Source organism: Lactuca serriola, chromosome 7 (genome assembly GCF_051521515.1).
Source record: "Lactuca serriola cultivar US96UC23 chromosome 7, Lser_US96UC23_V15, whole genome shotgun sequence".
Taxonomy (NCBI): Eukaryota; Viridiplantae; Streptophyta; class Magnoliopsida; order Asterales; family Asteraceae; genus Lactuca; species Lactuca serriola.
In genome coordinates, this window is record NC_136414.1 from 32,448,216 (window position 1) to 32,592,394 (window position 144,179).

General features: G+C 36.6%; 4 protein-coding genes and 2 long non-coding RNA genes across 11 annotated transcripts; 3 read left to right on the forward strand and 3 right to left on the reverse strand.

Annotated features, from left to right (window-relative positions):
• Positions 1 to 47,956: 47,956 nt before the first annotated feature.
• LOC145062732 (sodium/calcium exchanger NCL2-like) lies at positions 47,957 to 52,026 on the forward strand. Of its 2 annotated transcripts, XM_079010323.1 has the most exons (7): positions 47,960 to 48,483; positions 48,849 to 49,037; positions 49,133 to 49,314; positions 49,423 to 49,541; positions 49,624 to 49,891; positions 50,107 to 50,403; positions 51,562 to 52,026. In XM_079010323.1, the coding sequence occupies exons 1-7, from the start codon at positions 48,186 to 48,188 to the stop codon at positions 51,802 to 51,804; spliced, it is 1,596 nt and encodes a 531-aa protein (XP_078866449.1). In that variant the 5' UTR covers positions 47,960 to 48,185; the 3' UTR covers positions 51,805 to 52,026. The 2 variants fall into 2 exon arrangements, with proteins under 2 accessions (XP_078866450.1, XP_078866449.1); XM_079010324.1 differs by lacking the exon at positions 50,107 to 50,403 and having other exon boundaries at positions 47,957 to 48,483.
• A 7,868-nt stretch (positions 52,027 to 59,894) lies between these two features.
• On the reverse strand, positions 59,895 to 61,158 carry LOC145063556 (uncharacterized). Its single transcript, XR_013688005.1, has 3 exons — positions 60,981 to 61,158; positions 60,708 to 60,775; positions 59,895 to 60,069 (listed from the first exon to the last, which is right to left on the reverse strand). It is a non-coding gene; the product is annotated as an uncharacterized LOC145063556 (long non-coding RNA).
• Positions 61,159 to 69,065: 7,907 nt separating this feature from the next.
• On the reverse strand, positions 69,066 to 75,924 carry LOC145064876 (transcription factor TCP13-like). Of its 2 annotated transcripts, none has more exons than XM_079012244.1 (2): positions 74,979 to 75,924; positions 69,066 to 69,238 (listed from the first exon to the last, which is right to left on the reverse strand). In XM_079012244.1, exon 1 carries the CDS (start codon positions 75,668 to 75,670, stop codon positions 74,984 to 74,986), a length of 687 nt encoding a protein of 228 aa, XP_078868370.1. In that variant the 5' UTR covers positions 75,671 to 75,924; the 3' UTR covers positions 69,066 to 69,238; positions 74,979 to 74,983. The 2 variants fall into 2 exon arrangements, with proteins under 2 accessions (XP_078868370.1, XP_078868371.1); XM_079012245.1 differs by having other exon boundaries at positions 69,066 to 69,258.
• Positions 75,574 to 76,255, forward strand: LOC145064877 (uncharacterized). The gene is made up of 2 exons (XR_013688123.1): positions 75,574 to 75,685; positions 75,940 to 76,255. It is a non-coding gene; the product is annotated as an uncharacterized LOC145064877 (long non-coding RNA).
• Positions 76,256 to 81,617: 5,362 nt separating this feature from the next.
• Positions 81,618 to 84,713, forward strand: LOC145061169 (uncharacterized). 2 transcript variants are annotated; one of them, XM_079008568.1, is made up of 11 exons: positions 81,618 to 81,774; positions 81,866 to 82,181; positions 82,378 to 82,456; positions 82,742 to 82,836; positions 82,999 to 83,103; positions 83,332 to 83,411; positions 83,656 to 83,746; positions 83,834 to 83,941; positions 84,035 to 84,121; positions 84,218 to 84,286; positions 84,385 to 84,713. In XM_079008568.1, exons 2-11 carry the CDS (start codon positions 81,924 to 81,926, stop codon positions 84,526 to 84,528), a joined length of 1,116 nt encoding a protein of 371 aa, XP_078864694.1. In that variant the 5' UTR covers positions 81,618 to 81,774; positions 81,866 to 81,923; the 3' UTR covers positions 84,529 to 84,713. The 2 variants fall into 2 exon arrangements, with proteins under 2 accessions (XP_078864694.1, XP_078864692.1); XM_079008566.1 differs by having other exon boundaries at positions 81,633 to 82,181.
• A 207-nt stretch (positions 84,714 to 84,920) lies between these two features.
• On the reverse strand, positions 84,921 to 88,855 carry LOC145061168 (5'-3' exonuclease family protein). 3 transcript variants are annotated; one of them, XR_013687120.1, is made up of 19 exons: positions 88,699 to 88,855; positions 88,478 to 88,594; positions 88,326 to 88,384; positions 88,144 to 88,203; positions 88,000 to 88,053; positions 87,880 to 87,928; positions 87,736 to 87,783; positions 87,575 to 87,640; positions 87,383 to 87,433; positions 87,174 to 87,293; positions 87,010 to 87,094; positions 86,839 to 86,920; positions 86,649 to 86,763; positions 86,344 to 86,400; positions 86,174 to 86,220; positions 86,018 to 86,072; positions 85,610 to 85,739; positions 85,338 to 85,412; positions 84,921 to 85,170 (listed from the first exon to the last, which is right to left on the reverse strand). XR_013687120.1 is itself a non-coding variant. In XM_079008565.1 (18 exons), exons 1-17 carry the CDS (start codon positions 88,708 to 88,710, stop codon positions 85,338 to 85,340), a joined length of 1,152 nt encoding a protein of 383 aa, XP_078864691.1. In that variant the 5' UTR covers positions 88,711 to 88,855; the 3' UTR covers positions 84,921 to 85,170. The 3 variants fall into 3 exon arrangements, 1 of the variants encoding a protein (XP_078864691.1); XR_013687119.1 differs by having other exon boundaries at positions 85,580 to 85,739; XM_079008565.1 differs by lacking the exon at positions 85,610 to 85,739.
• Between the last annotated feature and the right edge of the window lie 55,324 nt (positions 88,856 to 144,179).

Here is a 144,179-nt window from a genome sequence, read left to right on the forward strand (position 1 = left end):
ATGTTTGTCATAGTTCGGTGGAGCGTGTGTGGTTTACCGGCACATCGAATAGGTGACTGTAACATGTGAGGGCACCATGTAAGTTTGCATGGTTATTCATACCCGCTTTGTGATCCTCGGCATCCCAGTCACAAACAAGAGGGGCATATCGAGATATAAACATGTCATTGAAAGTTCAATGTATCTCAAAGGATCTAGGAGTTTTCATAGATTTAAAACTTAAATTTCTTTTTCGTTTTTCATGGTGGAAATTAGTGAATCGTCATTCACTTACCTTCAAATATTCTGCAACTAGATTACGGCATCCCTTTTCTAGGTTGTAGCGTATTGTGTTGGGTCCTAGCCTTGGAATTTCATTTGGGTGATCTACCAAGGACTCAATCTATCAACTAAATTGAATTCGTTTTTCTCCCGTTTTGTAGATGTCAAAGTTCGACAACTATGGTCTTCTCAAATCCCGTGGAACAAGCATTCCACATGAAGATGATATTCCACGATTCGATCGAGGAACAAGAGATCATGCTTCACTTCCTCCTCCTCCTCCAATTATTCTCCCTAACCCACAAGTTCAAAGGCTTGAAAAGTTCAAGATCACTCAAGCCATTTTGGCAAGTAAACATAAAGAAGGAAAGTTCGTGTGTGCACACGTCCTAGGGATGAAGTCACACATTGATAAGTTAAGAATGTTGGGATCCGTTGTCTGTGAGGAAATGTATGTTGATTGGGTTCTTCAGTCACTTCCCAACTCATATAGTGAGTTCATAAGAGAGTACTATATGATGAACTACGACGTGACCCTTATAGATCTCACCTATATGCTTATTGCTGCTGAATCTGCAATGATTTGGCGCAATAGAAAAGCAAAGTTGATTGGTGAATCTGCCTTCGAGACCTCTATGGATATAGACAATGGCAACGAAAGACATGCTATGATCGAAAAGTTTGATCATAAGAGAAAGGCGATGTCTGAAGTAGTTCCATGTCCTGTTCCAAAAGAGTCGATTTGCTTTTATTGCCAAGAGAAGGGGCATTGGAGACGAAGCTTCCCCATTTACCTAAGAGATCTAAGAGATGGGAGAGTCGAAACGTATGGCTCTAATATAGGTAAAATCCATTTACTAACTCTTTTAAGCTTCTATTCTAGATTCTTAATACATAATGTAATAAGATTACAATTGATGTTTTGTAGGATCGAAGAAAAGAAATGGAGCTTAAGGGAAGAAGTGAGCAGAATCTAACCGTGAAGGAATGGATTTCGATCGCATGTCTCGAAGATTAGATTCTTGAGCTACTACTTAGAGTTAGAATTAGATTGCTAAGAAAGATGTATTAGCATAAGTTTTTCAATGAATTGCATTGTAAGGACAAATTTTTCCGCAATAAAATAAATTTTGATTCTAAATTTTATTTATTTATCCTTACAATGGCGTGTATGAAAAATTGATGTAAAATTGTTTCTATTATTAGCAATAATGGATTTGGTTCTTATTATGTTATTTATGGAAAGTCGAGAATTTACCAAATAGGGAGAGTTTGTCATCGCCCAAGTTTCAATTGGACAAAAACTTGGAATCATGCAACGTGAATGCACGATGAATGAGAAATTTCGTATTTGGAAATTAGACTAATTCATTGACAAAGTGTGAAGTGAAGGACTAGGAGATCGAGTACACAAAGTTGTGTGTTGATCAAAATCCACCATAAGAGTAACAAGATATTCGTCATAATTTACTAAAGGTTTAGTAAATATGATTATACTTATAAGATTAAGTGTAATTCGGAATTGATTAAAAAGGTTTAAATCAATAGCAAACGAATAAGAAGAATCAAGTAGGCAGAAAGACAAAAGTTTCTCCATTCTAAGAAGAAGGGAGAGTACCTTTTATGCTTTATGATAGGTCTTAATGATTAAGAACCATATTTCAATTGATCCTCTAAGTACAATTGTATGTTTAAGAAGAGGAATCAAGAATTGAAGAAATGGTTAAATCAAAAAGTCAATCATACTTCGTTCCAAAACAAGTCTTAAAGTAAAGATTGTAACATTGAGTGAAAAGTATTAAGAAGGTTTATAACATTCATCAATTGTGGAAAGTTGTGATGTCTTGGATAAGACAAAGACCAACTAGGACCAAAGTTATGAAGTGTTGATAAAAGCTACACTAGCTCTTGAATATTCGTTTGTCGAGAAATGTTTTGACAAGAGAATTGTATATGTCGAGGAGTCAGTGGGAGTCTTAATTGTCTTGAAAGGTTTCAAGAACAAATCAAATAAACCTTATCGATCATCACTAGCACACGAGTTGAGGTTTACAACCTATCGTGTTGACATTATTTTGATTATGTGCCAATCCAATCGAGTTAATTATGCATGTGAGTTCTATGAGTTCTCATTTTGAACGCATAAAAGGCAAAGCACCTTAATCAATGAAAGGTACATTGATAGGAAAGGGTGAGCTGCTTAACTACTTGGAAGACATGATGGGCAGCTGTGCTACCATAAAGGCAAGAAATCGAGATCAAGAAAGTTCGATCCATAAGAGTTTGAATTTGTCGTAGACTTTGGTTTTGACAAATTCACATGGATAGGAACACATACACCGCTCAAATCTAAGTGTCATAAGATTTCCTCCTTCATGAAAATGATTATGAGGAAATGTTTTCACTAAGAAAGATTTAAGAAGATAGTGACTGTAAAATTGCATTCTCGAATTCGATTATGGTTACGGTATCCCTTTCAATAATTTGAATTGTGAGGTTTGGCAATTAGTCTTAATTGTTTAGACACACATATGAACTATCGAAGGCAAATGTGTATAAGTTCAAGAAACCTTGATAAAAGATTATCAAAGCACTAAGTATTAGAAACATAAACTTAAGAAATTCAATAAGTATTGTCTTTCTGGAAGTTAAGATGTTTATGAATACATGTCGAAGCTAGTGGGAGCATAAGTGTTATGTTTTATAATAATCATCATGATAGTGGGAGCATAAATGTTATGATTGTATGATTATTAAGGAAAGTATTGCAAGGTTAGCAATATTAATTATAGAAAACATGAGTCATACTTCGCAAAGTCGCAATAGTTGAAGAGTTGTTTTGCTATAATTAAGGGAGAGAATATTATGCTTCATTTCAAATCTAAAGGTTTAGGTTGAGAAATGTTAATAAAATTTAGTCAAAGGTACAAAGTGTGTTCTTAAAATTTCGATTATGATTACGGCATCCCTCTTCACAATTCGAATTTTGAGAATATAGCAAATAAAACATTATGCGTCGTGTCCCATACGCTTCGGGTATAGGATCGATTGCAAATGCTTTAATGTTTGACCATTCTAAAATTTTCCAAATGTCGAGCGCATTTAGAGGGAAAAGGGACTAGAATTGGTTTTGACTAAAATAATTAAACAACTATCAAAGGACAATCCAAGTTCGACGAGGATTGGTCGCTTGTGAGTAGTTGGAAGTATAGTATTGGAAAATATTGAAATGTTTCCACATTGGATGGACCATATCGACATCATTACGAATAGATAAGATTCTATTAAGAATGAGTTGTCATATGGAACATATGGAAGTGTGTCCATATTGGGAATTGAATATTGAGAAATCTATGATTAGATTAGAAACTTCTATGCAAAAGGATGTTCAAAGAAAGTACTTTGAGTGAGAGACATCACGTCTATGGAATTGTCTTGTAACAATCTCCGATAGAGGACTTTGTAATATCATTGGCAATAGTCTTTGTGACTTTGGTGCAGTGACATTACGAAAGGATAAGTTGCATAGAATGTTAGAATCTAGCATATTCTATAAGTAGCAAGAATTTGATATTCTTTAACTTATGGAAAAAGGATTTGGAGTTGAGAAATGAGAATGATTGGAAATGTGTTCAATATGATCTATTTCACAAAGTAAGAACCATAGGTAAACATTGTGTGCATGCTAGGAGCATAGGACAAGTGTTGTAATTCAAGTAAGAAGTTGATTACCCGGAACTACAAATAATGAGTAATCAATATGGAGATAAATAAAAGGTGTTTTATTTATGCTCAAAGGGTTGAGGCCATATGGGATTAGTATTATTCTTGTGTTTCACATTTGCATGTTTTGACTTCCAGAATAATTGAGTTTATTAAGAATAATCGAATTATTCAAACGGGCCACAGTCGTTCATATGTTAGAAGTAGATATGAATGAAGACTGTCGTGAATTGGTGTGTGGATTGTCTAGAAAAGTATTAGACATAAGCAAATGTTTGCTGCAACGTTCATGAGTGCTTACGAATATGATTTGAGCATTGGATTAAACCCACGCTCACTTGGATCACTCCATGAATTGTATCACGAGTGATTGGTGAGACGATAACATCTTATATTCTTGAAACCAAGATGTGTGAGTTGTATCTTGCGAATCGGTTGCACATTGATAATATGTAAACGCACCAGTAACTTGGTGTTATAAAACATATTGTTGTGTGTGATTTGGTTAGTGAGTGCAAGCAAGCATTGTATCAAAGTTTATCCGTTCCTTTTATTCAAAGTAGGATAAAAGCGATATCTTTGGGCCCCTCGATGGTTTAGTGATGACAAACGTAAATGCTCGGCCGGGCTAGGGCTAATTTGATTTGTTCAATTAGTCAGTCGTCATAAATCGGGAATCGAGATATAGTACAAAGAGAATGATTTGAAATCATATCTCATATGATATCTAGAATGGAGGAATATATGATCCCTTATCTAAGGACACGCGTATTTGATATGATCAGAGTTGACAGCGGCTTTGGAAAGCTACGATTGCAGATCGGGATCCAAAGCCATACGCAGAATAGTTATTAGACTTATCCAAGTGGGAGACTGTTGGATTAGTGTCTAAGTCCATAACTATTTTGGTATGTACTTGACCCGATGGTGCATGGTCCTTTTGGGTTGCCTTCACCAAAGCAACTTGATTGGAGAAATAAATAAAGAGAGAGAGGTTATTATGATTTATTAATATGTTATAAGAATAATATATTAAAGGAGAAATCATATTTGTTTAATTAATATTGGTCAATAATTAATTAAGAATTAATTTTGTGATCAAGTGTAATTAATTAAACTAGAGGGGCTGAATTGTAATTATGTGATAGTTACAAAATAAGGTAAGGATTATCTTATATATATGGTGAACGAATTTGAGGTGATAATCACTTAGAATTCGACTAGGATAAGGGTTTCTAAGAGTTATCTTATGGTTGCTTGGTGGACAAGCAACTAGATAAGGATAAGGACTGAAAACCTAATCCTAACCCTATATAAAGACCCCTAAGGCCTTAGAATTCGTGTACTTCTTCCCAAGAGGATCTAAGGACGAATTCTAACCTCCCTCCTCTCTCTTTATATCTTCTCCACTTGCTTATGGTGTTTGTAAGCCATTAGAGGAGTGACACTTGTGACTCTCAGCTTTCCAAGGTCAATTCATGGAGGAATTGGATTGTTATTGCTACATAACAATCAAGGTATGTTCTTAAACCTATTTACATGTGAATTCTGATTTCCATATACTAGAATTAGGGTTTATAGTCTTGGATTCAAAGCATGTACAATAGAGAAACCTAGATCCAAGCATTAGGGTTTGTATGAGCACATAGGATGTCTTATGACCAAAACCCATCATATTTAACTCAACATATTATTCAAATCTAATACTTTTTATTCCAAATATTGGGAGTTGTTAACTTCACCAACAACTTGTGAAGAATTTTTCTTCATGTCATTTCGAGGTTCGAAGTTTCTTTGATTTTGAGAGATGGTACCAAAAAGAGATCTTATTTCTTGTGGTTTCATGTTGAATATGTCACCGCCACTTGAAGCATCAATCATCATCTAATCCTTTTGATCCATACCCTCATCAAATTGTTGAAGAAGTAGTCGTTCAGGTATATTGTGTTGAGGACAACTCGTGTACAAGTTGTTGAATCACTCCCAAAAATCATGAAATGTCTCATTTTCCCCTTGATGGATCCCTAAATTGTCACTCCTTTGACTTGATATTCAAGAGTTAGGGATAGAACTTTCTATTGAAAGGTTTGAGTAACTCCTACCATACGTGGATAGATCCTGGTGGTAAGTTGAACAACCACTCTCTAGCTTTATCTTCCAAGGTGAGTGGAAAGGCGGTTAACTTGAAATCATCCAATGTCATATGTTCGTGGAAATACTAACACATATCATATGAAAAGACTTCAAATGACTTTGAGTATATTCTTTATCTAATCCATGAAACTTTGTGAGTTGATGTATGAAGCTCGAGTTCAATTCAATTCCTCGACGGTTTGCGGGATAAACGATACCAAGAGGTATATGACTAACATTCGTTTCTATCATTGTGTAAGTGTCAACTCTTGATGGGGATTTGGTGGATTGGGGTTTTTTTTGCATGTAATTGTGAGGTTATTGGTATGGCAGGTATGGGTATTGTTGGTGATTGTATATTTGTGGTGGATGAGGTTGATAGTTAGGGCATTGATTATAGATGTGTTGTTGTTATGGGTACATAGGATATTGGTACATTTGAGGTTGTTGGTAAATGGGTTGTTGTTGTTGACTGACTTGATTTTGTTGAACTTTAAAAACATTTTTTAGGTTGGTTGTTTTGGTTTTGTGGTTGTTGGTAATTTGGTTGATTTGGGTTGGGAGGGGGTAAGTTAGGATGTAACATCATGTTTCAAGAAGTTTCTTATTTCATGATTGTGGACCATAAATGGATCAAGTATAGGCCTTGGGCTTCAATGGATAGGGTTTAGACCTTATTGGATGTTGATAATATTAATTATGTGATCTAAGCCCTTGGTTTGTGTTTTAGAGTCAAACAGTAAAATAGGAAAAGTGATGTTTCAGGCTTCTTTCATGAATTATGGATTTTAGTTCGGCATGTTTTAAGTCTAAAGTGATTAGATAGAGTTGTGGGGCTCGTCAATACCTTTTTGTGCATATAAAGATTGTTGAAAACATATTGAAGAAGTTATGATTGTTTAAAGTTGGAGTGGAATTTGGTGAAAACCGGTTGTCACGAGGTGATAGGCATGTTGTCATGACGTGAGAGCTGTCATGAGGTTACAAGCAGGGTGTCACGAGGTGAGAACTGTACAGGCCAAGCCCATGAATTTTTAGGGTTTTCAAGGTATTTAAAAGTACGATTCATGTTATAGGGTATTTTCTTAGCCTCCATCACCTCTAAGACCCCTTAGGAGAACCCCTAACCTCCACCTTCAAGATTTGAGCTTCTCCTCTTTTGGGTGCTTTTTATGATATTTTGAGGAAGTTTAAAGATCAATAAGGTTCTTTTGGCTGAAAGGAATGATGCTTCAAGTTTGGATCCATTAAAGACACTACATTTCTGGACTATTGTAAGTATAAAGTTCCAATCTTGCAATTTAGTTCTTTATATCTTTTCATTTGGTGTTTTTGGCACTTTTGGTCCATTTTATGGGTGATCATGGAGTTGATTGGGCTCCAACATCTTTTGATCAGTTTAAAATGATTCTTGGACCTCAAGGACTATGAAAGTTGTGATCTTTTGCTTTCCCTTTTAGCTATGCAAGTTATCTCGGTCCTTTATGTCATTTTGGTGTATTAAAGTTTAGATCTTGAAATTTTTTTGACTTTGTTATAGATAAAGTTGGAAAATTTATCCATCTAAAAATCATGTTGATTCAGACTGAAGGTTGGAGACATGGACTTAATGTCCTAAGTAGGGACAGATGCATTTTTGGATCCCTTTGAGACTTAAAGTGTAGATCTTGATGATTTGGACCTTCCTAATGGATCAGGTTTGAAACTTTATCCATTATGAAACTATTAGGAATTGGATCTTATGATTTTAACTTTGATCCTTATGGAGTAAGCTCTTATTAAAGAAAATCCTTTTAGACTGGACACCACGACGTGGCCAAGGAAGGTCATGACGTTGTGGCAGGACTTATCGTGTCTGTTTTGTTTAAACGTGACCACGATGTGGCAAAGGAATTGCCATGATGTGGGGGTCATCTGAGTTGACTTGACTGTTGACTTTTGGTCAAAATTTGGTAGAATTGAGTATTTGACTAAGGATTGGTCCCACTTTGGATTTTAGGAAGCTTAGGTTGGATGTGTTATTTTTGAGGTGGATATTGAGCTTTTTTTGAGTAGTTCAGGTGAGTCTTCTTACTATATTCGTAGGTCGAAGGCACCAATGTTGGCCTACTGATTTGTATATGTAGGATGCATGTGTCTATGTGACTATTGTAGGTATGATTATATGTTGTATGCATGAAGCTAATCTTGGCTCGGAGTCATTATGGAATCGGGGTTGATACGGACCCGACACAACTACATGTTGTTTATATGGAATCATTATGGACTCATGGTTGATATGGACTTGGGGGTTGTTACGGACCTGGCACAAATATATGTTGTTATATGGAGTCATTATGGACTCGAGGTTGATATGGACCCAACACAGCTATGTGTTGTTACTTCTACAGAAATTTCTAAATGTTTTTAGAGAAATTAGAAGCTACCATTATTGTTGGAATTGCTTTAGGATAGGATATGGCAGGTTGTGAAAAAATATGGAAAGTCTTATTGCTGCAAATGGAGAATTTTTTGGTTATCAATGAATGTGCTCTCAATAAATGTTCAGGAGCTTGGTGAAGTGCAGAAGTGAAGATGGTTTAAAAATTTTGTGTAATGTTCATATGGTTATCTTTCTTACTATTTAGGAAACCAAATCATTTCATTTTGATTTGTGTGTGATTAGATAAATGTGGGGTAATTCCTTTTTTGATTTTGCTTTCTCTTCTGCTAGAGGCTTTTCTGGTGGCATTTTATGTGTTTGGAATAGTTTTGTTTTCCAAAAAATAAAAGTTTTTAGTGATGAAAACTTTGTTGTTGTCGATGGGGTTTGACCTCCAGTCTCAACCCAACCATACTAGGGTTGTTGGCACGTGGCCTCAACCTTTCCATACAGGGTATATTGACTGGCAGCACAAAGCAGTATAGTCTCAACCCAACCACACTATGTTAATATATACAACAGATAAACATATAGCTAGTAAACAGGTAAATAGATAGATCCACAGATCACTACCACATACCAACATCCTAAATATCAGGACAGAAATCTAACGGATTACTACAATATAGCAACATCCTATATACTAGGATACATAACCTAGTGGGTCGGCATTGGTGCCTTCAACCCACGAGCACAATAAGGAAAACTCACCTAAAGGAAGAAACCTGAGGAACACTGAACATGCTTCGTGCTACACTGCTTGCTCCTGCAGATCTACTAACACCGAAACTAGATAAAATATTAGTAACCAATAAAAACCCTCAAGTTTGACCTAAATTCACACTTGGTCAAAAGTCATTGGTTAACGGAGTCAAAAAAAAGTCTAAGTCCAAGACTGGTTGAGTACGCCCTGCGTACTCAACTTACACCTTGCATACATGGTATGGATTAGTACGCCCAATGTATGAAAATTACTCCCAGCGTAATCGAGTTGGTTCCTTCCTTTCCATTAAGCATGTTATCTCTTAATTCCATTTGCCTAGAGCTTAAATCTAAGTCTAAATGATGCCCTAAATCATAAAGTTTTTAATTTCATGATGTTGTATGGCTAGCAATGGTACAAATCCAAAAACCCTAACTTATCATAACCTTATATGCATGGACAGAAGAACAAGGCCAAGATCATATTGTTATGACTTACTACCCTCTTATACACCTGGAAATGCACCTCATATGACCAGGAACATCCCACACTCAAATGGACCAATTCATGGGACAAAAGGACATAACTTTAACCCTTAAATTAGATCTATCAATAGAGGCATAAAGGTACAAACTTTATACCTTATGGAGATGAATGAAGAAGGAGAACTTCCAGATCCAAGGTTGCTTCAAGACTTTAAGCACAGTCCCCACCTTCCCCTTCCTTCAAAGGCACACAATAACACTTTCTTTTTGCTCACAAAGCTCCAACTAGGGTTAGGGTATCAAGGTAGAACGTTTAAGGGGTAGAGGCTAAGATGGAAAGGGTTTGAGTGAGTTAAGGAACTTACATAGGGCTCAAAAATCCCCAAAATAAGGTCTAGCACCTGAGTGCATACGCCCTGTGTGCTCCTAGTACGTTGGGCGTACTAGGTTAACCCTTCACGATCACTTCGAGCTAGTATGCCTAGAGTACACCCTATATGCCCAACATACTAGGCTTTGCCCAAAAAAACCTCCTATATTTCGAATTCCATAACTTATTCTTTTTAACTCCGATTTTGACGATCCTTATATCCTCGGAAGGGGTTTAAGGAGCTCTACAACCCTATATAACTAATTTTGGCTTAAAATAACTCGAACTAAAATCCTTAATTCAAATAAAAGTCCTAAAACATCATTTTTACCATTTTGCCCTTAGGTTCCAAAACACCAATCGAACTCTTGGATCACATAATCTACATTAGCCGCCTCCTTTAATCCTTTCTTTTCTCAAAGCCCAAAGCCTAATGATACTTGATTTTCAAGTCTCATCCCCGAATTATGAAACGATTTGGAACAAGATGTTATAATTTTATTATGGATGCGGATTTAATTGATGTCGACATTGGAGGATATTCTTTTACTTGGACGAATAGGCCAGCTTCAAAAATGCGCAAAACTGATAGATTCTTGGTCTCTTATTGTTTTATAGACATTTTTGTTGAGGTCTCGACAGTGGTATTAGACAAGTTCATTTTGGATCATCGACTTATCTTCCTCAAGGAGAATGCTGTTAATTTTGGCCCTACTCCTTTCCGGTTCTTTAATTCTTGGCTTAATATGGATGGATTTTATGAGTTTGTTGTTCATACTTGGAATAGTATGAATTCCTTAATGTTAACGGTATGAAGGCTTTTAAAAAGAAACTTCAGCTTCTCAACTTGGCTATTCGAAAATGAAATATTGATAATCGTTCGTTGCACAAGACGTAAAAAGATAATCTTAGTTCTGTTATTGCAGCTATAGATGTTCTGGTTAATAATGGGCTTGCTTCGAAAGATGATTTGATTCTTAGACATCATTCGGTTAAACAATTAACTGATATTCTTAATTGTGAAGCTAAAGACATAGCTCAAAAAGCTAAGCTTAATTGGGCTATGGAAGAAGATGAAAATTCTAAGTTTTTTTTCATGGTATTCTTAAGAAAAACAAACTTACACAAATGGCAATTAAAGGTGTTATGAAGGATGGGAATTGGCTTGCAGACCCTAATTTAAGAAAATCAGAATTATTTGATCATTTTAGTCGACGTTTCTCTCCTATATCTTCTTCTTGGATGTGGTGTTAGGCTCCTCTCCTCAATCGGTTGTCTCCTGCTAATGCCGATTCTTTTATATTCTATGTTTTCTCGTGATGAGATCAAACGGGCTATTTGGGATTGTTGCAATGATCGTGCTCCGTGTAACATCCTGTTTCGGATCGTCCATGATTTGGGTTTGTGGGTTGCAACCTGGGCATGAGGAAGCCTCAGGGTTGCGAAGAGTTGATAGAAGTGTAGGGCATCTCGACACCTTTCTATTGGTTTGAGGTTCATTGGAATCGGATTTATATCGAGGAAGCTATGAAAGTTTAAAGTTTTGGCAGGATAAGTCCCTTATTTGAGAAAGGTGGCAGCTGAGTATTTTGGGCATACATGTGTGTACGCTTAGCGTACTCATATGCATGATTTTTAAGCAGAACTACCAAGTACGCTGGGCATACCAAAGGGTACGTTGGGCGTACTAGGCACTGAATGAAAAACCCTAGTTGATGAGTGTCCCTATATAAAGAATGATATGGCCTCATTCATGGCCACCATCCTCAGATTGCAAACCTTCTTAAACCTTAAACCTTCGTTCATACAGCTTGTGAGTGCATTTGAGAGCCTTTAAGTGTTTTTGTGTGTTCTTGGAGTGAAAAAGAAGCTTTGGAGAAGAAGGAGTGAGAGTCCAGGCCCTTGGATTTGAGCATATCTGTGTTGGGGGCTTCATATGGAGGTATAGAGCTTCAAGCTTTCTCACTCTTTCGTTTTATGCATCATAATAGAGTATTTTAGGGTTTTGTCCCAAAAGTTGGAGACTTTATGAGATATTGAGCTCCAAAGACTTTGATCAACCCCTTTGAGTGTATTTAGTGGTGTAATGTCATAAAAATCAAGACTTGGACATTGGAATCAAGCCATGCATGAGATATGAGCATTTTGTGATAGAAGAGTGAGAGTTTTGTGTTTTTGTGACCTTATCAGCCATGCCAAGGCTTAAAGTCACTGACTTTATGGAGTAAGAGCTATTAGGGAGTCCAGATCTGTGATATGAGCCAAGGTCTTAACATATTAAGACCAAATGAGTAGAACGAGTGAATCTGGGAAGTACGCTGAGCGTAATTACAATATGCCCCGCGTACTGACAAAGTGTCCCCGATGGCCAATCTGGATTCGTGAGTACGTTGAGCGTACCAAAGGAGGTGCCCCGCGTAACCTCACTGTGGATTTTGTGGGCTAAGTTTCATTTTGGGCCTTGAGTGTTGGGCTTGGAGTTTGGGCTTGTTGCAATAGAGTTTTGGACCAGAGGAATATATATATATATATATATATATATATATATATATATATATATATATATATATATATATATATGTTCTTTGGGCCCTTGATTTGGGCTTGCCATTTAGACTTGAGAGTTGGGCCTCGGGAGAGCCCATTTGTTATTGGGCCTCGGTGGGCCCAATGGGTTTTTGGTTATGGATGGGTTGGTTAGTGGACTACCTTTAGACCTAATGAGTGAGAGTTTGGACTTAGTTCCTAATTGAGTTAATTGTGGGTTTGGCTTAGAGATAGAGGTCGGTGCACAGCAGCAACGTTTATAGGGGTTGTTCATCATCCGAGGTGACTCTTCTCACTATACTTACCATGAGTGGTATCTATGAGTGACCGTAGGGTCTTTTGGCTTATTTGAGTTACATCATGTTATACATTTTGTCTGTGTGATCTATATGCTATATTCTGTGTTTTACTGAGATAGGACCGGAGGGTCCAAACCGAGTTATCGGATTGGAGGGTTCCACTGAAACAGGACTGGAGGGTCCAACCCGAGTTGTCAGACTGGAGGGTCCTCACTGAGACACATGTCCGGAGGGTCCTCACTGAGACACATGTCCGGAGGGTCTACACCGAGTCGTGATACCGGAGGGTCAACACCGAGACGCATGAGACTGGATGGTCCATGTCGAGTTATAGCCATGAGAGGCTTACTAATTGTGTATGTGGTATTTGGGGGAACTCACTAAGCTTCGTGCTTACCTTGTTATGTGATATGTGTTTCAGGTTCTCCTTAGGATCGTGGGAAGGCACCAACTTGATTTTACACACCAGAGAAAGAATTATGTTTCGAGGATCCTGGATTATTAATCAAACAAATATAGAGTTGCATTTTTTAAATTAAATAAATGAGATTTTTGTTAAATTTATTATGAGAATTATGTGATTTAAAAATCAAAATTTTGTTTGAAAATTTACGGTGTTACACTCCGGGACACGATGGTTTTTCTTTTGCTTTCTTTAAGGCATTTTGGTCGATTGTTGAGAAAGATGTTGTTCGTTTTGTTGTAGATTTCTTTATAACATTCCATTTTCCAAAAGCATGTAACTCTTCTTTTATTGCTTTGATCTATAAAATTACTTCTCCAAAATTCGTTTATGATGTTAGACGTATTAGTCTGATAGGTTTTTAATAGAAAACTATTGGCAAGTTTTTAGCTAATCGGTTAAGCTCGGTCATTGGTGGTTGTATTAGTCCTGAGCAATCTGCTTTTATTAAAGGAAAAAGTATTTTAGATGGTCCTATGATTCTTAATGAAGTTAAGGAGTGCTATCGGAAACAGAAATCAAAGTTGCTTGTATGTAAAGTGGATGTTAAAAAAGTATTTGATTTGTTAAGATGGGATTTTTTTTAGATCTTATGATGGGAGAAATGGGTTTTGGTTCTAAACGGAGAAGATGGATTGAAGGTTACCTTATGAACGTTGTGCTTCCATTATGGTTAACGGTTCTCCACGAGAGAATTTGAGATTTATAGAGGTCTTCGTCAAGGTGATCATTTATCTCATTTTCTATTTGTATCGTTTATCTCCTTTTCTATTTATTTATTTGTTGAGGTCTTCGTCAAGGTGATCTTTTATCCTCCTAGATTCTTAGCCCTATTCTAGCATGTAGTTCTCATAATCATCTCATAACATAACATAACATGTATGGGTATCTTGGGGAAAACTAACTTAAGCTAGGTCGGTCGCACGCATCACACACCTTGTTCTTTCTCAAAACCATTTTCACTTTAACTTTTAGAAAACCATTTTTCTTGTGAAAATATTTCAAACCCTCGATTTGAATCCAGACACCTCCGAAGGTGTGTCCGAATCCCTCAAACCAAGGCTCTGATACCAACTTGTAACATCTCAAATTTCGAGTACAAAAATTTCGTTTTTAATTAACTTATAAAACCATTTACTAAAAACATTTTTGATATCATATCAATCCATAAAACCATAATAAGCATGTCTCGAAATCATAACATCGAACAGTAATAAAATCATAGTACATTCCCATGAATCTCAAAATGTGGAACCTTGTGTGTATGTGATGCGCTGCTACCGCACCGGCTCCTTCCCCTTCGACGAAGAGGTACATGAAACGAAAACTGAAAATTGTAAGCACGAAGCTTAGTGAGTTCCCCCACCATACCACCTACCATACAATCATATAGCATACATACTGCCAGGAAATTCTCGGGTGCCTGACCTACCCTGTCCGGCCATTCTGGGATGCCGACCTACCCTGTCGAGCAGTTCTGGGGTGCTGACCTACCCATGTCAAGCAGTTATGGGGTGTTGACCTACCCTTCGGTCCTAACAACCGAACTCTGGGGACCATTTCATCCCCTACTAAAACTACCACATATATCATATCATAATCATATTGTCAGGCATATCTGCGGTGCCAGACCTACCCTGTGGTCCTACAACCGACTTGGGGACTATTTCCCTCCTACTACCACTATCACATATCATGCTAACACATAAACATACCAGGTAGTAGCAAAGCAAACAATTATCACAAAGACAATCATCTCAGTTATAATCAACTACTAGTGGGTCGGCCTTGGTGCCATAGACCCACTTCTAATGAAAGGTAACTCACCTCATAAACTACGTGTCGAATCTCGCAGAAAGTAGTCTATAACACTACTAAACACACTACTTAGGGTAAAATGACCATTTTACCCGTTGGTCTAATTGGAACATTCATAAGTCCCAATTCTAGCTTACTAAGCCCGGTCCTCCTATGGCCCATCAAGGACTCCCTAAGGGCCCACTAATTGCCCAATTTCTAAATTGGGCCTTATCCTCCCAAATGGGCCCAAAAGTTTCAAGTCTAAATATAATAATTCCAAAGGGGTCCAATCTCGGCCCAATAGGCCCAATACTCTAGTTCCAGATTCCTAAGTCCAAAATTCTACTTCACAGTGGGCCAGGGAGCCCAAAAGTCTAGGCCCATTCTCTTAAGTCCCAAAAGCCCAAAACATCCAGTCTGCATGCGTACACGCAACGTACTTGGCACGTACGCCCAACGTATGCTGCCCTTGACCCAAAACGAGGAGTTGACCCAGTACGCGCGACGTACCAAGGAGTACGCCCAACGCACTGGCCAGCTTCCTTGGGACTTCATTCATGACTTAACCCAGTAAGTCCTTTCGTCCAAACTGTAGATCCAGTTCCTTTAAGACCTCCTATGCCATAAAGTCACAAACTTTATGTGCTTGCATGCATGGTTAGGGTCAAAACATGATTTTGGTTCTCCTATAAAGCTTTAAGACCACAACCACTTGCATGGTTGTGGCTTAACCATCTAGGTCCGATTTTTATGACTCTTAGTGCCTCTAAGAGCCCAAAAGGACAGCCATAATGGTCTAAAATCATTAAGATGCAAGAAGCCTTAAAATGGAGTCCAAAAGTAACCTTAAACACCCCCAAAACAAATCTAAGCATACAACGGCCAAGTTTGGAACTTGATACCTCAAAAGAGTCAGAAATGATGCCAATCCTCTGGATCTACAAGCTCTTGGTGGATCCTTGCTTCTTCTTCAAGCTTCTTTCTTCCCTTCTCACTAACACAACCCACAAACACTCTCAAATGGCTTCAACAACACAAGGGTACACAAATATGAGCTAGGGTTTTCATGGTGGCTGGCTATGAGTGAAGGGGGGCTAAAAAACAGGGGTAATGTTCTTTATATAGGGAGTAAACCCTAAATTTTTGGGTTTAAGGAGCTGCACACGTACGTTGGGCGTACGTGCATGACCTCCGCGGTCCATTCACATGAGTATGCTGAGCGTACATGGCATTGTTCCCCCCGCGTACGATGCTTCTACAGCCCACATGCAAGGCCTAACGGACAAGGTCCAACCAAACAATCCCATATTTTGATTAAGATAGTTAATCATAATACCTAGAAAATCTCGGATGTTACAAATCTCCCCCACTTGAATTATACTTCATCCTCGAAGTGCGCTGCTGCTGCTGAAAATAACTCGGGGTAGTGCTCCCTCATCTCGTCCTCCAGCTCTCACATCCATTCCGAACCCTTGCGGTGCCACCACTGCACCTTCACCAGATCTACCTCCTTCTTCCTTAGTGCCTTTGTCTTCTTGTCTAGAATGGCTACCAGTCACTCGATGTAGTTCAGGCTGTCATCCACCTGAATATCCTCCAAAGTCACCACTGTTGAATCATCTACCAAACATTTCTGCAGCTAGGAGACGTGAAAAGTACTGTGAATCTGGTTGAGTTTGGTTGGTAGGTCCAACCTATATGCCACCTTGCCCAATCGGGCTACAACCCTGAAAGTTCCAATGTATCTAGGGCCCAAATTGCCTTGCTTCCTAAATCGGATGACACCTTTCCAAGGTGACACCTTCAGGAGGACCATATCCCCGACCTGGAACTACAGGTCTAAACGGCGCTTGTCGGCATAAGTTTTTTGCCGACTTCGAGCAGTCTGAAGCCTACTCTAAACTTGTTAGAGTCTCTCAGTCGTCTTGAGCACCACCTCGGTGCTCCCTATGACCCTCTTCCCAACTTCACCCCATCATACTGGGGTCCTGCACTTCCTCCCATACAACATCTCAAAGGGAGGACGGTAAATACTCGCGTGGTAGTTATTATTATAGGAAAACTCTGCCAGAGGAAGGTAGGTATCCTAGCTACCACCAAAGTCCAATACGCACACCCGTAGCATATCCTTTAGTGTTTGGATGGTCCGCTCGCTCTAACCATCCGTCTGTGGGTGAAAAGTAGTGTTGAAGTGCAGACGGGTACCCAACTCATCGTGAAATTTCTTCCAAAATCTGGAAGTAAATCGCACGTATCGGTCCAAAATAATGGAGACTGGCACTCTTGGGCAACCGATCCACGATAACCCAACTTGAATCTACTCCTTGCGCGATCCTAGGAAGCTTTGTGATGAAATCCATACTAATATCTTCCCATTTCCACATGGGGATGTCCAACGGCTGCGTCTTTCCGTGAAGCCTCTGATGCTCTGTTGATGTGTATTTTTATATATATTTTTATGCATTATATCTTAATATTTTGGCCTTTATTATTCTCTTTTAGAACTAAAAAGTACTCATAATGCTTTGAATTATGTTTTACAGCTATTCGTTGTCAATAAAGCACAAAAGAAAAGACTGGAGCGGAAATCAGGCTTAGAAGCTAAAAGAAACGAAAAATGTTGGAAGGCCGATTACGCCCCGCGTAATACACCTCTACGCTAAGCGTAGCGACCAAAATCATATTACGCCCAGCGTAACTTAAGGGTACGCCCCGCGTAATGGCTAGCACCGGATAAACTCAGTTGCGTAGAAATCCTTAGTACGCCCAGCGTACGTAAGTCGGCTACAAAGGTTATAAAAGTCGATTTTCAGCTAACCAGGAAGGGGGATTCGACTTCCAACTTAATTTAGTCGATATTAAACTTCTGTTAAGCCATTTTGAGGGTCTAGAAGGCGGCCGGAAGGTCGTTAAGCTAACGGGAGCGGAGATCGGAAGGGTTGGAGAGCGGATACGTGTCGGTAATCATATGGGTTGCTAACGTGACCATGTTTAGCATTCCATTGTGGTACTTTTCTGTATTTAGTTTATGATTTGGGTGTAAAAACCTTTTACTTGTGTTTATGATTGAATGAAGCTTTGATTATTAGACTAATTGCTATATTGAATTGTTTATTTATGTTTAATTTATCTTGCCAAGCTTGTTAAAAGATCCTTATGTATTAATGATGATTATTTGCTGTTAATTGTTAAGTGAATTGAGTTGTATGAACATCTGCTTGATTGCTTGTCTCTTATGATTTTGATGACCATCGAGATTATAAGTCTAGGAATAACGAATGTGAAACTAGGTTAACTTGAGAATAAGTAAGTTAATGTGTGAGCCTTGTTTGATGACCATCAACAAGAGGTTAAATTGAATTAGTAATTCGATTAACTATATTTACAAGTCTTGCTTGATACGAACTGAACACTAGGAAGCATGTTAGTTTAATCAACTGACCACTGTTTAAATTGACTTTTTTGCTAAAGGATTAGTTATAGTGAATGCGAATCTAATCATTTTAGGAATCGGTGAACATGAATAAATGAATTTGTGTATGCAATTGTCTATGTTTTTAAGGTGTAATTTATCTAAACCAAAGTACCTGAAGAGATTTGCTTTCCTGTTAGTTTATCGAGAGTTGTAATTGTTAGTTTGAGATTTATTAAACCATTTTCTTTATTATTTTCATGTGACCTGTAACCTATAATCAAATATATTAAATTAATCCACCGTTCCCTGTGATCGATACCCGACTTACCTAAGCTATATTGTAATCTGACTAGGTACACTGCCTATAAGTGCATAGATAGTCTAAGTTTGTTAGGTTATAAATATTAAAATTAGTGGGTACTTTTCTACACATCATCTGCCTTGACCTTTCTACAGGTCAGGCATCTCTCGACGTACCAGGCTACATCCCGCTTCATGCAGGGCCACCAGTAGTCAGGACGAAGATCTCTGTACATCTTCGTCGCTTCGGGATGAATAAAAAACTTGGATTTGTGCGCTTCCTCCATCAAAACCTGGCGCACACCTCCATGATGTGGAACCCACACCCTGCGGTGTAGTGTCAACAACCCATGGCTATCATAGTCGTAGGAGGGAACCTGCCCCACAATACACTCGCTCTTCCGATGTTCCTCCTTCATAGCCTCCTGTTGGGCCTCTCGGATCTGCTCCAACAGCGGAGTCACTACCGTCATCCTCATAAAAATATCTCTGATCAGGGCTGCCTTGTGGCTAAGCCCGTCGACCATAACATTGGCCTTCCCCGGGTAGTAGAGGATCTCACAATCGTAATCCTTCACCACATCTAGCCGCCGAAGCTGCCTCATGTTTACATTCGGCTGATCCATGAGGTACCTCAAACTCTTATGGTCCGTGTAAATGATACATCGGACCCCATAGAGGTAGTGCTGCCAAATCTTGAGGGCGAAGAAAACCGCCCCCAACTCAAGTTCATGCGTCGGGTAGTTTGCCTCGTGAGGGTTCAGCTGCCTCGAAGCGTAAGCAATGACATACCCTCTCAGCATCAATACCGCGCCCAACCCTGAGATGGACGCATCACAGTATACCACAAAATCATCCACACCCTCTGGCAGGGCTAGAATCGGCGTCTCGCATAACCTCTGCCTCAAAGTCTCAAACGCCGCCTGCTGCTCAGGCCCCCAGCAAAATACAACGACTTTCTTCGTCAGTCGGTTCAAGGGCACAAATATCTTGGAGAAGTCCTAAATGAATCTCCGATAATAGCCTCCTAATCCCAGGAAACTCTGAATCTCAAATGGAGACTTCGGAACCTCCCACCTCATCACGGCCTCCACCTTGGTCAGGTCAGCCAAAATCTCATTCTGGTTGACAAGGTGCCACATAAACTGCACCTCGCGCAACCAGAACTCACACGTGGAGAACTTGGCGTGAAAAACCTCTCATAGATGCTCCTCATGTTGCTCTTGCATCTTGGAGTAAACCAAGATATTATCAATGAAAACTATCACACACCGATCCAGCATTGGTTTGCATATGCGATTCATGAGGTCCATGAACATGGCAGAAGCATTGGTGAGCCTGAAGGGTATCACCACGAACTCGTAGTGGACATAGCGAGTCTGAAACACTATCTGTTGTACATCCTCGTCTCTGACCCTCATCTGATGGTAGCCTGAACGCAAATCAGGGCATCACCACGAACTCGTAGTGGACATAGCGAGTCCGAAACACTATCTGTTGTACATCCTCGTCTCTGACCCTCATCTGATGGTAGCCTGAACGCAAATCTATCTTGGAAAACCAAGACGATCCCTGTTGTTGGTCGAATAGGTCATCAATCCCTGAGAGTAGGCAACGGTTCTTCACCATTACCTTGTTCAACTCCTGGTAATCTATACATATCCGATGCGACCCGTCCTTCTTCTTCACAAACAGTATCGGGGCTCCCCAGGGTGAACTGCTTGGCCTGATAAAACCTTTGTCTAGCAGCTCCTGCTGCTGCGTAGACAACTCCAGCATCTCGGGAGTAGCCAACCGATATGGTGCCTTGGCTATCGGAGCTGCACCAGGGACTAGGTCGATCCTAAATTCCACATGTCGCTCCGGAGGTATCCCAGGTAGCTCCTCTAGAAATACATCCACGTACTCTCGCACCACCGGTACACCGCTCACCGTCGCCTTACCCGCCTCCCGAGTATCCATAACATATGCGACATACCCTGCACAACCATGCTGAAGGTATCGCCTAGCCGTCGCTACTGAACATAATGCATGTCCACATTATGGCCTCTCACACTGAATCACCAGCTCTCCCCCACTTGGAGTCCTGACCCGAACCAACTGTTGCGCGCATTCGATCACCGCCCCGTTGGGGCTCAATCAATCCATGCCTATAATAACCTTGTTCCCCCACAATGGTATGGGAACCAAGTCTACCAAATAACGCTACTCGAACAACCTCAAAACACAATCCCTGAAAACCTTTGATGCTCGCACTGATCGATCCTCCGCAATCTCGACCTCTAGAGGGCAATCCAACATGCCCGAAGACTCAAGGAAACTCTTGCTAAGTGCAAGAGAGACGAATGCTCGTGTAGCACCCGAATCAAAAAATACCTGAACTGGGATACCGTTCACATGGAACGATCCTAAACAAAACATATAACAAGGCACATCAAAATCATAAGCAACATAACATAAAAGCTAGGGAAAAGAAATCATACCTATCACCACAACGGGTGCAATGTGTGCCTCCTCGGTAGTCAACTGGAAGGCCGGCTCCTCACCACTAGAGCCTCTGCCTTGCCCTGCCGGCCATCAGTGATCCGCAGGGTCGTTGGAGCTGGCGTTGCTGCTATTAACCTCGGGAAATTGGCCCTTTTGTGGCCTTGCTGGTTGCAGTGGAAACACAACAACTCTAATGTTTGAACAGTGGGAGTAGGGGCGGTACAATCCCTGCTGAAGTGCCCCGTCTTTCCGCACTTGTAACAACCCGACGATCCTAATCTACAAGCTCCCTCATGCGGCTTGTTGCATTTCCTGTAGCGGCTCTGGCCCGGTTGGCCCTTCGGCCTAGTGTCGGATCCCTTGGGCTTCTTCCCCGAAGCCCCTGTCACCTGTTCCTCCTCCTCATTTCTCTTTCATATGTGATCCAAGTCAATCTCCCTCTCCCTCGCCCTAGAAACCATAGAATCTAGGGTCGGGCAAGATGAGTAGCTGACATGCTCCCGAATATCAGCCCTCAACATGTCATGATAGTGGGTTTTCTACATCTCCTCGTCCCCCGCATATTGGGGCACCAACAATGCCCTCTCCCAGAACTTAGCGGTAATCTCTGCCACTGTTTCTGTGGTCTGTCTCATATCAAGAAACTCCCTGGCTAGCTGCTGAAGCTCCACAGCTGGCGCGAACTCAGCCCTGAACGGGGTCACAAAGTCTGACCAAGTCATAGCCTCAATAGTTGAGGCTCCCAGAGAGTTACCAACCGACTCCCACCAATCTCTAGCCATGTCCCTCAAATAACCGGCAGCATATCAAACCTTCTAGCCCTCAGGGCAGTAGCTCATCAACTGTACATACTCGATGTCTGTAATCCATCTCTTGGCCATGATGGTGTCCTTTGCACCATGGAAATCTGGCGTACCACTCCCTGTGAAGTCCTTGAAGGACAGTGTGCACGATCCTGACTAGCTGGACACAAATTTAAGGGGAGAAATAAGAACAAAACAAAAATTAGAAAATTTTAAAAAATCCAAAAACATTAGAAAATCAGAATATATATATATATATATATATATATATATATATATATATATATATATATATATATGTTGGTTATGAAATGTGCTTGAGGGAGATGTTTTGGGAAGTGATATTATCATGTGATAACAGGCAATCTGAATATGTGTAAGGGACTAAATCTAAATTGTCTAGGCTCTGTGTTCGATGCGTTGGTAGGCACGAAAGATTTTAAATGGACTTGACTAGGAGGAGTTAAAACTTAAGAAATTCAAGGACTTGACAAACATTGACCTAGTTAGATCCGTTTAGCCTGACAATACGATGCTCGGATAGGTTGAGCAGGGAGATATACATGAGAATCTACCGATCACACTAATGAACCTGTATCTAGAACTGTGGATTCACTTTTCCTCGATGTGCGGATTCTATCCCTAATTCCAGTTGGATGGGGTGATTGGGGAATTCCGATAAATTAGGTCTGTAGAAGGTTATTTTCTTTCTTTTTGTCTGTTAGTCATATGTTGCCTCCTCTGCGTGATCGAGAGATCCGAACTGGACTGTAACATATGCAACTCTATCTCTCTGCATCTTCTCTCTATGAATTCTTTCTATCTGTTAGCCATATATTGTCTCCTTTGCGTGACTCACAATCTGACCTGGCACACAGTATATGCACCATTCTCTTCTCAATCCCTCTGAAACTTCAGTTAGTCATATGTTTCATCCTTTGCGTGATTGGAAGAGATCCGACCTGGATGTACAGCATATGCATTCTAAATCTATCTTCTCTCTTAATAATTGTCTGCTCACCCGGTGTAAGGAGTATTCTAGAAGTCCTTGATGGCTGGCGCATATCAGGAAGCAGGAAACACGTTCTAGTACATTTAAAATTGAACAATCACCAGATTGTCTGTAGATCTCGCTGCTCAATTTAGGTGGACAATAATATCTTTGGTCGTCGTCAGCTGAATGGTCCTTAAGGAATATTATCTACGAACTTAGGATCACATTGTCTTGTCACTTATAGTATGTCCTAATTTTGTCACAATCTCTCGTGTTTAAGTGGACCACAATACCGGCGATTGACCATATCTATTCATGAAGGGAGAGGTACTGATAAATGGATAAAGGTTGTCTAAAAACTTTGATCCCAAATCACTCTTAAAGTTAGCTATTTTTTTTTATTTTTGTTAATTTTTTTCATAGTGTTCTTCTAATTTAAATATTAGGGGGGAATTAAAATTAAAAAAACAAAAAAAATCAGAAAATTCAAAATAAAAAATAGTGTTATTTCTATTTTATTTCTTGTTCAGAAAAATCAAAAATCCAAAAATATTTGTGTTTCTGTTTTATTTTGTGTGCTAAGTTTTCTTTTAGTTTTGTTTTGTCTTGAAAAGTGAATCCAGGTGTAGATGAAACTCGTGGAGACTGTGTTGAAAATTTCTGAGCCAAAGCTTCATCCGTGAGCATCGAAGAATTCTCATTCAAAAGAGCAAGAAATGAAGATTATTCTTTCAACATTCAATTTTACTACCCCAGAAGCAAGATGAAGCTGAAATTGAAGATTATGTGAAGGATTGTATTGAAGCCTCCTCAATCAGTCTGCTGCTATCTATGAACCTGCTGAAGTGATCCAGAAGATTTGTTCTCTCTTAAGTTCTCTCTAAATATTCTCAAGCTGAAAGCACCAATTCTCAAGAATCTCTACAACAAGCCTCCTCACTCAATGTGCGTTCAATGCCAAATTCTGAAGAAAAGCTTAACGGCTCAAGATGAAGTTATTTATTGAAGATTCATCAAGTTCATCTTGAAGTTGTGTAGTCATCGAAGATTAAAGCTGAAGCCAAAGCTCCCATTGAAGATTAACAAGAAAAGCCAGCTACTTTTTAGGGGGAGCTTGTTGGGTCATTTAGAAAAGAAAGTTTAAAACCAAGGGGGAGATTGTTGGGTCAAAAATATGGTTTATACTTTACTTTTCTAGAAAAATGTATTTTTGTGTCTTGGACCATAAATAACTTGGTGTTTACGGCCGTATACGTGTTTACGGTTGAGTTTACGGCCGTAAACCCATTTACGGCCCAAGTTCTCCGACCTTTTTTCCCCTTGTATATATATATATAGGTATTAGGGGTGAGGAGTAGAGAATTGATGAACAGAAGAGAGTTTACGGCCAGAGAGAGAAAGGAGCGTATGTGTGTAACTGTGTGAATCTTATGTAAAGGAACTTCATTCTAATCAATTCAAACAAGATTCATATTATTCTTCTTCTCCTTCTCTTCTATTTGATCTGACATCATCCGTTTGACTGGGATTCCGCACCATCAAACGGATCTGATTGATACACAGGCAAATTAGGGACTTACACATATCATGCTAACACATAAACATACCAGGTAGTAGCAAAGCAGACAATTATCACAAACACAATCATCTCAGTTATAATCAAAAACTAGTGGGTCGGACTTGGTGCCTTAGACCCAGTTCTACTGAAAGGTAACTCACCTCATAAATTGTGTGTCGAATCTCACAGAAAGTAGTCTCTAACAGCTGCTCTGATTGATGGATTTTACACAAAAGAACATCCTATGTGCTCATGCAAACCCTAATGCTTGGATCTAGGTTTCTCTATTGTACATGAAATTTAACCAAGACTCAAGAACCCTAATCTAGCATATGTATTTTGAAATTATCACATAAGACCTGATCTAGATGATTACCTCTTGTAGAATGACTTGAATTTCTTCAATCCTCTTTCTTTGGAGCTTAGAGTCACAGGTGTCACTCCTCTAATGGTTTACAAACACCAATATCAAGAGAATGACTTATGATAAATAAGAGGAGCACTAAAATGTCCTAGGATTCTTCCAAGAGAGTTCACCACGTTTTTGGGGCCATAGGGGTCTTTATATAGTGAGGCAACTAGGGTTTTCAACTAGGAAACCCTAATTTGACTACTTAGGCCCTAAGCAGCCCATGGACTCCCTTTAGAACACCCCTTGGACGATTTCTTTATGGGCTTCCCATAGAATTCGTCCAACCTATGTTCCAAGGTGACCCATAGCCCTATTGCAATTATCTTATAATTACAATTCCAGTCCCCTAAGTTTAATTAATGTCTTTTAGTCACAAATCTAACTATCGATTAATTCTTGACTAATATTAATTTAACAATATGATTTCTTCTTTAATATATTATTCATATAATATATTAATAAATCATAATTAATCCTCTTTCTCCATAAATTATCCTATCAAGTTGCTTTGGTGAAGGAAACCCAAAAGGACCATGCACAACCGGGTTAAGTACATACCAAATATAGTTATGGGCTTAGACTCTAATCCAACAGTCTCCCACTTGGATAAGTCTAGTAATTATAATGTAAGTACAATCCGATTAGCAATCGTAGCTCTCAAATACGTTGTCGAACTCTGATCTTATCAGCAACTTGTCCTTTAGATAAGGGATCATATATTCCTTCATTCTAGATATCGTATGAACTAAGACATGGATTTTAATCATACTTTATGTTCACATGTTGTTTCCCGACTTCCGATTTATGACGACTGAAAACTTACTACAATTGAACACATCAACTTAGTCTCGGCTTGGCCAAGCGCTTAGGGTATCATCACTAAATCATCGAGGGGCCCACAGATATCGCTTTTATCCCACCTTGGGTAAAAGGAACGGATAAACTTCGATTAATGTTTGCTTGTACTCACTCACTGAATCACACACAACAATACGTTTTATAACACCAAGTTACTGCTGCGTTTACATATTATCAATGTATTACCGACTCGCAAGATACAACTTACACATCTCGGTTTTAAGAATATAAGATATTACCGTCTCACCAATCACTCGTGATAAAATCCATGAAGCAATCCAAGTGAGCCTGAAGCGATCCAAGTGAGCCTGGGTTTAATCCAATACTCTAATCTTATAGCAACACTCATGAACTCTATAGCAAACTTGTTCTATATCTAAACGTTTTAGTCAATCTACAGACGGATTCATGACAGTCTTCTTTAATTCCTACTTCAAAAGAATGAGCGGCTATGGAGGGTTTGAATAATCTTATTATTCGGGAAGTCAAAACATGCAAAGTGAAACACAAGAATGATACTAATCCTATATGGTCCCAAACCTTTGAGTATAAATAACACATTTTATTTGATCACCATATTGATTACTCATTATTTGTTGTTTCGGGTAGTCAACTTCTTACTTGAATTATAAGAACAATTGTCCCACGCTCTTAGCATGCACACTATGTTTACCTATGGTCCTTACTTTGTGAAATAGTATAATTGAATAACATTCTCAATCACACTCATTTCACAATTCCTAATCCATTAGTGTAAGAATACAAAATTCTCGCCACTACTAGAATATGTTATATTCTAACATTTTATACAACGATCCTTTCATAATATCACAGCGCCAAAGTCACCAAGACTTTGCCAATGAAATTACAAAGTACTCTATTGGAGATTATTACAAGACAATTCCATAGTCATGAAGTCTCATATTCAAAGTACATTCCTTTGAACATTCTTCTTGCATAAAAGTTTCTAATCTAGACATAGATTCTTAACGTCCAACTTCCAATAAGGAAACATTTCCATATTTTCCATATGACAAATCATTCTAAATAAAGTCTTATCTATTCATAATAATGTCAATATGGTCCATCCATGACTATGCTTCCAACTGTCCACAAGCGATCAATCCTTGGCGAACCTTAGATTGTCCTTGACAATTGTTTAATTATTTTAGTCAAATCCGGTTCTATTCCCTTTTTCCCTCTAAATGCCCTAGGCATTTGGAAAATTTTAAAACGGTCGAATATTACAACATATGCAATCGATCATATACCCGAAGCGTGTGGGATACGATTCATAATGAAAAACATGATACTTTACCAGTTTTTTGCTGTAATATTGCCATAATATTTCTATTTGTCGTGTTCTTAAAATTCGAACTATGAAGAGAGATGTCGTAATCATAATCGAACTTTGAGAATGCAATTAATAAATATATCGTTGACTAAATTCAATTAAAATTTCTCGATCTAAGCTTTTAGATTGGAAACGAAGTATAACATTCTCTCCCTTAATTATAGCAAAAACAACTTTTCAACCCCTGCAACTTTGCAAAGTGAAACTTTTGATTTTCTATAATTAATATTGCCAACTTGCAATACTTAAATAATAATCAAGCTCCCACTAACATGATGATTATATCCATTCCAGCATAACATTTATACTCCCACTAGCTTTGACATGTATTCAGAAAACAGTTGGACTTCTAGAAGACAATACTTATTGACTTCCAAAGTTCATATTTCCAATATGATGTGCTTCGATAAGCCTTTTATCTAAGCTTCTGAAACTCGCACACCTTTCCTTAGATAGTTCACATGTGTGTCTAAACTAATTCAGAACTTATATTACTAAGTCCCAAATGTTCAGACTAATTGCCAAATCTCACAATTCGATCTATGAAGAGGGATTCCGTAATCATAATCGAATTTGAGAATGCAATTTACATAATCGCTATCTCCTTAAAATCTCTCTTAGTGAAAGCATCTCCTCACAATCATTTTCATGAAGGAGAGACACGTTATGACACTTCGATTTTATGGCGCATGTGTTCCTATCCATGTGAATTTGTCATAACCTTAATCATAAGATAATGTTTGTGACAAATCCAAACTCTTATGGACAGAACTTGTTCATACTTAATTTCTTGCCATCAAGGATCCTACCATTGCTTCCAAGTTATTTAGCAGCTCACCTATGCCAGTCAATGTACTTTCATTGAACAAGGTTCTTGCCTTATGCAATCTATTGAGAACTTGTAGAACTCATATGCATAATCACTCAACTGGATTGGCACAAAAATAAAACTTTGTCAACACGATAGGTTACAATCCTCAAGTCATGTGCTAGTGTTTAATAGGTTTACTTCTTGATTTGTTCTTGAAACTTTTCAAGATCTTTAGACTCCCATTGATGTCTTGACATATTAGATTCTCTTATCAGGAAACGTTTCTTGACAAAAGCAAATATCCAAGAGTTAGTGTGTGTCTATATCAAGTAAAACTACCACACAATTCGGTACTAGTTGGTCTTTGTCTTATTTAAGACATCACAACATACCAAAATGTGCTAATGTAAGAACATTCCTACTTAATATTATGTCACTCAAGTCACAATCTTGGAGTATGACTCTAAGACTTGATTTTGGAACGAAGTACGATACATCTTATTGACTCAACCATTTCAATAATTCTCCATTCCTCTTCTTAGCCAAACCAGTGCACTAAGGTATCCTTAGAGGATGAATTGTAACATGGTTCTTACGATTACCAAGATTATCATAAAACACGATACAAAAGTACTCTCCCTTCTTCTTAGATTGGAGAAACTTTTTATCTTTCTACCTTCATTGATTCTACTTATTCATTATGCCATTCATTGAAACTTTTCAATGATTCAGAATTACACTTAATCTTGTAAGTATAACCACATTTACTAGACCTTTAGTAAATCATGATGAATAATGTTATTATTATTTATGGTGGACTTGACTAGCGGACAACAATGTGTACTAGTTCCTTTAGTCTTTCACTTGACTCACATACTCATGTGAACAAGGAATTAGACTTAATTACTTAAGTACCAAGATTTCCATACATCATACAATGCAAGTTGCATGATTCCAAGTTTCTATCCAATTGAAATTTGGGCGATAGGAATCTTTCCTTACTTAGAAAATTATGACACTACCATAAATAACATAACGAAGAATCACATCCATTTCAACATTGCTAATAATAGAAATACACAAACATCAATTTTTCATACATGTTATTGCAAGATATATAAATAAGACAAAATCAAATTTTATTTTATTGCGGAAAATTTTGTCCTTACAACGCAACTCAAATGAAAAACTATGCTATTACATTTCTTAGCAATCTATCATAACTCTAAAGTAGCAGCTCAAAAAAATCCGATCTTCGAATCCATGCGATCGAAATCCATTTCCTCACGATCAGATTTAGCACACTGCTTTCTTTAAGCTTCGTTTCTTTTCTTCGATTCTACAAAACATCAAAAATGTAATCTTATCACATAATGTATCAAGAATCAAAAAAATAGGAACTTATAGAGTTAGTTAATGGATTTTACCTGAAGCAGAGCCATATGTATTGACTCTCCCATCTCTTAGATCTCTCAGGTAGATAGGTCAGCTTCGTCTCCAATGCCCCTTCTCTTGGCAATAAAAGCAAATTGACACTTTTGGAATAGCATACGGAACTACTTCAGACTTTGACTTTCTCTTATGATCAAACGTTTCGACCATGGCATGTCTTTCGTTGCCATTGCCTATGTCCATAGAGGCTTAGAAGGCACATCCACCAATCAACTTTTCTTCTCCAGTGCGCCAAATCATTGTTGATTCAGCAGCAACAAGCAAATAGGTGAGATCGATGAGGGTCACATCATGGTGTATCATATAGTACTCTCTTACGAACTCACTGTATGAGTCAGGAAGCGACTGAAGAACCTAGTCAAAAGCCAGCTTCTCACATACAACGACTCCTAACATTCTTAACCTATCAATGTGTGACTTCGTCTCTAAGACGTGTGCACACACTGAATTTCCTTCATCATGTTTACTTGCCAAAAGGGCTTGAGTGAGCTTGAATTTTTCAAGCCTTTGAACTAGTGGTTTAGGGAGAACAATAGGAGGAGGTGGAGGAAGCGAAGCATGATCTCGTGTTCCTCGATCGAATTGTGGAACACAATCTTCATATGGAAAGCTTGTTCCACAGGATTTGAGAAGACCATAGTTGCCATACTTTGACATCTACAAAACGGGAGAAAATTCAAGTTAGTTGATTGATTGAGTCCTTAATAAAAAAACCCAAATGAGATATTAAGGCTAGGACCCAACACAATACTCTACAACTTGGGAGAGGGATTTCGTAACCCAAATTGCAGAACATTTGAAGGTATGTGAATGACGATTCACTAATTTTCCACCATGAAAAACGAAAAGGAGATTAGGTTTTAAATGTATTGAAAACTCCTAGATGTTTTGAGATTCATTGAACATTTCAATGGCATGTTTAAATCTCGATATGCCCCTCGATTTTTGACTGGGATGCTGAGGATCACAAAACAGGGTGTGAATAACCATGAAAATGTACATGGTGCCCTCATTGTTACAGTCACCTATTCGATGTGCCGGTTAACCACACACGCTCCATCGAACTATGACAAACAATAAGTCAGCCTTTGCTACCTTTGCTGAGAACCCATTTAGTGTGCCGGTTAACCACACACGCTCCACTAACGTCTTAGCAAGGGTACAAAGTGTAATTTCATGGAATTACATCAATTCACTTATGCCTAAAGTAACTAAGACTAGGAATTTTGTAAAACTGTTAGTTACTTTAACATTATACTTTTAATGATGAGAGGGTTTGCCCTATCCTACCCGTTCGGCTAACGACCCTCCACCAATCAAGGAAACGGTGGGTAAGAGTGGACACCCATTAAACGGCCATTTTATAGACCATAACCTTATACCCCCCCCCCCCTCCCCTTATAGATCGGCTTCGTGAATGAGACCTACTAACGGTAAGACTAGTATTTTAGGTTATATATATATATATATATATATATATATATATATATATATATATATATATATTAATCTTATAATATTATAAAGTATAATGTTGAATTTTAAACTTGTAAAATTCTAGGGTTTGAAATTTAAATAGTTAAAATTAAACATTTTAATCACAAAATTTAAATTTCAAGACTTGAGGGCAAGTTTTAAACTTTTTCAAAACACAAAGGATCAAATAGCAAATAATTTTAAATTAAAAAATTAATTTAATGATTATCTAAATTTGACATAATCAAGATTATTTACAAGATAATTCACCAAATATATTCAAATAATCAAATATTATCAAATAAGGAATTTATTATTCAAATAATTGGTAATTATCTTTTGTTTTGTTAAGGATATTGATAAAAAAAACAAAACGTAAAAAAAATCGTATTTTATTAAACTAAAACGATTTAGGTAAGTATCCTTAAGCAAAACAGCAAGAAATCCCGAAAATCTTTCTGTCGGACAGCTAAACTCGTCGAGTCGACATTGGAACTCATCGAGTTCATCCAACTCGTCGAGTTAATCAGATAGTTAGCACAAAAAAATGATTTTAAATCTTGAATGAATAAACAAGGCATCAATACAATAGAAACCAAACAAAGCTCTGATACAACTGATGGGTTTTACACAAAAGAACATCCTATGTGCTCATGCAAACCCTAATGCTTGGATCTAGGTTTCTCTATTGTACATGCAATTTATCCAAGAATCAAGAACCCTAATCTAGCATATGCATTTCGAAATTATCACATAAAACCTGATCTAGATGAGTACCTCTTGTAGAATGACTTGAATCTCTTCAGTCTTCTCTCTTTACAGCTTAGAGTCACAAGTGTCGCTCCTCTAATAATTTACAAACACCAAGAGCAAGAGAATCACTTATGATAAAGAGGAGGAGCACCAAAAAATTCCTAGGGTTCTTCCAAGAGAGTTCATCACATTTTGGGGACCATAGGGGTCTTTATATAGTGAGGCAACTAGGGTTTTCAACTAGGAAACCCTAATTTGACTACTTAGACCCTAAGCAGCCCATGGACTCCCGTTAGAACACCCCTTGGACGATTTCTTTATGGGCTTCCCATAGAATTCGTCCAACCTATGTTCCAAGGTGATGCATAGCCCAATTGCAATTATCTTATAATTACAATTCCAGTCCCCTAAGTTTAATTAATGTCTTTTAGTCACAAAACTAACTATCAATTAATTCTAGACTAATATTAATTAAACAATATGATTTCTCCTTTAATATATTTTTCATATAATATATTAATAAATCATAATTAATCCTCTTTCTTCATAAATCATCCTATCAAGTTGCTTTGGTGAAGGCAACCCAAGAGGATCATGCACAACCGGGTCAAGTATATACTAAATATAGTTACAGGCTTAGACACTAATCCAACACCGATGACTCCCGGCTATCATAATCACATTAATACTCAATCAGAGTCTATAATACTACTTAGGGTAAAATGACCATTTTACCCCTTGGTCCAATTGGAACATTCATAAGTCCCAATTCTAGCTTATTAATTCCGGTCCTCCTATGGCCCATCAAGGACTCCCTAAGGGTCCACTAATTGCCCAATTTTTTAATTGGGCCTTATCCTCCCAAATGGGCCTAAAAGTTTCAAGTCCAAATATAATAATTCCAAAGGGTTCCAATCTTGGCCCAATAGGCCCAATACTCTAGTTCCAGATTCCTAAGTCCAAAATTATACTTCACAGTGGCCCACAGAGCCCAAAAGTCCAGGACCATTCTCTTAAGGCTCAAAAGCCTAAAACATCCACTTTGCATGCGTACACGCAGCGTCCTTGGCACGTACGCCCAACATATGCTGGCCTAGACCTAAAACGGGGAGTTGACCCAGTACGCGCGGCGTACCGGGGAGTACACCCAACGCACTGGCCAGCTTCATTGGGACTTCACTCATGACTTAATCCAGTATGTCCTTTCGTCCAAACTGTAGATCCAGTTCCTTTAAGACCTCCTATGCCATAAAGTCACAAACTTTATGTGCTTGCATGCATGGTTGGGGTCAAAACATGATTTTGGTTCTCCTATCAAGCTTCAAGACCACAAACACTTGGATGGTTGTGGCTTAACCATCTAGGTCCGATTTTTATGACTCTTAGTGCCTCTAAGAGCCCAAAAGGACAGCTATAATGGTCTAAAATCATTAAGATGCAAGAAGCCTTAAAATGGAGTCCAAAAGGAACCTTAAACACCCCCAAAACAAATCTAAGCATACAACGGCCAAGTTTGGAACTTGATACCTCAAAAGAGTCAGAAATGATGCCAATCCTCTGGATCTACAAGCTCTTGGTGGATCCTTGCTTCTTCTTCAAGCTTCTTTCTTCCCTTCTCACTAACACAACCTACAAACACTCTCAAATGGCTTCAACAACACAAGGGTACACAAATATGAGCTAGGGTTTTCGTGGTGGCTGGCTATGGGTGAAGGGGGGCTAAAAAACAGGGGTAATGTTCTTTATATAGGGAGTAAACCCTAAATTTTAGGGTTTAAGGAGTTGCACACGTACGTTGGGCGTACGTGCATGACCTCCGCGGTCCATTCACATGAGTACGCTGAGCGTACATGGCATTGTTCCCCCTGCGTACGATGCTTCTACAGCCCACATGCAAGGCCCAAAGGACAAGGTCCAACCAAACAATCCCATATTTTTATTAAGATAGTTAATCATAATACCTGGAAAATCCCAGATGTTACAGTTCATAGAAAAAAGGTCAAGAGAACAAAGTCTGTAAATTGATAAGATCACTTTATGGAATAAAACAGGCTCAAAAGCAATGGCATGAGAAGTTTGACAACATAGTACTTTCTAATGGATTTAGAATAAATGAATGTGATAAATGTGTTTATGTCAAACAATACAAGAATGCTTGTGTCATCATATGCTTGTATGTGGATGATATGATTATAATGGGTACTAATTTGGATGTGATAAATCAAATCAAGAAAATGCTACACTCCTCCTTTTCCATGAAGGACTTGGGAGTAGTAGATGTGATCCTTGGTGTAAGAGTTCAAAGAAGGTCAGAATGATATACTCTTACTCAATCCCATTGATGCGAATATTTAATGCACTAATTTTTTATTTATAATTCCTAGTTTATCGCATCTAGACCACACCTTACAGGCAGTGAACCTGATCGAGTATAGTATAGTTTTGATAAGCAAGGGTGTCGAACACAAGGGGAACGGTGGTGAATTAATTTAGAATGTTTGATTATAGGTTACACAAAACACACAAAAGAAGTGAAGAAAGGTTTTATGGAATTAAATCTCACACAAACAAATAAATAGCAAATATCGATAAACTGACTGAAGACAAATCTCTTTAGGTACTTTGGTTTATACAAATTAGATCTTAAAATCATAGATAATTGCACACACAGATTTATTTATTCATATTCACTAATTTCTAAAATGATTAGGTTCATGTTCACTAATACTAGGCATACAATCTTGATTTCACAAAACTATATGATTTAAGCAATTAAGAATATGTTCATACAACTTAATAAACTTAATTATTAACAGAAAATAATTATCATTAACGCATAAAGGTCTTTAACAAGATTAACAAGATAAATTAAACACGAATAAAACAATCCAAATAGCAATAAATCCATAAATCAAGGTTTCATCTAATCATAAACACAAAGCAAAGGGTTTTAACACCCAAATCAGAAAGTAACACATAGTGGCATCACAATGGAATGATAAACATGGTCACGATAACAAACCACATGATTACCGACACGAATCCACTCTTTAATCCCTTTGATCTTTGCTCCTGTCAGCTTAACGACCTCCCGACCGTCTTCTAGACTCCCAAAACGGTCGAATACAAGTTACTTGTCGACTAAGGATCAATGGTAGTCGAGTTCTCTCTTCTGGTTGGCTGAAAATCGCTTTTTATAAACTATGGAACCGACTTACGTACGTTGGGCGTATGTCGGTGTACGTGCGGCATGCCATGAAACCCATCGCGATTAGAAATTCCGGACACATGCATAGTACGTTGGGCGTAAGGCTAACTACGTGGGGCGTACTCTTCATCTCCTCAGTATGTTGGGCGTAAGCCCCTCTACATTGGGCATAAAGGGCTGCCTTCAGCCATCTTCATCCTTTTTTCCTTTTAAGCCCAACTTCCGTCTTCCTTTAAATCTTTTAGGCTCTAGCAACATTATTCCTATAAAATATAAATTTAAATGTTATAAGTACCTTTTAGTTCTAAATAAGTGTAATAAAGGCTAAAATATTAAATATGATATATATATATATATATATATATATATATATATATATATATATATACTGAAAGTGTACTCAAGAAGTTTGGACATTATGATGACAAGCCGATTGTCACCCACATTTGATGTTTCTAGTCATCTTAAGTAGAATAAAGGTGATAGGGTAGCTCAGTTAGAATATACGCAAGTTCTTGGTAGCTGAATGTATATTATGAATTGTACATGACCAGACTTAGCATAAAGTGTAAGTAGATTGAGCCGCTACTCCCACAATCCTGGAAAAGATCATTGGTATGCATTAGTGAGAGTGCTTATATATTTAAAGTATACAATGAATTATGGATTGCATTACACGAGATATCCTCCTATTCTTGAAGGGTATTGTGATGAAAATTGGATTTCTAATACTTCTGAGGCAAAATCCATAAGTGGATATGTGTTTACTCTTAGTGGAGTTGGTATCTCTTGGAAATCATCTAAGAAAACTATGTGTAACACCCCAATCCTCATGTATTAATTAATTAAAAGTTTCTGGATAAAGATCTACTCGACGAGTTGGTCGACCTACTCGACGAGTTGGTCGACCTACCCGTCGAGTAGCAGCGGGGTGAGAACGCGTGGTTAGTGACCTACTCGGCGAGCCCACTATTGGGACTCGGCGAGTAGGACCTGCCAGATGAAACCCTGAATCTCGGGGTTTGCACCCCTATTTAAAGGAGCCTCAGCCTCCTTTGGGACTCCTTAAAGTCTTTGAGAACCCTTGAAACCCTAATTCGTGTGTGTGTGCCTTGGTGTGGGTTTGAAGCTTGGAAAAGAGGATCTTGGAGGAAGGAAGCTAAGAGTGCAAAGGAAATTGAAGCAAGAAAGGAGTGAGAAGTGGGTTTTGCCTCAGCTAGCATCGTTTGAAGGTATCAAAGTACCATTCTTACTTCCTTTTCTTACCTTTGGTTGATTCTAGGGCTTTTTATGGACTTTCAAGTTCGGATGTTGAGCTATGGGCTAGATCTGAAGTTGTAACTTCAGATCTAGACCCTCCTTGGATGCTAGAGTCATAAAGTTGTTGTATTGGTTGTGGTTGGAGTCCCTCTAGGACTAGAAGCTCCATTAAGAACTTAAAATAGACATTTGGAGCCTTTATAACCATGCATGCACGTAAAGTTTGCAACTTTACGTGGTAAGTATGTTCTAGAAGCTTGGATCTGTGATTTGGAGCCGCTGCATGGCTCAAACAAATCTGTATGGAAAGAGGACTGGATGGACTCGACAAGTCTCAAGGATGACTCGGCGAGTCACATGCAGATGGTCATTGAACTCGGCGAGTTGGATGAACAACTCGGCAAGTCCGATGAAGATCACCATAAAACTCGACGAGTTGAAGAACAACTCGGCGAGTCGGATGCCTTTTCCCTTGGATAGGCATGCGTGTGTAACCATTGAGTTTCAAGGAGGAAACTCGACGGGTGGCCCTTAAGGATTGATCGGGATTCAAAGGGACTCGACGAGTCACTCCGATAACTAGGTGAGTTGGAATGTGCTCCACAGACTCGGCGAGTGGTGACGAGTTGAGGTCAACATGGACTGTTGACCTTGACTGAGGACTCTGACCTTGATCAGGAATTACTAAGAGGTTATGGGGTGTCTCATAAGAGTAAGAACTTATGAGTATATTGTGTCGTGGTTATAGGTGGTGGTGTCGGTGTCAAGTGATCCGATAGTTGGAGTTTGTATTTCAATCGACATCTGCGAGGTGAGTTATCCTCACTATATCGATAGGGTCTACGGCACCAAGGCCGGCCCTTTATGATTTCATCCTAGTTTAGGATGGTTGCTTGTTATTGCCATGCTAGATTTCTTCCTGGTTTAGGATGGGTGTTATGTTATTGCTTTGTTAGAATTCATCCTGTTTACGATGGTTGTTATATTAGAGATTGGTTAGATCGGTTGTTATGGTATGCTACATATGATTCTGATCTGTTAGATCGGAATCAGGATAGATAGTATGTTATGCTTTTATGATCCGTAAGGATTGGTATGTTAGTGACTTGTTAGGTCGATACTCTAGTTACGAGTGAAACTCTATGATTGATGGTCAATGAGATAGATATGTTTGCTATGTTTATATGCCAGTATATGGTAGTATGCGTACATGGTTAGTTGCTTGTTGGTTGGGTTGAGGCGGTCCTGCTTTGTGCTGAAGGCCAACACACCCTCTGAGCGGCCAGAGGAGACTGTAGGCCCACGCGGAGGACAAGTCATGCCGATGGCTTGGGATAGATTTAGATAGACTATAGGCCCAGTAGGGCGGAGCAGTCCAGCTGATGGCCCAGTATGTATGTTGTTTGATTGATCATTATGGTTGTGGTTTCTGTCAGTATGGTGTTGCTATTTTGGGGGTAGCTCACTAATCCCTCGGGCTTACAGTTTTCAGTTTATTGTTTTAGGTACTTCAGGAGAGCGAGGGAAGGCGAAGGCGTGACCGTACCGCTCCTCATCCTCATGATCTATTTTGGGACACTCTGATGATAAACGGATTGGAAATGTTTTTTAAAAACAATTTATATTTGACTCTTTTGTTAGTATTAAAAGTTTAAATTTGGCGTAAATTTTTGGGTGTTACAAGTTTGGTATCAGAGCCTTGGTTTGGGTGAATTGGAGGAACACTCGTGTGAACCCAGTCTCAAACCAAGGAGGTTTTCGGAAAACAAGTTTTTAAAATGGTTTTCAAAATAAAGGATGGAGGATGCAGAGGGTACGATCAGTCGGACCCTATAAGTAAGCCCCAAAATACCACATAGTTATTTGATATTTTGTTATGTTAGAACAGCATTCTAGGGCAAGGCTAGGTATTTTCAGGAATCGCATGATAGATTGGCCTGATTGTATGATACCTATTAGCCTAGGGTTTCTTATATATGGGATTGACATCATAACTGTAGATGATTAGTGTATGCACCACGGATGTGGATAGTCAAGATCTTATAGCCTGAGAATGTCCGATTCGACCTAAGTGTGGGATTGGATATTCGAAAGTCTATCGGGTCCAGCGCTATGTGCAGCCAGTGTACACTAGCGCTATAGGGGATGATGGAAGTTTCATGGATGTGTGAGTGGTGCAGAACTGCAGGATCAGTTACTAGTTAGGCGATGTCCCTTGTTAGTGAGGGTCGAGCGCATATTATGTTAAATACAGTTTAGGGCGTTGTGGTGATACTTGAGACAAATATGGGTATGTGTGGAAGGTAGTAGGGGCCCATACTACTGAAAGCACAGGACCCAAACGTGTATCAAGGAAGTCACAACCCCTAGGGATTGAGGGTAATTGGTTTTCCGTCATTATATGATATGTCTGAGGCATTGAGTGTGTTTGCGGTATGGTAGTAACGAGACGTGTTGCTTCGGGGTCCGGATCAGGATCAGGGTCAGGAAACGGAGGATTGGAGGTGTTGGTAGCACCTGAGCCCGTGGTTCAGATAGGGACTAAGGAGTTGGATGCCCGGATTCGGGAGATCATGCACGATGAGATTGTTGCTTCGTTCCGAGCGTAGCTGCCAAAGATGTTTGGGTCGATTAAGACCGCGATGGTCGAGTATTTTTATGAGCGGTATGCCGCTCTAGCAGAGACTGTTGCCGCTACAGCCACTTCGGCTGTAACTGCTGCAGGGGTTGGAGGAGGAGGAGCCGGCAAGGCTTTCCAGTACCGGGACTTCGACAATACGAAGCCCCGACATTTGATGGTACACAGGATGTCATTCGGGCTATGAGGTGGTTATTTGATGTCGAGGGATGTTTCTTCACGTCTGCATGCCCTACTGACCAGAAGGTCAGGTGTGCCCTGAACCTGCTGAGGCTTGGGGCGAAGGACTGGTGAAGGCTGACGACGGGTTTGTATACTGATGATTAGAGGGCTGCTATTACCTAGGAGCAGTTCCGGGATATGTTTCGCACCGGCTACGTTCCGCGCGTGGAACGGGAGTGGCTTGCTCAGGAGTTTTTGACCTTGAGACAGGACGGGGAGTCTGTGATGGAGATTACCCGTATGTTCACGGAGAGGGCTATGCTTTGCCCGGAGTTTTCTTCAGAGCAGTCTCAGATGACTCGTTATCTGAGTATGCTCAAGACGGATATTTGACAGTTTGTGTCTACTCAGCGATGTCATACCCTCCTGGACCTATAGGAAGCCGCGCGGCGGCGTGAGTTGGAGATAGAGCTGCAGCTGAAGGAGCAGCGTCAGGCACCGGCACAGTCTCAGCTGGCGCCTAAGCGGTCTAAAACCACTAATACACGGTTCGGGGGTCATCAGAGCCGCACCTGTGGAAAGTGTGGCAAGGCTCATTCAAGGGTTTGTCGAGCAGGAGGGGGTGCCACAAATGTGGCAAGGAGGGGCACTATGCCAAGGACTGCCATCAGTCCACCCCTCCAGCAGATATGAGGATTTGTTACCATTGTCATCAGGTTGGTCATGTGAAGACCAATTGTCCACAGCTCGCCGCCGAGCCGGCGCAGGGTTCCGCGCCAGCTACTGTGAGGATTGGAGATGGGAGGCCAGTCAAGATGGAGCCTCCGAAGGCTCAGGGTCGCGCCTTCCAGCTCACGGTCGAGGAAGCCAAGGCAGCACCGGATGTGGTTGTTGGTATGTTCCTATTCTCTATCTCAGTTATTGTATTTCTACTATGCTTATTGGTTGTGCCTATGATCAGGTGCGTTTTTAGTAAATTCTTTGCCTGCTTTGGTTTTATTTGACTCGGGGACGAGTCAGTCGTTCGTATCTCAGGCCTTCTCTAGAGGGTTCAGTGTGCTAATAGATGATCTTGAGTATCCATTGCGAGTTTCGATCGCCAACGAGCACGGGGTTTCTGCTTCTTCGGTCTACCGAGGATGCGAGTTGGAGATTTTTGGGGTGTCTTTCATGATAGATTTGATTCCTATCCCCATGGGGGATGTACGCGTGATTGTAGGAATGGATTGGCTTAGCCGTTTTGGCGCCATGATCGACTGTGAGGGACAGCAGGTAGTGGTTCGAACCCCAAGTTGGGGAGAACTGGTAGTATATGGTAAGGGTACCAGGTCAGGATCAGGGTTTTGTTCGGCGGCCAGGGCTCGACAGTATATTCAGCACGGTTGTGCCAGTTATTTGGCGTATGTGCTAGATACGCGGATTAGGGAGCAGCTCTCAGTTTCAGAGGTCCTTGTGGTTAGAGAGTTTGTTGATGTGTTTCCGGAGGAGTTACCCAGAGTGCCTCCGGTGAGGCCGGTTGAGTTTAGGATTGATCTAGTGCCAGGTGCAGCCCCAATTGCCAAGGCGATGTACCGTTTGGCACCGCCAAAGATGCGGGAGCTATCATCTCAGCTACAGGAACTGTTGGGTAAGCAGTTCATTCGACCGAGTAGCTCACCCTAGGAAGCACCGATCCTCTTCGTCAGGAAGAAGGATGGTTCGTACAGGATGTGCATTGACTATAGGGAGCTGAATAAGTTAACGGTGAAGAACTGTTATCCGCTCCCGAGGATAGATGATCTTTTCGACCAGTTGCAGGGTGCATCTTGGTTTTCCAAGATCGATTTGAGATCAGGATACCACCAGGTCAGGGTGAGGGAGGAAGACATAGAGAATACTGCGTTCCAGACTCGTTATGGTCAATACGAGTTCGTAGTGATGTTGTTTGGACTCACCAACGCGTCAGCAGTATTCATGGATCTGATGAACCGAGTCTACAGACCGATGCTCGATCGCTCGGTCATTGCGTTTATAGATGACATCTTGGTGTATTCCAAGACTCGAGAGCAGCATGAGGAGCACCTCAGGGAGCTGTTGGAGGTGTTGCGATGAGAACGGCTTTATGCCAAGTTCTCGAAGTGTGAGTTCTGGTTGCGAGAGGTTCATTTCTTTGGACATCTCATTAACCAAGATGGGATTTTGGTCGATCCGGCCAAGGTGGAGGCGGTTATGCGGTGGGAGACTCCGAGATCTCCCTCAGACATCAGGAGTTTTCTGGGATTAGCAGGGTATTATCGGAGATTCATTCGTGATTTCTCCAAGGTTTTCGTACCCCTCACTCATCTAACAAGGAAGGAAGTGGATTTCCGGTGGGGCCCGGAGCAACAGAGGGCGTTTGAGACCCTCCGGCAGCAGTTATGCGAGGCGCCAGTGTTGACACTCCCCGAGGGAGTGGAGGATTTCGTGGTATATTGTGATGCGTCCATCACAGGATTAGGGGCAGTCCTCATGCAGAGGGAGCGAGTGATAGCTTATGCATCGCGTCAGTTGAAGTCGCATGAGACGAGATACCCCACGCACAATCTTGAGCTGGGAGTGGTGGTCTTCGCTCTCAAGGTTTGGAGGCACTATTTGTATGGGGTCCGTTGTACCATATACACGAATCACAAGAGTTTGAGGCACATAATGGATCAGCCGAACTTGAATATGAAGCAGCGCAGGTGGCTGGATGTAGTCAATGACTATGATTGCGAGATCATTTACCATCCTGGTAAAGAGAATGTGGTTGCGGATGCTCTGAGCCGCAAGTCAGCTGGGTCTTCTACCTTAGCCAGATGTATGAGGATAGCAGTGGATTCCCCGCTGGTGGGTTTGGTCAGGGATGCTCAGATCGAGGGTATGAAACCGGAAAACTGGAAATTGGAAAGGATTAAGGGTGAAAGCGCTCGGTTTGTTCAGGATAGCCGCGGGCTACTGACCCGATATGGTCGGGTTTGGGTTCCGATGACCGGAGGAGTTAGGCAGACAGTGATGGAGGAGGCTCATAAGTCTCGTTTTTCTATTCACCCGAGGGCTACCAAGATGTACCGAGATTTGAGTTTGAGTTATTGCTGGCCTGGTATGAAGCGAGATATCACTTGGTACATTGAGAGGTGCTTGACCTGCAGGATGGTCAAGGTCGAGAACCAGAGGCCGCATGGTAAGCTGCAGCCTCTGGAGATTCCCATGTGGAAATGGGAACGGATCGCGATGGATTTCATCACGAAATTGCCAAGAACGGCAAGGGGATTCGACGCTATATGGTTCATCGTGGATCGATTGACCAAGAGTGCCCATTTCCTAGCTATACGGGAGAGTTCGTCGGCTGAGAAGTTGGCCGACCTATATGTCCGCGAGATTGTCTCTCGCCATGGGGTTCCAGTTTCCATAGTTTTCGATCGGGATGTCTGATTTACTTCCCGTTTTTTGCAGAAGTTCCATGAGGAACTAGGTACGAGGCTACATTTCAATACAGCGTTCCATCCGCAGACGGATGGGCAGAGTGAGCGCACCATTCAGAGCCTCGAAGATATGTTAAGGGCGTGCGTCATTGATTTCGGTGGAAGTTGGGATTCCCACCTACCGCTTGCAGAGTTCGCCTACAACAACAGCTATCATTCCAGTATTGGCGCCCCGCCTTTCGAGCTGTTGTATGGACGGAAGTGTAGGACCCCAGTCTGTTGGGGCGAGTTTGGGCACAGGGTGATGGGTCGGACAGAGGTAGTTCTGCAAACTACCGAGATGATACAGCAGATTAGACAGCAGCTGCAGACCGCTCAGATTCGACAGAAGAGTTATGCCGATCGACGCCGATCTGAGTTGGAATTTCAGGTGGGTGACATGGTTCTCCTGAAGGTCTCACCCTAGAAGGGTGTGATCCGTTTCAGGAAGAGGGGAAAATTGGGTCCCCGATTCATTGGGCCATTCAGGATTGTTGTCAGGGTTGGCAAGGTGGTTTATAGGCTAGAGCTTCAAGAGGAACTTAGCCGGATCCAAAGCACATTTCATGTTTCGCAATTGCGAAAGTACGTCATGGACCAGGAGGCAGTGGTATCGTTGGATGACATTCAGGTCGACGAGCGCCTGAACTATGTGGAGAGGCCTGTAGCTATTTTGGAAAAGAAGAAGAAGATTCTGAGGAATAAGGAAATACCTTTAGTAAAGGTGCAGTGGGAACATCGGAGGGGATCCGAGTGGACGTGGGAGCCAGAAGCAGAAATGCGCGAGCATTACCCGTCATTGTTTTCTTCAGCGGACTTCGAGGATGAAGTTTAGTTCAAGTAGGGGAGAATTGTAACGCCCCGATCCTCAGGTATTAATTAATTAAGAATTTATGGATAAAGCTCTACTCGACAAGTTGGTCTACCTACCCGTCGAGTAGCAGCGGGGTGAGAACGCGTGGTTAGTGACCTACTCGGCGAGTCCACTATTGGGACTCGGCGAGTAGGAACTGGCAGATGAAACCCTAAATCTCGGGGTTTGCATCCCTATTTAAAGGAGCCTCAGCCTCCTTTGGGACTCCTTACAGTCTTTAAGAACCCTTGAAACCCTAATTCGTGTGTGTGTGCCTTGGTGTGGGTTTGAAGCTTGGAAAAGAGGATCTTGGAGGAAGGAAGCTAAGAGTGCAAAGGAAATTGAAGCAAGAAATGAGTGGGAAGCGGGTTTTGCCTCAGCTAGCATCGTTTGAAGGTATCAAAGTACAATTCTTACTTCCTTTACTTCCCTTTGGTTGATTCTAGGGCTTTTTATGGACTTTCAAGTTCGGATGTTAAGCTATGGGCTAGATCTGAAGTTGTAACTTCATATCTGGACCCTCCTTGGATGCTAGAGTCATAAAGTTGTTGTATTGGTTGTGGTTGGAGTCCCTCTTGGACTAGAAGCTCCAATAAGAACTTAAAATAGACATTTGGAGCCTTTATAACCATGCATGCACGTAAAGTTTGCAACTTTACGTGGTAAGTATGCTCTAGAAGCTTGGATCTGTGATTTGGAGCCGTTGCATGGCTCAAAACAAGTCTGTATGGAAAGAGGACTGGATGGACTCGGCGAGTCTCAAGGATGACTCGGCGAGTCACATGAAGATGGTCATTGAACTCGGCGAGTTTGATGAACAACTCAGCGAGTCCGATGAAGATCACCATAAAACTCGACGAGTTGAAGAACAACTAGGCAAGTCGGATGCCTTTTCCCTTGGATAGGCATGCGTGTGTACTCGTCGAGTTGCAAGGAGGAAACTCGACTGGTGGCCCTTAAGGATTGATCAAGATTCGAAGGGACTCGACGAGTCACTCTGATAACTCGGCGAGTTGGAATGTGCTCCACAGACTCGGCGAGTGGCCGAGTGCACTCGGCGAGTTGAGGTCAACATGGACTGTTGACCTTGACTGAGGACTCTGACCTTGATCAGGAATTACTAAGAGGTTATGGGGTGTCTCATAAGAGTAAGAACTTATGAGTATATTGTGTCGTGGTTATAGGTGGTGGTGCCGGTGTCAAGTGATCCGATAGTTGGAGTTTGTATTTCAATTGACATCAGCGAGGTGAGTTATCCTCACTATATCGATAGGGTCTACGGCACCAAGGCCGGCCCTTTATGATTTCATCCTGGTTTAGGATGGTTGCTTGTTATTGCCATGCTAGACTTCTTCCTGGTTTAGGATGGGTGTTATGTTATTGCTTTGTTAGAATTCATCCTGTTTAGGATGGTTGTTATACTAGAGATCGGTTAGATCGGTTGTTATGGTATGTTACATATGATTCTGATCTGTTAGATCAGAATCTGGATAGATAGTATGTTGTGCTTTTATGATCCGTAAGGATTAGTATGTTAGTGACCTGTTAGGTCGATACTCTAGTTACGAGTGAAACTCTATGATTGATGGTCAATGAAATAGATACGTTTGCTATGTGTATATGCCAGTATATGATAGTATGCGTACATGGTTAGTTGCTTGTTGGTAGGGTTGAGGCGGTCCTGCTTTGTGCTGAAGGCCAACACACCCTCTGAGCGGCCCGGGGAAATTGTAGGCCCACGCGGCGGACCAGTCATGCCGAAGGCTCGGGATAGATTCAGATAGATTGTAGGCCCAATTGGGCGGAACAGTCCGAACGATGGCCCAGTTGTATGTTGTTTGATTGATCGTTATGGTTGTGGTTTCTATCAGTATGGTGTTGGTATTTTAGGGGTAGCTCACTAAGCCCTCGGGCTTACAGTTTTCAGTTTATTGTTTCAGGTACTTCAGGAGAGCGAGGGAAGGCGAAGGCGTGACCATACCGCTCCTTATCCTCATGATCTATTTTGGGACACTCGGATGATAAACGAATTGGAAATGTTTTGTAAAAACAATTTCTATTTGACTCTTTTGTTAGTATTAAAAGTTTAAATTTGGCGTAAATTTTTAGGTGTTACACTGTGAATACTCGTTCTACAATGGAAGCTAATTTTTTTGCTATAGACAAAGCTACTAAAGAAGTCGAATGACTTAAAAGCTTCCTAGAAGGTATTCCTTTATGGCCTAAACCTGTTACTACTATTGGTATACATTGTGATAGCATGGTTGCTCTTACTAGAGCACAAATTCAGATATACAATGGCAAGTCAAGATATATTAAGCGTAGACACATCACAATAAGAGACTTGCTGAAGAATGGAATCATTTCCATTAGTTACATAAAGTAAAAGGAAGATATAGCTAATCCTTTGACAAAAGGCCTTAGTAGAGAGAAAGTTCTCTTCACATCGAGGGGAATGGGCTTAAAGCCAACAAAATGAGTCACCACCTGAAGGAAACCTAACCTAGCAACATTGGAGATCCCATTGTCTAGGGTCAATAGGACAACAAGTTGGGGAAGACTCAAAGAAGCACTAACACAAAGGTATGCTCACTCCTATGATATTCATTTTGTATTTTCCGTTGATGATATATGGATGAATCTTTATTCTTAATAATTATGATAGCTTTTATAGTGGAATAATATGGATTATTCCAGAATAGCATTACCTATGTGAGATGGATGTGAGGTCGCATCTTTAGGAGCTGATATGGCTAAGCTCTCTAAAGTCTCGTGAAAAAAGGATTATTCATGACCAAAAAGAACACAACGATAAGAAATGAATCATGCTTATATATGATATGTGTGATACCTCTTGTTTTGATTCTACTATAAAAAGTGGTTAGTTTAGGACTCTAGTTCACTACCCACAAAGTAGATCCAAGTACACTATGAAAGGTTCAAGTTTTACAACACCTATTCAGATGTATGTCATATCTTACTTCCCTTATTTGAATATCAAGGTTCACTTATTTTCTATTCAAATGTGGGGTATTCTTGGAGTTTGAATAGAAAATATGGGGTATTGTTAGAACTTTGCTCTACAAAATTACATTGTGGGACTTATCCCATATTGGTGGAGGGAAAACCTTTTCCCACCTTATAAGTCTTGTCTCACTCATTTAATTAAATGGATCAAGTAATGAGTTAAGCATATTGGGTTTGGGTTGTGGTGTTGGACTAGTCAAATTGGGCTAGTACGTAGTAGGCTCGGATTATTAAATATTAATGATCAAAGATAGGGCATTGGGCATTGGGGCTCTTGGGCTCTTCTTGATTAAATAATATTTTTATATATAATTCGAAATTAATTAGTCATTAATTAATTTTTATTTATTTAGTACAAAAAAAATTCTATTAAATATAGGATTAATTGCAGACAGATTTTAGCAGTTAATTTCGGTTGGTGGTTTACAACCACTATTGGAAGCCTATAAATAGAGGAATTCAGGCAGAATTTGAGGGCTAATGAAACACACACATTTTCTCTCAAAAATCATTCTTTATATCAAAGGGATCATGGTGAATTTCGACATATTCAAAATTTGTTCTTAAATTGGTTGTTGTATCCTCAAGAAAGACACATTCCATGGAAATTTTTGTCTTAGGACATTGCAAAAGCAGGCCTCAATCTGTACAATTTTGTGATTATATTTTATGTGTAGTCAACATTCAAGTATGTTTTCTGTAAACTGATTCTTGTATATTACATATATCTGAATTTCGTTTGTTTTATTTTTATTGGTTTTTTGATTGTATACTTCTGTCATAACATAGGTTATTCGCATATTCATAACCTCATGCGTATTCAAAATGTTGTTAAATTTTTGCAATTTATTATTCTATATCATGTCCATTGGGATCAATGTTTTAAAAACCATTTTTTTAGTTAAACGGTCTGGTGACTAGTTTCCGGTCCAACCGATTCGACCAGACGATTAAAACCGGTTTTTGAAATATTGATTGGAAGTGATAGGTTGTCAATATTGTGCATTTTATGATTTTATTAATATGACAATTAATCTAAAAATAACTTGAAAAAAACATAAAACTTTGTCTTTGTTCGATAAAACGAAATATCTATTCTTTGAATTGAACTTGTGAAATATGGAAAGTGATTCGTATACAACAATTTATCTTCATAAACAACTTATGTTTTATAGAATTATACAATATAACATTTTAAATAATTTTTCATATATAAAAAAATTATTGTCATCTCCTATTAAAAAATAATAATAATAAAACAAAATTGTGAGATATTAATACAGGGGACCATTGCAAAATGAAAGGAAGCATTCCATGGAATATATATTATTTTCTCGTAAAAAGTAAAAGAGAAATTAAAAGTAAAATAGATGGCAATTTGTTATCAAGATTCCTCCTATCTAGATATTTTTGTTATCATATCCTCTCTCTTTTCTGTCCATTAAAATCTCTATAGATATTTCCCCTTATTTTTCTACGCCAATTAATATCATTACTCCGGCAAAACATGTGTTTTCTTTTATATAATCTGCTATTCAAAAACTTTCGCCTATCGCTCGTATTCATTTTTCATCTTCTTAATTAATTTATCTCTTTGCTTATCCAACGAGCATATATATAACTAGCCCTAAGATTAGGGTTCTAAACGACTCATTGCTATAAAGTTTCAAGGCGAATAACCACTCAAAACAAGAGGACAGATGAAAATATACGTAAAAAGTGGGAATTTTATTATTTTTTTGGTGATTTTGATGGAGTTTTATGGAAAAAACGAGGGTGCAACAGTGACATGCGAACCTAAATACGAGTTCTTACCATGCACAAGCGAACCATGGGGAACGCTTTTCCTAATCGTGGTTTATCAATACTTGGTGGCTCTTGGTCAGAAGTACATTTCTGATGGATCGAATAAGTTCTTCAGTCTTATCGGGCCGGGTATATTTGGCGCAAGTTTGTTTCATATTCTTGCAAACTTCCCGACACTTTTCCTCGTCTTGCGTAAGCTTTGTTTTCTACCTTTTTATATTCTTTAATCTTTTTTCTTGCAAAAGTTTTTGTTGATGTACCTAATATTGTTACTAGTATTTAATTTGTAGGTAAAGTTATAATTAATTAGCCATTAAACTTTTAAAATTTTGTTATCATTCGGTCTCTTTAACTTCTTTAATTTTTTTTATGTTTTAAAATGTCACTTGAAGATTTGTTAAAATGGTCATTATAACCGCAACATCTTTCCATAATTTGTGGGGTTCTTTTTCTGATATATAATCCGAAGGTTGGAAGTATAGAAGAGAGAAACGTTGTTTTAGGTCAAAATAACCACTTTGGCAAATTAATCCATCTATTCGATAATCGATTTTCAGAGTCTGGATTATCAAACAACAATGGAGGTTCTTCTACAGCTAGTTCCGGAATGGACATGTTAACAGGATCCGCAGTCATGAGTCTAACAATAATTTGGCCATCAGTCATAACTTTCGGAAGCTATGATCTTGCAGATGATGATGACGAGGTTACAGAGCAAGAGCCATCTTTCTTAACTAAATTAACAGGTACTCTATCTTCACATACAATCAACATATGTGCAATCAATCATTGGAGTAACTTTTTTGTAGTTTCTTATGTCTTTCTTTTTTGCTATTTTTAGCATATGGTGTTACAACCGATAAAGCAACAACATATACAGCAAGAATCATGCTCGTGTCACTTATTCCTTTTATCATTCTCCAACTCCCAGCAATCATCAGTTCGATATCAATAACTCGAGTGATAATTTTAGTCACTCTCATCGTTGTGTCGTCTATGTACATTACTTACATTATGTATCAGGTTAGGCTTTAATATTTTAAACGATAGAAAACCACAAAAACTTGTCATTTCTGTATATGAAATGAGTTGGGTTCTTACATCATAATAAAATGTAGCATTCACATGTAGATCTTCCAACCTTGGATTCAAAACAGGAGATTTGAATATGTGACAAAAAAATTTGTCAAGGACAAATTACAGACGCTACTCTCCATAAATGGGAAGCCAAATGTGCGACGTATAAGAGAGTTGGTATTCGTCTAAAAAATTATCGTTTTTTAGAACTATAAAGAAAGCATTAATTATGACTGAGAAACTTTTCTTGTGCAGGATTTTTAAGGGACTTGATGAAGATCACGATGGTAAAGTGTCCAATGCTGAATTGAAAACTTTCCTACTAGGAATACAATTACAAGCAGAAACTACAACAAACGATGATTTTGTAGAAAATATTATGGATCAATTCGACATCTCAGGCAATCAATCTATTGAAGAGAATGAGTTCGTAATAATTCTAACGAAATGGCTCCAGGAAGTAAAAAAACCGCTCTCTCAAAACGATTATAACCCTCTTACCTTCTTGTTCAAACGTAATCAGGTAATTAACTTTCTATTTAGGAAACTTCAAGAATCTTTTGTTTTGTTTTTGGACATATATTAATGTTGCAACCTACAAGTGTTTTTAATTAAAAAGAATTGTCATAACATATTGACCGGTTGCATTAATTAAGAACTACTTTTGAATGCAACTTACCTACTATTTATTATCTTACTAACAAGTAAATCAAATAACCTTTTTATTTGTTTATATAGGAGGCAGATAAAGAACAACGAAAGGCTTTGATACCTACGAAAATCCGTAATGCTCAAAGTTCGATATTGGAGTTCTTGGGAGCTTTGAGCCTAATATTTTGTGGGATCACTATGACTGTTCTCGTGTCATCATCATTTATAACGAATGTTGTGGCTTTTGCAAGTTATGCAAATGTCCCTTCCTTCCTCATCCCATACTTTATAATACCATGTGCCACAAACATATCACGTCTCTTATCAACCATAAGCTCTGCAACACAAAAGACGGAACGAGCCACGTCTTTAACATTTTCTAGGGTATTGGTTCCTTCTAAAACCAAGTTCTCGAGTTTTTTTTATGAAGGAAATGGGAGGGATAAAAGCTATAGCCTATAGGGGAAGGGGAGAGGGAAGGAATTGAAAGGAAAATAAAACTATAAAAGTAATTAATTGTGTTCTTTATTGGAGCAAAATAGACCTTCTCAAGTTAGAAGAAAATGGAAGGAAATCAACATTTTTACATTTATATCCTTAATTGGTAATAAATGAAGCTTGTTGTAGGCACAAAAAGGTAATTTGTGCATCATATTCCTTTCTCGTCCCTTCCTAATCCACCCAAAAATGGACTAATGGTTTTCTAACTTATTTGTATTTTCCTTCCCTTTCATTTCTTAAAAAAATCTCAAAAACACATCTTTAGTTATCTTGCCTTCTCTTCTTGATTAAAATAAAGGAAAATAATTAAAATATCTTACAAAGTTTTTAGGGTTGGCCGATTCGGTCCCTAAAGTTATTTTCTGGATTTATAGGGGATATAAGATAGGTTACGACCTGCTCTTTTAGTCTATTTCAATCTTTAATAGTCGGTACACTATACAACAGTGACCATTTAGACCAAAAATAACCCACATTATACTCTTATAAAGCCAAAAAAATAAGTTTGGGATCATTTAAGCCCAAACTTACGAAATCGACTTCAATCGACACTTTCGTCCTTGATGGTAAAACCAACTCACTGGTGAAGGAAGCAATAGTCACCGGTGAGTTGGTTTTACCATCAAGGACGGAAGTGTCGATTGAAGTCAAATTCGTGAGTTTTGGTTTAAATGATCACCAAGTTTATTTTTTATTTTTTTTGGCTTTATAGGGACATAAAGTGAGTTTTTTTTGTCTAAATGGTCACTATCGCATGGTGTACCGGCTATTAAAGATTGAAGGGGACTAAAAGAGTTGGTTGTAACCTACCTTATACCCCACATAAAACCAGAAAATAACTTTAGGGACTGAATTGACCAACTCTAGAAACTTTGTAGGGCATTTGTGTCATTTCCTGCATTAAAATAAAGTCAAGGACATGTGGTTAGTGTTTGTGGGTAACAAAATCCATGTCCCATGACTTGGTGTGTATTTTTTTGCACCATATATATGTGTAAAGATGAAAAGGAATTATGGTTTAAATTTTTTCTTTTTTTGCAGATCTATTCAGGAGTCGCCATGAGTAGTATGAGTACTTTGACGTTATTTCTATTACTTGTGTACATAAGAGATCTGCCATGGGACGTATCCCCTCAAGTTTTTGTTGTCTTGGTAATTGGTGGAGGGATGGCAATTTTGACAAGTACAAGGACAGTTTACCCACTTTGGATGGGTTATGTGGTTTATCTAATGTACCCTATTTCACTACTAATGTTGTATTTGCTTACCGTTACTGGGGCATAATTGCAGGCTAGATTAAATCTACATGCACTACTATCCTACTTGTTTTAGTTATATGTGTCAATGTATTTTAGGTTCTTTCTAGTAACATATTACATTGTTTTTTTTTTGTGTGTCATAAATCTGCTTATGTATCATGTAATAAGGTATTTCTACTTCTCTTTAGTATGAGAGTTGATTTGTACACAACAGTTCTTCATAAATAATAATTTGTGCTTTAAAATATTGTATTGTACAACTCTATAAAGCATAAACTATTGTGTAGGTTTCGGCGAAGAAAAGAAAGAAAATTTGGCTTATCTTCAAAGTAGATTTTGATAAGGCCTTTGATAGCCTAAGTTGGTCGTTATTGATGAATATGATGTGGTTGATGGGTTTTTGTGAAAAATGGATTTCTTGGATCAATGCTTGCATAATTTGAGCCAACCTCTTTATCCTAGTTAATTTTAATGCTACAAAAGAGCTTCGTCTTGAGAGGGGTCTTCGTCAAGGAGACCCTCTCGCATCCTTCCTTTTCGTTATTGCAATAGAAGGCCTTAGGGAGATTATAGCGAAATCTATTGACAAAAAAAAATTTACAAAGGTGTTGATCTTCCTAATAACGGCCTGAAACTTTCTATATTCCAATATGCAAACGGTGTTATATTCATTGGGGTTGGTCTAAAGAGAATGCACTAAATCTCAGGAGAGTGCTTAGATGCTTCTTTCTTGCTTCTGGTCTCAAAGTCAACCTTGCCATGAGCAAGGTGTTTGGTGTTGGAGTGGGTGTCAATAAAATTGCAAATATGGCATGTTGGTTAAATTTTAGTCGATGATCCTTCCCGTACGGTTATCTTGGCATCCCAATGGGGGCTAGGATGACCAAGATGAGTAATTGGACACCTCTTATTGAGAAATTTCAAAATAGGCTATTAAGTTGGAAAGCTAGCAATCTCTCGTATGGTGGCAGACTTACTTTGTGAAAAGTTGTCCTTGGTAGCCTCGAGACCTATTTATTCTCTCTTTATAAAGCTCCCAAGACCATTATCAAGAGAGTCGAGAGTATATGCAACTTCTTCTTTTGGGGTGGTGGCATAGGGCAATAAATTCACATGGATAGCTTGGAAAAAGACCTTAAACAACAAGAAAAATAGAGTCTAAGCATTGGAAGTCTTCTTGCTTTAAACTTTGTTTTACATGGTAAATGGTGGTGCAAGCTTACAAATGAGAATGGGTCTTTATGGAAGGAGGTTGTCGGATCGCTTCATGGGACAGATGGTGATATTGGTCGTACTATATTGATCTATTATCAAGGAAACACTTGGGGTAAAATTACTCATATTCATATTGAGATTGAAAAGTATAATGTCAATCTTAACTCCCTTTTCACATGTCAAAATAATACTTGGATCTGGAATGCAAATGAAGAGAGGTGTTATAGTGTCTCTTCCTTACAAAAGATATTTGACGATAAGTTTTTACTCGTTAACCCACAAGAGACTGTTTGGAATAGTATTACTCTAGGAAAAGTGAATATCCTTATGTGGAGAACAAGACTAGAAAGACTTCCCACCCCGGATAAATCTTCAAAAAATTGGAGTAAACATCAATTCAGTTCTCTGCCCTCTTTGTCATACTAGCCCTAAAACGGAAGACCATTTGTTTATTGGATGTTCCACGACCAAAGAAGTTAGATCATTGCTTAACCAGTAGTAGAGTGACCTTCCAACTTACTTAGACTCGATACAACAATTGGTTAACTACAATGATGATTTTGGTATTAGTTTTAAGTTAAAACAAGAGTTCAAGTGGTTCTTTTCGCCTTGGTATGGATTGTTTAGAAGCAAAGGAATGAGAGTGTATTCAACAACAATTACAGAAGTAGTAAAGAGCTTCTTAGTGACATTAAGATTTTGGTGTTCAATTGATTTAAAATCAGACCTAAGAGAGGTTCATGTATAGATTGGGGCAGATGGTTTTGTAATCCAAAGTCTGAATGTTGTAACGCTCTTTAATCCCTAGCTCTCGCTAGTTTTTATATAAAAAAACTTGTTCAAAAAAAATATTGTGCAAGAGAAGAAATTATTGTATACAGATCACTTCTTAGGTTATACATTATGTATCACCCGTTAAAGACCGGACACATCATCACAACACCTCTCTAACATCCGGAGATAGTGTTCACATGTGGAGGATAGGAAGGGGTTTGTCAAGTGAGAGAGGAAGAGGTAATCCATTACCTATCTTCCATAACCGGGCATAGATACAACCACGCCACATCATGAGTCATGACTATGCTTGCTCGGAAATGGTCTCACGTGTGAAGAGGCTTGCCACATATGATAACCATCAAATTTAGGTCAACGATCGTCAATCACAAATGTGTAGAACATCAATGTAATAGGCCAAATGTATAATATTCAACTCTTGTTTATGAAAATACAATATTATACTTTAAATATCAGTTAAATCGTAAAATTGTGAAAAAAATTAGATGAACAAACACTTTTTGTTGTACATAAATGATGAATTAACATGCATCATTGAAATAGATATATGTATTAAGTATTACTTTGTATAAATAATACCCTAATCAGAAAGTATGCATAATTATGAATCTGTAGATACAATCCAAAGAAAACATACAAGTCTGTCGTTTAATGACGTAATTAACGAAACTTCAAACACTTCGTTAGGGGCCTTAGACGATAAATTTTTAACTCCGAACAATTTTCCCTTGATGGTTATATGATCTAGTATTTAATTCATCTCCAACTCATTTTGCCCGAAAAGACCCAACACTGTTATGGATAAGATCAGACAGTGCAATACCAACTTTCCCTTTAAGGAATCTTCAATCGATTTGTTCGCGTAGATAAGCAAAGCGTTCGATGAACATGTTAGCATTTTAAAAATTAAGAAATAATCTAGTATTTGATTCATTTGCTAACTTTTCGATTTCAAGAAGATATGACACTTTCGCGATTTTAGTCGGATCGCAACAAACGGGAATTCACCGTTATCGTACTTACTAAACACTCTGCTCGCCTAGTTATCGTGACTCATTAGGTGAATATTTTTACGATTTACGAGAGGTAAAATCGAACACTGCAAACAAATGAATTGAAATTTTCCGTGAGAAGTCGAAATCGGACACCCGAGGCACACGACACGAGAATGTGTCACATGGCACGTTCTCGTCCATGCACATTTTCTAAGGAATCTTTCCATAAATAGAACCATCAGCTGATCATTTCCCTCACACCATCTCTTTCTCACTAAAAGTCTCTCTCTCTCTCTCTCTCTCTATATATATATATATATATATATATATATATATATATATATATATATATATATATATATATATATAGGGAAAGGATCAAATGAGAACACCTAAAAGATTGAGAATGCGAGAGCAGTTCTGAACCAATCATTTTATAAGGGTATATTAGTAACTTTATATAAATATTAATTATTAATTTCCTAAAATCTAGGGATAATGATTTTAATTACCTAACAAAATTAATATTTCCTTTTAGTTAATAATATATATATATATATATATATATATATATATATAAATATTTTTTTATGATTTTTCCCAAAAATTATTTATGACCGTTTCAAAAAAATCACCTAAAAATATTAATATTTTCTTTTATTTTAAATCTGAAAAGAAAATCTTAAAAAAAAAATATTATTTTCTACTATTTCACGTTTTTGTTTTTCAAAAAAAAATGAATAGAAATTCAATCGCAAATCAATACATTTCCAATCATAAATGAAAACACATCAAATTACAAATAATTCAATGCATTTTTCATAAATTGAAAATAAAAAAAAAAGTGTAAAAATTATCATTTTTTCATAAAATGAATACCCCTAATCATAAATAAATAAACACATTCACATGAATACACTAATATTCATAAATATACAATCATTCACACATGAATACATTGCAATTCACAAATGAATACACTGTTATTTATAAATTAATACACATTCTATCATAAATGAATACATGTGCTATTAATAAATGAATACAACTATTCACACATAACTACAATGTTATTCATAAATGAATACACGTGCTATTCATAAATAAATACAACCATTCATGCACCCCCTTCAAGAAATTATTACCAAAAAATTCAAAAATTAGAATTGTGTTTCTTTCCATTGGTACACCTCGTTGTCGCTTTTTGGTTTGCAAAATCTCTCCCATAAGGTGGGAAATTGCCCCTGAAAGGGGTCAGAATGTAGTTATTGTTTCCAGGATAAGAAGTGGAGTCTCCGAACACAAAAATAGCAGAAACCTTGTGGTTTTGAGTAGACGTTTTCACGATAAGATCTTGTGGTTCATAAAACTTAATTCCAAAGCTAGATTCATGTATGAATAGAAAGAAATACGAGTAAATAAATGTAGTTGATTAAACTTCATTGATTTACAGTCAAAATAAAAATAAAAGAGAAGATAATCATTACCGATCGAAGCAACTGCCCCATCGAGACCCCTTCCATCATTCCATTCGAAAATGCTCTCACAGACATTTTATCGAGCACCTTATGTGCACAACTCATCCTTTCTTCACGAACAGACCCTCTTGGCCCCATTGGTTCCCATTCATTCAACAAATTAAAGACCATTGCCAATTTCTAAACAAAAATGTATAATTGTTGAGAGCGATCCATGATTTTCGATTAAATACCAAATCTGGGTAGCCATGTGTTAAGATATTTGTATTTGGATAATAAAATTTCAAAGAGCATACTTGTGAACAATGCGTCCCTTTCCATCCACTAAATCTACCCGACTTCAAGTGAGAAAGAAATCGGGGGTTTATCTCGCTACTGTTGACTTTTAGTCAAAGTTACATTGTGAAAATATGCATCCCTGATAGCCTCGCTGATACAATATTACCATGTGCTGTGAACGAGAAAACTCAGAAAGATGAGAAATCAGATGACTTACAAAGGTCCGATTAGGGCTGCGATAGATGGTGGAGCGAAGATGATGTTGCGATTAGGAAGAAATAGGGGGAATACAGATGATGGAGGCGGTTTATTGATTCAACCCTAGGAATAGAGAGAGAGAGAGAGAGAGAGAGAGAGAGAAAGAGAAAGAGATGAGGTGGGGGAAAATAATTTAAATGGCAATATGAGAGGTGATTGAGAAATTATAGGAACAAGTTAAAATTGCAATTACCATTATAGCCTTGTGACCTTTTACAAGTTACACTTAAATACCTATGGTTTTAGAATTTTTCATAAATCCCTTTTTCAATAATGACCTTAGATTGAAGTATTTAAATGGTCCAGATCTGTTCTCGCGTTCTCAACCTTTTAGGTATTCTCATTTGATCATACTCCTATATATATATATATATATATATATATATATATATATATATATATATATATATATATATACATATATATGGTTTTCCGACAGAAGAACCACCCACTGCCGATGCTTGCGACCACCGCGAGCCGCCACCGGCTGCTAACCCTTGCATCGATCTGCTGTCATCGAACTCTACTTCCGACCAACCTCCGGCATACCACCTATCTCTGGCGGCCCTCTTTTTTCCAACACCATCACCAGTGATGTTTTTCGGTGCTTTTCCGACGACCGAATGTTTTTCTGATGAGTTTTTCCTGTAGAAATTTTTCAAAGACCACCTACCATTGTCCCAATCACTTTCCAACTATATTTACGGTGAAGCACTGCCCATATGATTTCAACACAATCCGATGTTTTTACAAAAAATGCGATGATTTTTAAAGTACGCTTCGAGGGTGAGTTCACATCCTCATTTTAAAACCTTTTACTACTTTTAGGGGAGAATACATGCTTAAAATGTTATTTATTGTTTATATATTTTAAATCATTATTTAACTGTCGTTGAACTTGAACTGTCATATTTATAAATGGATAAATTACATTGTCATTACGTTGTTTACAAAACTTCGATATTGGTTCACATAACTTGGATATAAGTTATACATTGTTGTTACTCTGCCCACATAACTTGGATATTAGTTATGTACAGTCGTCACTCTGCCCACGTAACTTATACGATAGTTATGCACTTTATTTATAAAACATTTAAAATAGTGAAATACTATTAAAAGTTGGCTTGATAATTGAACATTTAAAGTTAGGGCTATATTCTTTTAAAACTACTTTCTCAATGATTTACATAAGACATTTTGGTGTTATTTGATTTTTCGAAACGAAAGCACCTGAAGTATAAGAGGTTTGTTTTTTAACTTCTGCAATTTGCTACAATAAACGAAGATTTAAATAAAGTGATATTAGCAAAGCATATATTAAAATCAAAACATAGTTTTGATTATAATAGACCAAGATTGCTCAAATAAGTCTACAAGGTGCTAAAAGTCTATATGATAAAGCAAATTAGCAACAGAAAATCAAACTTATTTACATAAAAAGTCAAATATCACTCTTCCTTTTTTTCCTCTTTCTTATATCAAACTCACATTGGACAAGTTCACATTTCAAATAAGGTCGACTCATTTCCTATTAATGAAAAAATTATACATCAGTTACATGTCTACAAAAATGTAGGTAATTCTAATAACTCATACTATTATTATTCATCATTACTACCATTCTAAAATCCTTCAATGTAACTATTTAAGCTCTCATGAATGCTCATACCCACCTATCCCCTTCTCACCTTGTAATTCAAAATGCATGGCTCTACCAGAAAAGCGCACGACCCTTGCTTGGATGTGCGTTGTCGACGCAAATCCTCCACTCAAGAAAAAAAAACGCATGGTAAGGAGTTAGAAATCGCACGGGCTAAATCACGAAACGCATGGCCTAAGGCTAGACCGTGCGTCCAAGTCGCATATTCCAAAAAAAATATGCACATAGTCGGCCTTGAAATTGCATGGGTAACATAAAAAACGCATGGACACCATTAGACCATGTGATTGAAACATGTTTGGCAACCCTAAAACGCTAAAACGCACAAGCACAAGCACACACACCCTCCTTTTCTCTTTCTCAACGGGTTGTGATCGGACACACAAACTCACGGGCTAGCGTTCGGTCGTGCACTTCGATAGAGGCCATGTGATTTGGTAATGTGTTTTCTTAATCGAGTCTCTTCCCTCATAAACCTCATGATCGTGTCTTCTCCCCTCTCTATCACTCTTCGGCCGAAACTCCTAAACCCTAGTCTAGGGTTCGAATTCTTTCAATTAATCCGAGATTAAGCCACAAAGGTATGTTATTATGGGTTCCTAACTTCATCTCATTCATCATCTAGGTTGAATACCTCCATTATTGGGTTAAAAAATCGGATTTCTCTTCATAAACCCTAGTTTGTGATTTGAAATTTTTTAATTGATTCTTGTATTGGTTTCAAAATTCTTGTATAGGGTTTCAAAAGCAAGCTTGGGGAGGTGTTTTGGAAAGAAGATTGGAAGCCTCCATCTCCAATTGTGCATTCCACCATTGAAGAGTTCAAGCTTTTCTTGAGGTTGAAGATGAAGTGAACAATTCAAGCAAAACACCACAAATTCAAAGTTTGAACAGTACATTCTTTCCATATATCAAGTTTTACACATTAATTTAAAGTTTGTTTGGTTAGAATTGTTGTGTGTTCTTGTGCTTCATATAATTATTCATTCGTGCTTGTCTGGTTGTGTTGTAGTCTTTGGTTACCACTTGTCTATCATATATTCGGTTTGTCATCATGCCAAAGCGCAAATATACAAAGTCAAAGGAACAATTAGAATCCAAATATGTTGCCACCACCATTGTTCACAGTTGTCTTGAGCACCATGACCGCTACCTTCATCTGAAGGAACGCGAATACTCTCAGCAAGGGTTTGTAGATATTCTCACTCTCCAAGAACTAGGTGTTTATGATGGCGTCCTTAGGTTGTTTAGAAATATCGGTTAGGAGAAAATTCTCACTTTGGCACCAATGGAATCGTATAAAAACACAATGTGACATCCCCAAAATCACGGCCAGAAAAGACCGGTTTGTTTATGCTTTGTTTAAAAATCAGAGTAACATTTTAAATAAAAGTGTTGCGGAATTTGTCCCAAAACAATAATATGATAAAGATTTATCAAAAGCATTTCCATAGAAATGTATTTCATTAAAAGACTCGGGATGTCATGTTCGTACAGATCAAAAGCATAAACAGTACAATACAAGCCTTACTACATTATTTCATATCTACAGGCCTATATCCGTAATCCCTCGTCCAAACATCGTATATATGCTCAAGCGCCACTACCTGTAATACATAAAACTGAGTGGGTCAGGCTTGGGAGCCTGGTGAGCACATAGGGTTTTCAACCCACAATAAATAGTTTATTAATTTCATCAATCAACAATAACCCGATTACCCGTTCCCGTTATCCTCACTTTACGTCCCTAAACACCTATCATAAGGGACCTAGCCTAAGGATCATCATCGGGACGGACACTACTACTAAGGGGATTCCTCAGCAATAAATGTCCTAATGGGCAACCATGTGGGGGATGGAGTACATCTGGTGAGCATACAGTTCAAATAAACACACAGTTCAAATAAACACCTACAGGTTGCGAGCCTGCTAGTGTTCCACTGGACTGTCTAGAATAGTCCGTGGTCGTCATCTATACTCCGCTAGATGACTGGATCATCAATAACATCTATAACGAGGCCTCTCATTATTTTATTTTGTCACACAGCAACTATTACATCTACCCATGTTTTACCCAACACATTTTGTAGATATAAAATACATATACAGTTTAAATCTTTGAAAACATGTATAAAACGTTCATCCAGCATAGATAGCAAGTATTCAGATAATATGCACAAATAGCACGTAATTTATATTAAATACTTCATATCTATGTGTAAGTTGAAAGTAAATATGCACTCACCTGAAAAGGTGGTGATTCCGAACCCAGACAGCGCTTCGCTTCTTAAAAAGAATTTTCTTCGACGAAACCTAGTATTATTACCACTAGAGTTTAGTTTATTATTCGTCGAGACTAATTAATAGTCTAGCTATTATTATTATTATTATATAAGCGTCAAAAAAAATACTTATATAACCCATAATAATAGCCCAAGTATTTATTATAAGTTCCTAATAACGTTACTATAATTAAATAAAAACTATATTAAAAATAGCGTAGGCGTAGCTCACTTACAGCGGGTTTTATAGAAAACCGGGCTTTGCTTGGAGCAGCGTTCCCGAGCCGAAAAGCTCTTCTTCTCAGAGCCTTCGAGCACTCCGGGGCTTCCGCCTCGTGCTAGGGAGGTTCCCTAGGCTTTTTGGGGGATTTCGGGGCTAGAGAGAGGTTCTAGAGAGAGAGAGAGTAAAGAGAAGAAAGAATGGGAAAGGTGTGAAGAAAATGAGGGTGGGAGAGGTGGTATTTATAGGGTGAAATGTGGCTGAACTTGGTGCCACATGTCACCATCTGGTGGCAAGCCTTGGGGAGAAAGCAATGGCCAAGATTGTGCCACATCACCCATTTTCGCACAGCACACTTCCGACTTCTAAAATCCGTAACTTTCACATACGACCTCCGTTTTTGACGTTCTTTATATCCACGCGTAGGTAATAATAAGATCTACAACTTTCATTTTGACACCGTCAGCCAATTCTCGATCGATCTTAAATTTAACAGTACAAGGAGATTATACTGTTAAACGTCTGCGTAAAATTAATAACTTCTACATACGGACTCTGTTTTTGTCTGTCTTTTTACCGTTGATTTCCTATTAATGAGATCTTCAACTCTCATTTACGTTGCGTAAGCCAAAAACCGCTCGAACTAAAATTCGAGTTTCAGGCCGTGCACTGCTAAGCCGAATCTTAGAAAAATCATAACTTCTTCATACGAAGTCAGATTTGGGCGTTCTTTTTATCGATGTTCTTAGTTTAACATATTCTACGACTTTTGTTTAGATTGATAAGGCTAAAAAGTCTTCTATCGTAAATTCACTATTTACGTCTCCCGGTGTCGTGCCGGTTTTGCCGTAAAACTTCGGCGGGCCATAACTTCTTCGTTATAGCTCGGATTTCGGCATTCTTTATATGTACGGAAACCTTGAGACGTATTCTACAACTTTATGTAGAGATATCAGGATTATCTCACACTTTAATTTTGACGCTCATTTTTATTCTTTATTAATTATACATTTATAATTAAATAATAAACACATAAACACACATAATTCACATAATACTCAAATATTTTATATTTATTACTTCAAAAAGAGTTACAATAGTTGACCTAGACTATTACATTGACAAAAATGCTTAGCCCTGAAAACCCGGGCGTTACACACAACCATTGAATTCTTACAATCCTTGGAATTTAATTACAATGCCAGATGTCTCTCATTTCGACTCATGCAGTTGCAATTTTTTCCGAGTCTAAAGGATATTAGTGGGTTTGTTGGGATTTCTACATTCAATACTTATGGTCCCAAATTAGGCTACATGCGAGAGAAAAATGCCCTTTTTAAAAGCCAAAGCCTTTTGAAAGGAAATCACGGGACTTGATGTGCATGAGGCTCGATCCGCCAAAGCATCCCAAATCATCCATTCGGTATTAAGGGTGGCTCTCCGAATTATTGTTAATATTGTCTTCCCCCAAGAAGACGTTAGCAGAGCTGGTAAGATGGAGCTAGAAATTCTTTGGTGCATGGTCACCGACTTGAAGATACCATATTTTGGCGCCTTCCTTGCTTACAAACTTCTCAAGGTCTCTACTAGCGATTCTGAACCTATCCATTGTGGCGGGATTATCACTTATCTTGCCATCCGCCTTACTTGTGCTGAGATTTTTTAGAGCAAGCGCCCGAATCTCGAGAAAATCACACAAGGCTCCAATATCATCACATCTAATGTCCTTGTAGCCACATCTTTCTTCCGCAGAGAAAGTGGTGGTAGTCTCACATGGTTGGTGCAAGGTGATCCCTATTTCTGAGTTCCTGTTGGGGACTTCAGTTCCCTCCATCTCCAGCAGGACATCACTCATACTCGATGGTGTCTACCAAAGAATATTTCTATAGTTTCCATTCCACGCGCCCCTGAGAGCTCCTAAGTGGCTGGTCGTCGACCACGAAGACGACACCCTTATTCCTCCCACTCACTGCACTCCTCCTATTGTAGGGGGATCCACTTTCATTGCCCCAGTAGAGACCGCATGTTATTTCTACACCCGACGGGTGACTCAGTACCATGACACATACATGAGGCGTTTTGATCACCTTGATCAAGTTGTTGTCAACATTCGCGCTGATTTGTCTGTAACCAATGCCTCCGTCCAACAATTGACACAACGGTACAAGAAGTTATGCAGTTCATGCAGTGTTGGGCCCCCCACGGTCAGTAGGTTGTCATACCCTCTCCAAGCATCAAGGACGATGCTTAATCTTAAGATTGGGGAAGGGTCTTTGTACATTAGGTTCTAGTTTCCACATGCATTTCATCATTCAAAAAAACTAAATCAAAAAAAAATCCAAAAAGATTTTACTTTTCTTATTTTCATTTTTTTCATGCATTCATTTCAAAGCATTCAAAAAAAATTACAAAAAGATTTTGGTTTCAACTATTTCTTTGTTTGCATTTTTTTTTAAAAAAAACAAAAAAATTCCAAAAAGATTTTTTGTTTTTAGCATTTTTATTAAAAAAAAATCAATCTGAGGGAACCTAATCTTCTTGAACCAATGGAAGTGAGTCGTGGCTTGAGATCAGAACTTGTTCGTTTTTCATTAAAAATCTTGATGCAACCTAATCACACACGAACACATCTTCTGAAGCTACTCGTGCAAAACAAAAAATGATAAGGTTATCAACACCGAAGCATAACAATAGATATAGGTTATCCCTTATGACACCCAAACTCCAAACTCAAAAGAACCATAAAATGAATATAAAATTTAAGTGGCTCGAATCTTCAGGTGCTTAAAAAAGTCATTTCTATCTATTCCCTTCTAAATATCATGCTTGGGGACAATGTTTCCAGCTATACTTACGGATCTTTGCGCGTTTACATCAGTCCCCCGAAAAATGTATTAGAAGTCTCTCACGGTAATAGACTGTGAGATGTCCCAACAATAGAAAAAGTCAATGACAAAAATATAAAGAATTAGGTCAAGCAAATAACTTAAACATGTAGATATGTACTCATCCCTCACAATTGTGCTCCTCTGCTTATGTCATAGTAGCAAAATTAACCCTTCAACAATAAATCTTGATTTATCATTAAATAATCTTTCTAATAGCTTTGAAAGTTTAAATTTAACTAATATATATTTATTTATTTAGTTTATATGACTATATTATTTATTCATATTTAAATTCAATTATTTCTTTAATTTGATTTTTCCAAAACATTTTTTCATTATATAATATAAAAAAAATTCTAGACCCAAAATACGATGTTACAATGATGAAGAAAAAAAATATATGTGCAACTTGTATGCACAAGTATGGGAAAATCATAAATATTTGAGACAAATAGAATACATTGCTATAGTTTGACAAAGGGTCATCAAGAAAGATCGTAAGTTTGGATGAATGTGTAAATAGAAGTTAAAATTCTAAGCAAATTGATAATCCATAAATGATTAGGCTTATGATAAGTATAAGAAAATAAACTTGAATTTATGTACAAATTGGTATTATGAAAGTATGATGTCTTATTAGACAAAATGACCATAAAGGATTGAATGTGAAATTTGTAATGACATGTATCCATGATGTGATTCAACATTGAAATAATAAAATGGTGTAAGAAAAATGTTTTAGTTAGAAAATGGGCAAATTGCAAAAATAATAACAATAATAAATAAATAAATAAAAATTACTATACTACCATAAAATCTCAATATTGACATTGAGTTATAAATTTTTGCAATTATGTATTGACAATTTTGTTACAATATCAACCATATGACCGGATTTTCATGTTCTTCCTGTAACCATTTTTCCCAAATTGCAATAAAGTCACTAAGTTTACCAAATTTTTTATTTTAACACTGAGTTTAAAATTGCAAGAAAGTCACTTTATTACCACAAAATTTCAATTTTGATACCAAGTTTTTTTCTTAATTATGACATTACATTTACAATTTTGTTGCAATATCAATCAATTGATTGATTTAAGAGATGTTATTGTGATTTAGAGTCTTGATTTGTATAACAAATAAATAAATGTCAATCCATGGTCCAAACTCACTTACAAATTAGTAAAAAGGGTATAGTCACCCTTTCAGGATATGTTATTGTGATTTAGAAGCTCGATTTGTAGAACAAGTAAATGAAGACCCCTACACGGTCGTTTTAGTGGTTCAAACTCACTAAGTATCTCTTGAATCAACATTATAGGGGTCTTCATTTACTTGTTGTACAAATTAAGCTTCTAAACCATAATAGCGTCTCCTGAAAGGGTGAGTACGCCCTTTCACTGACTTTTAGGTGAGTTTGAACCGCTAGATTGACCTTTAAATGTCATTTGTGAAGAAATACTCTGACGAGAATTAAACATTAAACATTATAAGAAATTGAAGTGTTAGAAGTAGTAATTTATACCTTAATCCACCAAATTGAAGCTTTAATTCGTAATTCTCATAAAAAAAAATCATACTCTTAGGGTTTAACTAGGTGAAGTCGCACTTTGGTGTGTATTTTTGGGAGTGTTTTGTCGAAATGATCTAATTAAAGATCATTTGTTTTTTTAACCTGTTCCATTTGCCACGTCATGGTACACTTCATGACATGTCATTGCATGTTTTTATGACACCTCTCTCTTGAGATATTTCCCGACCTGTCACTAAAAATAAAAGGTATTCTACTTTCCTCCTTGCCATAGTCAAACTTCATCATATCGTGGTATTTTAAAGTACATTGATGTTATTGTTCATTTTACGTAACCCAAATCACTGTTGCGAGACCACGTCGTGGTCTCGTCTTTGCCACGTTGTGGCTTTGACAAAAATGTATTTTCTACACATTTGATCACTAGGTTATTACCACATTGTGATCTTCATTTATAGGGGTATTTATTTATTTGTTTTACAAATAAATCGACCTTGTAGGGGTCTTCATTTACTTGTTGTACAAATCGAGCTTCTAAACCACAATATCATCTCCTGAAAGGATGACCATGTCCTTTTCACTGACTTGTAAGTGGGTTTTAACCATTGGACCGACCTTCATTTATGTATTGTATAAATCAAGCTTCTAAACCACAATAACATCTCATGAATTGGTCAATTGGTTGACATTGCAACAAAATTGTAAATGTAATGACATAATTGAGAAAAAAAACTCGGTGTCAAAATGAAAATTTGTGTGGTAATATAAGGACTTTCTTGCGATTTGAAACTCGATGTCAAAATCGAAATTTTGGTAAACTTAGTGACTTTATTGCAATTCAGGAAAAGTGGTTACCGGGAGAACATAACGAACTGGTCATTTAGTTGATATTGCAACAAAATTGTAAATGTAGTGATATAACTGCAAAAAAAATAACTCGGTGCCAAAATCAAATTTTCGTGATAATATAGTGACTTTCTTATAATTTTCCCTGAAAAAATATGTCTCGATATTGATATAGACTGTTTAAATGGGAATTTTGGAAAAGTATGTCGCTTATGTAAAAAGTAGGGTTGCGCATGGGTTGGTTTGGGTCGGTTTTGGACCCAAACCCAACGCAACCCATAAGTGGTCGGTTTCTAGTTTTCAAAACCCAGAAGGATCGGTTTTTGGTCGGTTCGGTTTCTCGGGTTCTGAGGTCGGTTTGGACAGTTTTTCGGTTTCTTGGGTTCAACCCATACATTCACGGGTTCTAGGTTTAAACCCATGGGTTTTGGGTTTTAACCCATTTTCCATAAATGAAACAACAAGTTAAATACTTCAAAAAACACCAAATTTAAGTTAAATACTTCAAAAAAACATGAGTCTTACAACAAATAGTCTATTACAACCAAAAAACAATCAAATATGGGTCGGGATATGTATCCTTATGGGGCTATGTCTTAGATAATTATACTTTAAACATAAACACTTATACAATATAGAATTAGCGGACTTTATAATTTATTCATTATCTTGAGTTGTACATTACAAAATATAAATTCTAAAAGATGCAAATGACAACGAATATATTTGGGTATATCTTGTTTGTACAACAAAATGAGGATGTCATAATGCCTATATATGGGATTACCAGCTCTTAGAAATAGGCAGTTTTGTCAAATTTTTATTCATTGTGGTTAGGTATGTATATAAGTATGATTACCTTAAATAGTGAATATATAAGGTGACATGAAACTAGTTGAACGTCGTCAAATAGTTAATATAGATAATAAAAACTTCCCTAAAATATTCCTTTATTCACGAAAAAAAAGGCTGTAATAATACTGCATCCATTTGGAGTGATATTTATACATAATCATGTATAAAAAATTTTGATAAAAATTAAAAAGTGTTTGCAGGTGGATCCGATCCAAATAATTTTCACAAGAAAACTCCATTTGACCACTTCTAATTCTTTGTCTCTATGGAACCTCAACTTTTTATTTATATTTATATTTAGACAAAACTTTAAAAATGGTCCCTGTGGTTTTCGAAAATATCAAGTGTAATCCCTAAGTTCAAAAAACCTCACAGATGGTCCTTGTGGTTTCAAAACTTCTAACATTTGGTCCTTCCGGCTAACTCCGTTACCATTTAGCCGTTAAGTCAGGGGCATTTTTGTCATTTCACTATAGAGGGACCATTTATGAGGTTTTAATTACTTTTTTTAAAATAAATAAATAAATAATATTTAATATGCAAAGGGTCTCTCTCTCTCTCTCTCTGTCTCTGTCTCTCTCTATATCTCTCTCAAAGAAGCTAAACCATCTGGACCACCATTTCTTTACTGTAAAACTTGTGTATAACAAGAAAAAGAGAAGATCGGTATCAAACAAGATCCATATCTTGTTATTCACCTGACTTTGGCCTTGAACCACCTCCCATAACCATACGTGCAATCGATCCCACCGCCGGAGCCATCGCCCTAAATTTAGACCTCAACCAAGTATCATCGGAGTCACTGGAGCCTTCAGAAACACGACCAGAACCCACGGAAAAACCCATGGATCGTCATTTACTCTACCTAAGTCGCCTCTCTCTTGTCTGTACTCCTTCTTCTCCCCTAGATTTCCCTCTTCTCCATTGATTGGTTCCTATTAAAATCGATGGAGGCAGATCCCAACCTGGTGAGCTTGTATTGACGAAGCTTGCAGATGCAGAGCTTTTAGAGGAAGGCGATAATGGAGATGATGCTTTAGATTATGTCAAATATTACACACAGAGCTTGAATCTAGGTTTCAATTTTAGATTTTGATTTGGGCTTACCAATTTAGATTTTGATTTCGGCGAGTTTCGACGTGACCCAGTTCGTGAAATCTAAGAAGGATTCGGAGAAAGGAGAACCAATATGGGGTCAGAAAATCAAGAGCATTTCTATTTTGAATTCCGACAATGGTGGTGGGACTGAGTTGACTCGAGTGAGTAATGGATCAGTGGTGGGTTTTGTCGTCGTACCTCCTTGGCGACCTTCTTGGTGTTGCAGATCTTGCAAGAGTATGACATCTTTCAGATAATGTTGAGGCTTATATCGGGTATAATTGTGAGAGAGACAGAGCAACAATGGTGGTGGTTGGTGGTCTGAAAATTATAGTGGTGATGGTGGTGCTTAGCACCGGTAGGTGTGGGTCTGACTGGAAGGAGAAAGAGTGCTGGGAGAGAGACCCTTGCATATTAAATATTAGTATTTATTTATTTTTAAAAAAAATAATTAAAAACCTCATAAATGGTCCCTGTGTATTGAAATGACGAAAATGCCCCTCACTTAACGGTAGAAAACTGACGGAGTTAGGCGGAAGGACCATTTGGTAAAAGTTTTGAAACCATAGGGACCATCTGTGAGGTTTTTTGAACTTAGGGACTAAACTTGATATTTTCGAAAACCACAGGGACCATTTTTGAAGTTTTGTCTTATATTTATAAATTAATAGGTATGATGAAAGTATGACCACTTCTAATTCTACCAATGGACAACAAATAAACCTCAATATTTTTTGTATCATAATAACCTGTACGTTACGTAACAAAATAATACACAACATTTTCGACCATGGAATCTCCTTTTTAACTGTTTTCATCACTCTGGTTTGACCCTAATTGCTCAAAATGTAAGCCATTCAATTAAGCATTAGAACATATAACGTTTAGAACACAAACCGGTTATATATAAACCATTACACAACAAATTAAGCTAGAGTACTGCTAGATTCACTATATTCAGATCTACGATGCAAATTAAATACTAACCACATACTATTATAATTATAGATAATGTCGATATCTTTCTTCTGTCTTTGTCGGCATGGTCTTGGTTACCTTGGAATAAAGGACATAAACTATCGTTTAGTTAGTCACTACATAAAATTATATCTAACAGACAATAAATGATATTTTAAAGTATAATTTAAATATATGTGCTACCATATAAAGACATGTATTAACAAGTCACTTGGATTCCTACTCAATACTTGAGTAGATATTTAGTGATGTTTTTATATAATGTTTAGAGATATTAGAAATATTTTAAAACACTCAAATCATGAGCAATATACCACTACAAAATCTACTTCTAGCAACAAATAAATATGTCGAATTAATTCTATTTTTAGTTGTGAAAAGTTGCAATTAATTTATTAATTTGTTTTTTATTTGTGTTGTATCATATTTTTCAACTATCATACACATCAGTGCATATGTTTTAATTAGTTATGATTAAAAAGTATTTATTTAATTTTTAACTTAAATATAATAATTTCATATCTAATTAATATTAAAATGTATAATAAATTAATTAATAATTAACATATTATTATAGTTCTACTAATTTATTTTATAATATAAGTGTTCGATTAAACAAATAGTAATAATATATAAACTAAATAGTTTTAGTGTGTTTATATATATATATATATATATATATATATATATATATATATATATATATATAGAGAGAGAGAGAGAGAGAGAGAAAGAGAAAGAGAGAGAGAGAGAGAGAGAGAGAAAAAGAGAGATAAAGAATTAGGTTCAAATATTTTAACTCATTATTGTACGGATATAGGAATCAATATGATCCAATCATTTCAAAACCTAAATAATATAAATTTTTAATGTTATCTATTAATTAATTTTAGTAATCAAATAAATATTTAATTAATTCCATTAATTTAAGCAATATAGTTTAAGAATTAATTAAATAAGATAAATTTTTAATGTTATCTATTAATTAATTTTAGTAATCAAATCTATTTGTTCGATAATTGTATATTTAAGAATGTTATTTAGACTATTATTTTGTAAGAATATGTATGAATATTTAAATATATAAGGATTATGTTATATTTCAACCGAAGGTTTAAGAATGTTGTTTTTCTACAAGAAGTTACTTCAATTAACATATGTACTATATGAGAATATATTATGGCATCTTCATATAATATCGTTCTAACAGAATTGCATTCTAAAAGAATAAAATCAAGTAAAAATTAAAAATTATGTTAGAATGAAAAATGAATTAATTCAAAAAAATCAAAATTCAAAATTAAAAGAATCAATATCCCTTAAAATCCAAAATTTTCATTAATTAAACATGTGTTTTCTAATTTAAACATGTTTCTCCTAATTTAAAGACAGGTAAATCATTACTTAAAATAATTAAAACCATTGGTCTACATTCATTCCTACATCCACATAATAATTAATTAGAATACAATAACTTAAGCCTATATATATATATATATATATATATATATATATATATATATATATATATATATATATATATAGATATATATATATATATATATATATATATATATATATATATATATAATACATTGATATAATATTTATATTTAAGATTAAAGAGATAAATAGCATCATAATGAATCATATAATTTATAACTCAACTTAATTGAATATTTAAGATACTGAAGTAAATTAAGTATTTATTATCGGAGTTGATTTCTTCACTGAGGATTTTTATTTATCCACAGAAAATTTAAGATATTGACAACAATGCCTTCATTTTAATTTGGAAAGTGATATTGCCACGGTAGTTTTTTATGCATCCACTGAGTTTTAAAACAAAATGACAATTGTGCCCCTCATTTATATTTAGAGTGTAATCAATTATTCAACTGCTTCTCCCTCTCTCAATCTCAATCTCCCTCTTCACATTTGTCGTTTAAACTTCGCTTTCTAGTCTTCATCCAAATGTTTCTCTATTCTCCACGGCCTTGTGCATTGGATTCTGTTGTCGGCAGCCCCTGTTCCTATGCCACCCTCTTCTATGGCGATTATGAACCCCATTGTTACAAAAATGGAAGCAAAAAACCACCTCTCCAGTCTCTGTAACCTAAAATCTCAATTGGGTCATAAAATATACACCTTGCTTGTGGTCTTTCAAGGGATGAAGATGAAGGCTCGCAAAGGAGGTTTTGAAGACGTCAAGGGTGAGGTCGAACATCTTCCAAACCGAAAAGAACGATGTTGCAGATCATCAGTGACACCCGTAAACTAACCAAGGAGAACCCGTTCGTCGTAGATTTTTTCGGCAACCAAGGAGAACCTCTATTTATTTTTGGTTTTGTTGTGGTGGTGTTGTCCGAGATTTCTTCGGAACTGATTACCAAAAAGATTGGCTTTGTTGCGGTGGTGTTGGTTGGAGGTTTTTCATCGAATAACCTATTATCAGTCATAATTCTCGATAATGAAATACATGAACTAGAGGTGCACTAGAGTTAATAACGATGAAGGTATTTACAGGACAATTAAGCCATGGGGTTTAAAGAAGAAGAGGTTACGCAACAATCGCCATTCACTACCCTCTGTTTGTGTTTGCAGGCACCACCATAGGCTTTTCTAGTATCAACTATTACACCCACTTCGGTCAAGGTATTTGGTCCCTCATAAAAGCTCGGTTAAATCCAAGGAGTGGCAGGATGAAGATTGCTGTCAAAATAGAATAGAAGACACTTACCATTTTCCGGCCGAGAACTACAGCGTCCAAAGAAGAAACGGTGTATACATGTTTGTCGTTTGCTATAAGTGTTTACTAAAACTCTGCCAATGCCTTTGAATAAACTCTAAATATAAATATGAAGGGTATAAATGTCAATTTCTTTAAAAATCAGTGGATATAGACAAAATTGCAAAAATGGTCCCTATGGTTGGCAAAATTCTGTAGTTTTGGTCCAAAACTAAATGTTGGTGCACCATTGGTCCAATTTAGATAACTTGTGTGGTTTTGGTCCCTATGGTTGTATTTTCTTATGTTTTTGGTCCAGATCCCACTTAAAATGACTAATATGGCCCTTAAATAATTATATTTTAATTTCTTTTATTTATTTTCTTATTCTTATAATAAAATGAAAAACAAAAACAAAATAAACCCACATCTATCTCTCTCTACCGCCTGTTTCCTTTCATCTTCATCAGATAGATCAAACGGGAATATGTGGCAAAAAAAAAGCTCATTCATCCCTAAACTATACATTGAACATAAGAACCCACCCACAGTCAACCAGATTCGTTACCAATCGTGATTTACAGGTTTGAGATTCAACAAAAATCGTGACCCATCGTTGGGTCTCTAGGTCACGACATGTTTCTTCGTCCTCTGTTATGAACCATTGGCTGTAGTGGTGCTTCAGTGAGCCATTGAGACAGCAACCTCACCTCTCGCACATCTCTTCTTCTCCCATCAAAGAAAACACCACCGAACCACCTGCGACGTCGTGCTTCTCGTCTGAACTCTTTTCTGACCTCCTTCCCTTCGAAAACCCTAGCTAGCCATACCGATCCCCCTTCCTTCGCATCCTTCTTCCGAGACATAAGAGCACAAGATCTTCTCAAGCGGCCATTGTTGCCCTCGCTTCATCCTCCGCTCCGGATGAGTAAAACACCAAGAGGCGACGATTTCTCTTCCCGATGAAAGATAAGAGGCGACGGCCTCTTGTGTTGCTCGCCCCTACTCGCGAATTCGGCCGCTGGACCATCGATCGACCTTGGGACTATTCCAATTCGTATTTCTTTTTCTCCATCGGACGAGGATCTTCATAACTTTGTGTATTTTGTGTGTGTGTGTGTGTTTAAGAAGACGAAGTTAAAGAACCCAGATGAAGATTTAGAGAGAGAGAGAGAGAGGATGGTGGTGGTTTTTTTTATTTTGACTAAAAATATATAATAAAAAATGGAAAAACAAATTATAAGGGCATAATGGTCTTTTTAAGTAGATAGGGACCAAAAACAATAGAAAGATCCAATTTTGGACCAGTGGTGCACCAACATTTCGTTTTGGACCAAAAGCACATAAAATTGTCAACCACATGGACCATTTTTACATTTTTGTCGTGGATATATTAAAAAGATCTGTGGAAGTATCACAACCCTTTTAATTTAGAGTGAAAGAAAACTATCACTTGAATTTGTTTCTAAATGAAACGCAGCACTCCTTTTTCCTCTTTCTTTCTTTTTCACTTCTTCATATTTTATCATTGTTAATATGTTTAAATCATCTACCGCCGCCATTGTCGTCTGTTACCATAGCTTCGTGGAGAACCTCAATGAAATTCCTGATGAACCATTACAACCCCCTCGTATTTGTGAGAAACCATAAGCTATATTATGTGTAGTAAATCATGAGAAGGTAGAAGGAAGTCACGTAATTCTCGATCTTTTAATCGAAGCTATAGCCACCACGAGTCTAGGATTGTCTTTCTCTTTCTTAATTATTTACATATTAAAAACCAAGGGTATAAATGTAAAAACATTATTTTTTCTAGTGGAATAATCAAATGTTTCAACCGAAGAATTAGTACCCTTTCACTATTGATTATATTATATTTTAATAACTATTATTATCTAAACTATTTAACTATATTGGTGATGATATTTCATTGAGTAATTAGAGGTATATATAATTAAAATAATTATTAAAAATTATAAATTATTTGTTAATATGTAAGTGGGTTTTGTTTTTTAAACAGTGTTTATATTGTAATGAGAAGTGAGACTATCACAAAATACGATATGTCATAATCGAAAGAAAGCTCAACATCATTCCACCGGAGTAGGTGGTCTTAAACTTGAAATTTATGATATAAAACTTCATATGTCATATAAGAAGTCATATTGATCGATAAACACAAATAGTGTACTTGTTTTAGAAGTGAAGTACATGAATTCAATTATTAAACATGTTGCAATGTTGCAATATGGCGATAGACATAAAAATGAGTGGGATTAAAGGTCATACTCATACATGTTTGGTGAGAGACATACAACTTGTCAAAAGTTCATATGAAATGACATTTTATATGGACATAAGTGTTATTTAGGTCAAAGATATGATGTGTTGTTAGGTCAAAGATATGATGTGTTGTTATAAAAGCAGAGCTGATTGATAGATAACAAGTTTTTGTTATATATAACAATGTTTTTTTTCTTTTTCTTTTTTTTTTTTGTTATATATGGACATAAGTGTTTTTTTTACAACATATCTAAATCATTAATTGTTATGTATTACAAAAAAGTGTTATATACTAATTAGTTCTCTTATACAAAAATTTCAATATTCAACCTTTACAAAATAGGCATTTTTTATATTTTCCACAAAAACACACCAATTGTATTCACAACTGACCGTTTCTAAATTACCATTTCCTCATAGAATTTGTTTTTGTGTAGTTTCAAAAACTTTAAAATATGAGTTATTATATATTACGAATTATTTTTCTTATAATGCGAAATTATTATTACAAAATTGATAATTTTTTACTATTTTTTTAGAAGTAGAGGCCTTTGAAATTTATTTTTGCAAAAATAAATTAGTGTCGTTGTGCTAAAATGAATTGTTTGGTTGATATTGATTTACGGGGAAAATTAGGGGAAAATATAATATAAAAAAAACTAGGCATAAAAAATATTGATTTTCCTATGTAAAATTGATTGTTTATGAAGAAAAAAACTATTTTGAAATATATATATCAATATTACAAAATAGCTAGTTTTGTGGTTTTTCTGTAAATTAATTGTATAGAGGAGGAGAGCTTGTTACCTTGTTCAGAGAATTTGATAGGAAGTGGCAGAGGAGCGACGGGTTTTGGACACAAGGTTGCAATTTTCCTCCTCTTGAAGATGATTTTCCTGCTGAAAATTAAATCCCAAAAACTCTTCATCATCTACAAACGCATTGTTGAATGTATGGATGAGTGTAGGATAACTGGACTGAAGGGGTTCCCTATCAACAAACGCAAAGCCATCTCCCGAATCGTAGCTCGGATTCCACGTGAAATCCATCGGGGTTATAACTTCTTCTTCTTCAATCGATTTTTCCTGGTTTTTGTTTCTTGAATCGATTAGCCCCATTGGGTAGTCATCAAAACCACTGATTTTCGCGAGAGTGGAGATCTCCTGGTTCCGCTCACCACCTGTTCGATGAAATGCCTCAGAGGTATCGACAACAGATGTAAGCAACTCATGCGCATGATGATCATTCTCGAGCGCATCAATCACAGGTTTCGCTTCCTTCATCAGCCAATCAATGGCTTTACTGGGTCGATCATACCCAAGCCTGTCTTGAACATCATAGAACTGGATAGCCGTGTTAGCTGATAAACGAACACGCCGATCCCTCGGACCCTTTGATGTGCAGACTTTGCTATGGCGATCTTTTCTTCTGAGCGACCTAACGATTCGACCACCTCCTTCTACTTCAACTATCTCTCCAATTCCTTTGCTTTTCCTCATTCTCAAATCTCAGAGGTAACTACCTAAAACTAAAACCCTTTTTGCATATTTCATTTATGTCACACACTCAGTGTGTGTATCTGTGTGTGATGTGGGTTTTAGATATGGTAATAGTACTATCAATTTGATGATGAAACAATGCATGTACAGATGAATCACTTATATTCTTTTATACCAATTTTCTTATCTTTTTTTAACACTAGAAACAAAATTTCAAGCTTCACATGTATAAAATCTGTCCATTTTGATGTATTTTTTATATAAATTAGTTTCCAAATTGGTCGATTTTTCTGCCATCTCTGTGAAGAAGCAATCTATGAGGTTAAAGATTAAAGTGATTCACTGTGGAAGTGGGACTTTGGTGGGTGGTTTTGCTTTCAGAGAGAGTGATGTTTCATGTGAAAAAACTGTTCATAAACCAGGCCTGCTCATGCATGCATTATACTTACGCGATTTTTATCTTTTTTTTTTTTTTTGTTATTAAATAGATATGTTTCTTGATTTGTTTTTTTTATCTAACCCATATCTATTCACAAATTTTTTTCATTCGGAATCTTTCATTTTTATATAATTTGGTGTTTGTTATGTGTTTTCTTGAGATACGTTTAATTTGTTTGTTATGTTTTGCAAAAATAGTTTGTAGTTATAATTAACTATTATTTGTGTAGAAATGTTAGGCAAAAAAAAAAGTTATAAGATTTTGAAATATACAAAATTATATTAAACGTGAAAACTTTAGTTTAAAAAAAATAAATAAAACACTTGTAAAAATGAATGCAATGAGTGTTGAGTTGTGCTTCCATAATGTCAGCCTTATAAGTTGAAGGGTACTGGCTTCTTCTGCGTCATCAGATGTGTACTACCTCCCATCCATGTCAATGGGATCACCCAAAATATTTTCACTCTGCATACACCGTATTTTTCAATTTCAATCTTATATTTTATATTATTTTTGTTTACTTAATTGGACCTTTTTTTTTCATTTTTCATGTGTGCTTGTCTTCTTTTGGGTTATCAGTTTTTTTAATCAACTTTTAAATTTACAAGATCACGCTAATAGCCTTTTTCAATAATATATATAAGCATGAGTACTACAAAAAAAACGTACATGGCCTAAATCTAGAGATACATGGATACAAAACATAAGGTTGTTTCATAGTTGTTAACTAAGTGATATCTGAGTCAATGTCTGATTAAGTTGTATATGAGTTTTTTTATCGAACTCGGTAAGAGGCATATATGATGCTATAAAACCGAATCAAATGCTTTTAATCATGGTATCAAAGTGTCTAAATATGACTGAATTAGACTCAACTTCTTATCAGAAATATATAACAACCCCACAATATAAAATAATGGGCTAATGAGGGGTTAACATTTACATATAGACCTCTTTCATTATTAAAGGAACATCAAGAAGAAGATGAATGGATTACCTCAAGGATTTGATCCTTGTAGATTGAGGGATTGAAACCGATAATCATAGCCCAAGTTACCTCCTTTAGCTCTTAGTTCTTAAAAAACTCAATGTTTTTTATGAAAATTTCCAACTTATATGGGACATTCTCCCCATGTCTAAGCAATGTAGAAATTCATGATTCAAAGGCTAACATTGTATTATGGAATTTATGGTCAATTCAACATATCTTCATCTCATAAGTTGGTTGGATTTCATTGTAACGTGCATCTCATGCCATCATAACATCATTTAGTCATAATTATCAACATACATTTGATTCCACTATCACTTGATCGATCACATTTTGACTCTCATGACAAGGTGATCACAACTTTGACTAAAAAAAGGAAATTTTGAAATCAAAGCCAACATCAAAGAGTCAATCTTTCAAACGTACTATACCACCCGATTGTATTGAAATGAGCATGATCCGTTGTTATTTTTAAATTTTGATTGAATGTATGACTAGTGTGGCTATATTAATATCACATCGATAATTTCAAATTATTATTTGTGGAGTTTGTTTGAATATGTAAATAGCTTATATGCTTATGTGGTAATACCATGTTAACACAAAATTTCTAACTAAATAACAAAGTTGATTTGTTCTTACAATCGATGCATACATAAGTAAATTCAATACCGAAGAAAAAGTGTTAGTTATCCAAACGTATACTAAAGGAAACAAGATGAAAAGATGATGAAAGAAACAAAGTTGTTTAACATGATATTAACGCATATAGAAGAAATTCATTTATCATGTGATTCGTCATGAACAAAAAATACTAAATCTAAAAGATGATATTACAATACTTTACAAAAGTGTCCAAAATATATAATAAAGCACTTTGCATATATTGACCAAACATGCATTAATTATATATATGAGTGTATGATTTCTACATAGTCTCATAGGAAAAGATAAATGGTTTCAAGAAATTGCATTCCAATGGTTTGGAAGTTTAAAAATGATCATAGAATAAGTAGCTAATGAATAGTTGGGAAGAAAATTGTTAGTTATGTTATCCTTGAACATATCCATTATGAAAAGAAAGTTACTTGCACTTTTGAACCTCCCCATAGACATGGTTGATTCAAAACTCAAATTACTTTCAAATGTGACTAAAGAAGTAAAAATCTTGTTATTACTGAGTTTGATAAGAGGCTTCATCTAACTCGGTCAGATTCAGATTGTTAGATATTATACTTAAAAGTTTTTGGCTCGGACTCTTTTTATATCTCTTATTCGATCAGATTTAAGGATATGTCTTGACTCAATCATATATGACTCAATCAGCAACTATCAAATAACTCTTTAATTTCTATAATGGTGTGTTTGATACAGGAGACATGATGGGATATGATGAAAAATAGAGCATTCATTTTTATTGGCAGAACAAAAGATAGAGTGTGAGTCTTTATTTAATTTTGTACCACTTTGTTCAAATCATACTAAACACTTATAATTCTTTTCTTATTAATCAATCTTGGCATTAGTCTAAAATATACTACTTAAACATGATCTAACGAATTAGTTAATTAACAATAAATTAATTCTCAACTAATCTAAAAATGGATCAACGTCACAACCACCATCCTTTTAACTTTTCTATCCTTTGAACTCCCCCACCTAACTTTCCCCTCTTCTTTATCTTGCATTGTTTTGTTATTTTTGTTTGTTAAATTTGTGTTTCTTTTATGATTACTAGTTTAACCTATAATTTTATGATGATAAATTCTTGTAAACTTTAACTATTAAAATATAGTCATATTATATAAATTAAAAATATAAATTGGTCATTCTTAAACTAGTTTATTGTCACAAAATATTACTCATATTTTGGAGTTAATTTTGACGTAATCTACTCACATTTTTAAATGTTTCATCATCATAAAATATTATCATATCAAATAATTTGTGGCTGTCGAATAAACACGTTGTATTTCAAAGTTTACATTGTTATCAAAATTCATCATATAAAACATGACTTGTCTAAAATTGTTGTCTTAACAGATCACTCGAACTCTAAATTTTAGTTGTCATTATTAACATAGACACATATTAAACGTTACATATATCAAAATTTGTCTTGCGCACGGTTGTTTTTAATTTTTATAAAAAGAAAAGGTTATTGTGAAATATGATATGCTTAGAATTTTACTATCAAAAATGTACCCACATAAAAAAGTGGTCATTTTTCTAAAATATGTTATATCTTATAAAATGTCCTCGAAATATACTACGACAAATCGGCCAATAAATTTGGCTTAGGTTTCATTCTCTTTCCCAAAAAAGATAACCAATAAATGGTCGATTCATCTTTTTCATTCTCTTTTAAGTGTAGTTCTCATTAAATAAAATTATTTTAAAATAAATTATATACGAGTAATTAATTAAACATTCAATTTTTTTTGTTAATTTAAGGTACTTAAATTAAAATTAATTATTTGATTGGTTGGAATTGAAGCTTAAATCTTGTGGATGTTAGTTAACCTTTTAATCATCGAACTTAAGGTATGTTATTTGATCTAACATGTCTAGCTTTGGTGGAAATGTGCTCATCTGCAGTTCAAGTCCTACTTAGAACGAAATGCATATTTTATGAGCGTGTTCGGCAAAACTAGCTAGTAGCTCATAGCAGTTAGCTGGTAACTGATAGCGTTGTGTTAAACGCTACATTAGGTAGCTTTTGAATTTTGAGCGTTGTGTTTAAACTAAACGCTAAAAGCTTGTGGTGTCAAACGAGACTTTTTGTTCAAAACAGAACATTTTATCAAATACATTTTATCAAATGTTATAAGCTCAAAAACATTTAGTATCAAACACGCCCTATAAGTATAGCAAGGAGTGTGTGTTATCCTTTTTAAGATATCTAACTAGGTTTTGGATTTAGTTTGTAAGAATATTAACTTTTAGGATTGAAATATAAGTTGAGGGATTAGTCTTGCCAGACGATGAAAGACGGTATCTCTTAAACCCTAAAACCTCCCATCTCCTTCATTTGAGTTTAAAGGTTTAAATTTGAGATTTGTGGGATAATGTATTATGTTAATGATTTAATTAAGTTAAGGATGTTATTACATGTTTAAAACAAGTTTTGGATCCACTATAATCACTTTTAAGTCGTTAATGAAGCTTAGAAGTGTTAGAAACGGATTTGGCAGTTCAATGTTGTTTGTTTTGGACTTTCTACGCATCTGAACAATGGATCGTATACTAAACACATACATCATAGAACTTTCATATATTGCCTATGGGACATTGGTCGGTTGTTACATTGTTTCGATATGGCTTTTATCGTGTGTTTAGAGTTCAAATGAGTTGGACAAGTTTATTGACCTCAATTTGCTCTCATATTTTATGAGTGGACAGAGCAAGGAGGCTCTGTGTGGATTCATGTGATTTCGGATGTTAGATTCCGAGCTTAGCAAATGAATTTATGAGGCTTTTTCAACTTGAAAGGATAAATTGTTTAGTTTTTGCATTGAATTATTTAACAAATATGTGTGATTCTTTTTCAAATGTTAAAAAATAAATAAATAAATAAATAATAAAAAAATTAGAGTTGTCCTTTTAGACATTAAGACCAAATGAAAGTAAATGGTTAAGATCTTAAGGAACGATCTTAGGCTCCTAAGAACTTAGGTTCGATGTTGTTACAAAAACGATTATGTTGATATTAGTGGTTGTTTTTTTGTTATAGTTTTTTGTAGGTTGTTGTGATTCTAATCTGGGATTTCGATCTTAACAACATTGTTTTTCATATAATTTACTATTTGTTAAAGCAATTACTTTCCTTAATAAATAGACATTATAAATTAGGAATGTCAATGGAGCCAAACAGCTCCCCGCCTCCGCTCTTGAATTCTCATGTTCCCCAGGCCTCGAATTCCCCGTGTGTCTACGCCCTTGATCCTACCCTTAAATTTCAATATCACCCCACTTCCATCCCTGTTGCCCTAATTTCAATATCACCCCCAAACCTTAATATATTATAAAAAAAAAAACATTCGTACGAGAATGGGGTCCCACAGAGTCGGGGTACACATGGGTTCTTGACATCATTCCTAATATAATTCTCATGTACATCATCCATAATTTTCATAATTTTTTTTTTTTCAATTGTCTTTTTCAAGTATTTGATAATTAATATATAAGTTATATTTTGTACTAGCTAAAAAATAGTTGATAATTGAAAAGTTAACTTTTAACTTATAAGGTAACGGATAAAATTTATATTTGATAAAAAAAATTATATGATAAACTAGTTAAAAATATAAATTAACATTTAGAATATATATATATATATATATATATATATATATATATATATATATATATATATATAATTGATTAAAGGTATATTTAAGAAATTTATATAAAACTTCTCAAAAACTATTCTACATACCTTTTTTTAAAAAGTTAGTTTACTTGGCAAATATGACCCTCTAAAAATATGTAGCACGCCATTTGCCATAATTGAAATATATGGAAATGAAATCTTAATTGAATTATGTGGTGATGAATATCGCGAGATCGGAGATACTATAAATTACAACTTTAACTATCAGATTGTGTGCTTAAGATTCGCCACCGTCGTCGCCGTTTCCTCGCCGGAAACCTCCCCTTCCTGTTTAATTCCCGGTACTTTTTCTCTATTCGTGTTATTCCTTGTTATTCGATTCATTAATCACGGAATCAGGCGCATAGTTTTTCGATAACTATAAAAACGCAGAAGCAATCAGTTCAGTGAAAATTGGGTAGAAAGTCGATCGATCGTTGATCTGTTCGAGATGGGAGACTCCACCGCCACCGTCAGTGGCGGTGATAATAACTCGTCTGAGAGAAACGCGGCGGAAGAAGTTTGTAGAATCGTGGAACAGAGTAAAGAGTTGCAGGAATCTGCGGCAACTTTAATTTCTCGAAATTCACAGGAGGAAGCTTCATTAAGGCAACGAGCCCTAGCTCTAGATTCAAGTATCAAAAGGCTTCATTCATACATTGCTTCCTCCGTCAAGAAAGGGAATTTGGATCCAAAAGATGCCGAAAAAGTAAGGCCTTGTGTGTTTGATTGATTCTTATTTAGTTCACTCTCGAGAAGCTACTGTGTGTATTTAAGCTAATAAATACTGATTTTTCGTTGCAAATTGAAGATATTATTGTGTGGACAGCTTTACTTGCTGGTTTTTTTAGTTATAAAAATGGATGCTTTATTTGGGTTGTAGTTGATTGTTTGTTTTATCACAGTTGGTTGAAGAGCTAACTAGAGCGAGTTATACATTGAGTGAAGGAGATGCAGCTGCATTTCTTCCCAGCAAATCTTATGGTGATTTGCTTTCATTAATTAATTTAATCCCTCATTATTATGCTTGCGAGAACACCAGTCACACCACTTTTTGATAATTCATACTTTCCAATTTCAAATTGGAATGCTTTTGAAAACATTGAAGGAAATTTTGATAACTCCATAGAGCTATGAAAAGTTATATTTATAAAGTGGTAATGACTTGGTGTTTAGTTATTAAATCCAAACAAATTTGCATTTTGAAAGCAATAAATTTTAGCTTAAGAATTCGAAAAAAAATGTTTAATTGGTGTTGTCTGGTTACAGGAAGATTTTTGAAGATGTTTCTTGGTCCCATAAATGTTCATGCTACCAGAAAGGATGTTCAATTGAAAGTGAAGGAGGAATACAATAATTTCAGAGTAAGTTCTAAAATTTCCACCTATATAATATCTTAAACCTCCTCCATCTACACATATATGAAAGCAATTTCATAAACAAATAAACACTAATCATTTCATTTGGTTTAATTTTTTCTAAAGATAGAATTTTTATTTTCTTTCTTTTTGGTTCCCTATGAACAGGACAGGACTGCATATCTGTTTCTTTTTTTCCCATCATTGCTTCTGCTTCTAAGGTCATGGGTATGGAATGGATGTTTTCCTGCATTACCTGTTCAGATGTACCAGGTAATGTGTGTTCTTCTCATCACACTCTTGTATCCCATTTGTTACACAGGACACATAACAGGTTGTACTGTGTTTGACATGCATTGAACTGGAGACAAAAAATTGCAAATCTTTTGTCTCAACCAAAAAGATGGGAGAAAGATTCGTTCTTGATCTCTTTTTCTATCCAAAAGACACGAATGCCCTCCTCATCCTTATTATTGAAAATTACGAGTGTGCCCTTTTCAGGCATGGTTGCTCTTTCTCTACACAGGGTTGGCTTTGAGAGAGAATATCTTGAGAGTTAATGGAAGTGACATACGTCCATGGTAATAATTCAACAAACATTGTGGTCTCATTAATCTTTCATTATAAATGTTTTAGTTGTGTAGGGCCCACATGTTACACAGGACAAGATAAGACAGGACAGGTCGTACTGTATTTGGGGACTAAGACTGATGTTAAGAAGACAAAAAAATTGCTTACTTTTTTTTCCCACTTAAAAAAGTGGGCATGGACTTGTTGATCTTTCATTTGTGCAAAAGACGTAAATGCCCTCTTGATTTTTTTCAGGTGGATATATCATCACTATTGTGCTATGCTTATGGCACTCATCAGCCTTACATGGGAGATAGAAAGGCAACCCGATTGCTCCCAGAAACAGGTTAAATTACTTATTAAATTATTACATTTCATGTAAAATATTAGGCTCGTGTGTTTAAATTTTAATCTTATTTATTATTTTTTGCAGAAAGGTATACAATTGTTTTTGAAATGGGCAATCATGCAAGGAGTTGCAATGCTTTTACAAAATAGATACCAACGCCAGAGGCTCTATACTCGTATAGCATTGGGAAAGGTATTTTGTTATAATTTTTATTTAACTCATTAAAAAAAACATTAAAAAAAAGAAAAAGGATCTTTACTTTAAGGACTTGATTTTGATTTGCAGGCTAGAAGAATGGATGTTGTGTGGGGTGAAACTGCTGGAGTAGAAGGTCAAATATGGCTTTTATACCCAATTCTCTTTGTCTTACAGGTCATTTTCTGCTTAAATACCAACCTACTTTCATTTCCAATTCATTGTTTAGTCATATATTTACTAATTTACCCTTTGCTTATCTTCTATCCGTAGGCTTTTGAAGCATACGTGGGTCTGCTATTGCTTAAAACCGCAGTGGTTGGTGTCGTTTCTGAGTGGCAGGTATGTCATTACCTATTCTATAACAATCATACTTGTATATTTTATTATGATATGATGAAGATGAGAAGGGCATTTACGTCTTTTTCACATTTGACCAGGTGGTTACGTGTGGAGTTCTTTTGATAATTATGGCGGTAGGGAACTTCACAAACACGGTAAAAACCCTGGTGTCAAAATCACGGGTGAAAGCCAAAATGAAGAAAGGTAAAAGTAAAAACGACTTGCTTCAAGGATCCTCATGACTTCAATAATCAAAAACAAGAGGATGGATGGATGGATATATCATGTCATATTATTAGCATTTGTGATGCGTATTTTTTTGGCTGTTTTTTTTCTTTTTTGACATTATATTTGAAGAGTGGATTTTGTTAAATTTAGAATATTAGTTGTGCCCAAAACTAATAAACTACTTTATTTTTTGTTTAAATTCAACCATGTTTATATACGTACTTTAGAATTTGCTTTTATATTTGATAATTAGATATTAGATATTAGATATTTGGTTTGTGTTCAATAGAACGAGAAACTAACGAATGCCTATGAATATGAACGATTCATTATTAAATTACATATAGTTTGATAACTTCCACGTATACAAAAAGGGTTAAAAAAATTGTTTCCTAGCATTGCTATATTTAACATGCAATCACATATTATGAATCATAGAGAAAGAAACATGCAAAGTACACTTTACTTCCTACACAGACGTCAATATTAGTGATGTAAAAAAAACAGTCGTTTCAGTAAAAGATAACATGATACCTCGATTTTAGAGCGAACTTATCATCAGAAACTAGAAACTTCTTAATATTACAAAACAAAATATTTAAAAAAAAATCATTAAAGTTGGAGGGAGGCATCAGTCATACAACAGAATCAAGCACCTACAAGTGTAGAAAAGGACTCTCAATGATTTAGCCACCAAATCATTAAATCTTATGAAAAGATTATAATATAATTTAATTTAATGGCTAAACAGATAAAATATGAAAGTACAAGTTCTTTTTTTTTTACCATAAACTTTGAAATGACAAAATATTAAAAAACGAACCTATTTCTTTTTTCTACCAGCTCCACCCTTTGCTTTTTTGTTGGCTGGTTCTTTTGCAGCTTTTTCATTCGTTTCCTGTGTCACAAAACACACAAAAACGTCGTAAATTATTTAAAGAAAATCCATACACACATTATTTTCTCAAATATTTTTTATTGGAAGAAAGAAAAAAAGAAACATGACCTAAGACAATCCACTAGTTTCTCAAAAAATCACGGCTAGATTCTAAAAAAAAAAATCACCATTTTGGCTTCATGTGCCAAAGCATACACCTTTGGATAACATCAGGGGGTGTTTGGAACACAGACTTAAAGTTGGAGGACTAAAGCTGCTTATGATCGTTCCAGTTAATATCTTAGTCTTGGTTACTTGTTTTGAAGATCCAAGAATGCATTTAGTTCCCTGACAGCCAAAGGGTTAAATTTGTAATTATACAACAATGGTTCACTTTTTTTTTCTATCTCTTTTTTACTTATATATGGGTCTTCTTTTTACTTAATACAGAAAAAGGAATGACTTCATTTTAAAACTAATTAATCCTACTTTATCCAAACACCACTTAATGCAAAAAAAAAAATCAGTCCTCAATTTTGCAAAAATTATCTAAAAGAAATATAATTGGAGATAATTCAACAAAAAAAAAAGTAAAACAATTCAATTACAACAGAAAGAAGGTGTACCTTTCTTTTAATGGGAACAGAAGTGCTAACAACTGGTTTAAAGAATGATTCTAATCTGGTATAAAAAAAAAAAACCACAAATATAAAATAATAAAAAATTAAATTAAGAATAGGAATAAAAATAAATTCAATGAATAATTTAACTGACTTATTTACCGATTTTGTGACGATTTGTTCTTGGAAGCTTTTATTTTCTCCACTGCCTGTTATTAAAATACACGATTAGTTATATATTAACATATACAAAGAGCTAGAAAAAATTAATACAAAAAGATTTTTTTTTTAAATAAATAATAAATAATGAGTAAATCATTCGGTGTCCTTGCCTTTGTGACTCTGTCACTGTTGAACCCATTTTCAGTCACCAAGAAGTTTAACAAGCCCTGAAAATGAAAAAAATAAATAAATAAACCTAAAGAATATAGAAATTAAAAAAAGGGCTAAATGAAAAAATAGCAATGTACTTTCATTTATTTCTATTACAGTATTGTATTTTACTATTAAGTCGTTTTACTTCAAAAAAAATATCCAATTATTACATCATACTTTGAAAAAATAATTAATTAATTTTAGCAAAAATAGATTTTTCAAAGTACATTGCTATTTTCTGTTATTATAATATGAATCTCACTTCTTCATCTGGAGAAGTCCATTTAAGTTCAAGCTGTTCATCATCAACACAAACCAAAGGCTCTTTGAAAAGGCGTCTAGCCTCCTGATATGGCCAATTCTCAGGTATTTGATATCTGACAACAAGGGTAAAACCGTAAATAACATTCTCTAACATTTTTTTAAAATAAATAAATAAATAAATAAAGAACCTCTCTTTGTTTATATTTTCAAGGATAGTTTCTATTGACCCATGTTGACGAATGAGCTTCAAAGCTGTCTGCCCACCAATACCTAAAATTTAAAAAGAAAACAAATATATAAAATAAAAAAATAAAAAAAACAAGAAACTTATTATAAAAATTATATATTTATTTAACGACCTCTAATACTGTCACAATAATCACATCCACATAGGATACAGAGATCAATAAATTGATCCATTGTAAGGTTCAGTTCCTCTAAAACCTGTTATAAAATTAGCACCTCAACGTTAAAAAAATAGTATAAATAAATAAATAAATAATTTATATTTTTAATTTAAAACCTTGGAAACATCAAATTCCATCACGGGAATTTTTCTTGAAGCAGGATCCATTAAATGTCTAAGAAATTTTGGTGCTCCAAAAGTAAGAGAATCCATATCTTCAGAGGCAACAGCATACACCTGAAACAAATTTATTTATTATAATTAAATATATTAAATAAAATAAAATAAATGTTTGTTTTGCATATACGGAAAAAAAAATACATTACCTTATCAGCTTTGCAAAGAGCAGCACATTGTGCCTCTGCTTCAGATGGGGCCTACACTCCCATAACAAATAAAATTACAAATTTACCCTTATTTACTTTTTCATTCCATTTCCATAAGTGTGATGTTATTTTCTCAATTATTATTTAAAAAAAAAAAAAAAAAAAAAAAAAAAAAAAAAAAAAAAAAGTTACCTCAATAACAGGCACTCCCATAAGCCTTAGAAGTTTTTTGCAATCCTCATTGTGTTGTCTTGTTACCTAAAAAAGATGGAAAACAATTATTTATAGTTTATAACATAAATAAATTATAAATTAAATAAACATTAAAGAAAAACATATAGATAATTAGATACCTTCACAGTACGTTTACTAAATTTCTCAATGTCTTCCTTATTGCCAGACTACAACAGTGAAAAGATAAAAATAAAAAATAAAAAAAAATAAGTAAAAAAACATGAAGATCACATAAAAGAAGTGGAAACAAGTCATGAAATTACCTTAATAGCCTCATCTAACTCGGCTGTTGCATCTTCTCGCCTTGAGTATCTGTGTAATAACTCTAAAACTATGTCACATTATTGACATTATTTGTAGTGATTAAACAAGAATTAGGTTACCTTTTTGCAAGTTCTTGTTTCTTCAAATCGGGAGGTGCCCCATCAAAAACATAGCTATATAGAGAGAGAGGAAGGTCAAATTGGTCATATATATAAAAAAATGAAAGATTGAAAAAGAAGAAGAAGAAGGAAATAGGGATTTACACTGGCTTCAATCCAGATTCCAGAAGCCTAATAGTCCGATTGAACATTCCTTGCAAATGGCTGTTATACATACAACAAATTGTAAAAATGAGACCCAAATTGTAGATTAGAATATGAATTCAATGATCTTTTATCCAAAAATTAATATGTTTAAGAGGTGAAAAATCGTTTGAGATACTTACCTAGTCACATCACCAGCCTCATTGGTCAGCATTTCTGTCCCACTTCTTCCGACGACAATCTACAGTTTTTCATATGAAGCATAACACATACGTATAGTGATTTATCTTGAAATGGGAAGGGGAAGGGGAAGGGGAAACGAGAATTTGGGTACCAGAAACTGGTAGATGCTCATGCTAGCATCGATGGCGATTTTCCGACCAAAATAACTCTCGAATTTCTGCTCTTTCATGGCCTTCGGGGCATTGTCCGCTAGAAGCTTCGTTAAACCCTAAACACCCAAATTCAAGAAACAATTTTCAGAACAGTTTAAATTACCAGAATCAAACATGTTAACGACAATAAAAGATTATCAGATTCTAGGAAAATAACTACCTTTATCCCCATTTGCGTGGATTGGTGGAAAAATCAAGTAGAAATTAACGAGAAGAACGACCGATGCTCAATCCGAACTAGGGTTTTTACCATTTTCCCGCCTCTTCCGACTGCCCATATATGTAGAGAACATTTTTCTTTGCCCCTTGTTCTATGGAACTATTACTCTTCAGACCTTCACATGTCTAAAGCTAACATTTTTTCTTCAATCTTATTTGTAACCCCCATAAAAAATTGTCAACACCTCGTGCATTTGAAACCCCTACACCCTTTCACCTTCAAAGTAGTTAATCACATAATCTCATTCCAAGAAAATCACACACTCTATAAGTTCAACACCTCATGCATTTGAAACCCCGATACTCTTTCACCTTCATTATATATGTAGTTATATTAGTACATTTTTCTTACAAAAAGTCTTCATTTGGTTGAAGATATTATCATTCAAAAATTTTCATATAGTTGAAGCATTCACGATCCAAATATGATGATTTGAAGAAATGGGTTATGTCGCATCGATGGTAATTGTAATATGGTTTTTTTCTTTCAACGAGAACAAATGAAGCTTTTATATTCTTTTATTATGCTCAATTTCTCATTTGACCTTTATATGTGATTTGTATGTATTACTCAATCTTGAATGTGACTCTCCAATGTTTTGCTTGGAATATCTTTATCATTCTTCTTTTTCAAGAAAAAAAAATTGATTGCAGGTTAGTGAAGAATTGTCATCAAGTTTCTATGGTTGAATGGTGTCAATAAAGAAAGAAGATTCAGAAAACGGATATAGGTTTTTTTTGTTTGAGCAAAGTAGACGAATGTTAGGTTTTCCTTTTGATTTAAACGTATATTTATGTAACATTTTTATTTATATATTCAACCACCTAATGTTCTTATTTATTTGATTGTAGTTTTTTATTTTGATTATGCTTATTTTATATTATTTTTTTGTTGGGTTATCCTACACAACATATTTACAAGACAATATTTAAAAGATAACATAATTTTTAACATTTGATATGTAATTATGATGACTTATCATGATATGTTTTTCATATGAAAGTAATTTATCCATATTACTATGACAAGAATTACATATGACATTTACGAAAATATATATTATATGTGATTTGTTTAGCATATATATGCACCTCTGTATGTTATAAATTTATAATTAAATATCTTTATGTTTAATAATTGAAAGGATTAAAAATAATGCTTCAAAACCAATTATTTAGACAAATATAATAATAATAATAATAATAATAATAATAATAATAATAATAAATACACATTTCCAAATACTGTATTCATTTGAAACTAACACTACAACTCAAGAGTTTTCTAATTTATGTATATTTATTAATTACAACTCAAGAGTTTTTAACTTATGATTATTAATTAGCAATCACTAATAACTTTATTTTTTTTCTTTTATAAGGTTGTAAAGTTTTGCTCATTAAAAACATTAATCTATTTGAAGAGATTTGTGATTTAAATATGAAAAGTTAATAAAAATGTTATAATAAATATTTTAGTGTTTTTATGTTATTAAAAGTTGTAGTGTTTATTTTTTATATTTTTTATTATTCATTGTATATATATATATATATATATATATATATATATATATGTTTTTTAATACAAATGTTATAATAGATGTTTTTGTATTTTTATGTTACTAAAAGTTGTAGTTCATATTTTTGTTTATACATTTTGTTACCCGTTATATATAGATTATCATACGTTTGATATATAATTTATATAATTTTAAACGGTTTATAAAATTATCAAATAATTGTATATATCACGATGACTTAAAAATTAAAACTATAATCATCATATCATATCATATAATATTGTATTATAAATGAAGCATTTTTTCTTTCACCACGTTCATTTGAAACTCCCAACTTTTCATATTTCCATACATTATACTTAATTTATTAACTTAAACATGCTTTTAGTTGTAAACATTATCATAAATAGAGGAATTTGTGACTTATCAATATGATATACTTAATTTGTTAACTTCAATATATAGTTAAATACATTAATATATCAAATAAGCTTAAAATTTTAGTGTAAAATTTAAAACCTAAAGTAAAATATCAAATAATGTTTAAAAAAAATCAATCTATTTTTTTTTAACATAGTTAAAAGGAAAACATTAAATATAACAATAATAAAAGAACCTAAATTGATGAATCGAATTAACTAAAAGGTGTTTGAAAACTATATTCTAATAATATATTTTTAACCTATGCCGAGAATTCGTCTAGTATAGACATATAACCAGTTGACTAAGACGCAAATTTGGTTTCTATGGTTTCCAAAAAATATAGATGAAGTGAAAAATCTTTTCAACTTGTATCATTAGTCTTAAATTAAAAAAACAATTATGGTTATGGGCCCCATCAAATTTAAAAAGACTATTATACCTTTTTATTTTGTTTACTTATTTTTTTTTTTACATTTATGTCTTTATTTTAAGATTTTCATAATTAAAAAACAAGGCAAGATCTCACTTGTCATACATTTCTCTCTCTCTCACTCTTACTCTCTCTCTCTCTCTCTCTCTCTCTCTCTCTCTCTCTCTCTCTCTCTTTGGACTTGGTCTTCTCCAGACATCCCCAATACGATGAATAAAATCCAAAATCAAGCCCTAGAAAAAAACTAAACTAAACAAATCAAAGAACACCCTACTCGTGCCCTTTACAACAAATTTCTTATTCATACATTTCCAACCTTTTCCCTTGGATCATGGTGTTCACCTCTTGAACTGGGCTTACAAACCCAAAGATTGAAACCCCTTGAATCCAAGAAAAAAAAAGATTTTAATGTAAACCCAGTGAAGATATGTTAGAGAAATAGAAGCCGCCTACCGAAGCTCCTTCTCCGAGGCTGGTGCTCGGTGATTAGGATGTCATCTTGACGTTCATTTGGTTCACTGGAAAAGCACAAAGAATGGGTGATGAATTCAGCAGACATACATATTGACATATATATACACTTATTTTCACTGAGAGGGAGACAAGGTTATCAAACCTTACCTCCATTTTCGTCTTCTTCACCTTAAGTTCAAGACAAGATCAATTATCTCAATTCCTTAACGGGTTCTTCTCATCGGACTTCAAATTGAAAAAACCCATCATCCAAGCATACACCAACACTGTCAAATTGTAGGAGCGTTTCTTCCTGTGATTACTATTAGTTGTCACCCGAGGATGGTAGGTACCGTCGGGAAACATCTCCTCCATTGTTGTTTCGTTCCAGATTTTAACACTTCAAATCAGGTAATTACCCTTTTATACCCTTGAAATGAAAATTATTGCTTAATGGTCCCTTCTTACGTTGGGCGTACTCCAAGAGTACGCTTAGCATACTAAGGATGGATGATCACGGAGGGTTGGCACGTACGTTGGGCGTACCATGGGGTACGCGGGGTGTACGTGACTATTGGTCAAAACCCTAATTTTTGGACTTGACACCTATATAAGCATCTTTAAGTCATTAGGACTAAACCCTAACCAGCCTCTATAGCCTCATATCGTCCCTTAACCTCAGATTTCCTTATGAGTGTGATTATTAAGCTTAGAAAGTGTGTTGGTGGCCATTTTAGAGAGCATTCAAGATGGAGAAGGTGGTATTCAAGCTTTGGGTGTAATTAAGCTTCTAGATCCTGCATCTAGATCATCTTGAGGAACTTCTAGAGGTATAAAGTTATAACCTTGTCATCTCTTTCATTTTATTGAGTTAGGGTTTTGTTATGGAGTCCCTTTTTGGATTTTGGACATTCTCTTGTGAGTTGAGCAACTCCATAGACTAGAATAGATAGATTTGAGCTCCTTGAGCTTGTTAAATGCATAAAGGTGACATCTTGATGGTGGTTTGGACTCTATGCATAATTTAGAAGTCTTAAATGAGGTCTTAATGGAAAAGATGGACTATTGCGATCATTCATGGCATGCAAGGGCATAAAGTTGCCAACTTTATGCCTTAGAATATCTTATTAGACCCAGATCTGAAGTTTGACGTTGAAATCTTAAGTATTAAGCACTTAATGGTCGTTTAGTGCATAGCCTATTTGTACGTCGCGCGTAGCAAGTTGTACGGTGGACGTACTGGAGTGGTATGCAGGGTGAACACACTCAAATGGGATTTTGGGCTTTGTGTGGACTTGAAGGTGTAGTGGGCTTAAATCAGTGTTGGTTCTGGTCACATTTAGAGTTGTGAGCTGATATTCTGAGTTGGGCCATAATTGTATTAGTAGGGGCTTATTGGGCCATGTGGCCCATTAATAGTTTTATTATGGACCTTAGGCCCATTATCAAAGGGAAGACTTGTGGGCCACTATGAAAGGACTTGGGCTTAGGTGTTTGGACTCTTTAACTTTATTGTTTTATAATTCTAATTTAGGGATTATGGTATTATTGTTCAGTGTGTGATTTCAGTCTGTTAGGCAAGCAACGTTCGTGTTCAGCTGACTGAGATGAGTTTCCACACCATACCAATGGGTCGAAGGCACCAATGTCAGCCCATGTTAATTAGCTGTAATGGTTATTTGTGCATGTGTTATCAATGTGTTATGTACTCATGTGAAGACCATGTGGGGGTTCCCATGGCAGTTAGTTAATACCATGTGGGGGTTCCCATGGCGGTTGGTTAAGACCATGTAGGGGTTCCAATGGTACCCGGATTAAGACCATGGAGGTTTTCTGTGGCATCCTTACATGTTTGTTTGTATGCATGGCGTATGTAGATTTATATGTTTGTATGTGGGTATCTTATGGGGAACTCACGAAGCATTAGCTTACAGTTTGTTGGTTATTTCAGGTACTTCAGGATCTAAGGGCAAGGGCCCGGTATGATGGCGCGACACGCACTCTCCAGCATTTTGATATGGACACTCTGATCTTTTGAATAATTATTTGATGTAATGAACTTTTGAGATACACTTTATGATTGGAATTTGCAATTAAGGGTCATGGATTTTATTATTAAAAATGAAAATTTTCATCTGAAAATTTGGGTTGTTACAATTTGGTATTAGAGCCTTGGTTTGAGGGATTCGGGCATACTATCGTGTGTGTCAGAACTCAAACTGAGGGAATGGTAAAATTGTTTTTCAAAAATTGAAAGTTAAAAACTTCTTGAAACCGATTTCTTTGTAAGAAAAAAAAAGGGAGAGTGTAATGCGCGTAGTCGGCCGAGCTCAAGTAAGTGTTTCCCTAATATGTTAGCCATACTATAGTTATATTTGGAAATTGATAATTGGATGGATTTTTCTATGTGTATGCTTTCAAAGTTGTATACGTTTAGGATTGTATAGTCCTCGAATGATGAATTCTGCCTTATTACTATTCTTTTTCTGGATTGTGGTCTAGGGTATAAGCTTATTTGAAAGTCTATGTGATTCTATTTGTGTATAACTTGGATGCATAGGGTTCGAGTTATGTGGTATTCTGTGGGTCGTGTTATTGTTTTATGGTGAATTAGAGTTTTTTAGGTAGATCCTTGAGGAAGGTACAAGTATATGTGGAAAGTAGTATTGGGCCCGTACTATTGAAAGCACAGGACATGTACCCAAACCAATGTTAGACCTAAAATCTCTAAGGAGACCGGTGGGGATGAGGGATTCCCTTTTTAAATATCTTTATCATTCTATTTTGTGGTATTTTCAGTTGAGGATGGTGATGATCACTCGAGGTTCAGGATCAAGATTGGGATCTAGGTCGGGCTCCGGTGCAGAGCCCATTGATGCGAGGTTGTGCGGCCTTATTGCAACCGAGGTGACACGTGGAATTCTTGCTGCTACCCTGGTGATTTCCGGGACCGTCAAGGAGGGTATTATGAAGATCATGGAGGAGCGGCTCAGGTCTTTTTGAGCCAAGATTGTTGCAGTCCAGATTGGAGCCCGAGCTCCCTCGTTCCAGGAGTTTAAAGAGTGTGGTGTGCTTGAGTTCTTTGGGGTTAGGGACCCCATCACGAGTCGACGTTGGGTGGCATACATGGAGAATGACCAGCATGTAACATCCCAAAATCGATGACCCAAATTTTTTTGTTTAATTACATTACTTATAAAAATAGTTTACGGAAAACATCGTTGCTATCCTTTCAAAACAACAAGTCACAAATCACAAGTCTTGAAAACCATACATCGAATAGTAAAATGTCAAAGTATAATCCCATGGTTCTCAAAGCGGAAATCATATGTGTGTGATGCGATACTACCATGTCGGCTCCTTCCCCTTAGTTGAAGAGGTATCTAAAACCAAGACTAAAAACGGTAAGCACGAAGCTTAGTGAGTTCCCGCATCATACCGCATACCATACAACCATACATACTGTCGGGCAGTTATGGGGTGCCCGACCTACCCATGTCAAGTCATTATGGGGTGCTGACCTACCCATGTCAAGCCATTCTGCGGTGCTGACTTACCCGTTTTAGGCCATTCTGGGGTGCCTGCCTACCCGTGTAAGGTCATTATAGGGTGCCTACCTACCCTCTGGCCTCCGGTCTAGCTCACTCGGTCTTGAGGACTATTTCACCCCTACTAGTATCACATAATAATATATATCATAATCATGCTGTCAGACATATCTGGGGTGTCCGTCCTACCCATCGGTCCTAACGACCGAATCAGGGACTATTCCCATTCCTACTACCACTAGCACATAGAACATATCATACTAGCACATAGAATACATCTAATAATAGAAACCAGACAATTATCACATAGACAATCATCTCTACTGTAATCAACTACTAGTGGGTCAACCTTGGTGCCTTAGACCCACTTCTACTGGAAGGTAACTCACCTTAATGTCGTGTAGTACCTACATTGTCCTCGGTGTAAAAATCGACTCTCCTCGACGCCTCAATCCCTATACGATAACTTTTCTAAGTTATCAATTCATACTCATAACCCTTACAAGGGTCACTCAAGTCCCAGTCAAAGTCAAGGTCAAAACCTTGGTCAAAGTCAACATCTGGTTGACTCGACTCGCCGAGTTGGTCCACCAACTCGCCGAGTCCCCATGACCACAAAATGTCATAATCCCGTCCCTACTCATCGAGTCTAGCAAGAGGTCGACCAATTCGCCTTCAACAACACATCAGACTATCTTCAACCGACTCGCCGAGTTCGTCCTTCATCCATATGAAGGTGTTCAGTCTATGACTCGCCGAGTTCATCCTTGAACTCGTCGAGCCCGTCTTCATGTGGTTGGGACATTGCCTTGAACTCGCCGAGTTCCTCTTTGAACTCGTCGAGTCCTTCCATCTTCAAGTCCATAACAAAATCCTAACAGGCTGAGTGTTCCTTCCACTCAACCAAAGACCATTTCCAGAAGGCATTTGGGTAAAATGCGATTTGACTCGCCGAGTCACCCAAGTGACTCGTCGAGTCCCTCTTTGTCCAAAACTATTTAGTCGATTATAATGGGTCTTAATGCATCAAAACTATAGATCTGGCCTCCTAAGGTCCATTTTATATGTAAAGCTACAAACTTGATGTCCATGCATGGGGCCTTTGGCTCAAAAAGACATACAAAGGGGGTTTATATGTTCTATGGGTCTCCCAAGGCCATGAAGTTGGCACCTTTATGCCATGGGAACCCTCAATGGTTCCAGATCTGAAGTGCAACTCCAAATATACATACAAATCCGAGTATAGCCTCCCAAAAGCTTAGAAAAGGTAGAAAATAGCCCCAAAACAAGATCTAGGAGATAGATGGTCAAGGTTCAAGCTTTTTACCTTCAATGAACTGAGAATGAAGCAAAACCTCTGGATCTACTAGCTTCCACTTGAACTCTCAAGCTTTCTTTTTCTCTTCCAACTTCAAATGCACATAAAAGTCACCAAAAAGCTCAAGAACACTCAAAAGGGGCTTAAGGTTTCGAGTTAGGGTTTCTCTGGGTTGGGAGGGACGATGGGGGTTGGGTTAAGGCAAAATAAGACGTTTAAATAGGGTGCAAACGCTAATGTTAGGGTTTCATCCAGACATCTCCTACTCATCGATTCAGTCCCCCGACTCGTCGAGTAGGTCACTAAACCTGCAGGTCCAAAGTCGAGTCTACTCAATGAGTTGGGCCTCCAACTCGCCGTGTCCCAGGGCAAAACATGAAAAATACTTGAATTTAAATATGTACCATGGGCCGAGTGTTACAAATCTCCCCCACTTATTTTAGACTTTGTCCTTGAAGTCTGTTGTTGAATCAGGAAAAAGCTCGGGGTGGTGTTCCCTCATCTCGTCCTCCGACTCTCAGGTCCATTCCGAGCCCTTGTGGTGCTGCCAGTGCACCTTCACCAACTCCACCCTCTTGTTCCTCAGATCCTTCGACTTCCTGTCGAGGATCGCCACTGGCCGCTCGATGTAGTTCAGGCTGTCATCCACCTAAATATTCTTCAAAGGCACCACTGCCGAGTCGTCCACCAGGAGCTTCCGCAACTTGGAGACGTGAAAAGTACTATGAATTTGACTGAGTTCAGCTGGCATGTGCATCCTATATGCCACCTTTCCCACCCGGGCTACAACCCCGAAAGGTCCAATGTACCTGGGGCCCAACTTGCCCCGCTACTTGAACCGAATGACACCTTTCCAAGGCGACACCTTCAGAAGCACCATATCCCGACCTGGAACTCCAGGTCCGAATGAAGTCTGTCGGCATAACTTTTTTGCCAACTATGAGCATTCTGAAGCCTGCTCTGCACCTGTTGGATCCTCTCTGTATTCTTGAGTGCCACTTCGGTACTCCCCATGACTCTCTGGCCAACCTCACCCTAGCATATTGGGGTCCTGCACTTCCTCCCATACAACATCTCGAATAGGGGACGGTCGATACTCACGTGATAGCTGTTATTATAGGAAAACTCTGCCAAATGAAGGTAAGTATCCCAACTACCTCCGAAGTCTAGAACACATGCCCGCAACATATCCTTTAAAGTCTGGATGGTTCGCTCACTCTGACCATCCTTCTGCGGGTGAAAATCAGTGTTGAAGTGCAGACGAGTACCCAGCTCATCGTGAAACTTCTTCCAGGATCTGGAAGTGAACCGCACATCTCTGTCAAAAATCACCAAAACTGGCACCCCATGTCGAGCCACTACATCTCTAATATAGATGTCGGCTAACTTCTCGGCCGAAATGCTCTCCTGAATTGGAACGAAATAGGCGCTCTTGGTCAACCGATCCACGATGACTCAAATCGAATCCACTCCCCGCGCGGTATTGGGAAGCTTCGTGATGAAATCCATAGTGATATCTTCCTATTTACACAATGGAATATCCAACGGTTGGATCTTGCTGTGAGGCCTCTGGTGCTCGGCCTTGACCTTCCTACAGGTCAAGCATCTCTCAATGAACCAAGCTACATCCCTCTTCATGCAGAGCCACCAATAATTAAGACGAAGATCCATGTACATCTTCGTCTCCCTAGATGGATGGAAAACCTGGATTTGTATGCCTCCTCCATCAATACCTGGTACACACCCCCATGATATGGGACCCACACTCTACGGTGTAGAGTCAACAATCCACAACTGTCATAATCGAAGGAGGAAACCTGACCCACAATACGCTCACTCTTGCGATGTTCCTCCTTCGTAGCCTCCTGTTAGGCCTCTTGAATCCGCTCCACCAACAGGGTCACCACCATCATCCTCAAACAAATATCTCTGATCGGCATTGCCTTGCAGCTAAGCGCATCGACCATGACATTGGCCTTCCCCGGGTGGTAGAGGATCTCACAATTGTAATCCTTCACCACATCAATCCATCGAAACTGTCTCATGTTCAGATTCGAATAATCCATAAGTTACCTCAAACTCTTATGGTCCATGTAAATAGTACAACGGACCCCATAGAGGTAATGATGTCAAATATTGAGGGCGAAAATAACTGCCCCCAACTCCAATTCATGCGTCGGATAGTTCGCCTCATGAGGCTTCAGCTGCCTCGAAGCGTAGGCGATAACATGCCCCCTCTGCATCAATACCGCTCCCAAACCCGAGATAGACGCATCGCAATACAACACAAAATCATCCACGCCCTTTGGCAGGGCTAAGATTGGCGCCTCGCACAATCTCTATCTCAGCATCTCGAATGCGGCCTACTGCTCTGACCCCCAACGAAAACCACGAATTTCCTTGTCAACCGGGTCAAAGGCACGACTATCTTGGAGAAGTCCTGAATGGATTTCCGATAGTAACCTGCCAATCCTATGAAGCTCCTTCACGTAGTCTTAATATCTCCTTCACGTAGGCATTTTCATGCTTATCCATAGACCATCTCTCATTGACTGCTATGAAGTGTGCACTCTTTGTGAATCGATCCACGACTACCCAAATCATGTCATAACCGTTCTTTGTCCTTGGTAGTTTAGTTACAAAATCCATGGTGATGTCTTCTCACTTACCCATGCATATAGGAAAGGGTTCTAAACTCCCATATGGTTTCTGATGTTGCACTTTTACTCTCGCACATGTTACACATTCTTCCACATACTTTGCAACATCGAGCTTCTCGTCGGCCACTAGTAGTAAGGTTTCAGATCCCTATACATCTTAGTGTTGTCAGGATGAATCGAGTACATGGTCTTGTGAGCTTCTTCCATGAGTAGATCCCTTATTCCTCCCATCTTAGGCACCCAAATCCTGCTTTGGAATACCTTCAATCCTTGATTATTTGTATCGAATACCAACGTTTTGCCTAAACGTTCTTCCTTTCGGTTGTTTTTCTCTAAAGCTTCTTCATGACCTTTGTTAATGCTTGCCATAATTTTTGAGACAACTTTTATTCTTAACGCTCTTAGCCTTTTTCTTTCCAGGTTTACTTTTCGACTTAGAGCATCAGCTACGACATTTTCTTTACCAGGGTGGTAAAGTATCTCACAGTCGTAATCTTTGAGTAACTCTAACCAGTGCCATTGTCTCATATTCAATTCCTTTTGATCAAAGAGATACAGGAGAGTTTTATGATCAGTGAAGAGTTTGCACTTTGTGCCATAAAGATAATGCCTCCATATCTTTAATGCGAATACCACCGCTTCCAACTCCAGATCATGAGTTGGGTAGTTCTTCTCGTGCTCTTTCAATGGTTGAGATCCGTATGCTATCACTTTATCTCTCTGGGTCAGAACACAACCAAACCCAACTCCATATGCATCGCTATAGACTACGATATCTTCAACTCCATCAGGTAAAGAAAGAATCGGTGCTTCACACAACTTCTTCTTTAATTTCTCGAATGCTTCTTCATGTTTCTCACTCCATGTATATGTAGCTCCCTTACGGGTCAAAGTTGTTAATGGAGCAGCTATCAAAAAAAGGCCTTGGATAAACCTTCGATAATACCCAGCTAATCCCAGAAAACTACAAATATCAGTGGGACTTTTTGGTGGTTCCCATTTTATAACCGCTTCAATCTTTGCTGGATCAACCATTATTCCTTCCTGGTTAACCACATGACCCAAGAATTGGACTTCTCAAATCCGAAAATCACATTTTGAGAACTTTCCGTGCATCTTCTCCTTATTCAAAACTTCTAATAGTTCTTGAAAGTGTTTCCCATGCTCTTCCTGGCTCTTTGAGTAAATTAGAATGTCATTTATGAGCACTATAGCAGATTTATCGAGGAATGGTTTACAAACCATGTTCATCAAATCCATAAATGTTGCTAGAGCATTGGTTAGTCCAAATGACATAACTAAGAACTCATAGTGTATGTATGTCGTTTTGAATGCGGTCTTCTCGATGTCTTTCTCTCTCACCTTCAACTGGTGATATCCTGACCTATGATCGACCTTTGAGAAATAGCTCGAACCTTGCAGCTCATCGAATAGGTCGTCAATCCTTGGCAATGGGTACTTGTTCTTTATCGTTGCCTTGTTCAATTCTCTATAGTCTATGCACATTCTCATGCTCCCATCCTTCTTCTTCATGAATAACACCAGAGCTCTCCAGGGTGAAGAACTAGGTCTAATGAAACTATTGTCCAACAACTCCTGAAGTTGCATCATAAGCTCTTTCATCTCTGTCGGTGCTAATTGGTATGATGCTTTCACTATTGGCGTTGATCCTGGCAACAAGTCTATTCGAAACTCTACTTGTCTATTAGGGGGAAATACAGGAAGATCTTCGAGAAAGACTTCCAGATAGTCACACACCATTGGTATTCTTTACATTTCTTTCTTCTGCTTCTTTGCGTCAATCCATGACATCCCCAAATTCACGGCCAGAAAAGACCGATTTGTTTATGCTTTGTTTTATAAAATCAGAGTAATCCTTTAATTTAAAAGAGTTGCGGAATTCGTTCTCAAAACAAAATATGATAAAACTTTATCAAAACATTTCTCAAAGAGAATGTACTTTTCATTAAATAATAAATCCTCGGGATGTCATGTTCCGATACAGACCAAAAAACATAAACAATACAATTAAACCTTACGGCAGTTGTTTACAACTATCGGTCTATAATCCAAAATCTCTCGTCGGGTCAACCAACTTATACTCTTGTGTCATTACTTGTAATGCAAAGAAAACTGAGTGGGTCAGGCTTGAGAGCCTGGTGAGCATATAGGGTTTTCGACCCACAATAATATAATTATTATATTCAATCAATCCAAATTACCCATCCCCATTATCTCCTTTATTTCTTAAGGATTTACCCTAAGAATCATCTATCCTTTATTCATTTATTCCTAAGGATTGACCTAAGGAATTGACACAAAGTCCACCACTGCCAAGGTCCTCAAATTACAATCGATAAACACTTAGTTCAACATACTTAATGAACACCTAATTCTAACACTCCTAGTGAACACTTAATTCAAAACATCTGATGAATACTTAGTTCTAAAACACTTAGTGAACACACTCAGTTCAACAACACCAAGTGAATACATCTAGTTTAAATATACTTAATGAACACAATCCTCTAATGAACACATAGTTCAAAAACACCTGATAAACACGTAGTTCAAAACATCTATTAAACACTCAATTTGAAAATACATGATGCACACATAAGTTCAAAACATCTAGTGAACACTTAGTTAAAATATACTTAATGAACACGTTGAGTTCAAACACCAAGTGAACACATAGAGTTCAAAATACTTAATGAACACATTGAGTTCAAAAACACCAAGTGAACATATAGAGTTCAAAAATACCTAATGAACACATTGAGTTCAAAAATACTTATTATTTCGTCTCATATCAACTATTTCATCTACCCAACATCTTTTAAAACATGTATAAAACATTATTTCAACATCCATATCAAGTAAACAAACAATGTATAAACACATAGCACGTACTTCATAGCAAATCACTTGATAATACGATGATCGGACAACACTACGGCTCTAAATGTAGTATTCTTCGGTGAAACCGGGATGCTTCCTTGAAAACCGGGCCTCTCGTGGGCAGAGATTCGGCTCGGAAACTTTACTTCTCAGGATATTCAGGGCTTCGGGAGTTGCTTCGAGTGTCGGGATTGATACCGGGGCTTCGGGGGTACAACTTGCCAAGAAAAAGGAAGAATAAGGGAGTGAAAGGAAAGAAATGAGCAACCAATTCAGCTGAACTTGCATCCTATTTATAGGAGGGGTCTGGCCTGCGAACACAACGTGTTCCCTGAATGAAAAAAGTGCGTTCCGCCATGCGTCATGGCTTACAAACTTCGGACTTGACATGCGATGGGACAGGCTCTGGGCTCCGAACGCAGGGAGTTCCCCCTTTGGTAAGTGTGCCTCATACTTCAGAAATTCATATCTTTTGCATACAAGCTCCGTTTTTGACGTTCTTTATATCCACGCGAGGGTGATATTATGCTCTACAACTCTTGTTTAGACTCCTTCGATAAATTTTGACTTTATTTTTATTATATTATTTTTAGTAGGCCGGGACAAGAAAACTCCATTAGAAATTCATAACTTCTTTATCTGACGTCCGTTTTCGTCTGTCTTTCTTCCGTTGCACTACTATCGACGAGATCTTCGATTCTCATTTAGATTGTTTCGGCTAGAAACCACTCGGTCTCATATTCGAACTTTGGGCTGCATACCGCTAAGTTGAAACTTAGAAAAATCATAACTTCCTCATACGAAGTCAGATTTGGACATTCTTTTTATGCACGCTTTTGGTTTAACGTATTCTACGATTTTTGTTTAGATCGCTAAATCCAAATATCACTCAATCGTAAATTCACTATTTACGTCACGCTGTGTCGTGCCGGTTCTGTCGCGAGATTTCGACAAGTCATAACTTCTTCGTTATAACTCAGATTTCGGCATTCTTTATATATTCGGAATCCTTGTCACGACTACTACAACTTAGTTAAGATTACTCCTTTTTAATAATCTTCCATTAGAAAGTCATTTTCTTCGCTTATCGTCTCTAAATTGACTAGCCCAAATCTACGAGCGTTACAAGATCACAAATGCTAAGTATGATGTACATCCTTTGGATAAACATTTTCTAGTTTTCATATGGGAAATGATTCCAGAATTTACTCTACGTTTGTCCACGTACACCATAAACGACTCTTTTCCAGGTGGGTTTACTCTTACCATCTTGTTCCTGCATAGTATCTCGGCTTCATTTGCACTAAGCCATCTCGACATCGTTCACACTAAGCCAATGTATTCCTAGTACTATTTCGAAACCGTTCAACCCAACGGGTAACAAATCTTCGTGGAATTTATTCCCATTCAATTTGATGACGATGTTTTTAATGCAATCGCTAACAGGTATGAATTTTCCACAAGCAACTTCTACAATTAGAGCATTATCAAGTTTATTTATAAGCAATGCTTGTCTTCCACCAAATTTATGCAGTATAAAGGAGTAATTAGCTCTAGAATCAAACAATATATTGGCAGGCAATCCATTTACAAGAAAGGTACCTGGAGCGACATTTGCTTCATCCCTTTCTGCTTCCAGGGTCATGTGGAATGCTCTTGCCTTTGGCCTTGGTGGCGCATTAGGCCTTTCCGCCTCTTTTTCTTTCGGTAGTCCCTAGAAATATGTCCTTCTTCATTACATCGGTAACACACCTTCTTGTTGAATATACACTCGTTGGCGTAATGCCTAGCCTTCCCACACTTGAAAGAAGTCACCTCCTCGCTACATTTTCCAGTGTGTTTCTTTTTGCACTTCTCACACCATTTTGCTTCACCTCCTCATCCTCCAAACTTCTTAGAACCAGACTTTGAGAACCTGCTTTTCTTATTGAACCTTGAATATCCCTTAAATTTCATTTTCTCCCCAACTTCAACATTGTTGGCGGTTCTGTCCCTGATCATTTCTTCAACAGAATTAGCAACCCAGATGGTCGCCTCAAGAGTAGGTGTCTGGCGTACTGGTACAATGTACTCTCATGGTAGTCCCTTTGTATACTTATCGATTTTTGTTAGCTCGTTAGGGACGATGCACAAAGAAAACTCTATCTTGTCTATGAAGGCGTTTGTATACTCCTCAATGGACATGTTGATAGGTTTTATACAAATAATCTTATGTGTGCATGCAACCCAAATTTGGATCTATGTTTTCACTATTAGACATACAACAAATGAACACAAAAGAGAACCCTAACATGCATCTAATATTTTCAAAATACACAAACAAAAGATTAGAATACATACCTTTTTTTCTATATAGTAATAACAACTAGTTCCTTGAATTTCCTTTGCTCTTGAGAACAAGTACCACAAATGTAGTACCTCTAATGGCTCACAAAAACACTAGGTGAAAGGATGAATATGAGAGAAAGGAGAGAGGGTGGATTGATCTAGAAATCGACACTCTTAGGGTATCTCCAAGGGTTGTCCAAAAATCCAATGCCTAGGGGGTCTATTTATACTTGAGGCTAGCTAGGGTTTCAGGGTGGAAACCCGAATTCCTTAGCTTAGGGCCTAAGCAAGTCCATGGACCTCCTAACCTTTAGCCTTGGAAGAAAATTCCTAGATCCTTCTAGGGATTTTCGGCCCTTGCTTAATAAGGTAGTCTAATGGCCCAAAGCCTCAACTATCAAATAATTACAAAACAGCCCTTGTACTTTTAATCAGTTCCTTTAATCCCAAAATTAATTCCAAATTAATTTATGATTAAATACTAATTAATAATATGATCTCTAATTAATATATTATTCTGATAATATATTAATAAATCATATTTGTGCAGCCTCTCTCCTTAATAACCATCCCGTCTAGTCACCAGTGTGAAGGCAACCCAAAAGGATCATGCTACTATCGGGTCAAGTACATCCCAATTATAGTTATGGGCTTAGACACCTAATCCAATAGTCTCCCACTTGGATAAGTCTAATAACTATAACTGCCAATGTAACTTCAAGATCTGATTAGCAATCGTAGCTCTCAATAGCCGTTGTCGAACTCTGGCCTAGTCAATAACACGTCCTTTAGATAAGTGATCATACAATCCTTTGTTCTTTAAGATATCATGTGGACGTTGCAACAAACTTTTACTATGTCTAAACCTTGAGACAATCTACAAGTCAATTCATGACAGTCTTGCCTCAATACCTACTTCCAAAGTATGATGGACTGTGGATAGTTTGAATAATCTTATTATTCTGGAAGTTAAAACATGCAAAATGAAACAATAGTAAACAATTGACACAACATAGTAACTTTACTAATAAATAAAACTCCTTTATTTAATCATCAAATGTCAATTACTCCTAGCATGTTGCAAGTGCTTAACCATACTCAGTCCCTTCATAAGGGGGTCTGCTGGGTTATCCTCTGACGATACCCTCTTCACTACAAGGAGTCCCTCTTCTACCCGATGTCTAATGAAGTGATATTTTCTATCGATATGCCTGGATCTGCCATGATCCCTCGGTTCCTTGGTTAAGGCGAACGCACCCTCGTTATCACAAAAAATATCCATAGGCTCCTTTGTGACAGGTACAACTCCAAGGTCTCCAATGAAGTTCTTTAGCCATACTGCATCCTTCGACACTTCGTTCGCTACTATGTACTCTGATTCGCACGTTAAATCAGCTACAGTCTCCTGCTTAGAACTTTCCCAAATCACCGCTCCTCCATTCAGGGTAAACACCCAGCCCAACTGAGAGCGGAAATTATCTCGGTCGGTATGAAATATGGCATCACTCTCAAGTCATCGCTCCCACCGAGTATAAGGACCCAGTCCTTAGTCCTTCATAGGTACTTAAGAATGTTGTTTATTGCTATCTAGTGAGCTCTGCCAGGATTCCCTTGATATCGACTAACCATGCTTAAAGCAAAAGCCACATTAGGGCGAGTACATGTCATAACATACATAATCGAGCCAACGACAGAAACATATGGTACTCGACTCATTTCTTCCATTTCGGCATCATTTCTCAAACTCTGAGTCTTACTTAGTTTGGTATTGCTCTGGATAGGTAGTTCTCCTTTCTTGGAATTCTCCATGTTGAAACGTTTCAACACTTTGTCCAAGTAGGTACTTTGACTAAGTCCTATTAGTCTTTTACTCCTATTTCTCAATATCCTTATCCCTAGAATATAAGCAGCCTCTCTGAGGTCCTTCATAGCGAAACACCTCCCAATCTAGGACTCAACCTCCTACAAGGTTGGGGCGTCGTTTCCTATGAGTAGTATGTCATCCACATACATTACCAAGAAGCTAACTATACTCCCACTATCTTTGACATATACATAGGACTCATCCTCACTTCTCGAAAAACCAAACTCTTTGACTTTCTCATCGAAACAAAGATTCCATCTGAGAGAGGCTTGCTTCAATCCATAAATGGATTTCTCAAGCTTACACACTCTATTAGGGTACTTCACGTCTACAAAACCCTCTGGCCGACTCATTTAAACATCCTCATCCAACTTCACATTAAGGAAAGTGTTTTTGACATCCATCTGCCATATTTCATAATCATGAAACGCTGCTATGGCGAGCATAACCCTTATAGACTTGATCTTCGCTACTGGTGAGAAGGTCTTGTCATAGTCAACTCCAAGAGTTTGAGTAAAGCCCTTCACAACTAATCGCGCCTTATAAGTGTGTACTTTCCCATCCATGTCGGTCTTCTTCTTGAAGATCCATTTGCACCCCGACCGTCTTACGACCTAGTACATTGTCAACCAAGTTCCAAACTTTATTATAATACATGGACTGAATCTCGCTGTCCATCGCCTCTTTCCACTTTACAGACTCTTGGCCCGCCATGGCTTCCTTGTAGTTGTTAGGTTCATCCAAATTTATTAGTGTACTATCACTAATAAACGTATTACCTTCAGTAGTAATATGGAAACCATAAAACTCAGGTGGAACGCTAACTCTACTGGAACGTCTCAAAGGTAAGGACTCGTCAATCGGTTCAATAGGATTTTCCTCCTCGGGTTGAGCGCTAGTGTTTGAGGTTCCTTCATCACTTGATTCTTGAAGCTCTTTAAGATCAATTTGCCTCCCATTGTCCTCTTGGCATATGAATTCTCCCTCTCTCGGAAAACACATCTCCTCCAACGAAGACAACATTGTCACTCGGTCTATAGAAGTGATATCCAAAGGACTTATGTGGGTAGTCGATGAAGATACAACGCTCACTACGAGGTTCGAGCTTGTCGTGAGTCTCTCGTCTTACGAAAGCCTTGCAACTCCAAACCTTGATATGTGATAATGAGGGAACCTTCCCTGTCCACATCTCGTGAGGTGTTTTGGAAACCTTCTTAGTTGGGACTAGATTAAGGATATGGGCAGCAGTTTTTAAGTCATACCCCCAAAATAATATAGCTAATGAAGCTCAACTCATCATGGAACGAACCATGTCCAACAAGGTTCGATTGTGCCTCTCAGGTACACCATTCAACTGTGGTGTCCTAGGCGGCGTCAATTGGGAAACAATTCCACATCCCTTAAGATAGTTGTGGAACTCAATACTAAGATACTCACTACCTCGATCGAATTGGAGCATCTTTATCTTCCTGCCCAATTGATTCTCCACTTCTTGCTTAAACTCTTTGAACTTTTCTAAGGTTTCGACTTATGCTTGATTAAGTAGATATACCCATATCTGCTATAATCATTGGTAAAAGTTACATAGAAGCGGTTTGCATCCCCTGTGGTGGATCTAAAGGGCCCACACACATCGGTGTGTATGAGATTCAATAATCCCTCACCCCTTTCACAAGTGCTAGTGAAAGGTGGTTTAGTCATCTTTCTAAGTAAACAAGACTCGCATGTGTCATCGATCCTAAGGTCAAATGACTCCAACACTCCATCCTTTTAGAGTTGGGCTATGCATTTTTAGTTGACATGTCCAATACGACAATGCCACAAGCATACTTCGTCCAAACCATTGGAAGAATCAATATGCAACATATTATTTCCTAAGTTATCTACAACCATCACAGTTTCATATACTCCATTAGAAGGAAATTCTTCAAAATAAAAATTACCATTATAGAAAGCATTTATAGAACCAATTTCATAATTAAATGAAAATATAAAACCTTGTCGGTACAAACCATGCAAAGAAATAATGTTTCTCGCCATTTCTGATGAGTAGCAACAATTATTCAAATCTAACCCTAACCCACTACTAAGCAATAAAGAATAAACTCCAATCTTGGTGACAGACGACACTTTCCTATTCCTCATGATCAAGTTCATCTTGTCGTGTTCCACATCTCTACTTCTTTTTAGACTCTGTGTAACGCTCTGTTCCGAATTGACTCCTAGTCCGAGGTGGTGGCTTAAAGGTCGGTCATTATAAGGATTATGGATCTTGGTAATGTAAGATCTAGCCCCTCTTGGGTGCGGGTGATGTATTAGGAGTGATCAGGGTGTTCGGTTCGTGTTTTGGAGCCTAGGGGTATTTCGGTAAAATGGAAGTTTGGATTTTTGTGGAAATGGACTTTTGTTCGGAAGGTATTTAGGAAGATATGAGTTGATATAAGTGTAGGGCATCTCGTTACCTTTCCGTGGATATAAGGATCGTTAAAAACGGATTTATAACGAAGAAGTTACGGCCTTCGGAAGTTTAGTAGTTTCAGGCTTAGCCGAGTATGTTGGGCGTACACAAGGAGTACGCTGGGCGTACTAGTGAATAAGGCAGTACGTTGGGCGTACTGACCAGGATGGTCGCGAATGTTCTTCGGAGTACACTAGGTGTACCATATGAACGTTGGGCGTACGCCAATCAGACCTGGACCCTATTTTAGGGTCTTGGACCCTATTTAAACTCCTTATCTCATAACCTAACCCTAATATCTTCATCCTACACCCCTATAAACCCTAGAAGTCGTCATATATCATCCATAGTGCCATTTTGAGCTTATAGAGGCCATTTTTGGGGTGTTTGGCCCATTTTCAAGAAGATGAAGTTTGATGCAAAGATAGGAATCAAGGAGGAGCTTATGGATCTTACTTTTAGGACTCATTCTCAGCTTGACAAAGGTATAAAGCTTTGAAATTGACCATCGAATTATTAGATCTATTATGTTTAGTTTTTGGGTCTTTTGGTCCCAAGAATGGAGCTTTATGGTTCCAAATCCGTTTTTAGGCTTGGGGTTGCCACCCTTGATGCTATTTGAGTCCCTAAGTCAGAAAGTTGTCATCTTGATGGTCTTAATGGGTTCATGCTTGAGTTAGGGTCACTTTTATGGAAGTAGAATGCCATTTTTGGAGTTTGGGTTTGTTTGGGGCATGCAAAGTCACCAAGTCAGTGACTTTATGGATTTAGACGTTAAGTATAGTTCAGATATGTGATTTGGACTTATTGGATCAAGTATTAAGCACTTAATGGATGTTGTGCATGAGCTTTTTGTATGCTGGGCATACTATGTAGTACGTTGCGCGTACAGTCCATTTGCTCAGTACGTTAAGCATACAAAAGAGGTACGTTGGGCATATGCTCTTAGGAGGACTTGTGGCTTAGTGAACTTCGGACCTTTGGGCCATAATGGTTTTGGTCATGGACTTGCGGTTTGTTTGATCTGAATGTATCTTGGGCCAATATTGGAATAGTTGGGACTATTGGGCGTTATGACCCAATATAGAAATGGACTTCACATTTGTGGGCCTCGGTTTGGGCCAATTCTTGGAATAGGTTGTTGTGGGCCTTTGTGGGCCAATTTGGTAAGGATTATTGACTAAGGAGAATATTGAGCTTTAGTATAAGGTCCATTAGAAAGGTTTGGGCCTAATTTGGAAAATTGGGCCATTGATGGTTTTATGGACATTATAATGTTGGGCTTTTGTTTTGGGGTTTGGGCCCTTAGTTTTGGATCATATTGGGCCAGGGATAAAATGGTCATTTTAACCCATGAATGGATTAAGGATTATGGTATGGGACCCAATTTCTAATTGGGTATATTGATTGGTAGTGACAGCTCGGGTAGCTGGTGGGGCAGCAACTAAGGATTTCTTCAGGAAGCTTCTACATTCGAGGTGAGTCTTCTCACCATACCCATGAGTCTAAGGCACCAAGGCCGGCCCATTATGTGATTATGTTATATGTATTGGTCGTTATGTGATCTGATATGATACGTGATTTGTTATGATATGTGATTGTGTGTTTTTGCATGGAAGACCCCGGGGGAGCCCGTAGCATTGGATATAAGACCATGCAGGGTAGCCCATGACATTCCTAGGTAAAGACCATGTGGGGGAACCCATGGCATTGGATGTAAGACCATGTGGGGTAGCTCATGGCAGTCCTAGGTAAAAACCATGTGGGGTAGCCCATGACATTCTTACAGGTTTTATGTATGCATGGCGTATGTGATATGTGTTTAACTTTAATTAGCTAATTTTATGATAATTGGTATACCTGCTATGTAGAGGTGTGTGATATGTATGTATGCATGATACGCGGTAGAGATAGCCTTTGTGGCTGATGGTAGAGACAACCTTTATGGCTTATGGTAGAGACAACCTTTATGGCTGATGGTAGAGATAGCCCTTGTGGCTAACGGTAGAGATTTCTTTTACAGCTAATACGATATGTGTTATGTGGATTGTGTGTGTGGGGTATGCTCTGGGGGACTCACTAAGCTTCGTGCTTATGGATTTCACTTTTGGTTTCAGGTACTTCATTTTCAAAGGAAAGGTCCAACTCAATCGCAACGCATCACACTATGTTTTCCGCACAGGAGATCTTTGGGATTACACTCTGATATTATTTTATGATGACTTGCTTGATTATTGACACATTGGTTTTGACATGAGATATTATTATGAGTGTTTTATACTGATGGTTTTATGTAATAACTTAATTAAAACAAATTTTTTTTACCCCTGATTTTTGGGTCGTTACACCCTGCAAATTAGAACAAATGTGAAAACCACATCCTGTATCAAGGACCCAGGAAAGAGAATGTGATGAGTTGTTAGATTGAATAGTGTAAATACATGCACAGGTGGGCTTTATCTTCCCATCCTAGATGTCCTGCAAGTATTTAGGGCAACTTCGTTTCCAATGCCCTTTATCGTGACAGTGGAAGCACTTTGCATCCTTTGGATTTGACGGAGCAGCAGAACCACCTTTTGTCCCACTAGAAGAGGATCCATCATGGGACTTTCCATTGTGGCTCTTAGAAGGAGACTTCCTATTTTTTCCTTTTCCTTGTCCAATTGCCAAGACAGGGGCAGCAGCGGTAGGAGTAGGTATAACAGACTTGCCTTTTAAACTATTCTCAGCAGTTCTTAGTATGCCTTGAAGCTTGCTTAGAGTGACTTCCTCCTTGTTGATATGATAGGTCATTTTAAACTGATCATAACAAGGAGGCAAAGAGTTTAAGATAATGTCAATAGCCAACTCTTCGTCGAAGTTGACATTTAACTTCAACAAGCGGTCCACAAACCTTTGCAAATTTTGCAAGCGGGCCGTGATGGACTCTCCATCCTTCATCTTTGTTGTTATCATGGAGGCAATGATTTCGTATCTTTCCTGTCGAGCACTTTGATGGAACCTTGACATCAAGTATTGGTGCATCTTGAAAGGATAATAGTCCTCATAGGACTTTTGGAGTTCAGCGGTCTTAGTAGAAATCATGATACACGACACCTTTGTCGCGTCCTTCTCATGCTCCCTATACTCGACGATTTCCTCAGGAGTAGCAGTTTCTTTATTATTCTCCTTTAGCTCTTTTTCGAGGACATACTTCTTGTTCTCATAGAAAGTGACCATGCGAATGTTACGAATCCAATCGTTAGAATTGGATCCATCAAAGATCACTCTCCCACATAGGTTCATGAGGGAAAAGGAGCCAGAAGTGTTGTTTGAAATAGACATATGAAAAGGAAAAGAGAAAAAATTTAGATTAGATAAGATTCCTTAATATAACAAACAAATGAAATATTAAGGCTAGAACCCAACACAATATTTCACAATTCGGAAGAGGGATGCCGTAATCCAACTGCAAAATATTTGAAGGTAGGTAAATGACGATTTACCAAATTCCAGCATGAAAAACGAAAGAGATTATTAACTTTTAAATGAATTCAAATTCCTAGATTCTTCTGAGATTCATTGAACTTTTCAATGGCATGTTTCAATCTCGATTATGCCCTTCAAGTTTGTGAGTGGCATACCGAGGATCACAAACAAGGTGTGAATAACCATGCATATACGCGTGGTACTCTCGATGTTGTTTACCACCTAATCAATGTGCCAGTTAGCCACACACACTCTATTGATTTATGATAATTCTTGAGCTACCCTTTTCCACCCTTGTTAGTGTTGGAATAGTGTCTAAGGCTGCAACTATATTAGGCAAGTATTTGACCCGATTGTGCATGGTCCTTTTGGGTTGCCTTCACCATAGCAACTTGACAGGATGATTTATTATGAGAGAATAAATATTATTAATATATTATGAGAATAATATAAAGAATAATAATATTGTTATTTGATTAATATAATTCATAAATTAATTAGTATTAATTTGGTGACTTAAAGAGATTAATTAAATAAGAGGGTATAAACTGTCAATTGTTTGATAGTTACACTTTGGGCTGTAAATCCTTATTGGATAGAGGATGGACGAATTCTAGGGCTTGGGATAGTCTCAAATTCGTCCAAGGCTTATCTAAGGAAAGGATTTGGATTGCTTTAAGGAAAGATTATCCAACTAGGGTTTAAGGGTGAAACCCTAGGAGCCTTACAAGTATAAATAGACCCCTAGGGCAAGGGAAATCGGCACCTATGAAAAAGCAAAGAACCCCTGGCCGATTTCTAATCCATCTCCTCTCTCTCAAATCATCCTCCTTGCTAGTTGGTGTTTGTAAGCCATTAGAGGAGTGACAATTGTGACTCTAGAGCTCCAAGACAACAAGATCAAAACAAGAGATTCAAAGGTAAACTTCTATATCTGATTTTGTATTGTTCTTATACCTAATTAGTCATTAGAAGTCTTGGATTCTAAGCATGTTTAATTAGAGAAACCTAGATCCAAGCATTAGGGTTTTGCATGCGCACATAGGAAAGTTCTTACGGCTAAAACCCATCAGTGGTATCAGAGCCTAGATTGGTTTCTATTAAATTGTTGCTTGTTTTTTTGAATCTTGTTTGCAAAATTCGAATTTTGTGTTTCTGTGTCATGAACTCGACGAGTCCCAAGGTGGACTCGACGAGTTGGCCTGACTCGACGAGTCCAGTTGGGAACTCGACGAGTTCGAGCGTCAGGAAGGGCCAGATTCGGGATTTTTTCATATTTATCTTATGGAAACTTGCCTTTATCATATTAGATCAACCCTAATCCGATTTTTTGATATATATGACTATAATCTTGATCTAATTAAAGATATTTATCAACTAATAAAATATTTAATTTCCTTATGTGATAATTAATTAATTATTTTGATTAAATTGATAATTATCTTGCAAGAAATCATTAAATAAATCAAATATGGATAATTATGGAATTAATTGTTAATTGAGATTATTTGTTATTTGATCCTCCATGTTTTAAATGTTTAAAACTTGTCCACAAGTTTTGAAATTTATGTTTTATGATTAAAAGTTTTAATTTAGAAAATTTAAATTTCAAACCCTAGAATTTTACAAGTTTAAAATACAACCCTATACTAATATAATATTACAAGATTAATATATATATATATATATATATATATATATATATATATATATATATATATATGTATAACAAAATGCTAGTCTTACCGTTAGTAGGCCTCATTCACAAAGCCGATCTATAAGGTGGGTATAAGGTTGCGGCCTATAAAATGGCGCTTAATGGGTGTACACTCACACCCACCGCTTGCTTGATCGGTGGAGGGTCGTTAGCCGAACGGGTAGGATAGGGCAACCTCATCCTCTCATTAAAAGTATAATATGAAATACAAGTAACTACATGTTTTTAAAATTTCCCAATCTTAGTTACTTTAGGAAAAGTGAATTGATGCAATCCCATGAAATTACACTTTGCATCCTCGCTAAGAAGTTAGTGGAGCGTGTGTGGTTTACCGGCACACTAATTGGTTCTAAGCAAAGGTGGCAAAGGGTGATTCATTGTTTATCATAGTTCGATGGAGCGTGTGTGGTTTACCGACACATCGAATAGGTGATCGTTACAATGAAGGCAACAAGTGAATTTGCATGGTAATTCACACCCGCTTTGTGATCCTCGGTATCCCAGTCACAAACAAGAGGGGCATATCGAGATTTAAACATGCCATTGAAATGTTTCAATGAATCTCATCTAAACCTAGGAATTCTCAAATTCATTTAGAACCTATAGTTAGGTTTTCATGGTGGAGAATTAGTGAATCGTCATTCACTTACCTTCAAATTGTTTGCATGTTAGATTACGGCATCCCTTTTCTAATATGTAAATATTGTTGTTGGATCCTAGCCCTAATTTTTCTTATTGGGTGATAATTAGGGATTCATATTCTAATCTATCTTTGTCCTTTCTATTTGTAGATGTCGAACACAAACAACGCTGCTGCTAGTTCTTTCACATTGATGAGCCTTTGTCAAAATGTCACTTTCGATGGAACGAACTTTAGCGAATGGATAAGATACATTCGCACTATTGCTCGCTATGAGGATAAGGAGTATGTCCTCGATGAGAAACTTGAGAAAATCAACCCTGAAATCGCTACTCCGGCTGAAATGACCGCTTTTGAAACTTACGAGCGAGATGCAACGAAGGTACATTGCATCATGATAGCCACTATGAACTCCGAATTCCAAAAGTCCTATGAGGACATGTACCCGTATGAGATGCATCAAGACTTATTGGAGAGATACCACCAAAACGCGAGACAAGAGCATTATGAGATTTTCACTAACATGATTTCCGCTAAGATGGGTCATGGAGAGTCTCTTACCGTGCACCTGCAAAAGATGCAAAGGTATGTCGACCGTCTTCGCAAGTTGAATGTTGACTTTGGGGAAGACTTGGCGATCGACATGGTGCTTCACTCTTTGCCTCCAAGCTACAATCAATTTAGGATGACCTACCACATGAACAAAGAGGAGGTCACCCTAAGTAAACTCCAAGGTCTCTTGAGGGTCGCTGAGAGCAACTTCAAGGACAAGTCTGTTGCATCAACTCCCAATCCACCCGTTGCTCCTGTCTTGGCTATTAGACAAGGAAAGGGAAAGAAGAGGAAGGCTTCGTCTAAGAACTATCGCAAGGTTAAATCCCGAGATGGTGCCTCTTCTAGTGGGACCAAAGTTGATCCTGCTAAACCCTGCCCTAACCCAAAGGAGACAGAGTGCCACCACTGCCACAAGATAAGACATTGGAAGAGAAGCTGCCCAGAGTACCTGCAAGCCATCAAGGAAGGAAAGATCAAGCCGTCTTTCGCAGGTATATACACAATTAAATCTAACGATTCATCTCATGCTATTTCTTGGGTTCTTGATACCGGTTGTGGTTACCACATTTGTTCTAATGTGCAGGGACTAAGAAGAAATAGGGATGTGGAGGCTGGAAGAATAAATCTAATCATGGGGAACAGAAGATCGTCGCATGTGACCAAGATTGGAGTGTATTCTTTAGTGCTTAGAAATGGTTTAAGTTTAGATTTGAACAATTGTTGCTATTCGCCAGAAATGGCTAGAAACATCATTTCATTTCATGGTTTGTTTAGACAAGGTTTTAGATTTTCTTTTAATAATGAGAATGGTTCTATTATGGCTTATCTAAATGGTGTCTTTTATTTTGAAGCTAGACCATGTAATGGAATTTATGAAACTGTTATGATTGTTGATAACTTAGGAAATGATGTTTTGAACATAGATTCTTCCAATAGTATGGATAGAGCATCCTTGTGGCATTGTCGTCTTGTACATGTCAACAAGAAACGCATAGCCCAACTCCAAAAGGATGGAGTGTTGGAGTCATTCGACCTTAGGGAAGATGACACATGCGAGTCTTGTTTACTTGGAAAGATGACTAAGTCACCCTTCACGAGTACATGTGAAAGGGGCGAGGGTCTATTGGACCTAATACATACCGATGTATGTGGACCATTTAGATCGACCACGAAGGATGGGAACCGCTTCTACGTGACTTTTACCGATGACTATAGTAGATATGGGTATATCTATTTGATCAAGCAAAAGTCAGAAACTTTTGAAAAGTTCAAAGAGTTCAAGAATGAAGTGGAGAATCAATTGGGTAGGAAAATCAAGATACTTCGATCCGATCGAGGAGGAGAGTACCTATGTCTTGAATTCCACGATTATCTCAAGGAGTGTGGAATAGTTTCACAATTGACGCCTCCTAGGACACCGCAGTTGAATGGTGTGGCAGAAAGGCGTAATCGAACCTTATTGGATATGGTTCGCTCTATGATGAGTTGTGCTTCACTATCAATCTCTTTTTTCGGGTATGCCTTAGAGATTTCCGCCCATATCCTTAACCGAGTCCCTACTAAGAAGGTTGCCAAAACACCTCACGAGATGTGGACAGGGAAAGCTCCCTCGTTAGCACATATCAAGGTTTGGGGTTGCGAGGCTTTCGTAAGACGAGATACTCACGACAAACTCGAACCTCGTAGTGAGTGATGTATTTTCATCGGCTACCCGTAGAAATCCTTTGGATATCTCTTCTATAGACCGAAGGACAATGTTGTCTTCGTTGCGAGGAGAGGAGTTTTCCGAGAGCGAGAACTCATAGGCCAAGGAGACAGTGGGAGGCAAATCGAGCTTGAGGAGATTCAAGAGTCGATAGATGAAGGAACCTCTATCGCTGGCACTCAACCCGAGGAGGAAACTCCAGTTGAACCGATTGACGAGTCCTTACCTCTTAGACGTTCCGAAAGAGTTAGAGTTCAACCCCAGTTTTATGGTTTTTATATTACTACCGAAGGGGACACGTATATTAGTGATGGTACACTAATAAATCTTGATGAACCTAATAGCTATAAGGAAGCCATGGCAAGCCCGGAGTCTACAAAATGGAAAGAGGCAATGAATAGCGAGATCCAATCCATGTATGATAACCAAGTTTGGAATTTGGTTGATAATGTGCCCGGACGTAAGACCGTTGGGTGCAAATGGATCTTCAAGAAGAAGACGGACGTGGATGGAAACGTACAGACATATAAAGCGCGATTGGTTGCAAAGAGCTTTACTCAAACTCCCGGAGTTGACTATGATGAGACCTTCTCACCAGTTGCGGAGATAAAATCTATTAGAGTGATGCTAGCGATTGCCGCATTTCATGATTATGAGATTTGGCAAATGGATGTCAAGACCGCTTTCCTTAATGGAAAGTTGGCTGAGGATGTTTACATGGCTCAGCCAGAGGGGTTTGTGGATCCGAAGCATCCGAATAGAGTGTGTAAACTTGAGAAGTCCATTTATGGACTTAAGCAAGCGTCTCGCAGATGGAATCTTTGCTTCGATGAGAAAGTCAAAGAGTTTGGATTTGTACGAAGCGAAGATGAATCGTGTGTATATGTCAAAGCCAGTGGGAGCATAGTTAGCTTTCTCGTTTTGTATGTCGACGACATACTACTCATAGGAAACGACATCCCGACTCTGCAGGAAGTTAAGTCCTGGCTCGGGAAGTGCTTCGCTATGAAGGACCTCGGAGAGGCTTCTTACATTTTGGGAATAAGGATAGTGAGAGAAAGAAGTAAGAGACTAATAGGACTTAGTCAGAACACTTACTTAGAGAAGGTACTAAAACGTTTTAGTATGGAAAACTCGAAGAAGGGAGAATTACCGATACAAAGTAATGCCAAGTTGAGTAAGAATCAAAGTCCGAGTACCGAAGCTGAAATAGCAGAAATGAGCTGAGTACCATACGCTTCCGCAGTTGGCTCAATCATGTACGCTATGACTTGTACTCGCCCTGATGTAGCCTTTGCTTTGAGCATGGTTAGCAGATATCAAGGGAACCCTGGTAGAGCCCATTGGATTGCGGTGAAGAATATTCTTAAGTACCTTCGGAGGACGAAGGAATGGTTCTTAGTCCTCGGAGGGAGTGATGACTTGAAGGTGCGAGGGTATAGTGACGCCAGCTTTCAGACCGACAGGGACAACTACCGTTCGCAGTCGGGCTGGGTCTTTACCCTGAATGGAGGAGCAGTGACTTGGAAAAGTTCCAAACAAGAAACCGTAGCTGATTCAACGTGCGAATCAGAGTACATTGCAGCGAGCGAAGTGTCGAAGGAGGCGATATGGTTGAAGAAATTCATTGGTGATCTTGGAGTTGTACCTGCCATAGAGGAGCGCATGGAGATTTTCTGTGATAATGAAGGAGCGGTTGCCTTGACCAAGGAACCGAGGGATCATGGTAGATCTAGACATATCGACATAAAATATCACTTTATTAGACATCGTGTAGAAGAAGGACAACTCGTAGTGAAGAGAATATCATCGGAAGATAACCCAGCGGATCCGCTTACGAAGGGACTGAGTAGGGTTAAACACTTGCAACATGCTAGGAGTATTGGGCTGAAGGATGATATTAGCATAGATTAGATAGTATTAGAAACGTGTAATAGATAGATGTAATTAACATTTGATGATTAAATAAAGGAGTTTTATTTATGAGTAATGTTACTGTCTTATGTTAATTGTTTAACTATTGTTTCATTTTGCATGTTTTGACTTCCAGAATAATTGAGTTTATTAAGAATAATTGAATTATTCAAATTGTCCACAATCGTTCATATGTTGGAAGTAGATATGAATGAAGATTGTCGTGAATTGGTGCGTAGATTGTCTAAATGGTTTTAGACATAGCAAAAGATTGATGCGACGTTCATGAGTGCTTATGAACTGGTTTTGAGCATTGGAACAAACCCGCGCTTGCTGGAATCACCTTATGGAATATGATATAAAAGGGTGATCGCAAGACGATAATATCATAAAGTCTTAAAACCTAGATATATGGTTTGTTATTTGTTAATTGGTTGTACATTGATAATGCGAAAACGCATCAGTAACTCGGTGTTATAAAACGCATTGTTGTGTATAGTTGATTAATGAATAAGTAAATGCATATAAGTCGAAGTTTATCTGTAACTTTTATCCTAAGAAGGTAAAAGCGATATCTCGGCCGCTCGATGATTTGATTTGACTTATGTGCCGGGCCCGGTCAGAACTGAATTGATGTGTTCGGTTAAGTTTTATGTCAAATAAATCAGAGATCGAGAAACCTAAATGCTAGACTAATCATTCCATAGAATTGTCAGCATGATATCTTACAGAGGACTGTACGATCCCTTATCTAAAGGACAAGATTGATTAGATCAGAGTTTGATAGCGTCTTTGAGAGCTACGATTGCAAATCGAATTGTACTTGTGCATATAGTTACTAGACTTATCCAAGTGGGAGACTGTTGGAATAGTGTCTAAGGCTGCAACTATATTAGGCAAGTATTTGACCCTATTGTGCATGGTCCTTTTGGGTTGCCTTCACCATAGCAACTTGACAGGATGATTTATTATGAGAGAATAAATATTATTAATATATTATGAGAATAATATAAAGAATAATAATATTGTTATTTGATTAATATAAGTCATAAATTAATTAGTATTAATTTGGTGACTTAAAGAGATTAATTAAATAAGAGGGTATAAACTGTCAATTGTTTGATAGTTACACTTTGGGTTGTAAATCCTTATTGGATAGAGGATGGACGAATTCTAGGGCTTGGGATAGCCTCAAATTCGTCCAAGGCTTATCTAAGGAAAGGATTTGGATTGCTTTAAGGAAAGATTATCCAACTAGGGTTTAAGGGTGAAACCCTAGGAGCCTTACAAGTATAAATAGACCCCTAGGGCAAGGGAAATCGGCACCTCTGAAAAAGCAAAGAACCCCTGGCCGATTTCTAATCCATCTCTACTCTCTCAAATCATCCTCCTTGCTAGTTGGTGTTTGTAAGCCATTAGAGGAGTGACAATTGTGACTCTAGAGCTCCAAGACAACAAGATCAAAACAAGAGATTCAAAGGTAAACTTCTATATATGATTTTGTATTGTTCTTATACCTAATTAGTCATTAGAAGTCTTGGATTCAAAGCATGTTTAATTAGAGAAACCTAGATCCAAGCATTAGGGTTTGGCATGCGCACATAGGAAAGTTCTTATGGCTAAAACCCATCAGTTAGTCCCAAATTAGTGTGCCGGTTAGCCACACACGCTTCACTAACGACTTGGCAAGGTGCAAAGTGCAATTTCATGGAATAGCATAATTTTCACATTCTTCCTAAAGTAACTAAGATTGGGAATTTATGAAAACATTTAGTTACTTTACAAGATCATTATACTTATTAACAAGGAATTACTTTGTCCTATCCTACCCGTTCGGCTAACGACCTCCACAAATCAAGGAAGCGGTGGTGAGAGTGGACACCCATTCAACCGCCATTTTATAGGCAGTTTCCTTATATCCCCCTTATAGATCGGCTTCGTGAATGAGGCATAGTACGGTAAGACTGACTTGTCTTATATATATATATATATATATATATATATATATATATATATATATATATAAGTATTAAGCTTTTAATATTATAATAGTATAAGGGTGTATTTTAAACATTTCAAAATACTAGGGTTTTAATCGAATTTAAAAGTTTCGAAAAATTAATACCTTTTAATTTTAAAATCTTAAATATTAAAACTTTGATTTAATAATTATCCAAAATTAAACAATTAATTTAAATTATTAAATCTTAAAGCATTATCCATTAAATTAAACAATTAATTTAACCTAATCCCTTTATCCCCTAGATTTTGAAAATTTTGGGAAGGGATATTTCAAAATCTTTAATTATATACTTAAACAATAAATAAGATAATTACCAAAGATAACATTATCCTAATCCCTAAAATTTTGAAATCTAATATTGTGGAGGAAGGCATATTCGAAATCTAGGGTTAGACAACCCTAAAATCGAAAACTTGATGCCAAAGGAAAAGGGTTAAAGAAACCCTAGTATATTTCAAAAACTACGGTTTTGAAACCCTAATTTTGAAAATCCATGCCCTAGGTTTTATTTTCCATAAACCCTAATTTTTCAAGTTCATACTTTTGTATCAAGTCTAATTGAAAACAACAACCAAAGTCTCTGATACCACTGATAGGTTTTATACAAACCATCATATGTGTGCATGTAACCTTAATTTGGATCTATGTTTTCACTATTAGACATAAAACAAATGAATACAAAAGAGAACCATAACATGCATCTAATATTTTTGAATTACTCAAACAAAAGATTAAAATACATACCTTTGTTGCTAGATAGTAATAACAACTAGTTCCTTGAATTTCCTTTGCTCTTGAGAACAAGTACCACAAATGTAGTACCTCTAATGGCTCACAAACCACTAGGTGAAAGGATGAATATAGGAGAGAGGGTGGCTTGCTCTAGAAATCAGCACTCTTAGGGTTTCTCCAAGGGTTGGCCTAAAATCCAATGCCTATGGGGTCTATTTATACTTGAGGCTAGCTAGGGTTTCAGGGTGGAAACCCTAATTCCTTAGTTTAGGGCCTAAGCAAGTCCAGTGAACACATTCCCAATTTCACAGCCAGAAAAGAACTGATTTTTTTATGCTTTATTTAAAAATCAGAGTATCTTTTTGAAGAATAATATTGCATATTTTGTTCCCAAAATATGATAAAAAATATTATCAAAGCATTTCCGAAGAAAGGTATTTTAATTATATTAAAAACGTTGGGATGTCATCATCAATACAGTACATAAGCATAAACGGAAAATAACATAGGCCTTACAACATCTATTATTCTACTGGCCTATAACCCATAAATCTCTCATATGATCATCACACCGATACTCTTGTGCCTCTACCTATAATACAAGAAGCTGAGTGGGTCAGGGTTAGGATCCTGGTGAGCACATAGAGTTCTCAACCCACAATAAAGTTCTTTAATTTCAACAAATCATTAAATCCGATTACCTATTCCTGTTATCCTTACTTTCTATCCCTAAAGTATCTTATTTAAGGGACCTAGCCTAAGGAAACCATGAGGTGGATGGAGTACACCTGGTGAACACATCGTTCACAAACGCCTACATGTTGTGAGCTTGCCAGCGTTCCACTGGACTGTCTAGAATAGTCGGTGGTCATCATCTATACTCCGTTATATGACTGGATCAACTTTAACATCAAGGCCTCTCATCATTTATTTCATATTTCATCATTTATATCGTCTACCCATCTTTACCCAACATAATTATCGGTATAAAATACATATACAGTTTAAATCGAGTGAAATATGTATAAATCGTTCCTCTAGCATAGATATCAGGAACACAGATAATAGGCACATGTAGCAAGTAATTTATATTAAATACTTTATATTTATGTGTAAGATGGAAGTAATTATGCACTCACTTGTTAAAGTGACGACTCGTAATTCGAGCAACGCTTCACTTCTAACAATTGTCTTTTCCTTTGATGAAACCTAGTATCATTATCACTAAGTCTTAGTCTATAATTTATTGCGACTAATTATCAATATATATTCATCATCAAATCAAAGTCTACTTCAAGATCTATTAATTAAGGATCAACTAGGCAAGACAGTTAGGAGGCAGGACCATTTCAACGTATAACCTTTCTGAAATCCAACAACCAAGCCAACGTGACCATTCCCGTAAGTAGATCAATTAGTATAACGACTTTAAATCATTGGTAAATCTTGTTTATAGGTTCATAATAACGATAATAACTTTAAACATAAGTTATACTTAAAGTACAGTAAGCATAACTCAACATACAAGTGGTTTAGCGAGAAACCAGACTCTGCGTGGGCAGAATTTCTGAGCCGAAAGCTCTTCTTTTCAGGGATTTCCGGTGCTCTGGGCTTCGCTACTAACATGTAGAAGGTTCTTGGGAAAGGCTTAGAGGGCTTGGAGGTGTTTGAGAGAGAACTGGTTGAGAAGGTGTGGAGAAATGAGTGAAAAACGAGCTCTATTTATAGGATGGAGGAGTGTACGTATGATGGGCATACTTAGCACTACGTTGGGTGTACTCAGCACGATTGGGTGTACTTCGGGCTGCGCTGGTCATACTCCATCCCAAAAAGTAACTATCTTCTAAAATCTACAACTTTCACGTAAGAGCTATGTTTTTGACTTTTTTTTATATCCACGTGTAGGTATCGACGTAATCTACAACTTGTGCTTAGACTCCTTAGGCTAATTTTGACTTTATTTTTAAAGTTTTATTTTAATAGGCTTAGACAGTTAAAGTTCGCTAAAAATTCATAACTTTGTCAACTGATGTCCATTTTCGACTGTCTTTATATCATTGAGCTCCTATTAATGAGATCTTCAATTCTTGTTTAGGTTGTTTCGGCTAAAAATCGATCGATCTAAAATTCGATTTATGGATTGTATGCTGCCATGTTGAATCTTAGAAAAATCACAACTTCCTCTAACGAAGTCAGATTTGGATATTTTCTATATGCACGCTCTTGGTTTAACTTCTACTATGACTTTCGTTTAGATTGCTAAGGCTAAAAAGTATTTTATCAAAAATTCACTTTTTACGATACGTGGCGTCGTGCTGGTTTAGTCGTGAAACTTCGATGGGTCATAACTTCTTCGTTATAAGTCGGATTTCAGCGTTCTTTATATCTCCGAAATCCTTGTCACGACTACTTCAACTTTCTTTAAAGATATCGGGTCTAATTATTATTTTATTTTAGAAGCGTATTTTATTCCCTTTTTATTATATCGTTATAAGCACGTATATCACACATAAGTCATATAAATCACATAATACTCAAATAATTCTTCTTCATTATATAAAATAGGTTACAATCGATGGCCCTAACTATTACATCATAATAATAATGCTTAGCCAGAAACACAGGCGTTACATCAACTACAATCTATGAACAGTGACATGGAAAACAAGAGAGCCCTGGTGCCCTCTTGACTACTGGTAGACCCCACCTTCAGTGGAGGTTTTATTGATTGAAAATGTAGAAGAAGGAATGAGGGAAGGATCAGAACAGAACAATGATTTTAGGGGGTGTTTTGCTTCTTTGTCGACAAGAGGAGGGACGAGAATCAGTGATCTCGCTGGTTCTTTCTTCTTATTCATTGTTGGAGGTTAAAACGAGAGAGAGTGGGAGAAGTTAGAGATTAGAGAGAGAGAGAGAGAGAGTGTGTGTGTGTGTGTGACATCCCCATTTTCCACGGCCAGAAAATACCGATTTTGTTTATGCTTTGTTAAAAATCAGAGTACTTATTTTCATAAAAATGTTGCGGAATTTGTTCCCAGAAAACACGATAAATACGTTATCAAAACATTTTCGAAGAAACGTATTTTATTCATTTTAAAACGTTTGGGATGTCATCGTCAATAAAGAAACATAAGCATAAACAGAACTTACATTCATTTACACTAGTGATCTATATCTCCTTAATCTCTCAGTGTAATGTCACTTCATATCGACATATGTGATATAAATAAACTGAGTGGGTCAAGTTGGGAAAGGTGGTGAGTACATAGGGATTTCAATCCCACAATGTTATATCATATATATATAATTTAGAACTCACAAAACATACAATTTCACCATATATGTGTAAGCAACTCTTATCCCACCCCGTCGATCCTCACAACGAGACTATCCATACTCTCAAACCTAAGATTAACCATTTTACCTAATCCATACTCTCAGATTAATGATGAATGGTTATGCCTGATTCATACTCTCGGACTAGGGACGAATGACTAATCCGTACTCTCGGATTAATGACGAATGATTATGCCTAATCCATACTCTCGGACTAGGGACGAATGACTAATCCATACTCTCGGATTAATGACGAATGATTATGCCTAATCCATACTCTCGGACTAGGGACGAATGACTATGTATTAATCCATACTCTCGGACTAAGGACAACTGACTATGTCTTAATCCATGCCCCCGAATTAATGATAGTTGACTATGTCCAATCCATACTCTCGGACTAGGGACAATGACTATGTCTAATCCATGCTCTCGGATAAATGACATATACTAAAGTTCTATTCTCTGAGTATAACTCACTTGTACTCGTAAGAAAATACTACCCAATATTCCTCATAATTAATTTAGGTTTACTCTTTATCCTAAATCATCATATATCATCAGGTATGTTCTTTAACACGTATTTCAGGCAACATCAATTAACTCGCACATAAACATATAATTAATACTTCAATCAATACTTATATTAAAATCATGTTCATGAAAGGGACTATGCACTCACCTGGTAAGGTGGTGAGTCGGCACTCGGACAACACTTCGTTACTCTTAAAATAATTATCCCTTGATGAAACCTAGTATCATTACCACTAGAGTTTAGTCTAACGTTAACCGCGACTAATTAATAGTCTAGATATTATTACTATTATATAAGCGTTAAATAACACTCAATATAACTCATAAAAATAGCCCAAATAATTATTTTAAGGTCCTAATAATGTTACTATAATTAATTAGAAGCTATATTAACAAATAGCGTAGGCGTAGCTCACTTACAACGAATTTTTTCGCAAAAACCGGGCTTTGCTAGAGCAGCGTTCCTGAGCCGAAAGGCTCTTTTCTTGGGACTCTGGGAGCCTCGGCGATTCCTTCGGGTCCTAGGGGGTTTACCTAGGCTTTTAGGGGGGTTAGGGAGCTTAGAGAGAGAGTGTAGAGAGAGAAAGAAGGTTTGAGAGGTGTGAAGAAATGGCAAGACCCGACACCTCTATTTATAGGGTGAATTCCTGATGGAACCACCGAGTAGGAGGACCTACTCGCTGAGTTGGGGCATGTGGCAGCCTTCTGGTGGTGCCACGTGTCCAATTCTGGTGGTGCCACGTCACCCTCTATCACGTATCAGCCTTCAAACTTAGAAAAATCATAACTCTCGCATACGAGCTCCGTTTTCAATGTTCTTTTTTTTCAATGCGTAGGTAAAATCAAGATCAACAACTTTCATTTAGACTTCGTCGGCTAATTCTTGACTGATCTCAAATTTAACAGTAGGAGACGTTTAGACTGTTAAATGACCGCGAAGAATTCGTAACTCCTTCATACGGACTCCATTTCTGTATATATTTTTACCATTGAGTTCCTATTAATGAGATATTCAACTCTCATTTAGGTCGCGTAAGCCAAAAACCGCTCGAACTAAAATTCGAGTTTCGGGCCGTGCACTACTAAGCCGAATCTTAGAAAAATCATAACTTCCTCATACGAAGTCAGATTTGGGTGTTCTTTTTATGGATGTTCTCGGTTTAATGTATACTACAACTTTGGTTTAGATTTATAAGGCTAAAATTCGCTCTATCGTAAATTTACTATTTACGCTTCCCGGTATCGTGTCGGTTTTGCCGTAAAACTTCGACGAGCCATAACTTCTTCGTTATAACTCGGATTTCGGTGTTCTTTATATGTACGAAAAACCTTGATACATATTCTACAACTTGGTTAAGACTATTTATTATAAATAATCTTTTTCCTAAAAGTCATTTTCGACCCCTATTATCTCTAAATTTATTAGCCCGGATCTACGGGCGTTACAGAGAGAGAGAGAAAGAGAATTTTTATGAGTGCGAGATGGTGTGCATGCCACCTTATAATTGGAGTAGATGTACATTTTTTTGTCTTTGTTTGACATTTAGATAACTTATATGGAAAAAACTCACATATGCACGTATGATGTCATGTTTGTGGTATAATCCTCCTTCTTGTCTTGAACCATGTGCCGTCAATCCCGACATGTATTTTTTTTTCTGAATGTGTGCTTATTGTCTCATTCGCGGAGATTCTAAAAATGCTAACGAAATTCAATTTTGATATACGAAACTCTGGGTAATGATGTTTAATGTTTCACGATTAATTGGTTCTAATTCGACAGATTTTACAAATTTGATTTGCTCAAGATTTAAAATGTCATAATAATGAAATCAGATAATAGACCATGAACTAGGTTCAAAAACATGCTAAAAAACAATTTATGAGGTTCATAGCTATTCTGAACGAAGCAATACAAAGTTCGTTTCAGGAAAATCAGATAAATACTGATTTTATAACTTGAAAGAGGCGTAACTTCCTCATACAATCTCTGTTTTGGATGTTATTTATATCCACGAAATCAGCTGAACATAATATATCCAGATTTCTTAGTTATAACTCTTAAGTATTCTTAATGCGGAAATTTTATTTTTAGGGCATTAATCAATACTTATTCTAAAAATTGTTTTACGGTTATAAATTATTGTCAAATTTGAGAAAATTTAAGGTATTCCATATGTAATTTCAAGTATAATGACTTTAATTGAACCCAATAACAAGGAATACTACATAATAGGTCCTTTTATAAATGTGTTTGCAGTGGTTTGACCGACAAACTTTGACCTATATATACCAATTGTTACATGGACAGAACCGAAGACAACATAAAAATGTAGATGTGTCGTTGTTGCAGTTTACTCTATTTTTTCGAGGGAAGCAGGTAGCTGTGGATTGGGGCCAAGAAGAAGCTTGGAGAAAAGTTGATGCATTTTTAGTGCCAAAAAAGCTTAACCTTTCCACGGGAATCTATGTGTACCTAAAACATGATTATAACTAATAGATACATTACAATTACCCCCCACCGTTGAAAGCACACCGCTCGGTATTTTTATTTTTATTGAACTGATTTTTGATTTTCCTTGGGATGTGGAGGAGTAAAATTCACTGTTAGAGGTAGATAGAGTGTTACTAGAGGCTTCCGTTGTTTCTTCATGTGATTCATGAATTAACCATGTTTTTCACCTTAAGGAAAAAGAGAAAGCGCTTCATAATGTATTGGGACATTTACTATTTATCAAAGCTATGCCGTTTTATAGTAAGTTAATCTATTAATATGGTAGTTAGATTAGTGGAGCAAGTTAGCTTAGCCTAAGTCTGTTACGTGTATGTTAGCATAATATGTACATGTAGTATAAATACTCTTGTAACAGATTAGTTTGGTAACGAGAAAGTATCTTTCATTCCTATTCAATTGTTCTTAATTCAATATGGTATCAGAGCGAATCTTCTACGTTTGTAATCTGTTCTTTTGATTTTGATTTGTTCATATAAAAATCAATTCCATTCTCACTCTGTTTTTACATTGTTTTTATTTTCTTTGTCTTTTCGTTCTTCAATGGCGGAAAATGCTGGTAATCTTCATAATCTTGAACAAATTACTTCTCCAAATGATCCATGCTATATACACCACACACCACTCCGATAATCCTGGATCTATCCTTGTCTCTCAAATTTTGACCAGAGAAAATTATGCTTCATGGAGTCGGTCTATGAAAATTGCTCTATCTTCAAAGAATAAGTGTTGACGATTCTCTTCTAAAACCAGATGCTTCGGATCCTGAGAAGTTAAAGCTATGGATTCGAAACAATAATATCATAATTTCTTGGATTTTAAATGTGGTGTCTAAGGAGATTTCGGCTTCAATCATCTATTTGGAGACAACATCAGAAATGTGGAAGGAATTACGTGAACGTTTCCAACAGAGTAATGGTCCACACATTTTTCAAATCAAATGCAATCTCATGAATCTTACCCAAGGTAATGACTCTGTTAGCATCTATTATACTAAACTGAAAATGATCTAGGAAGAATTGTCAAATTAAAATATTCAATGTACTTGTACTGCTGCAAAAGATCTTGATCAAACAATGAGCTTCTTAATGGGGTTAAACGATAGTTATTCTCAAATTCGGGGACAAATTTTACTTATGGATCCAATTCCATCTGTAAATCGTATATTTTCCTTGATAATTCAAGAAGAGAGACAGAGAGATGTTAATACTGGACAACAAAATGAAGCTGTTTTGGCTTTCAATGTCAGATCAAATGGAAATTTCAGTCAAGGTTTCAATATTAAGAATCCTATTTCAAGTTCATCACAGAATTCACAGAATCGTTCTTCAAATAACAACTACAAGAATCACAATTCATCTTATTGCACTCATTTCAAACGAAGTGGTAATACTCAAGAAAAGTGTTATCATCTTCATGGCTTCCCCCCGGGATATCGTTTCAATCAAACACAAAATCTTAACCCTAAGATCAATGTTGCATCTGCTGATAATGGGGGAAATAAAATGCAGGGATCTAATTCAATTGTTACTGATAACAAGTGTGATGCTATGATTGGACTAACCAATGAACAATGTCAACAAATTATTGCCATGCTCTCTGGGAAATTGGCATCTGTGAATTCTGTTTCTTCCAAAAATACCCCTGCAGGTAATCATTTTATTCTCACTTTGAACGATGGTATGTTCACAACCAATGTTTGGATTATAAATTCTGGAGCAAGTAGTCATGTTTGTAACAATCCAAATATGTTTTCTAACTTGAGATTTGTTTCAAACCCAAGAATTAGATTACCAAATCAATTGTTCATCAAAGTTGATAAAATTGGGGATGTGAGATTAAATGAGCAGTTGGTAATACAAGATGTCTTGTTTGTGCCTCAATTTGAGCTAAATCTTTTATATGTTACTTCCTTAACAGCTCATGATAAGGATTTAATAGTCAAGTTATACTATTATCATGCTATTATTCAACAAATTTCCAACAAGACTGTGATCGGCAAGGGTGATGTTACGGTTGGACTCTATTTGTTGAAGGTCAAAGAAGTTGAACCATTTGCAACTGTTATTACTACACAAAGGTGGCATCAAAGATTGGGACATCCGTCTTTTGATAAAATCAAGTTTCTTGATCATGTTTTAGATTGTAATAAACATGACAAATCCATTCCTTGTATTGTTTGTCCTGTTGCTAAACATAAAAGACTACCTTTTGTTTCTGCAAACAATATTTCTAATAAACCATTTGAGTTGGTGCACTGTGATATTTGGGGGCCTTATCACATAAATTTGCACCAAGGTTTTCGGTACTTTATTGCAATTGTTGATGATTGTACACGATACACATGGATTTACTTGATTAGGAATAAACATGAAGCTCAAACTGTTATTCCTCAGTTTTTTAGCATGATATACAGGCAATTTGATATTCATATCAAATCATTTAGATCTAATAATACAAAGGAGTTGCATTTCCATGAATTTTTCAAGAAAAAAGGTGTTTTACATCAATACTCTTGTGTTGAAAGGCCTCAACAAAACTCTGTAGTTGAACGAAAGCACCAACACTTATTGAATGTTGCAAGAGCATTATTCTATCAAGCTCACCTTCCTTCTTCATATTGGTCTGAGTGTGTCACAACAACTATTTTTTTGATCAATCGTACTCCTTCAAGATCTATTAGGGACATTTCTCCATATCACAAATTATATGGGAAATTGCCAGATTATGCTTATCTAAGATCATTTGGTTGTTTGGTATTTGCCTCTACTTTGCATTCATATGGGCAGAAATTTCAACCAAGGGCTAGAGCTGCAGTTTTCATTGGTTATCCTATGGGCATGAAGGCTTACAAACTTTTAGATTTGGAATCTAAACATATTTTCATATCTAGAGATGTTGTATTTCATGAAGATATTTACCCATTTCAACACTCATCAGTTGTATCCATTACAAATCCATTCATTATACATACTTTACCTCATTCTATTGATCCGGTTGTTAATCCTCTTGTTTCTCCTCCTACTATTTCCGCCAACAGTGAAAATGATGAAAATACCCTTCCTGGTAATCAGACTACCAATGATACATTTCAACGACCATCAAGAATCAAGAAACCTCCATCTTATCTACGTGATTTTCATTGTAATCTTTTTCAATCCATTCCTCAATATTCCACTGTTAAATACCCACTTTCAGATGTTATTTCCTATGAAAAATTATCCACATCCTTTCAAAAATACATTTATGCCATTTCTACCCAAGTTGAACCCACTACTTATAAAGAGGCATGTCAATTTCCTGAATGGATTCAAGCAATGAATGAAGAATTACAAGCTTTGGAGTTGAACAACACATGGAAAGTAGTTCCCTTACCTAAAGATAGAAAACCATTGGGTTGCAAATGGGTGTTTAAGATAAAAAGAAAAGTTGAGGGGTCAATAGAACGATATAAGGCTCGTTTAGTAGCCAAAGGTTTTAATCAACAAGAGGGGATTGATTTTCTTGATACTTATTCTCCTGTGGCAAAACATGTCACTGTTAAGATGTTTCTCACCATTACAGCACAAAAGGGTTGGCCGTTAATACACTTAGATGTTAATAATGCATTTTTAAACGGTGAATTGGAGGAGGAAGTTTATATTCAATTGCCACAAGGATATGTTCATTATCATGTACAACATACCAACATTCCTTTAGCTTGCAAATTGGAAAAATCTCTATGTGGTCTTCGTCAAGCTTCAAGACAGTGGTATGCTAAATTTTTAACATTTTTAATTTCAGAAGGATTTGTGCAATCAAAGGCTGATTTTTCTTTATTCACAAAAGAAAGTGGTGATAATTTCGTTGCATTACTCGTATATGTTGATGACATAGTCATTACTGGTTCGTCTATGGCTGCAATCAATGCCATTAAAATGAGTCTTAGTGCTCAATTTCGTTTGAAGGATCTTGGAAATTTAGAACACTTTCTTGGTTTAGAAATAGCAAGGACTACAAATGGTATTGTCATTTCACAACGACAATATGCTCTTGATCTACTACAAGATACAGGAATCTTAGCAACTAAACCCATTTCATATCCAATGGATCCAAAGCATAGATTTTCAAACTTTGAAGGAGAAGAATTTGAGGATGCATCTCAGTATCAAAGACTTGTTGGTAGATTATTATATCTTACCATAACAAGACCTGAAATTGCATATGTTGTTCATCGGTTAAGTCAAGGAATGTCTAAGCCCTTACAATCTCATTATCATGTTGCACAACATTTGTTACGATTTTTGAAAACAAATCTGGGACAAGGGTTGTTTTTGTCATCCAAATCTTCTTTACAATTACGTGCCTTTAGTGATTCCGATTGGGCTGGATGTTTGGATACAAGAAGATCTGTAACAGGGTTTTGTGTATTCCTAGGAGATTCATTAATCTCATGGAAATCAAAGAAGCAATGTACAGTTTCTCGTAGCTCCACTGAAGCTGAATATAGAGCATTGGGATCGGTAACTTCTGAAATCATTTGGTTACCACATTTACTCAGAGATTTTGGCTATCATTCATCCACTCCTACCTTTGGAAGTAGATTGCAATTTTGTGCGAGATAAGATTTTGGAAAACAGTCAAATTAATGCCAATTCATACTACCCACCAGTTGGCTGATATTTTCACCAAGCCTCTACCATTTTCCAAGCTTCAACCCATCATCTCCAAGATGACACTTAAAAGCATTTACAAATATCCATCTTGAGGGGGGATATTGGGACATTTACTATTTATCAAAGCTATGTCATTTTATAGTAAGTTAATCTATTAATATGGTAGTTAGATTAGTGGAGCAAGTTACCTTAACCTAAGTCTGTTACGTGTATGTTAGCATAATATGTACAGGTAGTATAAATACTCTTGTAACATAATAGTTTGGTAATGAGAAAGTATCTTTCATTCTTGTTCAATTGGTCTTAATTCAATATGGTGATGAAATCAAGAATGTTGTGGTAGGAAGGATGAAGTTGATATTGGATTTGCATGACTAGTTCGACTTCATCAATTTTGGTGTCATAACCTTCAAGTGCATCAACAAGGTTTTTAAGGGAGTGACAAAATTCTGTAATTGATGAAACTCCTTTCTTTGTATTTCAAATTTGCTATTAAAGCTGTAACATTCTTGAAATTTTGTTATTAAAGAAGAACTCATCTAACTTATCCCATAGGTCCTTCGAAGTACAATTATCACTAGAAATTATTTGCACTAAACTAGAGTCACAGGTGGAGTACAACCATGATTTGGTGCGAGAATCAATGGCTTACCAATCTTCATCATCATCATCTTTAGGTTTAGATTGTCGATTGATGTGGCCATCCACTTTTTCTCCTTTACACATATAAAGAAATATACAACGCCAAAATTTGTATTTAGGACCATCTACGGATAACTTGAAGTTAAATTGCGAATAAAAATTTGTAAGAGTAAAAATAAGTTGACTTGCAGTGGGGTTTGTCGGTATTATGCTAGAGGTGGATAAAAATAACATTTGTGGGACACCTGTTAATTAGGATTTCAATATATAGATATAGAATATACAATAAATCCCCTTAGTATACAATGAGTAAATAAGAGAACAAATTGAAAGTTTCATAAAAATTGAAATTGACTGCGTGAATAAAATCAATAAACCAACTTTGAGTTTTGAAGCTCATATTGATTACTGACACTTCCAAGATGATTTTTCTGATTTTCAAGATGTCGATTAGGAAGAAATATATGAATTAGGTGACATTTTGATTTTGTTTCCTCACTTAAGTTTTTTCATCAAGATAGACTCATTCGCCAAGCTTCTACAGGCCTTCATTAGACCACATACTTGGCCTCTAATACCATTAGGCATATTTTTATTTTGTTTTTTATATATAAAACCCAATTAGTTAATAAATTTTTTGTGTCCCTTAAACGTATGAGCCAGGGATGGTCGACGGTCGTCCACCAAAAGGCCTGCACAAATTGCCTTAAGACATACAAATGCAATATTTCAGAAAAGTTTGATTTTTACTGTTTTAGTGTAAATTCAAAGGCTAGATGTACATTTCAAGCTATATTCGATCTTCTTTTATCAATCATAGTTCGGATGGATACCCAAGCATTCCAATCAAGCTCAAGCCAACATCAAGAAATCTCAGTGGAACTATTGAATTCGAGATAGCGTAATTACGTCGACTTGAACTTACACCATGATTTGCCTATTTTAAAATACAAAAAACCGACCAATTTTCCTTATGAATTATTATGGATTCCTCTGATGCGGTGTCATGAACCAATTTCGTGCTAGCATGCATGTTACGTGTATTATTATCATCTTTTAAAATCGATAAGATTATATCTTTTAATATGTCATTTTTAATTTTATATTAAAACAATCATCTTTTACAAAAGCTAAGAAGACATCATCATTACACACCTTAAAATAAAATGTTTTTTTTACATTATAATATTATAATGTATTCAAAATCATTTATTCTTATATTATTTAACACATAATGAAATTTGTGAATGACAATTAGTTATTATAGTTTAGAGATTCACTTATAATAATAATATACGAATCCATGCGTACTATGTAGGAAATAAATTGTATAGTTAAAATATTGAGTTTATATGTTATTCAAAATAACTTGTAGACGTTTGGTTCATATGATGTTTTAAGTAGTAAATAGAGACGAACTCATTAATTTTTATAATAGGGATCAAAATAAAACATATCATATATAAATAATATTTCAACAAGAATTTAAATATAATAAATATTTAACTAAAAATGCAATGGGCATTCGACTCAAAATGAAAGGCTTTTGTTGTTAAATAGGTTCAAATGTTTTCACTATCTATTGTGTGCATGTATGATTGATTCTGAATCAATCATTTTAGTTATTTTAAAAAAGTAATTAATACATATTACATGTTGAAGATATAATGGATATTAATTACATCTTCAACATTTAATATACATTAATTACTTTCTTAAAATAACTAAAATGATTGGACCAGAATCAATCATACATGCACACAATAGATAGATAGTGAAAACATTTGAACGTATCTCTCTCTCTCTCTCTCTCTATATATATATATATATATATATATATATATATATATATATAGTGTTTATATTTATTTTTGATCAATATACTTAGAGAAATTCAATAAGTTCTTTTTAGTTGTTATATTTTCATGATTTTAAGTTGTTATACATAAACATTCGTTGTGTTATTTTGTTATAAATTATTCTGTAAGCTTAAGGTTTTGATCCATCATTTTTCTTTTGGCTCCAAATGTAAAACCATAAACATTTTCTTGAAATATAAAGAACGTAGAATGAAAAAGATGTGAGTATAAAAAGAAATTTTAAAAAGTTACCTAAATAGATTTTAGGCTTTCAAAACATTGATTACCATACTCAGCTTTAGTTTTCCCCAATATATTTCATCATTCATCTCTCTCTTTCATTATGAATAACCAAACATGAAATAATCTTCTTTGATAAGCAAAGATTTCAAATAATTAAACAATTAATCAACATAAGTTGAAAATATGAGTTTCAAATGAATATGATTCACGATTGACGATTTATCATGAATCATATGGATTTGGATGACGCCATTTATAAAGAAAAGAAAGAGATTACAATATATATATATATATATATATATATATATATATATATATATATATATATTAATGCAGAAAGAAGTTAGGAACAATATTCTTTATATCCTTTAGAATTTTGCCACATGAGATTCCAAACTTTGGCAGCTTTTGTCCCTTAGAAGCCTAAATTTTTAAAAAAACTCCTTCCCCCGCTTTTCTCGGCCAATCAGTTGCATTTACTCCCACCGCCTTCTACTTCTTTCATCTACCGCACCATTCATATACAGATTTATCGCCTCTCTCATCGTTATCTCTTTGTCTCTCCCAACATTCTTCCGATAAGCCACCACTGACGGGATGTCCTCGCCTTCTTTCGGCCTTTTTGTTCTCATTCTGTGCAACAAAATGAATTCCATTGTCTGTCTAGAAATCGACAAATCGCTATATAACGTCTCCTTTGATGGGTTGCGGTTTTGATTGCTTTCTTTGACGGGTTTTGGTGTTCATCATTGACTTGTAATTCCTTTGATGGGTTCCAATTTTGATTGTTCTTTACAAAGATTGAGTTGATGATGATTTTTTTTGTGAAAAAATATGCACTCTCGACGATGGGTGAACTTCAAGGCCGCATTTTGGCAGGACAACTCGGAAGGCATATCCAATCAGTGGGTAAATCATGGTCGTATTTTTGATTTAGGGTAAATCCTTAATTTTTGATCTTAAGTTCTTTCATATGAATCATCTCCAATTATAACATGATGGAAATGTGATTTTGAAACAATTCCTTACCTAAGTAAATTAGCAGCGAATCTGTAAATTAGCACCGAATCTACTGTTCATTTTATTTTCGTTTGTGTTTGTGGTTGTTTATATCTGATGTCATCTACATTTTTGGCAGGTGGGGAATCTTGTACACAAAACCCACGTTCTACTAAAGACTGATATCAGGTGAGGTCTTCCTATTATGGTTTTTTTTTCGTTCTTTTTGTTTCATTTTTAATCGATTGTTGTTAATTTGTTTTATTGATTTGGTGTATGTGTAAAGTTCGTCTCTCTTTCTCTTTCTCAATTTCATCTTAGCCATGGACGTCTTCTTCAAATAAGCTTCATAAATTGACTTCGTATTCTTTTTACTATTCTATGTGTTTTATATGTCGTTTTTTTTTTCTAAAACGTCTATCTTTGGATGGAATTCGAGAGGTTGCCAAGGAATGACGTTGAAATTTAAGAAAAGTGCACATTAAGTGTTTGTAGAAATGCCTAACAGTGAAAAAAAAAGTGACAAAGAGCACCCCTCAATTCTTGATTTATGGTCCTTATTTATTGGTTATTATTTGTGCTCAAATGAGAGATATATTTCATTTACAACGTTGTATTTCTCACAACATGTTAGCATTGTTGAATGCAGATAAAAGGATTTCTCCCAGAAAGTGTTGAAGATGATCTACCTTCTGTTTATTCTTAGATTGATGAGATTAAGCACCACTACAATTGGTTGTGGACATGTGAATTGCATTACGTTGCCACACCTAGTTTCTAGGGGTGTGCATTATGTGGTTTTAGGGCCAAACCAATTAATGGTTACACAAACAATTAAAATGATTTTCAAATAATAAGTATCGTAAAACTATAACTTTTTCCTTTGTTTTTCCATACTAATTGAAAAAAATAAAGAATTGGAAAAATTCCATTTAGAGTACCTTCGTCCAAGATAAATGATTTATAGACTCTGTTTCATACTATTAGTCTTGCATACCATTAATTAGTCTAAATATTATGATTTGATTTCTCTTTTTGTACATAATTAAAGATGTTGGATCAACTTGATTATCAGAAGCTCCTCAAAGAAAGTTACCTGAAACACCAAAGGGTTACATCTATTGGGCTTAACATACATGATGAACTCCATGCATAGGACATACTTCTACAAGAATTGGTTTGGAGATACATACTACATCTAATCATCTTGATTCTTTTCCAGGATACTCTCATCTCATATCATATCCACAAGACATGACATAACAAGTTGTATTGTGTTAGTTTTGATTCCTGGTTTAAAAAATTCATGTATTTTTTCATTAAATTATTTCTAATAAGTGTAATGAATTTTTGCAACATTGGTGTTAGTACTCGTCTTTGCAGTTCTACAACAGTCTCAAATGGCATGTTACATGCTGTTACTAAATGGTAATTTTATTTATTATATAAGGATGATAAAGGTGTCCACACCTTCTTACACACGTGACTAACTATTTTCTTTTGTGTCCAATGAAACTTTAGTCTACCTGCATATACGACTGACGAGGAGGTCCTAAAAGGAATTATATACCCTTCAATTTCAAGGTATACACATTTACTATATTATTATAGTTAGTTCTTATTACTGAAGGTGATGCCATTCATGTCCTACCTTAATGGATAATGTCTTATTTACCCATTTCTTTAAAGTATTGATATTTCCCATTAGTAATGTATGTTAATTGTAATCTTTGTAGGTAGAATAGGACATATCATGGGATAGTTATTATCAATCCATTGAAAGAAACTATAATTTTTGGAAAGTATCTTTCAGTTAATCAAATATCTACAAAATCTTTCAATGCAAAACATGAATAATTTGTGTGGAGAAAAAGATACACTTAGTTCTTTTGATCTTTCATTATTGGTATGAAGTTTGATTTTTATCCACCATTTAATGAAAAAAATGTGATTTTTGAATTTATTTTGGTAGGGGATGCAATAAAGGAGGGAAACACTGCCATCTAGTCAATGAGACTTTCAGTGGACACATGGGGTCGTGTTGAAATTATTGATGCAACTGCTTTTAGTGTGAAGGAAGACGTCAACATGCCACTTATTGACTTTGAACTAAAGTTTTTATGTTTTATTTTCATATTCTGGATTTTGACCCTTTCAACACTTGGTGAGTGAACATGTGAGTTTGTTTCATCATGATAGACCCAATTTCGCTTGGTTTCTGAATAAAATTCATAATCTTAATGGCATGCCTTTATAAGCTTTAACTGAACTCTAAATAATCGGCTACAAAAACCAAATGTAATTTCACTAAGGACTTTGTTATATATTGGAAGATTCGTATGTATTTCAGCAACAACGATAATAAAAGTGATGTGGACACACTTATTGATGATTAAATACACGATTATCTTTAGGAAAGACAAACTATTGATTTTATTCAACATTTTACATCTTCATTATAACGATAGCATCAAATCCAACTTCTACTTTTCTCTTATTTTAATCATGTATTTACCTTACTTTCTTTTAATTTTGTGATTATTTTTATAGGTGACTCCCCAATATTTTGCTTTGGTTAAACCGCCTAACTCACCATGTTTTGCTTCCCAATCAAATGTCTCTCTTCAGTGAGAAAAGGCTAACAATTTTGTTTTGACTTCAATAAGAAAAGGCTAACAATTTTGTTTTGACTTTTTAAGATTAGATTAATTATAATTTCATTTCATAATTGACATAAATTGTTTTTTTTGGTGTTTCAGGTTGGTCGTCTACCAGCCTTTGATGCAACAGCATCGAAGTCAACAATTTATTGCATTTAGCCCATCTCATGATGAAGTGGTGGCCCCTATAAATCTTGTCACAAGTTATGTAAATAAATAAAATATTGATGAAATTTAAAGATCTTGTAACATCTGGTTTCAATAAGCTTTCTATTTCGGTAATTATAGGCTAAATGGACCAAGTTAGGGCCCTAGACTTCAATGGTTTGGGTTTAGACTCATTTGGGTGTGATTTATATAAGTTGGGTGATCCAAGCCTTCAGTTTGTGTTTTGGGAGTCCAAGGGTATAATGGTAAATGTGATGCTTCAGGCCTTTTCTTGAATTAAGGATTCAAATTCGGAAGGTTTTAAGTCAAAGGATATTAGATGGAATTGTAGGGTTTTTCATTACCTTTCCGAGCATATAAAGATCACCGAAAACTGATTTGGGATGCGGGAGTTATGACCATTAGAATTTAGGAAAGATATGGGTTTAAGCCAATATGTTGGGCGTACAGGGTATGTACGTTAGGCGTACTAGGCTTTATTGATCGCGAAGGTTCCCCCATATACACTGGGCGTACCTAGAGTACGCTGGGCGTACGTGAGGCAAGGTCAAACCCTAATATTTGGGTCTTGGACCCTAATTAAAGGCCTTAACCTTTTGGAAATCCTTCTTACCTTCAGCTTCCACCCTCTGAAGCAGTCCCCTCAAAACCCTAGCCCCATTTGTGAGATTCTTGAGTTTGAGAGTGTTTTGGAGTGTTCTTTGTGCATCTTGGAGAAGAATGAGCTCATTAGAGAAGTGTTGGTTGTCTTGGAGCTTGTAGATCCAGACCTTGTTCACCTTGATTTTTCTTCTGGAGGTATAAAGCTTCAATCTTGATGGTTCTTTATGTAGATCTAGTTTTAGATTATGTTATGAGCTTGTTTTGGTCTCGGTTGGATTTTATGAGTAAAATTTACTCTATAACCTTTGAGCTTCATTTCTAGTCATTTTTGAGGTCATTAAGTTATAAAAATCGAATCTTGATGGGTGTATATCTTCCATGAATGTGTTAGTGGCCTTCTGGTGAAGTTATGGACCTAGGGATTTAGTTTGGACTCCACTAAGCCATGTAAAGTCATAAAGTTAGGAACTTTATGACTTATTATGTCCCTTAGAGTTAGATTTGGGATTTGGATGATTTTGTCTTTAAGCATTTAGAGCTTAAAGTTGATGTTGGGCAACAGAGCAATACGCTGGGCGTACTGGGATCGTACATGGGGCGTACTCACCAGAATGTCTTTATGGGCCATTTTGGGCTTTGGGTCATTTAGAGTTTTTGGCCATGAATTGTTGGGTCAAGTATAGGAAGGGTAAAATGGTCTTTTTACCCCTTAGCATGATAGGATATAATTGGACCTTTGATTATGGGTTAGTACCCTAACTATTGATTAGGATTGATCTTGGATATATTCAGTGTGAGAAGTCGTGGTAGCAACAACTCGAGTGTGAGATTTATTGACATCGAGTTGAGATGAGTCTCTTCACTGTACCCGTAGGCCGAATACAAAAATGTCAACCCACTAGATTATGTATGTAGGAGGATGGTTATTTTTGTGACACTTACTGATATGCATGTATGTGCTTGTTGTCTTTGTGACTCATGCTTATATGTATGTCGAGTGAAACGGACTTGATAGTTGACACAACTATAAGTTGTTTTATAGAGTCATTATGAACTCGGGGTTGATACGGACCCGAGGGTTGATACGTACCCGACACAGCTGCAAGCTGTTACTTAGAGTCATTATGGAATCGGGGTTGATATAGACCCGACACAACCACATGCTGTTATATTTGTATACATGTTGTATGTAGTATTTTGGGGAGCTCACTAATATTTGAGCTTATAGTTTTATGGTTATGGTTTCAGGTATTTCCATGAATTTTTGGGACATTACAGATCCCAATAATCAAACTTACTAAAAAACAATCATTAGATAACAAATTTCATCCAAACCCACTCGAACCCACACCAATGGCACGTCGGGGCTTCGGCTAGTTATTATTTTTTTATACTGTTACAAAAATACAATGTTAATATGTTATATTAACTAATTGTAGAAATATAGTTATTTATTTATTTTTTATTTTTTTTTCTCATTTCATTAATTTGGTTAATTACAAACGAAGTAAAACATATTTCACTTGCTTAAGATTATATAAATTCATATTAGTACATTTAAGTTTATAAAAACAATGAGCTCTTAATGCAATATGTAGGGCCGATTCAATCTCATTTGAAGTTCCGAACAAAATAAAAAAGATGAGACATTTTTCCGTTGTATGCGACGACTTAATATCAATAATTTTTCTCTTCTAAAATAATAAAAATAGTACATAAAAATGGGCCTCGAAAATTTAAAGGTCATGAGTTATCGTTCATAGTGCTCTACGTATAGATACGACTTGATAATATTCAGTATATAAGAACAATACGAACAAAAGAAGAAAAACTTATGTAGCAAAAATCAAAGCCACTAAATTAAGGTTAAATAAAGAACCGATGACGTACAACTATTTAAATTTAGCTTTTTTCTATGAGAGCACAATATTTTAAGTTTTTATTATAGTTTCACAATTTAGCATCAATCCCAACAAGACTGTCTAACCCTTGCAAATAGGTATTTTTTAAAGTAAAATGGAAGTTGAAAATAGGGCTGAAAACGAGCCAAGTTATTCGTGATTTAATCGGGATCAGGTCGTTAAAAGTTCGATTCAAAATCGATTTCAAATGAATATTAAACTCGTTTATTAAATGAGCTCGAGTTAAAGTCTATGTCACAAAGCTCGATTAGGCTCGCGAGCCTACATAAAATATAATTAATTATTATTTTTATACTTTAAAATAAAAAATATTTTGGAAATTAAGGATTTAGGGTATTAGTAAACGAGCTTTTTAATGAATTCGAACCGAGCTTAAGCTTATTTAGACACGATAGACAAAAAATGAGCCGAGCTCGAGCCCGAGCCGAACTTGTATAATTTTTTACAAGCTCGAGCCGAGCTCGGTACAAGAAAGCTCGAATCGAGCTGAGCTCGAGCTCGAACCTCGTATAACTTAAACAAGCCCCAACCAAGCCTAACCAGGCTCAGGTTTGGCTCGACTCGTTTGCACCCCTAGTTGAAAAGTATAATAGAAATTTATACCATATTATCTTAAGTGAACAATTCTTGAAAGTTTAAACCTTTTTTATAGTTATTTACTTATATATTTGTACTTCCATGATATATATAAAATTCAACTGAAAATTGGCTGTCATTAATCTTTGCATTTTAACTCTTATATTCTAAATCATTATTATTAATCTTTATGCTATAAGAAATAAAAATATTTTGTGAAGTCTTTAACTGTAATATTCAATAAAAAGTAAAAACAAATAGCACATTAACCATTCCCATCAAGATTAGCTTAACATCAACATCAAACCACCCCACCAATGAACTTAACGAATCTTGATCATACCTACCTATTCAACCTCCAATCACTCTAAGAAACTACGTGTAAAATGTCAAATTCGATGTCATGTGTCTCATCTTCTATGTCATCTTTTAAAGTTGAGATGTTTTTGAGACCTATATAAATAGGCATATACATGTATATAAACATAAATATAAAGATTGAAACAAGAATTACACCAAATTTGGAATCCGCACAAAGATATGAAACCGATTTTTACAACAATTTTGTGTTTGTTAACAACTGTAATGCTTTTGATCTCGTTGAGTGCAGGGTATGATGTCATCGGTATGAGGAAAATAGAGATTGCTAAAAGAGAGTTTGAGAAACAGTTTGAAAGAGACATTGCAAGTGGAAAGAACGGTGACCCGGTGAGATTGAGTCCCGGAGGACCCGACCCACATCATCATTAGCATCTTTATTCGGTAAAATGTTTGTGTACAAATAAGCAAATCGTAAATATGCAATTTAAATAGTTTGTAGTAATATATGAAAAATCTTGTCTGATCCATATGCTCATTTTAATGATTTATAGCCATGCATATGATAACTTAAATCATTTATAATCATACATGTAGCCGAAAAAGAGTTCTATAGATATGTTCATTACTATCACATATATGTAGCCGAAAAAGAATACTATCAATATGTTCTTTTATCAAAGGGCTTGTAGTTCAGCAGTATCCGGTGTTGCCATTTCTTCTTGATGTTGAGGGTTCAAGTCCCGTCGTGGACAAATATGAATTTAAGGTGTAGTTTAGGAGTAGGTTAGATTTGCCGTTTAAAAAAAACAATATGTTCTTTAATCTGGACAATTCAATATATTCTTAGAAATGTTTTAAAAACCAATTTTTAGTTGAATCGATCTGATGATCGGTTATTGGTTCAACAGTCATGTTTGCCTTCTACAATTTTAAAGTATTTTTTGTTTTCATGCACTAGATCAATCCGAATTTATTAAAAAAGATATATAACCATAAATTTTACATCAATCCAAATACATCAAAAACAAACATAAAATATAACACCAAAACAAAATATAATTTTAGATGAATACAAAAATATCAAGATCCAATAAAATTGCAAATTTTTGGACATTAAGGTGTTAAATACATCAATTTCACGATGACTTATTAAATGAAGCTCATTATTAACTTTTTCATAAAAAGTATTGTCACCTTCACATCAAACTAGTTCAATAGCGGTTTTATTGGTTTAATATAACCCGTTCAATCAAATTTTTGTAAAACTGACAGATTCGTTATGATCCATAAAGAATTTTACAGTTGATGCTAGTTGAACCATTTTCTTCCTCGGATACTGATACAACCAATGAATCGGATTTTAAAACGTTAGCATTAAACCAATTAATTGTCAACCACACGAATCATTAGCTTTACCCATCTATTAAAGATTAAATAACTTCTTAATCCATGTAATGAAAGATTAAAGAAATCATAAAGTTAACCCATTAAAAGAAAAGGATAATAACAAAAATGCCAAAATAAATGGTCCACTTTAACAAAGTAGCTATTCCGTCTCTATTCTTTTAACAAATCACTACCTATTTCTCAATATCTTAATTGTAAAATTTTAAAAGTTACAAAATTATCTTTTGAGAGGGTGTTTAGTTAAGCTTAAAAAATAGTTTATTTTAACTTATTACTAGTTTCTCGTATAAGTTAAGATGAACGTTTGGATAAACTGTTTTTAAAAAAC

Bases quoted from the DNA above. Each gene is read 5' to 3' on its own strand.
- LOC145061168 (XM_079008565.1), bottom strand. The intron at 86,401-86,648 runs GTGAGATTCATA...TTTCATTTTCAG, and splicing joins GGACTTCTCCAGATGAAGAA to GGCTTGTTAAACTTCTTGGT. The intron at 86,073-86,173 runs GTAAATAAGTCA...TTTTTATACCAG, and splicing joins AACAAATCGTCACAAAATCG to ATTAGAATCATTCTTTAAAC.
- LOC145064876 (XM_079012244.1), bottom strand. From the start codon at position 75,670: ATGAGGAAAAGCAAAGGAATTGGAGAGATAGTTGAAGTAGAAGGAGGT.
- LOC145062732 (XM_079010323.1), top strand. From the start codon at position 48,186: ATGAAAATATACGTAAAAAGTGGGAATTTTATTATTTTTTTGGTGATT. The intron at 49,542-49,623 runs GTTGGTATTCGT...TTTCTTGTGCAG, and splicing joins AATGTGCGACGTATAAGAGA to GATTTTTAAGGGACTTGATG. The intron at 50,404-51,561 runs GTATTGGTTCCT...CTTTTTTTGCAG, and splicing joins CGTCTTTAACATTTTCTAGG to ATCTATTCAGGAGTCGCCAT.
- LOC145061169 (XM_079008568.1), top strand. From the start codon at position 81,924: ATGGGAGACTCCACCGCCACCGTCAGTGGCGGTGATAATAACTCGTCT. The intron at 82,182-82,377 runs GTAAGGCCTTGT...GTTTTATCACAG, and splicing joins ATCCAAAAGATGCCGAAAAA to TTGGTTGAAGAGCTAACTAG. The intron at 83,747-83,833 runs GTTAAATTACTT...TATTTTTTGCAG, and splicing joins CCGATTGCTCCCAGAAACAG to AAAGGTATACAATTGTTTTT.